Consider the following 144,179-nt stretch of genomic DNA (forward strand, 5'->3'; position numbering starts at 1 on the left):
ATTAGTAGCTAGTTTCCCCAGCACTTTTCCCTGCCCTTTCCCTAGGCAGGAAGGCAAAACAAATTCCAGAGCTGCAAGGCCCCTATTCCTATTTTGGTTCTTACTGGGAACCAAGGCTGAAAACAGCTCTTTGGGACACATTTTCATAACCAAAGTAGAGTTAGTACCAAGTGGGGGGGAGTGGAGGGGTGGAGCTCTAGGGAAGGGGCTTGACTTGGGGAAATTGCATCACCACTTTTCCTCCTAATTGGTACTTTCTATCAGTTATGCTAATTTCCTGAAACCTATAAGAATGCATGCACCCTTGTGAAGGTGGATTTTGTGGACATTCTTCCATAACTGCTCTTGGAGTGCCAATAAAGATGCACTTTTATATTACCTCCTATACTAAAACTACCTCAAGTTTCATTTCTAGGTTGAAAAAGGCATCACCTTTGACTTGATTGTTTTTCAATTTAAATGGGGTGACTCCCCTTCCATCCAAGCAATACCAAAACCAGACTTAAGTTAGGTGTGATTGATGGGTAACTGCTTTGCCCTCATGGACTCTCAAACACCATGTAAGAATCATAGAATCCCAGAATGTCTTGGGTTGGAAGGGACCTCAAAGCTCCTCCAGTCCCACCATCTTCCACTAGACCAGGTTGCTCAGAGCCCCATCCAACCTGGCCTTGGACACTTCCATGGGTGGGACAGCCACAGCTTCTCTGGGCAACCTGTGCCAGCACCCTCACAGGGAAGATTTTTTTTGCTTGTATCTAATATAAATCTGTTTTCTGTTCATGTGAAGCTGTTCTCCCTTGTCCTGTCACTCTAGGCCTTGTAAATAGTCTCTCTCCATCTTTCTTGAGGGCTCCCTTCAGGTACTAGCAGGGGCAATTGAGTCACCCCATAGCTTCTCTTTTTCAGGCTGAACAATCCCAATTTCCTCAGCCTTTCCTAACAGAAGATGCTCCCCAAAAAATGAAGTTTAAAAGAGAGTGGCCAGAAACTGTCCCATGAAAGTGTCCCTCCTGGCATGATCTGGATGTGATTCAGAGTAACATGACAAAACATTTGGGTATAAAAGCAAACATGCCTTTGTCTGTCTGTAGTCACCCCAGGATGGGTTGTCTCTCTGCAGCGGTTCAAGATCTCTCTCCTGGGTTTGGTGGTCATGTTTAACTTCAAGTGCTCAGTTACAAGTAAACACTCATTGATAGAAAAAAATAAGAAGATGGATGCAGAGGGTGAAAATATGGAGGGGGAGAGGAGACTTCAATAAAGGAAAGGAAGAGGGGAAATACCCAATGAAATAGGATAAGGTGAAAGCAAAAAAAAAGGGGTCTCATTACAGAAGAGATATCACATTCTTAGCCACAGCAGGAATAAAAGATCTTTCATCAGACCAATGTTTTGGAGACTTGGTGGGTGTACTTTATGTCTCTCTCTTGGAGCAGCAATTTCCAGGCAGCCTCACACCTCCCACTCTCACCACAGGCAGCAGGAACAAAGGCACCCAGAGAGCAGAAGTGATGTGGGAAGGACTCTGGCATTCCTTGCTGCATCAGAGCAGAGAGCCATGCTCTGGAGAGACCAGAGGGGAGCTGGAGAAAAAGGCATCCTCCCCATCCTCTGCTGGGAGCCTGGAAGCCCTGGCTGGCAGTACAGGAGCTGAGCATGCAGAGGCAGATGGGGAGTGGGCTTCCTATAGGCAGGATGGAAACTTCAGCCAAACTCAGCACCCTGGAATGTAAATCACATTCTGGTCCCTCTCCCTTTCCCCAGGGAAAACAGCATTCCTTATCCCATGGCTAGGCACGTGCTGGCCAGCCTAGAGAGGCTCTGGCTGTTCCATCAAAACTGTGCTCACTCCAGCCTTGGCCGAGAGAGAACAATAAGCTGCTGCATATGAAGGTGACTGACTGCAAGCCCTTGGAGTGAGCATCCCTGGGAGATCTAGGCTGATAACTTTTGAAGAGCCAGCAAAAATGCCAGCATAGGGAAAAGAAGGATTTCATTTTGTTGTTTCTTTCAGAGATAATGCCTTTTCTACAAATCAAAACAAATATGTTTAATTAGTTAACAGAATCATAGAATATCTTGAGCTGGAAGGGACCCACAGAGATCATTGAAGTCTGGCCCCTGGCCCTGCACAGGACATCTCATGGGCCTGAGAGTGTTTCCAACACTCCTTGAGCTTTGGATGTTGCAAGTACTAAAAAATTAAAAGGGAAGAGGCAGCCAATGGACACAAACTCAAACCTTGTTAGAGAAAACAGATGAGAAGACACAATATCAAGACAATAGACCTGCCCACAGTAGAAAGAAATTGAAGAATGCTGTTATTTGCAGGTTTGGGTTTTGGGGTTTTTTTGTTTTTTTTTTTAATTATATTAAGGAGCACACTTATTGTTTTTGGTTCTACTGAATTCCAACAGCCTTGTCTCACATGGCTGCTCAGAATCACCTCAGAATAATTTTGAAACCAAGGGAACCAAGGGAAGTTACTCTGCTGCCCTTAGCATCATTTGCTTATTTTGAGATCACTGTGCAAGAAGTAGATAAGAGTGCAGATTTTTCACTGTGTTAATATTTTCCCTGCTGTTCTTATGAGTGGTATCATCACAATTCATAAGCAAAAAAAAAGGTTAAATGAACCACATCAACCACAGCCAGCCACCACCAGCTCTGTATGTGATGTAGCCCATGGCAAAAGGAACTGATGCTTTGTTTAACCTCTGTGAAGCCCACCTAGCTCGGAAAACTCATCCAAGGTGATGAGAGCATCCCAGGTGTGGGTTCCTTGTCCAGCTGCATTAGTGATCTCACTTGTGTCAAGAGCAAGACTTGAGAGAGGAGATGTCAAGCTCAGATGGGTAAGAAAAAGGCAATGGGGGCATGGCATGAACATTTCCATCCTTGCCCAGCACGTGAGTACAAACATATACTATTTTTCTATACAGTGTGGCTTAACACCACCATGGAATATAGAAAAGTCATGTGCCAGCATCCCTGTGAAACACTAAATGCAAACTGCTGAAATTCTGCAAGAGGGTTGCTAGGGGCTGGTGCTCACAGAAAAATCCCTCAGAGCTCACACTTGTTTTCTGCCACAGCTGGCACCTGCTATTTTTGGCATCAATAACATCCTCTCAAACAGACCCAGAGCACAAACACTTGCTTAAAAAGTAAATGTAGCAGGATCACACTGACCTTAAAGCTCATCCAGTTCCAACCCCTGCCAGGGCAGGGACACCTTTCACCATCCCAGGTTGCTCCAAGCCCCATCCAGCCTGGCCTTGGACACTTCCAGGGTTGGGGCAGCCACAGATTCTCATGGCAGGCTGTTCCATGCTTAGTGCTAATAATAACCAAGGAGATCTGATGTGGCTGGGGAATATGTATATGATGAATTTGTTTATAAAAGCTGCATCATATAACTTTCCCAGGAATCAGCAACCATGGCATATTTTGTAGTATTTCCCATTTGACCTTCTTTATTGCCTCATATCTTTACAAACATAAATGAAACATGGAGTTATTTCTTTTCTGTTCTGTAATAAGAAAAACATACAGTATTTTGATATCCAGAAAATACATTAACATTCATTTATTTGTGAGATTTTCATTGTATTATTACATATGCCTTGGTTTGGTGCATAGGAAATGTACAGTTTAATATGCTAATTTATTACCAATTTTAAAAAGGCATGGAGCTTTAGAACAGACAGGAGATGAAGTCTGAGTTTCCCATGTATTGCTGAGTACTGGTGAGATTGGAATTTAAACAATATGCTGCATTCCTGTAACAGATTATTTTCAATGACAGGTACTTGTTTAATTAGAATCAAACAATTTTATGAATCAAATAATAAGTACCAAAAAAAGGGAGTATTTTTTAAATATGTGCAATAGCTTGTTAGTCTCTAAATATTTCTGATTCCTTTTGCACTTCCTCTGGTTGCTGCAGCTGAATGTCACTTCTTAAATATCCAGGCTGAACTTTTCAGGAATGATTAGCAATTCTGAGGGCCTATTCAGAAGGCCCAAACCTAAACTATTTATCACTTTCTGACAATCCTCTTCAAGGCAGTTAATTTGAGGTGAAATTATTAATCCTTATCCTACTTCCATCCTATACTCATCCCTGTATATCCCCAGCTCTGACATCTGTTTTGTTCTACGGCCTGTCACCCAGGTTATCTGGCCAAGGAGTAATAGCTGAAATCTGTCCAAACACTTAGAAAAGCTTTAAATTTCACCAGGCAGCTGAGCAGTTTTAAACACTACGTATTTATACAAACAACTACATAGGCTCACTTAATTTGTTCTGCCCTATGTCTAATCAACATAATAGCTTGTTATTTATCTTAAACTATCATCCAAATATTTAAAAAAATAAAACAACAACAACAAAAAAGAACACTATTGGGTTTTAAGAACAAATATATGACAAAAGCTTGTGGTAATGTTTCAGGCTGGAGCACTTGTTTTGGGTGTCCCTCAGAACCAGTACTCAGACACGAAGACATGGACGTTGACGATGTTGCGGTGGGACACCACTCCACCCATGACATAGTTCATCTCCAGTTTCAGGATGGCATGGAAGGGTCCAATTATGGGCCTCACCTGGCGAACTACACCTGTTGGGACAAAATAGGTTGCTGAGATTAGCAAGGGAAGTCTGGGGGAGGTAAACAGCCCTTGGTATTCAATATAGCCCAGAGAAAGGTGTTTTATTGGGTCTGTAAACAGCTTGCAAAAGAAGGATAAAATACAACTTATAAGTCAAAATATCTTGAAGATCTATAATGAGCCCTCAAACGTTGCAAATGGCAAAACCCTCCTATATATTCTGAAATCACTAATATTTTTTACATTTGATTTGGAGACAAATTCAATAAGCATGCCGTGGCATTGCTTTTACATAGGTCAGAAGGAGATTTCCCTGGGTAACCCAGAACACACATTGCTCAGAGGAGTACATGAGCACACTTAGGAACACCATGTAATTCTTCATATTGTGTTGAAAACCCCATTTCATCTGGAACAGTAAAAACTATCTGTATTGCAGAAACCCTTCCCCTGTGAATATCAGATGACATCAATTTGTAAATCATTAGTGTGCTGAGTCATGGATGGACAATTCCACTGGACACAACAGGAATAAAGTTTAATGAGGAAAGGGGCTATCTCTGCATCTGCTCCTATGTTATCCTCATGTGAATTGCATTCCTTCTCCAGCACTAGGGCTTGGGTAAGAAAGGAAGCAGGAAGGGAGAAGTTGTGTCTTCCAGTCCTGTGTCTGGTTTGCCATGGAGGAGCCGCGGTGCCAGGCAAAGCAGGATGAAGATTGATTGAGTCCTCAGAGGTGGCAGGGCAAGGCTTGTCCAACTCCCCAGCCAGGCAGCAGGGTAGGCCAAGGGCAGCCAGGTTCAGCCAGAGCCCCACATGGCCTGGTTCATGGATGATGCTGGGTCAAAGTCAAACTGAGGAGGTAGCGTATAGGGCAGGGTCTAGAACAAGCAAACCCTGAGTGTGCTACAGCCAGAGACCGACTCTCTTCCAGCACTGCTTGGCAAGGACTGAAGCTGACATCAGTCTCCTGGGCTCAGGCAGGTGTGGGAGAGGACCCTGGGGAGACACATCTGGGTCACAAGGAGTTGCCTTTGCCTTGACACAATGTACCTACACAGAATAGTGGTACAGTTTCAGACCTACTAAACAAAATCAACTCAAGTTTTGCCATTGACTTCAAAGGCTCCAGATCAGGTCCTAAACATATTCTCACTTCTTGTTTATTTTCTAGGCCTGGTGTTAAAGAGCAGGCAGTTAATACTCTCAGTAGGGATAGAAATTAGCCAAGATCATCCAACAACATGAAAAGGGTCCCAGCTTATTCTTTTTTACAGCTTTGCTATCCTGACTCTGATTACAGCAAGCTCCTACTGCACAGTCCAAATGCAGTCTCTGACTGCTGGCTATTGCCAGCTGGACTGTGACTGCAAGTACTGGTTTGCAGACTCTGAACACAGCTTTCACCCACGACTATGACTGCAGGCTCCAACAGCAGCTCTGACTCCATCAGACCCACTCTGACCTCACAGCAGATCTTTTACTGCAGCAACTCTCCTCCTTGTTTTGTTCTTCTTTGTGTCTCTCAGATTGTTCCTTCCTCCTCAAATCTTCTTCTAGATCCTCTTCCTCCAAGACTTCCACCAACCTACCCCTTTTATCATACTTATCTTTATTAGTCACAACTGCAACCCATTAAGGGCAAGGCTATTCCTCTTCTTTGGTAATTAGTACAACTGTGATTTATCAGGGGCCAGGCCTAATCTCTTCTTCTACACCTACAGGCAGCTACCAAACCACTCTCCTCTGAAAAAGATGTCCCCAAATGTCATAATCATGTGAAGCCAAGGTCAGCTGTAGGCACAGGGAGTCTGGTGGGGAACCCCCCTCCCCTGACACCTCCTTCTGACAACAGACTGTTCTGACTGTGTGTTTGATTCAGAAGGAAGTGCACAGTTTAAGGAAGGATGGTTTGAGATGTACTACTCCTGCATGCTGGGGATTATGTTTCACAGGCAGGCAGCACACCAGAACCATCATGGTGTCCCAGATGAGCTTCTGCAGCCATTCCCTACAAACACACTGGCCTGAGATCTGATGGGAGGCATAAACATTTGCTTATTCCAGCTGTCAGCACCTTTACCTAAGACAGCGATGACATTGCAGTTCCATCCTGTTCAAACACTAACTAATATCTTCAGCATGCAGTGAAATTGCAAACTTCTCACCACAGTCACTTTGCCTCCCATATTTGATGAATACGCTTTTAAAGCATCCTGCCCCCTGCAATTTATATGCATATATATATATATATATATATATATATATATATACACTTACATTTTATTTTCTTTAGCTTTCTTGGCTACTCTTCTGTATCTTATAAAAATGACTGGGCTTGGCAGATGATGTGTTGAAACAGAAAAGCCCTGCTAAAATTGCCAACCCTTTAGGGTAGCATTTAAAGCATTTTGCTAACAATACATCACATTATTGCAGGCACCACTCTAAATGAGAACCATGGAAATTCACAGCACTGAAATCACTCAGTGCTGGCAATCTTTAACCAACCCTGTGAGCAGCTCCTGCAGTAATCACCAAGCCCTAGAGAGCAAAGGCTGCTGGTTTCATTTAGCAATCCTATTATAGCATTCTACACTTCCTGGGCTACTCCACTAGTTTGCTCTACTCTAGAGGTGGGATTGCAAGTGGTGTTTTCTCTGCTGTGCTATGCCAAATTATGGCAAACATTCACACATCACTGATGCAGCATTCAAAGCCATTAGTAATGTTCTCATTCCTTCTGAGATGCACCCTACTAACAGGCAGGAAAAAAAGTGCAAAGGGCAAACACTGCAGTCCATGTGGCAGTGCCTTTTCACACAGTTCTCTTGCTGCAGTTTTAAAATCCAGCCTATAAAATTGAGAAGATGCATGCATGCTGACATCTATACTGAAGAAAGAAATTGAGGGAATCTAGAAAGAAATTATACTCTGACAATAGTTATTTATACAGTTTGTTATGCCAATGTTCTAGATGGTCCTGAAATGACCACCCATTCTCTCCCATTAAATGAATAAGGATGATACAGGAAGGTGGCTTTGTGCTACAGCATATGTGTAAGGATGCATTCATTCTGAATGGGCAAAATGAAAAAAAAAATGTTAGGAGAAACCCTTCAAATGTTCTTCTGGACAAAAGCATGTGAGAGGTTTTACTGCCCTTGGCAGGTTCACTCCTTGAGAATTTTGCATTTTTGTTTTGTGACAAGTGCTAAAATGGGAAACCTGAGTATTTTGCTCCACTAAACTCAAGGACAAATGCAGGTGGAAACCACAAAAGATGCTTCCTGTGTCTGATTCTCTCCTGTCTCTGACCTTTCACATCGCATTCAAGGGGGGCATAATTCTGCTAGACCCAAAAAAGGCCAGCAGTGCCTTGAGCTGACTCACACAAAAGACTAAAGAAAAATCTTGAGATCTAGGCCTGGCCCATGTAGTTCACATATGTGGCTCAATAAATCAGTCAATATCTCAAAAGCATTTAGCCGGAATACATTTGAAGAAACCACATGTAGTATTTCTTGGTGCTTTTAAGTTATGTGGATTTGTGAGACACTTCAACATTTGCATAAACATGCTATTTCACTATCCCTTTTGGCAAACTAATGGGTCCAGATTTGTGGTCTGGCAGCTGTCAGAATTTATAGCCGAACAACAAGTACAAAAACATACCGTATAGTAACAGCAAGGTTATGATTTTTAAATATAATTTCCTGAGAAGTCAGGAAATATATAAATTAGGGCTGCTTTTTGATCTCTAAATCCAAAGTAGGTGGATGGAGCCACTCAGATTTGCTGTGGGGATAACTGCAGACTGGGACTGGGTCCTGGAGCACTGTAGCAGTGCCCACTGTTCTGAGTCACTGACTGCAGGATGCCACAACCAGCAGTGGTGCTGCTCAGGAAATTACTTGAAAACAGAGGTCTCTCAAATACCACCATTTGCTCCTCTCAGGCACCAAAGCTACAGGCTCTACAGTTGGCAAGAGGAGGAGGAGGAGGAGGAGGAGGAGGAGGAGGAGGAGGAGGAGGCGGCGGTGGTGGCAGCCACGTAGTCAGGCAGAGTGTCTCCCATGAGCTCACCTGTGCTTGGATTTGCTGTTTGGTTAACTGAGCACAGATGTCATTACATGTAATAAATATGTTTGGGTATCTTCAGGATTTGTTGTCCTCCTTTTAAAAAAGTGATAAGATTTCTTTCTCTAGCACACTTTACCCTTACTGAAAACAGCATCTATGGCAATTCTTCCCACCTGCTGATCTGTGAAAGCAAACAACCTCAGAGTGAGAGGCAGCAAGTTTTTGCATGTCACAGTAACAGTCTGAACATGGTCCAGCTCCTAAAGCTCTATAATTAAGACACTGAGCTACTGTCCTCTCCTGTTTCTTATTTCATGTTTTGTATTTTAATCCTTTCTAAGGTAGAGCATGCCACCATATATAGTGAGGACAATAACCTAAATAATACATAAAACATACTTTTAAGTGAGAGCAATGACAATAGCCAATAATCTCAGTAACTGTCACTGACCTACCAAAGCTTTGCTTACCAGGGAAGATGGGATAAATAAAACAGCAAGGATAATATTGTCAGTATTCCTAAGCCTTTCAGTAGCATTTCTAGTATTTTAATAGGAAAGAATCATAGAATTGTTTTGAATAAAAAGGCCTCTAAGATCAAGTCCAACCATTAATTCAGTGCTGCAAAGGCCATCACTAACCAATGTCCCCAAGTGCCACATCCACACATTGGTTAAATCCCTCCAGGGTTGGTGCCTCAACCACTTCCCTGAACAGCAACCTGTTCAAATGCTTGACAATCCTTTTAGTGAAGGAATTTTCACCAATATCCTCCTCTGGCACAACTTAAGGCTGTTTGCCTTTGTCCTGTCTCTTGTTCCCTGGGAACACAGCCTGACTCTCACCTGGCTACACCCTCCTGTCAGGGAGTCGTAGAGAGTGAGAAGTTTCGCCCTTGTTCTGGTTCAATTCAGCATCATAAAGTCACCCAGGACACACCCGAACCTCCTTTTCTCCAGGCTCAGCTCCCCCAGCTCCTTCAACTGCTCCTCATAAGACATGTTCTTTAGATGCCACAGGTATTCCTTGGCTTGTCTATACCTCTTTAAGATATCATTACATTTCTATGCTTTGAAATATGTGAGACCCTCAGGCAATTCACCTCTGTGTCTGCTTTCTGCTTGTACTTCTGCATTAGGCAGCTGATTTGCTAAGAAGCTCCATTTTCAGCTGAGGAGAAGAGCTGCTGTTTTGTTACCACATTAACCCATTCTGGCTGACAAGTCCTTGCCTTGTCATGCACTCACATCTTGCCTCCAGACTCCTAATTCTGATTTCTATGCTAAGCTCCTTAAAATACTCCCATTTAAAATAACCTTTCTTTCTATTTTTTTTCACTGTTAGCCACAAAATCTGCTGCAATTACACTTCCAGGGGATCTGGTTCATGGTGTTCCTCACACCACATTTGCACCTCCTCTAAAGGAAGTTCCTCTAAGAGGGATCCCCATAATGTGCAAAAAGCAAAGTAGAACCAAGCAGCTTATTTTCATACTGCCATAAGAAATGACTGGTTTGGGTTGGTAGAGAGGTTGCAGTATGTTGCATTTTATGGTTCAGAGGTGAAGCTCATAGGATTTTCCACAGGGATTGATTCTCAAGTATAGTCAAATATTTATATCATCATTAGGAGCACAGAATAGACATAAATTGCACCCATTCCTCAAAAAGAGAGCTTCAGAGATCCTAAATTTTAAGGATCCCCCAAAAACTCAAGCAGCGAAATGCTAGTGGAGCAGGCAAGGCATCAAAGGCTGTCAGTGGGGCTGTATCTGGTGACTGCTGGAAGAGGGGATGTGTTGCAGTAAACTCCTCTTGCCTTGCCTGCAAATGTAGGCATATATATGTGTATATATAAACAATCTCAGCTACTGACAAATCAGAAGTTATTCTTCCAAATAACCTGTGGGCTATGCTCAGGGAAATACAACAAACACAGTTATCAAAATTGGGATCACTTCCCTCAACCACATTTCAAGTTTTGTGTTAAGTAACAAGCACGAGAGCTCTTGTTCCTCTTGCCTCCTTCCCATTGCTTCCCCCATGGGGTTACAGCTATATAGTTTTTTTTCCTGCCACTGCAAAGCAAAGGACAGTAAAAAATCACCTTCTTCTTTCCCTTTGTGCTCACAGCAAGCACATAGTATTCTTTCTGTGACACTTCTCAGGAGGCAAGTTAACAGAGAGATGTGTGGTTGGTTACTATTGGTTGAATCCAGCAGTATCACCCTGTTTTCACTAGTGCAACACCTCAACCTTGACATTACAGGCAAGTAATAATTTAGCAACTTTTTCTGGGAAATAAACAAACTATTTAGGATAATTTGCTATTTTTTAAATCATTGTTTAGTTGTATGATCTGTGGTCAGCTGAAAACTGACCATGAATAAATGTGGGATGTGTGGTAAGGAATTACTGAGAAAGCATGAAGTGGTGAAAAGAAGAAAATCCATTTTTCTGAATCATTAATCTCTAGTTAACTTATTCATGAGATCCTAAATAGAACAAGACACATACTTTTATTAATTCTAAGGTCTATTTAAAATTAAACACTCTGTAAAAACTATGTAAAATACTAAAAATGGGATATATTTGAAATACCAGAGCTGTCAAACAAATGCCATGGTTTCATGGTGAACGCGGCGGTGGTGCTGGGTTGATTGTTGGACTTTATGAGTTTAAAGGTCTTTTCCAAATTTAATGATTCTGTGATTCTACAAAGTCTAACCATAGCTAATCATCTGCTTTTCCTGCAAAATAAGCACACACTGCTATTCAGGCTATCTTGGGGCTTGCAGAGGCCATGCACTATTAAAATTAACTTCCATGAATTGGAAATGAATATTGGTGGCAACATATGAATGTCTAGTCCTCATTAGATAAATAAAATCCTATGTGACATCAAGCATGTCTGGTTTCCCCCCTAAATTTCCTAACCCTTGGGCTATGACAGGCCTGACTGTAAGTGAAAGCTTAAGTCCATCATGAAATAGAATCACAGAACCATAGAGTGGGTTGGGTTGGAAGGGATCCTAAATCCCACTGAGTTTCTTCCCCTGCCATGACAGGGACTCCTTCCACTATCCCAGGTTGCTCAGAGCCCCATCCAACTTGGCCTTGGACAGGGATAGGGCAGCCACAGCTTCTCTGGGTAACCTGTGCCAGGGACTCACCACCCTCACAGAGAAGAATTTTTTTCTGTATACCCAGCCTAAATATCCCCTCTTTCACTTTTAAACCATTGTGAACCCATTGAAAATTTCCCCCTTTGAAAAGAAGCACAGGAAGGATTGTCAAGAGAATGCGCTGTTACATGGTGAGAGAGTGCTGTCTAATTTCAGATGGAACTTTTGGGATGAGCTGCTTGTGACACCTACATGAGAGATTTCAATGACACAAAAAAAAAATCCACCCTTATAATTTTTCCTCCAGTTATTTTCCTTGTGCTTTAAATGGATACTTGGAACATGAAATGATCAATTGGGAAAAATTCAAGTATAAGAAAATCTGACAAGAGCTCTGGAGATGTAACCTAAACTCAGTTGAAACTCAAATAACTTATTTGCCTTTATATTAAATTCCAAATGATCTCAGCCTATGTTCTAAAGTCCTACATTTGACTGTTCCTGGGTCTCTGTTTCTCCACAAAAAACACTCTGGTCCTTTTTACAGCCTTGTCAGAAATGAATAGTCCTAACTATCTCAACACAACAGTAACTACCCCTTTCTAAGTAATGGATCTTCAGGGATCCAGGAGGTTGTTCCTCCTGAACAGCCATTCTGCTGCTGTTAAAGACAAGGAGCCCAAAACTCTAGCACACTGGTGGTATAGAGTGGTGAGCAACTTTTTGAAGGGATAAAGCTTGTTTATGAGTTTCATTTGAGCAATACAAGACCAATCTCCTCATGTTAATGTGAGATCCTGAACTATAACTTCAAGTTTTCTTTTCTCCTGAAGGCTTTTTGCTTTATACTGCAGGCCAAGATTTACAAAATTAAGAGTAAACATCTCTACTGCATCAGTGCTACTCAGGAGTATTGTCATAGTTTCAGAAGAGATGTTCAGGCAATTAGGAAATTTAGGACTAGGGAAATTATCATGGCAGAGATTATTATAAAAGGTAAATTGATAGTATCATTCCAGAAATGGGCAAGAAGAAAATAAACCCTATAATGAATTAATGCTTCTTTGGATAAAATCATAGGAGCTGCAGGTTAGGCTTGAACACCAAGCTCTCTCAGTCTACAACATGTAAATACATGTCTATAGTGTAAAGCTAAAACTACATAGCAAATTTTTGGCTTTTCAGATCTTAATTCAAAAGAAGTCGTGGTAAGATTTGTAATTTCTTATCCAGTATTCATTACAAATACAAAGAGTTCATCAGTAGCATTGAAAAATAATTATTCACATATATTCATGAGCCTAGAGTTAAGGCTTTTTCCAATCTATCTTACTGTCCACTTATCCAGCCTATATTTCCTTGAGAGGCCTGTGAGAGTAGTAAGGGAGATGGTGTTGAAAGCCTTACAAAAGTCAAGATCAGCAACATCCACTCTTCTCATTAATCCAGCCATCTTTTTGTAGAAGGATGTCAGGTAGGTCAGGCATGATTTCCCTTTCATAAAACCTTGCTGTCTGCTTCTAGTGACCTCTCATAAGAGTCCTTATGATGTTTGGAAATGGTTTCCAGATGGATTTGCTCCATCACCTTCCCAAGGATTCAGGTGAGGCTGACCAGCCTTTCCTTCCCTAGATCCTTTCTGGCCTTCCTGAAGATTGCAGTGACATTGCCTTTTTTCATGGGAACTTTTGATCACAATCTTTTAAAGATAGTTGAGAGTGTCTTACAATGACATTGGCAAGTTCCCCCAGCACTTGTGGCTCAGTACCCCACCAGCACCCATGGACTGAGTTATGCACAGTTTGTTAAATGTTCCCAAACCTGAACCTCCTCCACTGTGGGTGAGTATTTCCTGCTCCAGATCTTCCTCTTGCTCTGATAGCCCCAGGACTCCTGAAGGTCAGTTTTATCAGTAAAGAATGAGGAAAGAAAGCATTGAATACTTTGGCTTTCTCCATGTCTTTTGTCACCAGTTCTCCTGCCCTATTCCTGGCACCACAGGTATTATTTTCCTCCACTCCTCTCCAGTTCATGACTGTGCCTAACAATCTAGCTGTCAAACTGCAGGCATTTCTCAGACCACCAGATATTTGTCTGCTGACTTCAGAAAGTTCATGTATACTTGAGATTCCTCCATCTTTCAAAAGCTGAATAGTCATTTTAATTTTCTTTTTTTTTTTCCCTGTGTGTGCAAAAGCTATCTATATTTCTCTCAATGTTTTGTCACAGTAACAATGTGGCTTCTCCTATGATACTCTATAGTTTCTGTTATAATCTGATTTATTGATAAGTAGCTGCTCTTTGTAAAATGAAATATTTCTTTGTAATCATCACTCCAGGCACCAAATCATATACTGAAAAATAGCTCTGAAGATATCATTAATCCTTAAGATGCCACACCTGACAAACACAACTACAGTGAAATGATTCACAAAACTCATTAATCAAAATACAAGTACCAAAATAGATTTCCTCTTGCCTTGAAGTATATTGCCCTCATAACATTGTGAATTAGACCTTCATTCAAGTTTGATGGTGAACACTTCACAAAACAAAAGTTTTGGTGAATAAAGATGGAGTTGGATGTTAACAAGGTTTCCATGCTGATGGAGAACTGCTTCACAGTAACGTGGCTGGCTATACATTTCTTTGATGAAGTATCTGGGGACAAGATTTTCAAAAACATACTTTCAAACTTGAACATCTCAGGTCTTTATTTAGGATAAAGGCCTGTTTTTCAACTGTTGAGCAACCAAATGCTTTTAAAATACTTCAGAAGTCAGTTTGGCCTTATAAAATTCATTTTTATAAGCTATATGACACTCAGGGTAATTTCATTGCTGGTTTAAGCTGATCAAAAGTAGTGGTCCTGTTATATCCTCCATCCCTTTCCATGGATAAACACCTGAAAGAACCAAAACCTCAGCTTGGCACACAAGCACTCATCTGCCCACAGGATGTTGGAGGTGGACAGGAGAAGGGGATTTCCCCTTGGAGCACCAACAGAGTAATGCCATAACATTGAGCAAAACCTCCTGTTCCTCCTGTTGGGAATAGAAAGGTAGCAGAGATTTGGGCACTGGCACAGTGAGTATTGCACTAGTGGTATGAACAGGGCTCCCAATGACCCAGGCCTGCTGGTGCAGTGCTGACTGCAGTGGCACATTACCCTGGGATATGAAAATAATGTGTGTGTGTCTGTGTGTCCCTGGAGCTGTTCAACAGTGATTGTCCAACACTGCAGCTCAAGACAGTATTGGATACTTTTCTGAGAAATGTCCAAGAGGACAGGGGCGTGTCAGGACACCCCTCAGAAGAAGAGCATAACCAGGCAGGCCATGCCTGGGACCACAACCACCACCTCTGGCTCACATCTCTGCAGAAGACCTGTGACCACCAGAATAATTGATAAGCCATGTGAAGGGAAAGCTCTCTTTTAAAGGCTGATTGAACAATTGTCTAAAACTCTTCAGATACTCACAGCCTTTGAAGTTTTCACCCAGGGTACGAGTGTTAGTTTAAGTTTAGCTAAAGCTAAATATTTTTCTCCCTTTCCTTTTGTTTCAACTCCAAAGAAAAAATGAAATTACAATACAGGAATTACATTTCAGCATGGAAAAAGGATATTTCTGCATTATTCAACACAGCAGAAATTTAGGATTTAATTAGGAGTCATGAACACTTGGGCTTCTCTAGAAAGCTTTGATTGCTGAAATGCATCAGATAAAGAGGCCATAAAGAGGTGTCATCACATTAATACATTTTTTGGCCATTAAGAAATGCTGAATATTTTCAAAGCTATTATCTGTCATGTTGGATCATATGGGGCCTTGGTATTATGAAAGAATTAAAACAATCTTCGATTTTACTGAGGTTTGGCTAGTTTACAAATACTGTGGTCTTTATTAAGGATACTAAATAACTTCAGAGAGATGTGCTCTTATCTTGGTTTGGCAAACTTGAAGTGCTTTTAGATGTCTGGTTTGCCTTCCAGTCAAACCTTGCAATGGGTTTCAACGTTGGCAATGCTGTGAAATCATTCATGCCTAAAATGCAACAACTGTACTTGAAGTAGCCTCATTAAAAAATAGTTTCCTAATATATTTTTAATCTATCCTGTTCCACCTTTAAGAATGCGAGATGCCCTATGCATTAGAAGAGCCTTACATATTACAAATCAGGTGGACAATCTTCAGCAATGAATGTCCAAAATGTGCCAAATCATATATATCAGCCTTCTGCTACTTTATTCCCAATATCTTATTTACAGGGCTTCATGTGAGAGTGGTTATGTTTACCCTGCCTGTCTCACAATCGCATTATTCTGATTAAGCCACACTTAAGTCCACAAGAGCACCTGGGCAATTAATTATTGCAACCCCTGAGTTAAAAGCATTTCTTGGCAAAGAGCCACAATTATGGCACACAGCATAATATGGCTTTGTGGTTAGATTTACCATGGAAAAAAGAGTACCTGATGCTGAGGCTTTGACACAGAAGCCCTTATAGAGTGCTCAGTCATCAGCTTGAGGCAAACCTTGAGGCAACAGCTCTGCTGTTCCTGTTTGCAGAATTCTGACAAGGAGGCCTCCTGAGCTTTAATGTGTGTCAATTCCTGACCAGTTCCAAAAGGCTGAAATAAGGGTTCACTTCATCACATTTGGCCCCTTTAAAAATGAAAGTTAAGGCAGGGTTGTTTTTAAGTGAGCCAGGCAGCTGCGTATCATACTGGGAAAGATTTACAATATGCCTTGGGTCTTATCTTCCTTTTCCATTTTTATAGGATGTGTAGGTGATGCTGTGAGAAGAATATGATTGCTATCAACACAAAAACTCAGATACACCAGCAGAAGCACCTGAATCATAGAATTATTAAGACTGTAAATATTTTCAAGATCATTGAGTCCAACCTTTGTCCAAACACCATCTCAACTAAACGAGAGCACTGAGTATCATGTCCAGTCATTAATCAACTGCATATATATTTCACACTGGGAGATCATAATAAAAGCAGGTCTTTGACTACTTTGCACTGGGGCAGAGCACCTCAGAAAGCTGGATTCACACAGACATCTCTTAGACAAATTGCTATAGTATGTTTCTTGGTTTACTGGATTTCAAATCTGGCTTTATTTGCTCCTTTATGCAGTATCTCAGCCTGCTGTTTAACATGAATACCAGAAAATGCATGCTATGCAATTTGAATCAAGGACTTTGGTGCCCTTTGCTGTCCCTAACTCAGTCAATTTCTTACCCAAATTGTCAGGTTTTATACTTCATACCACAGTTCACAGAATGTCATCAGACCTGCTGTATAATTTATCTGCCCGCTGAGCCTTATGGAAGCTGTAACCAAAGATGATCTGTATGAATGGTTTTGTAATACCTTGTACTACCAGAGAGGTGATATGAACACAGATCAAGGAGGAGAGTTTGATTAACTAGACACTTGCAATGTGCTAGAGTGAAATTTGGCATTAGGAAGGTTATTTCACTTGAGATCATTCTCACCAGAGAAGCACCTTCAGCATTTCTCAGATATTAAATGAAAATTTACCTCCTGCTCAAGGTGCTCCTTTGCCCCCAGAAGAGCTCTCCATCTTCATTTTTTTTCTGGAGGGGAGGGAGGGTGTTGAGCAATTTGACTGCTGAGCAGTGCAGTCAGCAGCATCCTGAAAGGGCAGGTTCAGGCAGTAAATCTAGGATGCCTTTTACCAAATGGCTTCTGGGCATCCCCATCTCAAATACACAGCTACTGATTTCAACAAGGCAACCTGGGACAGAGAAAAACTCACAAAATATTCTTTTCTGGTGAGAGTGGAAAGTCTAGGGATGAAACCAGAACAAAGATACTGAAAGGGACTGTGCTTTTTTTAATGTACAGTTGCAAAAGCCTGTTGAAAAACCTACTGAATTATGTCCTGCTCCATGAGCTTGCTGGTAATGACCAGGCATAACCAATTTTGTATGCCCAGACACCGTTGTTATTTACACTAATGAAATTAGATCACAGCAAAATGTTTCCTATGCTGCTTATTTTCTAGAAAGAGTATCTGCATGGAAAAGTGTTCTCTCTTCTTGCCCTGTAAACAGAAGACTTGTCTGCATACCCTGGCTTTGCCTACCCCTCCCCTGCTCACAGAATCCAGCTGTAGGTGAACTATTGCTTTCAGCACCAGCTGTGCCAGGAAGCCTACATCAGTTGGGAAACTCATTTTTGAACACCGAAACAAATGCATAGTAAGAACCAGCCAGCCTCTGGCCCAAGGACTGAGTCTGGAACAACACAGAAGGAGAGAGAAGCAGAGGGAAATGCAAAGGTACTTGCCTGGAAATGGAGAGTGGGTCCAGGAACAAAGCTCAGACCAAAATCTTTTGCAGACCAATGACTGAATTTCATGTCCGACCATACAAACATTTGCATGGAGGACTGTAAAAAGACTTTGCCACACTGCGAATGGCCAAACTACTTATGAGATACAGAACTACTACCCCTGTGCCACAGACAGGGGTCATAAAAATCAAATGCACCTCCAGACTCCTTCTCCCGCCCCACCTAATATGGGATCTCACAAACACACTTACTCAGGGTACCTGGTTTTGTTTATCTTCTTGATAATTTTTGACAAGTCTCTCCTCAGACTCTGGAACACACTAAGCAATCATGATACCACAGTAGAAATTAGACTAGTGATAAATCCAGCATGGTGCTATCAGTAGTTGAGACACTTTGAGGTAACATAATGAACTGTCATTGATGTAAAAGAGACTGGAAATTTGGGACAGACAGTAATGTAAGCCTTGCAAATAACAGTGGAGAGCAGTAGTACATATCAGTGTAGATACAAGTGCATTCATGCACCAGCACAACCCCCATTTAAACTCTATAGTGACTTTATAGCTGTATTGGCTCTGGATGTTCTCCAGAAGAATAGCACCATTCTGCTTTATAAACAAGGATATAGGCTTTGGTTATTACCAAACGCAATATGGAAGATTTCAGCCTATCAAAACTACTTTTAGCTGTATTATGAAATTTTAAAACGTTTCTGAAGTTTACCAGACTACTAGGTGGGATTACTGTTTTAAGAAATTAATGCATAGCTGAAGGGGAAAGTGTTTTATAGCAACTGATAATACCTTAGGCACTGATAGGACATTTTTGCACAGGTTGAAAATGCATTCTTCATTTTTCACTGACAGCTGGTTAAAGGAGGAATGCAGTGAAAGGTCTATAAAACTTTAAAAAAACCTCAAACCTGAATAGGTCTGTACTTTTGTTTTTCTCCCACCCATGCTAGTAAGTGATGTTAGGTTGTTAACAGTATCATTTAGACTCATTGCCACCTTGGCCTGTAACCACACTGGGAAACAAGGAGTCTTCATCACTTCCTGAACCAGGGAAGATGGGGGATTTGCATCTCCTTTTAATATAACAGGGTAAAAATATTGGAAGCAACTTTTTATACAATTCTTTTTCATCATATTTCATGAAGTCTATACTATGCCTCTCCAGGAGTCTGGCTTTCATTCCTTCTCTCTCCCACTGGAAGATATTTTCTGTAGGTCAGCAGAGCTACTTTTGGCGTTTGTGCTTAGTTCTTTTGGCTCCTCTATGTCTGATAGAGCTCATCAATGATTCCTGTTTGATATGTTTTCTTTCCTTGATTTTGCAATGCTGTCCTTGCCTCTTTCTTCTCCTACCTTTGGGCCTGTTTCTTCCACATATCTTTTGGGAGACTGTGTTCTTTCTTTTTGTAACATTACCTGGGGCAGCACCTTTCTCTTCTTCTATTTTCTTCCTTTATCTTGCTCACAGCCTGCTCCTTCACACTCATCTCCTCCAATGACTTCAGCTGCAATATCTCCACCAACAAAGCACAAACCATGCTGATCAGCCATTCTCCATCCCATCTCATGCATAATTCAGCTACCCTAACATCTCCCTGAAGTCTCAGTGTCAGCTTAGATGAATAATGGCTGAAAGTGGTAACCTGAATCTTTTCAACCCAAAATTCTGTGTTGAAGCCCCCACCTTTCTTCTGTAACTTCATCTTTAAGAGCTCCTCTCACTCTTTAAACCTTTCCCAAAAGAACTGTGCCTTTTCACTTTTCTTTCCCCTCAGTTGCCCTTTTGAGAGCATCTTTTGCATTCACACAAGCACAGGTTACATCCAGGTCATCTCTGTCCTTGTTAGTGACAGCCTTGCTAAAACTGTGTTACTAATGAGGGTCTTCCTGTAAGTGGATCTTCATTGGCCTGTCCTTTCTCCCCCTCTTTTCCAGTGAATCCCTTCACTGAATTCCTTCACTGACTTCCTACAGTCTGATATTGAGTCAAGGTTTATTACACTGAGAATTTCTAGTAATTATTACACTTTCAAAATTTCTAGGAATTATTTTCCTGCTTTTTTCCATCTACTTTTATTCATTTCATCATGCACTGAGTCAGTATCTGTCTTTTCTTTAACAGAAAAAACCCCAACAACCCAAACAACAAAAAGTTTACTATAGAATTTTTCAATCTTTTGTGTTGTAGAGAAAATTAGATTTGTAAAAAGATATATATATATATATTTAGTGATCTAATTTCCATTAGCAGACAAAACAGCTTTGATATTCTGGTCATTTACCCTGAAATAGTACAACAGAATGAAGCATGCTTCTTGTTTCTTTTACCAGTGCATTTATGATCGATTATCAAAATAAATTTATTCTTTCCTATATAGGCAGGAATATGTTAAAAAAAATTAAAATGTGCTACATGGATTCCAGTGGCATGTGCGGTCATCCAGCAGGATGGTCCAGGTGTGCTCTCCCAGAAATACATAAATTGCTTTTTGCAACAAGTTGGAACATTGTAATTGCAGAAAGATTCCTAAAAACCTTTCTGTTACAGCCCTAGTTGGGCATTTGCTCTACTATAGTTGCTATAATCCCCACAGTTCTGATGTTCCTGAAACTTAGTGGGATAACCTCTACAACTTTCTGATACTGTCTATGCCCTTTGGGGTTTTCCTCCCTTGTACAAACCCTTCCCTTTCTTTACAAGAGGGACTTCGTAAATTTTCATGGACTAGGATCCCATCTGATTGTGCTGAAAACGTCCCAGCACTTTTAAGCAAACACCTAACATTCTGATTATTATTATATAATAATAAAATTATATTATGATGAGCAGCAGAACTGCTGCAGGCAGTATTATTTGCAATCCTAATATCACACAGACAATGTGCTCTCCTGAACCTCTGTCCCTCCAGGTAATATCCACTAGGGGGTTGTTTTGATTTTCCTTTTCCAATTCTGCTGCAGGCAGTTTTCTTTTCAGCTTCCATCCATTAATCTCAAAATACTTTTACTTAGAGGAATTAATTAAGAGTCTTACACACAAGAATTAATTAAGACAGTAGTAGGCATGTTTTATCATCTCCATGTTGCACAGGGGGAACTGAGGTGAAGAAAGAGTTGCCCAATTCTTTCACAGAGCTGGGAATATACTTGGGCATGTAACATTCCTCCTCAACTCAGTGTATAAGAATATCCTTTCTCTCTTTACGATGTGAGTCAAATAATCTAGTTTACCAAGTAAAATACCACAGACACAGTCCTGTTCTTCAAAATGGAAACCTTTCCCTCAGGCAAATACCTTGGCCAGTCGAATTTCCAAACACATCCCTCTTTCTTATTTTAGACAGAAAGAAGCACACGGCACGAAAAGCAAACTACTGTAACTCCTGTGGGATCTGATAACATTTATACTCTGCTAAAGAAATGACCCAATAACCGAAATCTGTAATCTTATCATCATTTTTTAACAGACTCTCCCTTTTTCTCAGCATTCACATATATACTTCTGTTTGATCAAGAAAGAAATAGAAACCTAATGACTTGGATTTTAATCTACAGTTCATAAAACCTTTGCAGAGCTGACATTGTGCTATCCTGCTTCTGAAATGCACCAGTGCCACCTTCAGACCATGTGAAATAAGGCTTTTTCACAATCCTCCATATGAAAGCTACAGTGATTTTTCTTCTTCTCCAGACAAGTCCTCCTGAAGCACATGTATGAACCTGAAGAGAATCTGCATGTTCACATATGAAACCACAAGTGTTCACTGGGAACAGTAGTCCTTTATTTTCATAAATAAACATTAATAAAAAGCAATCAAATACTTCTTTTGAATACTTTTTAATACTACTACTTTAATACTATTTAATACTACTACTACCTGGCATGAAGATTCAGTATATTCTCCTGCCACTGCCCAAGCAGCTCCCATTGGGCTGTAACACACCTGCTGAGACCCGCTCCTGCCCTCCACCTTAACATCATTTGTCAACTGCTCTTGCTTATATTAGCTCCCTCAACATTTTAAAACTAAGCCATTTGCATTTTTAGTTAGAGTCCGTTTTGAAAAAGAAGTTAACATTGCACATATTGGACTGAAGAATATGAAATCAACTCTGGCTTGAAAATCAATAGGAATTAATTATTTGAATTAATTTCTTTGACCTTGTCCTACAGTATAGCTGAAAGAAGAAAGTTGGCAGAAAATACTACTCACCCACTGTCATACCATCCATGTACCGCTTGATGATATCAAATGAATCTCTTAAATTTCCTTCTGTAATGTCAAATATGATATCTGCCTGGTTGGCCGGATATGTAGGCGTAATGGCACGAAGAAAAATAATCTCTGCAAGTAAAGAGTATCACAGAATGCATTGAAAAGTATTTGAAAACATCCTGAAGGATCTAACAGAATTTGATCCAAAATGACTTGTCCTCAAAGCTGGTGGAAGACATTCCCCTCCCTTACCACTTCCAGTTTGTCCTTTAAAATGGAAAGGCAGAAGATTTAAAGGAAGCAAGGATTTGGATAGATTTGTTTTCTCCTTCTATTTCTACCATCCAAGGGCCTTGAAGCCAAAATACTCTTACTTTTAAAATCCAAAAGATTGTTCTTAAGAAGCCAATCAGATTTCCAACATGTACCCAAGAGGACAACACCAAGGATCCACAGGCTGGGCGAAGAACAGATAAACCTCTCCACTCTGATTCCCCTAGGCAGTTACACAAAGTATTGCCATTACCAATTAAAGAGTCCTTTGGAGTACAGGAGGAGGTGCTTAGGTTTAAAAATAAAAGTAAGACTATTTTCAAGTCCCTTGTGAGGGTTGGAGATATTATTATTCTCATTATTATCCTCACTCTACAGATGATGAAACTAGACTTGGAGCTGTAAGAATTCACCTGAGGCCATGTACTGAATTACATTTACGTCTCCTGGCCTTCAGTAGTAATCTCAGATCACTAGGTCTCATCTCTTCTTATTAAAACACAAGCATGGACTAATGAGGTTGGGGAAGCATCCTAGGCCAAATTCTTAGCTCTGCTGCCAGTACACCTGGTGAAGCTGGTGGGGTGTGTATGGGAGCAGAAGTGGCCATGGGGCATTCCTCCATTCCTCGTGAAGCAGGGCCAGCCAAGGCCTGAAGCAGACCTGACAGACCTACAGAAGCTCTACATAAGTGGTTAAGTTATTCCTGTCCGGGCAAAGACTGGGATGTCTTTTTTCCCTCTCCTGCCTGGTGCAGAGGGGAAGAATCAGCTTTGGCTTTTTTTAGGACAACTTTCTGAAAACAGCAAGTCTGAGACTTCGTGTACATCAGAAATAAGGATTTAGAGCCTTTGGAAACCCCTCTGAAAAACCTATCTTACCTCCATACCCTTTTCTCTGTGTCTGTGATACTCAGTAAGGTGCTGAGAGCAGCATGGATACAGGCAGTCATCCCACTGATGGATGGATTCTCAGAAAATCCATAAAAATGGCAAGGAGCAAAAACTGGCTCTTGATCTGTAAGTTTTTAGGTTTTATGTGAACTAAGAAAGTGAGTGCAAAGTAAGTATGAAACTGCAGGACTTAAAACTTGCAGGTACTGCAGAGAACAGTCACTTGAAATCCTTGTCTTGAAAACTTTCTGCCCAGTCCTTGGAATTTCCCTTCCTTTAATCTATAGCAAACAACACTGTTCATAGGTCAAAACCCAGCCAACCATCATATACTCTTTATAATTTATTTTGTGAATAATGTCTGTTTGCATTTAAGGTTTTTATTCTTGGAACAAATCACCTGCCAGCAGCAACTGGTCAGTAACTGGTCATAGACAGATGAGAGAAATATATTTAGTACCTTGTTCCTAAAACAAAACCTGCAAATAAGGGAAGAAAAAATGTCATGGGGCTTATGGCTATTGTGTGAGTAAACATGGTACATGGGAATTCAGAGTCAATATTTCCTTAGACTGGGAAATAGTATGAGTTAGAGCTCAGAATGGCTTTCTTTCCTCCATAAAATTAAAACTCCTGGATATTGAAGGCTTTAATTAAACAAATAGCAAACTATAATTTGGAGCTGTGCAAACATTTACTGCACTGTAGCAAGTCTGGCTTTAGGCAATGATTTCCAGTGGAGGTTTATATGCTGTAGTCTATTAAACAGAATAAGGAACAAACCACTTACCTTCAGGTCTTGTAAATTCTCTGAATGTGGGCAGTGAAATGACAGTGTGGGAAATTGTGTGGACTGGATCCAGCACACAGCTGACATCATTCGGTCGACAAGACTTAATGCAACGGATGGTATCTGTCTTTTCTAGTCTGACACTAAGAGAAACCATAAAGAGATTCATATAGACTGAATATTAAATACTCTGTGTTTTGCCATCTAGAGAGCTAGAAACTGCGGTTGATATAAGCGTTGATTCTTAACCTCAAAATCTCAGACAAATGCAGATCATCAGGAATTTGGGACCCCTGAAGAATTTGGTTTGGCTCAAAGTTGCAGTCAAAACCCCCTCAAACACCGTTCTTCAAGCCAGGCATGTGAAAACAAGAACTGTAGTGCCCAAGATGCCATGTAATTTCCCTTTCCAAGGACAAACAGGACCAAACAATGAGACCCACATCCTCAGCTGGCCTGGTCTCAGCAATTCCAGTGGAGCTGCTTTTACTTGCACCAGCCTTTTTTACTCAGTCTATAAAGCAGACAGAATTGTTTCTATTTGAGAAACGTGGCCTTAATTGTAAAGAGCCAACTTGCACGATTTTCAGTGTAGCAAGGGCCAGAGGAGACTCTTTAAAGTCTTTTTTTCATACTCTTCCATCTGATAGAACTGAGAAAACAGAGGAATGGAAGACAGAGCAAGAAAAAGTTAACCACATTATCTAAAACTTCAAAAGTTGCATTGTGAATTTAGGGAAATGGTAAGGGTCATTTCATTCCATCTTAACCATCTGCTCATCAGCCTTGAAAGTCTATTAAAAGTTAAATGACTTCTCACCCTTGTCCACTAGAGTGAATTTAAAGTCACTTACAGGTCAAGAACTTCACATAATACCCACTCTGTGTTCATAAGAGATGAAAGGACTGTGCTGGGACTTAAAATGGGGACTAAGCCCCACAAATGATCTCAACTTTGACCTGCCCATTTCTACATATTTCTAACTAGAAAAGAAAATACTGCAGTGTCAGAGGGGGGAATTAGAAGATTAAAAGTGAGAAAAATTTACTGAGTTAAAGTGAAATAGAAAAAAAAAGATTTAGTTGTTAGATATCTCTAAAAACAAATTAATCATCCTCTTTTCAAAATGTGTTATCTCAGTCCACACCTACAAACTATCTTTTTTCATATGTTCAAAGTGACTTTATAGCTCTATTTATAATCACATATTAGTAACTTCTTATTATAGAAGTGGGAATCTCTGCTCATCAAACAATTAAGCCAAACACACTGATACTGTATGAAGTTAAATAAGTGAAAAAACATGAATCAACTCCTGCTTCAACAGATGTGATGACCTAGCACAATCCACAGGGAGGCAACAGAGCTGAGTTAATAAATACCAGCTGAGCCTGGTATTCACATCCTGTACTTGATGATTGAGACTGGCCAGGAGATACAGGCCAGAAGAGACCTTTTACTTCCACCATTACCTGTGTACAAAATCTTGCCATGTCCTAGACACCTCACTATAAACAGTAGCTTGCATAACTGTTTTGGGACAATAATACTGATGATATTGTTATAAGCATAGTACATCCTAAATTACCACAGCTGTATTTATATAACAGAATTTGTATGCAAAAACATTGTGGTGGGATGTCTCAGGCATACAGTAGTAGTCTCCTTTTCCCTGGGAATAAAAGGAAGCTTTATTCTTGACTTCATCTGGAACAAAAGGCAAATACAAATATTTCTGAAATGCTTTGCCAATAAAGCCATAATTCAGTGTAAGATGAAGTCCTAAGTAAGACTTGCATTCATGATTCTCACCTGTGGAATAAAGCCTTCTGACATGACTGGTACAGACCAGATCTCAATAGTCACAAGTGATTTGTGTTAGTTCTCATCTAAATTGAGTTTCTAGATCTAACCAGATCATAACCACATGTGTGATAGATAAATGTCTGCATGAACTCTATTTCTTTGTACCTTTTGTCTCTCCTCTTACAAATCCTACTAACATGTTTTGAGATTTTTTTTTTTTTTGCATGCTCTGTCCACACTACTAAACTGAAATTTGCTCTTTCATTGTACTCACTCTCTGATTTCCTTTTTTTTTTTGCTGTCCCTGCTAATTGCCTCATGCCAGCATATCCAAAGTGCAGTTGATAACACTTTGATCTCTCATTGCTTCATGTTTTGGATACCTCCAAACTGGAGTAACTTGACAACTAACATCTATTTCAAATCCTGATATTTGTTATAAATTATATGCTCTGTTCTCATAATACTTTATAATTTTATTTTCACACATCATCTTTGCATTTCATTTTCTGATTAGCTGATATTTTCCTTTTTGCTCATGCTTTCCTACAGGATTGTGACTGGCAGAAGTTTCTTCCTCAGTACTGAGAACTTTTTTATTTCTACCTTTCCTTCAACTTTTCTGCGTCTAGCACAAATTATAGCTTTGTAGATCATCTTCCCACTAGGCATTTTCATTTAAAGAGAAGAAAGTTAAGAAACAGCTCAGCTACTCTGATTATTTCCTGAGTATAATTTTTTTAGTTCTTCTAGGGTCCTGGTACAGCTATTTTTTGTATTGTCTGTTAGATTCGGTCAGTAAATTCTTTGGACCTGGAGCTGTGATTTCATTTTCATTTGGAAAATATAAATAACACTATTGTGTTATTTACACAGTTACACTATTTATGCCATTACATACATGCTCCTGAAAGTCCCAGTGACACTGTAGCATTCAAGCATCTAACACAGGGGAACATGAGCTTTTTGCTCTTGAATCCCTTGCTAAATGCAATTAATGTGGCAGCATTTTACAACACTGAGGGCCAAATTCTCAAACACCTTCTTTTCCTGCCAAAAAAATACATATTAATGTTTGCAAAAATTAAGTTTATTTTGAATATCTATCCTACTTCATTATGGTCTCATACAGAACTGGTGGCCAAGGGCATTTACATATAACCATCCTCTGTGGCAGTAATAAACACCATGAGCTCAAGTAGCATGGGCTTGTGCTCTCAGTATTTAAACCTGAGACTATCCCCATTGACAACTTCTGGCAGCTTTTTAAGGATGTCAACAGGCTTATTAAACACTGGCATTCCTTATGAGACTTGAACTCCTGTCAGCCAGCTGGGATACACTTTGCCTTGGGGAACATGTAATACTCTGGCAGAGTGCTGTGATCATGCCCCGATCCCGGTGTTGGCCGATGATGAGCCTGAGAGCCTGCAGCTTCCAGCTCATGGAGTAATTCCTTGGGCTCAGGTGATTAAGGGTTATGATCTTGGTATAGAAGGTTCCCAGTTTCTACCCTTGTACCCTGGCTGTGCTGTCAGCACTTACACAGTGAGGTTTTTTCTGTAGGTGCATTTGTTTGGATTACTCCCTGTTCTATGGAATGACTGTTCTGCCTGTGCAATGAGCAGATGAGATAACTGAGCCCAGGGTAATGTAGAACACTAATTTTTGGATCATAGCTCTGGGACTGAGCTACTAATATTTATCTACAAAAGGACTATGTGTTACAAATAAATCCACTTCCAGCTCAGAAAACAAAAGAATTCCCAAGAAATTCCAGTTGTATTGTCTATATTGTTCTTGAAAGTCAAAGTAAAGGAAGAAAGATTTGGATTTTGGAACTCTGACTGATTTTTCAGGACACTTATGATTTTGTGTGATGGTGGTTGTGGATAAAGTCTTAACTGGTCAAAATTTATCAGCTTTAATATGGATGCCGGAGAGACAAAAGTGTTATGAGACAAATCAAGTGTCTTTTTCAAATGTTCCTGTAGATTGGAATGTTTCAGGTTAGCTTGTGAACCAGAAAGAAGCTCTGTGCTATTAGCTGAATGCTATTATGAAGCTGATTGCTATTCTGCTGTTATTAGCTGTTCCATTCAGCAAAAATTCCACAGAAAGAAAGATAAATATCTCTCAAATAAATATTCTTTAGAAGAGATTAGCTTTTACCATTCTTACAAGCTAGAAACTGGGACCTGTATCTAATGGAAATCAGCATTAGCTCACAGGATACAGCAGAGCAAAAATAAATAGGACAGCTTGAGAAACTGGCTGCATGCTTTTACTGACCCCTGTGCTGGGGCACCTCAGGGGACCTACAGGTCCAAATTCTGCCCTTTTAACAGAGTTTCAGAAAATGCACACTATTTGCTGCATAAGTGATGAAATTTTCTAGAGATATCTCAGTTCAAAATATGTACCTATATGTTTTGGAAAATTTAGACTTAAACATATGAAACTGTATGATCAGATGGCTCCCCTATGATGGGAAGTAAGTTAATAGCTTTCAGTCCTCAGTATGTTCAAGTAATGAACTCTTAGACACCAACTGCTGCTTTGTATTATGATGCAGAGTACACAGAAGAATCTCCATGAATTAAGATGTTCAGTTATAGGGGAAAGTAGAAAACTGTAATGATGATGCAAATAAAATCCAAGTGCAGCATGCAACAGATGAACTAAAACTTTATTAAAACTGGGGGGGAAAGCTACTCTTTGAAGAGAAAGAGCAGCCAATGATGACTGTAAGTTAGGGATCAAAGCTGTGCAGAGACAAAGATAAAAAGTTTGGCAATAAATGTGTTGACAGTTCCACGGCGGGAAAGTCGCATTTGAATTGTCAGAAGAAGGTCTCTGGGCTCTGTGATTTGACGCTGCATGACCACAAGGCCACTGTGGTTGTTCACTTTTTTTGTGGTGAAAAAACCCTCCTGGTTCCCGCTGATGATGGAAAGCTGAATTTTATCCCCAGGGACAGCATTGGAAGGACCCATACGGAAAATGTCGGTGGGTACTTGAATGTTGGTAGGAAAAGAGAGGTGATAGTAGGTTATTCTCAGAGGCAGGCTCTGGCACTCCTTATTTTCATTACAAGGCAAGCGCTCACAGCGACTGCAAGAAAAGTGAGAACACAAGATAAGAGGAATTAGCGCACATTTAGCAAGTGGGAGATCAAGGGCGGTGGGGATGGGAAAAGACAGGCTGACTTGCATCCTGTATTCATTCTTCAGCCTGGCACCTCACTCATATGCAAAGGGGTATGAATTCAATAAGGATGAACTTGCCTGCAGTTGGAGCTTTAGAAGCGTTGCCATTGTCAGAAGTGTTGCCCTTGCTCAGCAGCACAGATGGATCAAGTCTGGTACCTCAGCGGGTGAGAGTGCATTTTCATTTATGTCAGCCAAGCTCTCCTAGGGAGAAGCACTGGCACTTTTTTTCCCCTCCAAGTTTTATTCTTTTGCTGGTTGGACATATGCTCAGCAAAGGAAGAGATTCTAAGTAGTTAAGGAGTTGTCTGTGTCCTGCTTGGGATACCTGGCTGTATTTTAAGATCGAGTGAAGTATTCTGAAAACCATGAATGTCCAAGGAGTTGGTCTCTGAAGACAAACCTTTTTCTGCTGATATGGCACAGTACTCCTCTGTACTATTAGAACCAACCAAAGTCAGCCTAACACCCACCTAGGCAAGCCCTGAAAACAAGATCAAATGGCCTGATGTTTTCAGCATCTGTTCTACACATTCAGTCCCCCCTTACATAGCTCTAAATCATGGAAATTATTCTGGTGAGGGAGGAATTTGCCTTCTGTTCTTTAATTCCCTTATCACTGTGTTACAGTGAAAAATCCAGAGCACTAGTAAGAGATCACATATGCAGGCTGGCAGGGAACAACGAATCTCTCTCTACATAAGCAATTGCAATCTTCATGCATTCTGTCCCAGAGAGAAGTGAACTTTGTCCAGAAAATATAATAGATAGCTTGGATGGCCATCTAAGTCACTGCTGTTTGTTATAGTTTACTAGCACATTAATGAAGAGTTGGCATGTCATGGTACCTGGTGGGTTTGAGAAGCATATAAAGGATTGCATACTACTGCGTAAGTGTGTATGCATTTCAGGTTAAAGAGATGCCCAAATCACTACATAGGTATTCAAACATCCTTTCGGGCAGATGTATGGAGTAAACAACGATCTCAGCTGTATGATGACTTTGTAAAATTTCATCATGATCAGGTTGAGCATTTAGCTCCAAACTTGCCTTGTGCAAAACTATGAATCAATTAAATTATGTGCAAGAGTCTCTCCATTCCAAGCAGCATTTGGTCCACAGGTTGAAGTTTTAGAACCTAAACAATTTCTTTCTTTACCAAGAATTGTTCCAGTATAAAAATATTGTTTGCTTCTTATCACTTCAAGTGAATCTGAGTGTTCATTTCATTACTTTACTGTGACATGAGTTTGTGATCCTATTAGCAGTATCTGCTACAAACAGAACTGTGGCTCATAAGCAAGCCTCACTTCGTTGCCAATGCACAGTGACCTGAATTCCAGGAACTTCTCTTTTATGCAAAATCAGTACTTCCAAGAAGACAAGTACCCACAGTTCTTCAATTAATGTGTTGCTTGTTTTCTTTTAATACTACTTGCAAACAAAAGTGGTTCTTTGAAGCAATTCTTTGAAGATTTGAATGAATTCTTAATTTTATTCATGTGTTTACAGATCACGCACAAGTCCTTACAGGATGGCCAGTTAATTAGGTGTGGATACTCTTGAAGTATTTTCAGGTATGGAGAGCTCTGCATTCTTTTCTGAAATATCATTAATAACTTCACTAAGGAGAATGACTTGGTGCTGTTGAAATCATGAGGCTACTTGGTTTTGCTGAAATCATGGAGCAAGTTGAGACAGTTAATTCCTTAGCTGGAAATGTTTTCTTCAAGTACAACATCTTGGAAGCACATACATGCTTATGAGTGCTTACACTCTCATAAAGATGCTCTAAAGTAAAAGACATTTTTACATTATGGCAGAATTTTTAAGAGAACAAAAGCACAAATCTTCCAGCTTTCAAAGACTTGAAAAAGGATGTTCTGTTGATTCAGAGAACTATTTGTGAAGATAGATGGGACTGCAGCTAGGACTAAAATTATTCAAAATTCATCATCTTTTATCTCATGCTTTGGTGGTACACACTGCACACTGAATTGTAGGTTCAGTTAACATGCAATAATTTTTCCATCAAATAACCACAAAGGAGAGAGAGCAAATATTATTGCTTGCAAGAACCAGAGTTCATTCTGGGGTCACACACCATGAAGGCAAGAAGCAAAGAGCATTTCAACCCCAGTGCACTCTCTAGACCTTCAGTGGGCAGCAGGAAGTCCCATGGAGGGGGAATGCAACAAGCTGCTGCTAATGAAGGAGCAGCCCAAGGCCTGGGGTGCTCTGTGACTCCTTGGGACAGGTGAGCTGCCTGTAGAGCTCCTGTGTCCTGCCACATTCTGTGAGCCATGGTGCAGAGCCCAGGGGCCAGCAGGAGAGGAGAGTGCTAAGCAGGCAGAAAGTGCTACCAGAGAAAACCGGCCCAGAGCCCAGAGGCAGTTGAATGTGTCTTTGCAAAATTCTGAAATCAAGTGTATGGGCTATGAAAGCAAGTGTATACTGCTGCTAAATGCTTATTCCTGAATTTGAACCCAGTTATTTTAGCACACTTTCTACTCTGTTCTCTATGTTTATTTATGTGACTAAAATAATGGTTTCAAAGAATTACTCCCAGTTTGAATTTAAGTAACAAACACCAATAAAAAAACTACCGAAACTAGAGGGATTCCATTTGTAGATAATAAATACAACATTTTGTAACAGAAAAAGAAGAAGAAAAATATTTTGTGCCTTCCTTTAATTTCTGGTCAGGTTTTGTGCTCAAAGGAGCTTCATTGTGCTCAAAGGCTGAGTGGTATGCAACAATTCCTCACGGAATGAGGACTGAGGAAAATGAACATTTTATTAGCAAGATTTATGGCTTTATGATTTAATTCCTACAGCGAAACCAAGTCAACATGCTGAACAACTAACCAAGTTTTATTAGTGAACTATACCTGCATTATCCATTCTACTGTAGATTTTCCAGAGCTGAGTCTTCTAGGCCTCCTACAATATATTCCACTGCAAAGGTTCTTGCTCATTCTATCATCTGTGTGCACTTACTTTCAGCAGGTTGCACCACACCATGAGGTCCAAGTGAGCCATAGCCACATCATGGACATTGATGCTAATGATCAGATGTGCAGGGAAGTTGGTTTTTGTCTTAAGCAGACCAGAATTTTCAGGGAATTAAACCAACTGATGGTTGGTCATCACAGACAACTCTTAACCAGAGGAGAATCCGGAGCCCCACTTCAGGAAGGAAAACAAGATACAGCAGAGTAGCAGTGAGGATGGACAAGCACTCTGTCTGGAGATGGAAAGTCTCTAGGACATTTCAAAGTGTAGAGGAGACAGAACTATATTCTCTTTGCCCTCAGCACTAAGCCTTTACCTCCTATCCTTGTCTCCTTCATCTGTCTTTCCTAATCTAGTTTCTTCTTTCTATCCCCTTCCGTAGCCTATGCCCCTTGCTCCTCACTCAGGTATTTGGCATCAGGACTGTCTACTCAGCCAGTGCCACACCTCCTCATCTTCTCCATTCTCTCCTGGCTGACAGTCCTCTCAGTTTCCACCTCACAGCCATAGACCCACACAGATTCTTTCCCTCAGGATCTTTGTGTGGCCATCCCAAACTATTACTTCCTCTGATGGTCCTTATCCAAATCTGAAATGGAATCATAGGATCATTAAGGATGGAAAATACCTCCAAAACCATTGAGTCCAGCCTGTGACCAAGCTCCACCTTGTCACCCAGACCAGAGCATTGAGTGCCACATCCAGGCATGCCTTGGACACCTCCTGGAATGGGGATTCCACCACCTCCCTGGGAAGCCCCTTCCAATGCCTGAGCACCACTTCAATGAAGAAATCATTCCTGATGTCCTCTCATCCTGTTACTAGTTCCCTGCAATCAATCACCCTTGACCATAAGGTTCTGACACCCTTTCTAGTTTTACCCCATTTTACTTGCTACTCCAGACTCATTCTCCTCACCTTGACATACCTTCAGATCCTTCCCTCCCTACATTCAAGCTCCTTATCTCAAAGTATGCATTTTCTTCTTAGTGAGTTGGCTTCTCTCTCACCCATGCTAGAAACAGCTTGCTTATCCGTGGAGATGGGTCTGTCCCAGCAGGCAGTACCTGGCCCAGGACAGACAGACAGACAGACTGGGCTCCTCTCCTTGGTTTCATGTGGGAGCAGGCTCAGACAGTCTGTGGAGTTGGACCTGTATGTCTCAGACTGCTTTGAAGAACAGTAAGAAGCTCAGGACCCCTAAATCAGAAGTGAACTCTTGTTTGCTGGAAGGAAAAAACCTCTCTGCTGATAGGAAGAACTAAATTGCAGCAAGGCAGATAGCCAAACACAAAGACAGATCGCTGAGGCTATGAAATCCTTATCATTCAAGGACTTGAAGCAAAAGTTAAATAAAGAATTCTCAGATTCCAGGTACATCTGCCTATTTTGGCATAAAGGAGTGGAATAAGTTTTTGGGACCCACCAAGGTCCTAATTTCCTAAGGTTTTTGGGGGAAAAAAAAAAAAAAAGGCTGGATGCAATTTTACAAAGTTTGTAATTTCAAAAGTTTCAGAGGATTTTGATAAGGATGACAAAAAGCGCAAAGGTAATTTCCTAACAAATTTCAGATTTCTGCTCCATAACACGGCAGCAAACTATTAAAATATTTAAAAAAAAAAAAATCAACAAAATGTCTTTAAAACACAAGCCACCATGTTCCTTTCTACACTTGTTCTTGGAAATGGGTGCACTGCTTTGGCTGAAATTTGCCCAAACTTGAGCCTGAGTCAGGCACTGCCATGTAAAATTTCAGCTACCAGTTACATTTTGGCAAAATTTTAAGGAGTTAAAAACACGTCCTAATGATAAGCACCAGGCAACCTTAATAACATGCAGACATGTCTAGAAAACACAAATAGCTCCCCATTTGGCTCAATGCAGCACACATCTGACATGTTGCCATAAATGCTTCTTTATCTTTTCTACTATTTTTCTTGGCTTAAATACTACAAATGTTAAACTTCATGCCAAATAAAGAGAAGTTAATTGTTATGCAATTTGAAAACAAAACCGTTGGCAAGGCAGTGCAAACAAGTTATATTCTCTCATGAGAAGCAGCAGATCTTATCTTTCCTGGGAAAAATGGCAAGCCTATAGACTGATCAATGGAAACAAAAAGCAGAATTTAAGTAGAAGAGATAAGGCCTTCAATAAAAATTTACCATTAAATCAGGCCAGACATTTTGCTGTGTTTGGGGAAGATAACACAGACTTTCCCTCGTGGAGCTCAGAGTACCTAAACAGTACCCTGAGGTTCGGCCCATAGCCTGGGATGATATTGCAATTACTTTGCCTGATCGCAATTGCCACTGCAACAGCCACTATGCCAAAACCTCTGCTTTGCAGGTATTGGGTATAGGAGCTTCTGGATCACTGAGTGCTGATGCCTGTACATAAGGATTTTAAGGAAAAATAAGAATAAAGAAAACTTAGATTTACAGGACTGAGCCTATTAAATTATAACTATTCCAAAGAAAATAATGGGGAACAGGGGTAAAAATTTCCTGTGGTGCCAGCTTGATGGGAAATGAAAAATATGCTGTCTTTCTTACGATATGCCAAGTGGTGAAACTGGAATGTGTTTTGATAAAAGGAGAGAAAAAGTGGTATCTGTACTTGCTGTGATAAGAAGCCAACTACTTTGATTCTAGAGCCAGAGTTAATGTAATTTAATTATCATTATCATTATCATTATCATTATCATTATCATTATCATTATCATTATCATTATCATTATCATGCAGAACGTAACAAAGATATGCTGGCTATCAGCCCTGCTGGGGATATATATGCAAAATTGATTCAGTCAAGGAGATATAAAGTAGTTTGGATGTAAAAAAGGTGCTAAAGAGCTGTCTTATAAAACTGCCCTCCAGTGGGTACCAGGTAATCCCACCATAAACCCTGATTCCAGCACATTGAACATTTGTAACCAGGTTGAGAGCACCTGCAGAACCCACTTCATTTTGTCAGTGATCACCATGAACTCACATTCTCTTTGCTTTATGCAAATATGTCCTCAACAACACATTTAGTAACTATCTGTAGCTGTTGAAAGGGGAAAACCTAAGAAATCCAACAACATAATAACTCAAGGAATTAAAATGATTAGAATTTCACTGAGCAGCTGCAGGATTTGTCTGACTCAGCCTAATATAGCCTGAGCCCATCAGAAGGATCTCGCTCTGTGAGTAGGTCTGAGAAAGCCATTACAGAGCCAAACAACCTAGACACAGAAAAGCAATTCAGATATTCTGCTGCTTTCCCCCAAAGATCCCATGAAGCTCAAATAGCCAATGAAGTCAAATACAGATAAGAGAGAAAATAAATGGAATGTGTGTATGATGTGTATTTTATAAATGAACTCTGCAATGCGGAATGTCCAAAGGAGTAGAAATCTGCTAATTCTGCCTAGTGGCCCATTTCACACATGCACTTTTTTCAAAAAATTAAAGTATCGGTGAATTCAGTCTTACAAGTAAAGAGAACACCTGCATCATGAGGCATTGCTTGGTCACTGAATATGACAAATATAATTTAAAATTAAATCCTATTATCCTTCCCAGAACACAAGCATATTTTATAAACTGCTGGGCTTGCACCATGATTTTTTCTCCACAGCATTCTGATCAAATACATCTGTTGTATCACTTATATGACGTTTCAAAGATACGGCTTAAATGTGAACTAACTAATTCCCACAAAATCCCTGAGATGAAGACCAGTGTTGGTTTCATTCTACAGAGAAGACACAGATTACTCAGTTCTGTCTAACATATGGTGGCCATACCAAGCATTGATAGGGAAAAACAAAGGCGGACTAATAACATATGTGGTCTGTCAGCTTTCCTCCCTGGCTGGTGGAGCACACACTTACCTGAGTAAAGGGCACATGAGGGGCCCATGAAGCAGCCTTTGGCAAAATTGCTGGAGTAATTGTGGCCAGAAGCCACAGGGCAGGAGAAAAAGCATCATCTCCACCAGCCATAAACTCCAGCTACACAACTGAGAGTTTGCAACAACTTCTCCTCTCTGCTGGCACTATTTGACCGATATAAAAGAGCTGCCAGCTGCCTCTCCTCCCAGAGCTGTCTCCTATTTTCTACACCAGAATGCCAGACCTATCACAAGAGCTAGTTTAGAGACATAATTATAAGCTGTAGCTAACATACCACCCTTGCTAGGATTCATAGATTTCTAATACGGGTGAAAGTTGGATGCAAATGGAAAGAAGTGAGATTTATGTAAGATATTAGGGAGAATTTTTTATTGTGGAGATGGTGAGACACTGGAACAGGCTGCCCAGTGAGGTGGATGCCCCACCCTGGCAGTGCTCAAGGCCAGGTGGGATATGGACTTGAGAAAACCAGTCTAGTGGGACATGACCCTGCACATGGCAGAGTGAGTTGGGACAGATGATTTTTAAGGTCCATTCTGACCACTTAATATTCTAACTCATTCAATTAAATGGTACCAAAAAATAAGACATTCTTGCAATGCTTTGCAACAGTGCAGGTGATAATTCAGAGAGGGAGGTAGAAAGAACCCTTTAGCTGAAGTGTGAAAGTAAGGAAAGACTGTGTGTGATTCTGAAATTAAATTGAATGATTTACAAAGCCGAATGTAGCCCTCTTGTCATGCTGCCTGCAAGGGAGCCAGACAGAGAGTATCTGCTTATGGCTCTGGGGATCATTATGGTGCAAACCACTGACACATGGCATTTTTTAAGGGAGTATCTTTTTCTTAGAAGAGGAGCATGAGAAAGAAACCAGACCTGAGTGTGCAAAACATAGGCTAGGCCTGCAACACAATACATATTTGCTGAGAAACTGCTCTGTGTTCAGTCAGCAGTGGCATGACATTAAGATCATGCCGCCAAAAACCTGTCTGACCTGAAGAAGAAGGTACTTACGTATCTCCTGACTTGCGGTATTCTCAGGACATTCCAAAGACAGGCAGCGAAAGCCGCCTGGATGTTAAGCAGGTCTCATTGAAAGAGCAGTTGTGGCTTTCTGCAACACACTCATCGATATCTGCCAAATGGAAACAGGGGAGTGGATTTAATACATGTTTTTTTCCAATCCCTGCAGCTGCCAGAAAATGACAGTATTGTATTATATACTACAGAACAAGGAGTGCAATTAAACATTACTACAGGATTGCAAAGGGAGGCAGAAGAAAGAAAAAAAACACTAACCCAACCAAGCAGCAAGAAGAAAAAAAGGAAAAGCAGCAGTGCCACTAAGTGGACAGATAGTAAATACTGATGATGTTTCACAGCAGTATATTTCCTCTTAATGTCTAAACTAACTCATAGCAATTACACCATTGGAATCTTTATTGTAAGAATTTTTAATAATGTATTTAATGATGTTTAAAAAGTAGTCTCTACTGATTTACTTTGTAAAACAGAAACTTCTATATATTTATTATAAAAGACTGATTTCTTCAGATGTCTAGCCAATGTGTACTGGCTTTACCTATAATGTTAAAGGAAAGGCATTTTTCAAATACAAAACCTGCTACAAATCTCAGAATTCCACAATCCAGTGAGGTCTCCCCGCAGTTATTGAACCCACCTTGGCAGTTGCGTGCATTGGGTGCCAGCCTGTACCCAGTAGAGGGACAAGTACATTGAAAGGTCCCAGGATATTAATGCATCGAAAGGAACAGATATGTCCTCCAGTGGGCAAAGCACATTCATCACTATCTGCAAGAAAAAGACACCTCTATTTACTATGTGTTCATGACATTCAGTGCACATACAGTACAGTGGTCCTGCTATGAGCTTCAAACACAATTGTGATGATTCTAATTTCGGACAATGAAGAAGAACATCAGATAGGTGTAGCTCTAGCCAACAGCATTTAAATAGCAACAATTTCAGGAATAAATAGGAACTCTGAAGAAATTAAAGGCTATATGAGAGCCCAAAAGGCAAAGGTAATGGACAAGAGCAAGCACTTACAGTGACATGGTATTGTAGTGCTTTTAAAAGGGAGGGAGAGAAATAGTTTTATCCTTGCTTTTACAAAAATGAAATCAAAATTAGGTGCTCTGGCCAAGGCTTCACAGTTTAATTAAGTCTTGGCACCTAAGTCTAAGTTCAAGATCTTGTCCACAAGGTCAAACCCAATCCTCCTTGTATTGAGAACACATTAGTTCAGAAACCAGAACCTGAAAAGAGGATATATAAATACTACCTAGCAATATAATATATTGCATATGTAACATATAAATATGCTTACATCTCCACTTGCTGAAGACTAGAAATTCTGGTAGTGCCTCAGGAAAAAGACCAAATTGTGCCAAGCTACAATTCAGTGTAAAACAGCAAAAATGACACCACAACATGCAAAGAGATACTTCTAGAGAACGACATGAGTGGGTGACCTTCATTAAATACAGTTTCACAAGAAATAGCAGAGAGACTCAAAATGAAAGAAATTACATGAATTGCTCATGTTTGTTATGGCAACAATAAGAAAATGGCCACCCACCCTGTCCCTGCACCCACCACAGAGCTCACCTTCACACGAAATGCCATCAATGTCACTGAGCTGGAATCCACGGCGACAATAGCACTGGTAGGAGCCATACACATTGGCACACTCTTTGGCTACAGGGGTTGCTCTCACACTCATTCAAATCTGAAATGCAAAGTATACACCTGAACCCTAAATTTCTTTCAATATGCATCACTCTTAATACTGAAATAAGACAAAATTTTGGAAGGTAATTTATTTTCATTAAAAAAAGGATGGCATACATCACTGGGCAACCTGGAAACAGGAGGCTCTGAGTATGTTATTCTTAACAGGGTCTGGAAGTACAGATTAATTTGCATTGTGCTGTAATTTCCTATGGTACTTCAAGGTGTGAGACTGGGAGGGAATCTTTAGGTCAACATTTACATTTTTGTGTCTGTATATCAGCAAGGCTTGTTTTAAAGGTTTTGAACCTGATTGAGTTGAATCACCCTTCAAAGTGCATCAAATGCAGACCTGTACACCTCTGCATCACAGAATCACAGAAACATTCAGGTTGGAAAATAGCTCCAAGACCATTGAGTCAAACCTGTGACCAAGCCCAACCTTGTCCCCCAGACCAGAGCACTGAGTGCCATGTACAGACGTTGCTTGACACCTTCAGGAAAGAAACTTCACCACCTCCCTGGGAAGCCCTTTCCAATGCCTGACCACCCTTTCAGTGAAGAAATTCCTTCCTGATGTCCAACCTGCCCTTCCCTGGTGCAGCTTGAGGCTGTATCATCTTGTCCTGTAAAATGGTCCAGTCTAAGGGGGATATATTCAAGCTGTGGGCTACAGTGGCTTCGACTAAGCACAGTGGCATTCATGTAATCAAAGGGACTGCACTGTGATGATTTCTCATGTCATTCCAGAGCAGGAATAAAATAAAATACAAAAAATAAGAAAAAACAAAACAAAACAAACAAAACACCCCCCCCCCAAAAAAAAAAAACCATCTGAAAGAGCAATGATCTGTTTCTCACACTCCACAACCAAAGCACTGACAGCTGTACCTTCACAGGATCTACCATCAGCTGAAAGTTTGAAGCCCATGGTACAAGTGCAGTAGTAGGAGCCAGGAGTATTCTCACACTTGTGAGCACAGAGGCGGCCCTGGGTAGCGTCTGCATTCATTGATATCTGCAATGATGAACACACAGAGAGGTCTGTGGATTGGCTGCCTCACTGCCATACCAGTCTGGACAAGAATGTGGTTGTAAAGTTCGATTGTTATTTTCCAGATTTAAATTTCATATTAAAGAGAGAAGAAGTCCTCAAAATGCTCATTTAGAAGCACCCCAGAGTATAATTGGATTGAATCTATACAGAAGAAAGTTGCTTTGATCTTCCAAAGGAATCCTTGCTGTAGATGTTTTATAAAAATATCACAGAAAACAATTACAAACACTTTCACAACCTACTTTTAACAGGATGGTAGATAGTATGTTGACAATACTAATACAGCTTCCTTTGAAGTATCAGCAATTCTTTAATATGGTTTTTAGCCAAATAATATAGCAGTCAGTTTTGCATTCTGGGTATGCAGAGAGCAGTAACACCTTTTACACAGGATCATTTTATAAGTGCCATGGCTGCATGTATTCAAGTTGATGGTGCCACTTACCAATACACGTCCTACTGATGACATCAAAAGTATAGCCAGCTTTGCACTCACAGCGGTAATTGCCTGGGGCATTGATACAAAGGTGTCCTTCTCCACAGGGCTGGTTAGAGGATGAGCACTCATCCACATCTAAAACAAAAACTGATTTTAGTCAGAGTATGCTTCTGACTATGCAAGTTGAGAGAAGAGCACCATGTCAACATATTTTTTGTCCCCTGGTGGTTATGAAGTGTTTTGAAACAGGAAAACAAGTTGTTGTCATGTTCTCAGCTTTTACAACATCAGAGTCACAAATCCAAACTATTTGTACCAAAACAGGTTAGCTCTAAGGTGTCCTTAATGTTGATGGACTTGGGAGGAAAGTGATGAGTATTCAGGCAGTCTTTGGAGGAATTCGGTTCAAAATGTTTTATTACGAATACTCATTATTTTTGGATCACATCTCATCAAATCTAAGATGCCTGAGATCCAGTCATCACTAGTGCTTTGATAAGCCACTCACAAAACTGAAAACACACAAAAATGCCTCTTTTTGCAAAAACCACCTCAGTTCAAATCCAGCCAAAGGTCTATTTCTTTCAATGTTACTTCAATGGCGTCCATGGCACGTTAAGTTGACCTTGTGCTATCTCTCTGTACTAAGGAGATTTGGGACCACACAGCATTGTTCCATTGACACAGTCACAGCCACTGCCATTTATGGGAGCTGATAATCATTACTCCTCTTCTCAAAACATAGGGTTTCATGAGTTACATGAAGGACAGAGGGTAGATGCCAGTCATTCTTCACTTGCTGGGACTGCCACAAGGGAAAGAACAGGGTCAAGAACTGACTGCGGGAACAATAAAACCTGGGCAAAGTGCAAGAAACTGGTAAAATAAATTACATATGTGAGTTCTTTTCTTAGAGCTGCTTTTTCTTCCCAACCATCACTCACCTACGCATCTTGTTCCATCTTCATTGAGATGGTAACCTCGGCCACAGCTGGGTGAGATTCGCTGGCAGGTAAAGGAGCCATCAGTGTTAATACAGATCTGTCCAGCTGGGCACGGCATGTTGATACTCAGACACTCATTGATATCTGCAAGAGCACAAGTCAGTGTAACTCTTTCTGGTCTCAAGAGGGTTAAGGTAACATGCGCTCATTATGTAACCCTTCAGAGAAAAGTTCTGTCTGTGGGAGGAGACACTTGTTCATGACATTTAGCTTCACTCATACAGTGCTTCCCGAGTGAAGAGTGGGGAGGTATAAAAGCTATAGATACCCCTAAAAAGCAGTGGAAATTTGGTATAGAACTTGTACCTGTTTCAAAGCCTTTAAAAGTCTCTCCTAAACATACAAAGGACCAGTCAACAATTCAGTTCACCAGCTTCACCAGCTCTGCTTCAGTCTGTGTGTTCTGGTTGACCTCTTAGCTTCTACAGGATGATCAGAGTCACAAATCCCGCAACAAAATCCCCTCAACTCCACATAGAGAAGCATTTGACTCTCACCACGTAAAGTTAGGCTGTGAAACTGCCTAAATATTTTGAGCTAATGCATTTTACGGGCCATAACTATTGCTGCTGCAAATAGATGTTGCTTTACTGATGTCCATGACAGCAAGTTAATCAGAAGCTGTCATGGACCTGGCACTACATGTGGCAGGCGTGTGCCTTCAGAGGCCTTGCTGTGCACAGGCACTCATTTTAAAGGCTGCAGTTCTGTTTTCAGTCTGTTTCCAGTGTCAGATTTCAATACTACAGGAGAGCAAGGGGCTGATAATGAGAGCAACTTGGCAGCTGCTGCTGCTCGGCCAGTTCCACAAGAACTTGCTATGCCAATAGGGGAATTAAAAGTTGAGACTTGAAATTATGCTCAGGGAATAACTGATAGATTTGTAGGTAACTTTAGACAAATCCCAATAGAGTCTGCAGGAAACCAGTAATTTTAATGCATTTATATGAAGGTTATAATTCTGGTTTTGGGAGTCTTGGAAACAAGGCATTGGCCTGAGAAGATTGTAATCAGTCTTTAAAGAAAAACTGCTCTCCACAGTATGTTACAACTTTACTCCTGCACAGTAAATTCTTGATGGGCTGTAATATGGGACAGGTCTGGAAAGATCTACATGCTTGTGAAACCAAGCAGACTAATATCAAAGGGTGTTGCAGAGGATGTCACAGTTACAGTTACATCTTTCTACACAAAGCTTTGGCTAAAACCTTTTGGATAGAATTAGATAAAATATATCACATTTTTTTTTACAGATTTTATTTCAGATAAAACACCCAAAAACTTGAGAAGCTAACCAACTTAAGTAATAATCTCATTAAAAATAGTGATCTAATATTTAAATATTTTATTTAAATGGCTTTCGTCTGTCGTTCTTACCTGTGGGATCAAGGAAAGAGCAATGCATACAAAGATGAGGAACAGGCTGAGTAGCTCAGAACCCACTCAGTGAAACTACAACTGTTGTACCAGACAACACTGGAGTATTCCCCAAGATAAGAACATGCCTTACCAATACAGTTGCCTAGTGCATCTTGTATAAACCCACTCATGCACTGTAGTTTGGGTCGGCAACGGAAAGATCCTGGAGTATTCTGACAGATAAAATCGGGGGGGCAGTTATGAGTACCAGTCTCACATTCGTCAATATCTGGTACATCACAAAAAAAAATTGTTAGCAGGAATTCAACAGGTTTTTTCATTACATTTACAACATAAGACATAGTTAAAAATCATCACATAGATTAATCCTCAGCATGCCTTCCTGGAATTCTGGCATCCGAGATCAATCTGACTTACTATCTCAAAAAAGATCTCAGTAAAACCAGGTAGGTTAAGATTTTTTACCATTTCATTATTAATAATAAATATAGGGGTGTGTCTGTGCACATTATACTTTACAAGTTTAGTTCTCACAACTAAATGATTTAAAACTATTATAGAATACTTATAGCATCACATTCAGCACTGCTCAGCCTTGATTCAGCAGTGTGCTTGGCTTTGAAGTCAGGAAGATTTAATTACCAAAGTGCAATTTTAATTTAATTTAACTTTAGATCTAATGCAGATATTTTTCATTTCTTTCATAAGTGAATTAATTTGCCTCGATTCCCATCCATATTAAAACTTGCAATATCCCTGCATAATCATGCTTTAAAATGCACATAAATATGACTTATTCTTACTTTAATATTCTACTCCAGTTCAGAATAGACAATAAATATTTATTAATAAATTATTGTTCATGTAAAGCAGTTAAAGGAGACAATGGCAAATGGGGTTTCACTCACGAATGTAGTCCTGCCCACATAAAGCAATTGAAATTTAATGTTTGCCATTTGGCAATGGGATAAAATCTCCTACAGTTATCAAAATATAGAAGCTCTCCAGCAATAAGATACCTCAGCTTTTCTCATTCATGCAGTTGATACAACAGTAGCCCTGGAGCTTTGTGAAACTTAAAAAATTAGTGTGGAGACCATCTGAAGTTTAGGTCGGATTAATACTGAATTTGATTTAGCACGGTTCTACATGTAGCACAACTCAGTCATGTTACTTGGCATTTAAAAACCATACATGAAGATTATTAATTTTTATTTTTATCACTATTAACATAACATTAATAATTAACATTAGTAACATGTATTACCCAAACAAGAACTTTCTAACATTACTAATGTTAGATGGCAGGTGTAATTTACTAGCTGTACTCCTTTTATTCCAACAGAGAAATATGTTAATACTTGCCAGTAAGCTATTTGTTGGCTTAAATCTGATGTCATTCAAACCAATGGAAGTATTACTTCAAAGGGATTCCCTGATGTTCTGCAGGTTTTTCATTAGAGTTTGTTCATCAGCTTTTTTATTCAATCTGTTATTCATCACTGATCAGTTCCTACAGTAAAACCTTACCTAAAATTTTGGTTGAGTTAATTTACTCAGTGGAATAAACTTAGTTTATTTATAAACTGTTCTAAGCTTAGGGGGAACAGACTTTTTCATAGTGAAAACCAATTCCACATCAGCTGGAGTTGGCTGCTAATTTATATCTCTATAAGGCAGCACGCCAGATGAAGTTACAGATGCACATAACAGCATTCTTTAGGATAAATGGAACTTGAAATAAGTAACTTTTTGAGTAAGAAAAACTGTTACCTTTCTGTTCAAACACAGCCAGTCAAGAACAGTGTTTTTAGCCCCTTTATGTTTTTAAATACCTAGGAATGCTGTGATTAAGAAATTAATCCCTTTGTAACCTCCTAAGGGTAAAAGCTTACTTTCTTTCTCTACCTTCACATTTTCAAATTGAATCACCTGGTTGCTCCACTTGCCACACTTTGTTTCACACTCCAGAATGTGCAAACTCAATTCATTCAGGTGCATCCAAACCATTAGATATGCTCCAAGAGCAGGACTCAGGCACTTCACTCACAAATGAGCAACCAATTCCACAGAGCAGACTAGACCTAGCCAGAAATAATCTCCAGGGTATTGTGTATAGTGTGAGGTCTGAGTTTTCATAATCACCCGTTTTAGCCCCCAGAGCAGCTCTTAACATACAACACAAACTGCCAGTGTGAAGTACAGTTACCTCCCTTGGAAGTCTTTGCAGCAGCCCCCAGCTGCATGATCTAGTTTTTTGCAAGGTGACAGGTGGGAAAGCTGCTGTCCTTGAAGTGTGGGTGTCTCAGTTACACATGTGTTTACCAAAAGCCAAAGAGGATGACATGATGATGCACTTAGTTTTAAACCCAAGCCCAGAAGATTCTAGTTTCTCTGCACAGGACATACCTTTGCAACGATTGTCATCTGTTAGTTCATAACCAGTTCCACAGCTCGTGTCTCGCTGACAGCGGAAGGATCCTAATGTATTGATACAGGTTTGTCCAATCCCACAGTTGTGTGTCCCAGTGATACATTCGTTAATATCTACAATATGCAAAATTATTTAAAAATAAGTAAGAGAGAGTAAATAAGGAGCATGATGCTGCTGGGAAGAGATAAGATCAAAGGCAAGCTGTGGACCTTCCCAGCCATGCATTTCCCTAAGCATTAAAATACAGAGATGTGGATTTGGCCTCACACTCACATCTCACTACACAGCTGTTGCAGGACATGAGACAGCAAAGAAATTTGGAACTTGCTGGTACTGGGACTTGCTGATTCACTGTACTTAAGAAGAGGAAGGTTAAGTGAGTGAGAGCAAAGAGCCAACATCATCTGATTCAGTCTAATAGTAGACAATGTTGCCGGTCATGTCTAAGGTTGTTAGAGCCAGACATGGTCTGCTGGTGGAGTTTTCAGTATTTGGTTTATGTTGGACTTGATGATCTTAAGTGTCTTTTCCAACCTCAGTGATGTAATGGTTTGATTCTAGTGACTATACGAATGAGGCAAACTTTCAGAAATCCCCACCTTACTCTGCATCCCACTAACAGAAGGCTGAAAGGCTCTTTCAGCCAGGTTGTGACTTCCTACATTACAGCTACTGATAGACATTTCTTTTGTGAATGTTTTTCATTTTAACTTTGAATGCATAAGAAAATCTGACATCCAGGTGTATTAAATGTCGAAGCTCCTCCTTTTTATATGTCCAGCTAGGTTAGTGTTATTCTGACCAATCATCAGTATTTATTTTATATTCTGAAGTTTGTATCTGAGCTACTTAAGACTTCCATTTCCAGTAAAAGGCACTCTTCATCTGGAGCACTTGTCATGCTTTAATAGCTATGCAGAATGGCAAAGTGAACTGTGCCCTGGAAGGGCTCATATCCCTCAGCAACAAGAAACCTGGGCTCACCAGCTCAGAACCAAATGTCACATTGCACATTCCTGAAGTCAAATGCAACCTCTATCCCAGCCCATTTCATTGGATGTCACAGATTAGAATATGCTGAGTTGGATGGCATTCACAGGGATCATCGAATCCAGCTCCTGGCCTTGCACAGACACCCCAACAATCCCACCTTGTGCATCTCTGAGAGCATTGTCCAAACACTCCTGGAACTACGGCAGTCTTGGGGCTGTGACCATTCCCTGGGGAGCCTAACCCCACTCAGGGTGAAGAACCAATTCTTCATCTGGGAGATACTAACAATCCCTCCTTGACAATTCCCATGCCACTCATGGAATCCAGAACATTAATCCTTTCTGTCAGTTGTGTCCTTAACAAGCTAAAGAATCCTACTCTATTTATTTCAGCTACCTTATTAAAAATAATCTATTTTTACAAGAGAGAATAGGTATTCTATTTTGGCTTCATTCACAACAAATTCAAACTCCATCTCTTCTCAATTCTAAATTCTCCCCCTTTTCCACTGACCCTATCTTAACCTAATCTTCCCACAATTCTCAATTCAACACTCCATTCAAACAACTTTTTATGACTTCACCCCTTTCCTCAGCTGACATAAGCATTCTTTGGTCTCTTCTCTCTGAGTATTTTTGTATCTATTCTTGATATTTTAAAACAAGAATGTTTATAATTGAAACAATGGCTTTATTTCTTTTACCTTCACAGGTGATACCATCTGGTTGAAGCTGATAGCCAACAAAGCAGGAGCAGACATAACTGGATCCTGTATCTCTGCACTGCTGAGAGCAGGGACCACCACCTAATGGATACGTTAAAAGGTCTCATGTAATTAAGATGTTCTTAATAGGAACTGAAACAAGCCATTAATTTACAGGATACTTGATTTATTTAGAAAAGAAGTTAATACACATAAAGGGTTAAGCACTGAAAGCTCTAAAAATTAATACAAAAAGGGTTATTCTGACAAACAGAAAGAGAATACTGCAGATAATTTATATAAAATTTGGCTCATCATTAAGAAAACTTTTTTCTGACCCTGTTAAAATAGAAATGAATATTAGAAAATGTTCATATTCTAAAAATAGAGAAAAGGTTATATACTTTCAACAACAAGTATTTGTTGTAAGGCTGCAGATATTCTTAGTACAAAGAGAACCCGTCCTATTTTCTAGGATGGCTGGATAGGCATTAAAAAAAAAGGTGTGAGATAGGCACAATCCACGTGAGCAATTGCAGCTGTAATACATTATAAATAATTTTTTAAGTATGATAATTTCTAATGAGGCCAGGGCCATTAATGTATCACTAAAAATTAGATGGAAGTTTTGTGATTGAGATCAACAGCCTCTGTTCTCTGAATCTCTGCTAATACTGTGAGCTCCACCCTGACACAGTAAAACCTGTAGTGGAAGTGTTAGAACAACAGAATTAATTTCCCATTTAACATGAAGGTGCTCCAAAACAAATTGCCAGAAGTTCCATTGCCAAGGAAATTTAAGTTTCCCCTGTTCAAGTTCAGAAAATTACAAATACTTTCGGCATGCCAGGTTTATCAGAAAATATGTTGTAGACAGAACCACCAATTGGCAACACCAACCCATGTCCTGCAGACAGCTGATTAACTGAGAAATACCAGCACTGATTACATGAAGAAATAATGCTAGGAAAGTATGTAACACATATTTCTATGTAATCTCCTGTAATTAGCAACTGGAAAAAAGGAGGAGAGGCACTGTTGACTCTGGTTCACTAATGATCTGGTAGATATTCCCATTCTCTCCAGAGTGTAACAGCTGTAGAACTTGGAGCACAGTAAATAATTTTTCAATTGGAAATAATAATGAGCCCATAAAATTGATTTAATCCTAAATACATTTCTGAGTTTTGAAATGCTGGCAGAAAACAATGAATCACTGCTGGTTTAGGTGTACAGACATGTAAATCACATGTGACAAGCAATAAATCAGAATACTTAGCAGAACAATATTCCAAATGTACATTTCGAAGGAAGCACAGGAGCATGAATAATCAGGACAATATCCACATTTGTCTTCCTTCTTTTCACACGGTGCATCCCAAACAGAAACAAATTTAATTGCATATTCAAACACCCTGATATTCAAATATCAAGAGAAGAATAAAAGATGCACATATTTAATATAGGATTACCATATTGTGAAGAATCCAAAGTACTCCACAGGTACAAGGGTGACACTTCTGAGGTAATACCCATTAGAATTTAAGTAGAAATTAAATATATTGTCTCAGCTTCAATTGGATCAAATGGACTCCATTGTGAGAGACAATGCCTCCCTTGTTTTTAGGAACAATTTAGGCATCACATAATGGCCCATTACTCCTTGGAAAGGCTCTTCTTCTTGTTTTTTTACCCATAACTATCCCAGGCAAAGGGCTTTGGCTAGTCTCTAGATCTAATTTGGCTTCACTTTATTGAAAGCAATCACAAAAGAGCTGGCTAGGAGGACTAGTCACCTGACTCACCTCTGCAGCCATCATGCAGATAAGGATCTTCTTGGTCTAGTTCCTCCTTTGAAATTTCAACTAAAAAGAGGAGAGATAGGCATTAGAGGAGAAAGCACTTTTCTTCTCAAGGTAAAACACTGTGCTTGTAATGGTACACACACCAGGGTCTTGCACAAATCAGAACAAATAAAAGTATTATTTTAATATTTTAGAGCTATTTCTTACTTAAATTTGACATTCAAAGGCTCATGGCCATGGGGCATTTTCCATCTGGCTGATTCAATATGCAAGTCAAACTGTGATCATAGATTGCATATGGACTGAGATTTACAAATGCAGGTTCTTAATGTCAGATTTTTAACCAGAGCTTAACCTCATTTTCTTCAGGCATGTTGTTGAGGCATGCTTTCACTGGCTTTATAGTAGCTTGGGATACTCAGAGATTTAATGAAAATCAGATTAACCTCAGTTATTTATTTAGACTTCATTTCAAAAGGAACTCCACACCTAAGATTTTGGGCACATACTTATGGCATTCTTTCAAGTATACTTATATACATTGGAGAGTTTTGATCTGTGATACTCCTGCCACATATATGTATCCCAAGAGTAAGTTCTTCTCACATAAGGACATACAAGGGCCAAACACGTCCTGAGTCCACTGCTTCCCCAAGGAACCAGCTAATGGGCTTTCTCCAATCCTGCCACTTTGAACATGGGGCAAAGGTAGGTTGGTAGTGTGCAAAAAAACAATCCCAAAATACTCTGCTGTTGACTAGAAAACTTAGGCTTGTTTCAGTGACTGTCCATGAGCTCATTCCACCTGCAGTCACTTACAAGCAAGTGATGCATAGAAGATGTGAAAGCAATGTTTGTGCAATACCATGAGGCTGGGCTGGTTCATAGAATCCTCAAGCCACAGGGGCACATTTCAGTTATGCAGAGCTGATGAAACCAGTTTGCCCAAGTCTGGTTGGATTTTGTACGGGCCTCTGGGAACACAACACCAGAGATCACAAAATTAATTAGGTTAGAAAAGACTTCCAAGACCATCAAGTCCAACCTGTGGACAGCACTTTATGTGACTTGGAGAACCAGCTTGTCTTATCCCTGCAACAGAATGCCCTTCATGCACTGCTATGGCACAACAAACACAAGGTTCTAGTCCAAAAATCTGGTATGCCAAATGGAACCTCATCTCCCCTTCCCAACGAACCAAAGAGTCCATTTGTGTTGTTTCCTCTGCCTTTCTACAGATATTTTTTATTGTCAATACAGTTATTTGATGCATATTCAAACACCTGCTTGTTTCTTAGCTGAATTATGAGAACGATGAGTTGATGTGCCTGCTCATGGACACAGCCCCAACTTTGCAATGCATAGTGGCTCTGTGTGTCATAACAACCATGCTAATGATTGTTGTGTGTGTCACTTGCCCACAAAGGCAAGCAGGGAAATACTCTATGCCATGCTTGCAGCTCTCATAGGTGACATGTTTCTCATGCCATACAGGTACATTGAATATGCAAATCTCTGTTATTAGCAGAGATGTCTCAGTATGAGGGATCTACTAGTCCAATCACCTCAGCCAGTGCTAATGGACAGGGGCAATTCCCCTCCTGAGACAACAGCACACACAGAGAAACTGCCCAAAAGAGCTCTTCCAGATAAGGGAGACACTGAGACAAGCCAGGCTTGAAAGACCTGGAACAAGTCTGATAACATTCTGGCTCAAGCAGACCAGTGGAAGCTTTAGTAATGGCATTTGCATTTAAATGATTGATTAGGATGATGTTCCCCAAAATCTGTTTCTTGTCATCTGCCAGATGATATGTTTTTAGTACTTGGTTGCCCGTGACAGGGGCAACACCATGTGGTTGTTGTGACTTGTCTGCAGTTTCAGGTCTATCTGCTTAGTGAAAAAAGGAGAAAAAAATTCCAAACAAATGAAGGACTATAAGGGTCAGTCTCTATATATTCATCCTCTTCAGCTCTGTGGACTAGGTATGGATAAGGGCATCAGGAGCTGCTGCCACCTAGGTAACCCTCTTGTTTGGCAGTATCAAAAGAAACAGGTTCCACACTTCCTGGAGATCTTCAGTTGTCCCAAGCAGTCCAGACATTTCAAATACCTCTGGTTTGTGGGCATTTGCCTCTCACAATAGGAACATTTGAATTCTGCTGAACTGGCAAAGGCCCTCTAGCTTTTCAACAAAATTTTAAGAACTGTTTGTTGATTTTCATTTTAATTAAGCATTTATTAGTGGGCACCATGCCATTAAAATTAATAGCTTATATTCAGCTTCCAAGATAAGATCATGAGTTGCCAAAATAAGCTCTTGTACATTTAAGTTCTGACACCAGAAACTAAGTGACCTCTTTCCACCTCTTATTTTCAACAACAGCCTTTCAGCTATCACTAGCCATAAAAATGAGCTCCAAAACATGCATCAATAAATTACTCAGATGAGATGTCAAATTAGAGGAATTCCAACAGAAATATTTTAAAGTGAAAACACTCCTTGTACCCTGTATCATTTTGTGTCACTCTTTTAAGTATGTAATAAAATACCTGGCTCTTTTTTAGGAGCATAATCCTGGATGGACAGATCAACACCTTCTTGACTTTTCCCACAGCAAGCTCTGAAGACAATTCCACACTGATATCCTATCTTCGGATTGGGTTCACAACTCTGTCCTTGAACTTGGGCAGCCTTTCCCAGCAAACAACATTGACAACATGTCTGTTAAAAAGAAAATGAAAATATTAACAAAGTCAAAGCAACATAAGCTTTGACAATGAAGTCACTGGCATCTCACCTTGGCACTGATGGAAAATTCTCTGCAAATTCTTTAAGAACTCCTGGTATACTTGGGCTTAAATTTCTTAACTGGTGGAGTTCAATGCACTCTGCATCTGGCCAAGCACAGAACCTGGGTCCAGTTCCCAGAAAGACTGTGTATGTGTGAAGGTGTGTGCAAGCTGATGTGGAGGACGACATCTCTCCCCACATGTACATGGGATTTCATTACCCCCTGCCTGCACCAGCCAAAAGTCGTAATTCTTCACACCCCTCCTTCCCATTGTGTCAAGTTTAATTTGAATGGGATACATTCAATGAAGTGCAGGGCTCAGTTTGGCTGGAGCTGCTTACTCAATTTCCTCCTTGAATGAACAAATGCCTCGTCCAAGATTTGGGTTAGTAGGTCATACAGAGGAGCTATTTTGCTTTGACAAGCATAGTCAGATATTATTTAAAAGCATCACTATCCTGACATGGCTTCCAGGAGTAACACATGATCTGCCTCTTCAAGACCTGCTGAGCTGCAGCCCTGAAATACACCACAGAAGCAAGGACAGGACAAGTTAATCCTGTGGAGGCTTCCTTTATTTTAAATTGAGTAGATGCTGCTGATTTACTCAGTTTTCCACCTTGCTGCCAGAAAGTAGAAGAAGTGTTTGGTTCTCTGGAACTGGTATCTGCCAATTGCTACTGTCACATGAAAGCAGATTTAAGCTTTTGTTTTTATTAGTTTTGTTAGTTTTCCAGACTCTATTTTGCTTGAAGAAAATTGCCTGCCCCATTAAACAGAAGAGATGGAATATGAAGTAACTAAACTTTCAATGAAATTTCTATAGTTTGGCTCTTTAATCACCACACCTGCTGAAATGAAGGCAACTATGAAACGGTTTTCATTACTTTGAGATGTCTATCCCTGCCTATATTCTAACTTTTCCCTTGTAAGGAATGACATGTTTCTCTCCCTGTACTGAACTGAAAAGCACTTTTAAAGCTTAGAGTGGCATGAAGGCAAGATAGTAACAGCATCCTGAAGCATGTCAAAAATATTCCATTTTGTATGATGTCATTAAATACAGAACAGAAACTTTACCATGCTGCAGACTGCTGTAGGGCTGGAACTCCTCTCTCTTGGCCTCATCTCTAGGGGTGTTGTTTTCATGCCCTCCCAATCTCTAGGATACGTATTTTCCTTTATTTACTCTTGCTTGGTGAGATGGCTCCTACTACCCACTTTTTTATACCAGCTTCTCCAACTATTTCCCTCCAGTGGCAGATGCTGATCATCCTATTATGTCCGGGATAATTCCATTTTTTCTGGCTTTTTGGATGACTTTAGAAATAAACCCTTGATGATTGCAACATTTCTCAGTAGTTATTCTGACCTATCTAGCAATTGCTGAGACATTCGTCTCAAAGTTCTTAAATGTGATAATTGTGTTAATTTTCAATTTTCCCAATCATAAATTAGAAGACAAAAAATGAAAGTGAACTAGCGATTCATTTCTTGACTTAAACCTACATATTTTTGATAACCAAATTTTATTTAAGTTATTGAATAGGCTGATGCCTTGACTGATTTTGACATTATATAATTCTGGTATCCTCACTGGCTTCTGCTGGGAGACTCAGTCTGCTTTTTTATCTTGTCACAGGATGTTCATATTGGGAGTTACAGAGTTTCTCTTGGGTTTTTTTTTGTTTTGTGTTTTTTTTGGTTTTTTTAAGCAATGATCATTAATTTTTCCCTTTTCGAATTGTTGTATAGACTTATGTTCCTTACATCTTTCAGGTTGAGCCACCACTTGAAAAACTATCTCCAGCTCATGTGCAACTTCAAGTACAAAACTTGATACATCTTGCAATAACTGTGAAACACTGTATCTTCAATTAACATAATTATGTGCCCTGAACCATTTGTTCCAGCCTGTACTTATTCTAAATGGGCATGATGCATCTTGATTTAACATATTGATAATGAGAATAATTTCTGTTTTTATACTTCAGGCAAAATGATGCTGAGAAGGAAAAGTGTCAAGTGCTTTCTTAACTGGTGTGTTGTTTCTGCATGGCCTGGTTTTTGGTAGCAGAGGGGCCACAGGGGTGGCTTCTGTGAGAAGCTGCTGGAAGCTTCTCCATGTCTGGCAGAACCAATCCCTAATGGCTCTGAGGATGGACATGCTGCTGGCCAAGGCTGGGCAAATTAGAGATAACAGTAATGCCTCTGTAATAACAGATTTAAAAAGAAAATCAAAACAAAGATAGTGGGGCAGTTTTCATTTCAGATAGAGAAGAGGAGGAGGTGAGAACATGTGACAGAAACAACATGGGGACACCAAGGTCAGGGCAGAAGGAGAGGCAGGAGGTGCTCCAGGGGCCAGAGCTGAGATTCCTCTGCAGGCTGTGGTGAGACTATGGTGAAGCAGCTGTGCCCTGCAGCCATGGGGATCCATGGGGGATGCAGAGATCCACTCACAGCCCATGGGATCCATGGGGGATGCAGAGATCCACCCACAGCCCATGGGATCCATGGGGAACGCAGATATTCACCCACAGCCCATGGGATCCATGGGGAATGCAGAGATCCACCCACACACTGTGGGGGTCCATGTGGGATGCAGAGATTCACCCGCAGCCTGTCAAGGAGGTGCTCACACCAGAGCAGGTAGATGCCTGGAGGAGGCTGTGATCCAGTGGGAGACCCAATGGAGAGAGGGGCCCTGCTTCCAGGCTGGAGCAGTCTGTCCTTGGAGGACTGTAGCCCATGGGAAGAGCAACCCACACTACAGCAGTTTTGCCCATGGGAGGGACTCATGTTGCAGCAGTTTTGGGAGGACTGCTGCTCATGAGAGTGGAACCATGCTGGAGAAGTTCACAGAGAACTGTTTCCTGTGGGAAGGGACCTCACGGTCTCACAGGGGAAGGAATCCTCTCCCTGAGCAGTGCAAGAAAATCTCAGTGATTAATTGACCAAAACCCCCATGCCCTGTCTCCCTACACTGTCCATAGGAAGGAGGGAGGGGCTGGAGGGGAAAAGAGGGTTTTAAGGGCTTATTTACTTCTCATTAGCCTCCTCTGATTTTGTTACTAATAAACTCACTTTGTACCTCTAAGCCAAGCCCATTTTTCCCTCGGAATGTTTTTAACTCATGAACCGTTCATTAATTTTTTTTCTCCTCTGCCCAGCTGTGGCAGGGGAGGGTGAGTGAGCGACTTACACGCAAGCCCGGCGTTTGGCCAGAGTCTAACTACAACAACTGGTGTTTATCATAACTGAGTTTTCCTACTGACCTTCATAGCTTCTACACTGACAATCTCAAAAGCCAACATTTCATAAGTGACTCATGAAAGAAGATGGAGAAGCTGATGAAGAGCACACTCGGGACTCTGTAGACCTGGACACGGCTCCGCGTGTTTCACGTGTGAACTTGGAAAGTCGCCTTTACTTTGAGTTCTCCCACAGTAGAAAGGGAGCATCACAGCAGTGGTGAGGAGACTCTAACTTGTGCTCATGGTGCACTCTGGAATTCCAAGACATAAAATAGCATGGAACTACCACTAGCATGATCCTGGTACAATTAATTGCAATGTTTCCTTTTTCACACCAACTCTCCTGACTGTTGGCCTGTTCTGAAAGCTTTTGATCCTTTAATCAGGAGTGCAGTATAATCTTCATATTAATTCCATTCTTGAGGTGTCAAAATGAGGCAGTCATTTTCCAAGGACTGCCAGTTGCCTAGAAGCAATTTTATTTATTTGCTAGAACCATCACTGATTTCATGGATGGTACAACCTATCATTTGTTATTATACCCCTTCACTGCCTGTAAGCCTCTGCTCCTTAAGTCACCCCAATAATAATATCAAACATTTTCCCCCTGGAATTAGCAAAATCCCATGCAGCTTCAAATCTATGCCTTGGTCCTCATGTTTGGATAGATGGTAGACAGCTGTGTTCTACCTGTAGTCCCAGGTTCCCTTGACTGCTTTCTCACAGAAAGGAATAAAGTTGCACATGAGAAATGTGAAGATTTATTTTTGGTGTGATTAGGAAGCACCTGAAGTTCCTTAGATGAATAAGGTCCCTTGATTATGTAAAATTCACAATAGTTTTACAATAGTTTTTCTTATTATTTATCTTCGGCTTTAAGTCGCCAGTTTTGGTGTGAATCCTGTAGTAACAGTGCTTTTGGTATCTGTCCACAAGAGGTCTCTCCCTTGCTGAAATCCACTAGATGCAAACCAAAAACCCACAAATAACTCAGAAGAATTTTCCAGAACTTTTAAAAAGCTAAACAAAAATTTAAAATACTTTCAACATTCCAAAGCAATAAAACTTGTGCTCATCTATTGCACACAACCAAACAAAACTTTTGAGATAAGGATGTATTTCAACCCTTGAAAAGTACCTATGACAAATTTTGAGGCAAATGTCCAAGCACCTTAAAGATGGTTAAATTTCTAGAAGCTGCACTCACTTCTGCAGGGCTGTTGTGGAACAAACTTCCAAAAAATAATTTCTACATCTCATGTACCAGCATCACATCTGGAAATTGAGTGCTTTCTTTTGATGAAGATTTTAAAGATTAATCATTCATTTTGCACTTTTTTCCCAAGGCTAGAAAAACAATGCTTCCAAACAACCAGAGGAGAAAATTGTGCCCATCATTTCCTATACCTATTGCCTTTATGTATAAAAACTAAAGCAAATGTTTTCAAAATATGGTCTTTTTATCTTCCTTCCAATCCCAAGTTTTGGATTCAAAGAAGGAGAAGCTGCCTCATTTGCTGCAAAGGACTGCAATTGCTCCTTCTAATCATTCTTTCTACTTCCTTGAAGGAGACAAAGAAGATCCAAAAGGCATGACCCAAGCTAAAAAAAAAAAAAAATGGACCAACTTAGGCAAAATGAGTTTCAAGTTTGTTTACCATAGCAAGGCACAACTTCCAGACATTGTATGTCTCAAGGTGATCCAATCTAAAATGTAGTAAACAGAAAAAATGATGGATTGTTAAATCATCTATGTCCACCATGGATAAGAGTTTTCATTCAAAGATACTCCTACCTCAGTGAAGTTGCTACTTGTAGGATGTTCCTGTTAGGGAGCAGAAGGACAGAATGTGACTCACAAACATTAATGAACTCAGACTATGTTTACACCAGTAGATTAAACAGGGACAGAATGTGGGCTCAGGGCATTACTCCACAATCACCTGTAATGTTTAAATATTAGGAAGCTCTAATGCCAACTAACACTCCATCAGACAAGGCTCAGCTGTCCTGAGCCATTTCTTCTCAGGGCCAGAGATCAAGGCCCAGTCCAATTTGTTTAATAATAAAACTGTCACTATCAAAATCTGCCATCTCTAAAGAAGTTTGGTCATTTACAAAAACAGCGTTAAATCTTCTTCCACATGTTGACAAGCCTACATAGGCAAACATCAGACACTTGGTGGGTAAGTGGGTTTCTTTCAACAGCTCCATTCTGGTTCAGAGTTGCCCCATAACGTCGTTAAAATAGTACTGCTGCTAAAATCCTGTCTTTGGTAAAAAGCACCAGGATCTGCAGATTCCTCACCATCAGTCCTTGTTCATATGCTCCAAGCCCTTCAAAATATTGACACAGAAGGTGAAATATTATTTTGTGCCACATTCAGATTAAGGAGGATGTGCTTCCAGCAGTAAAAGCTGCCCACAGGAATTCCTGTTCCAAGAGCAGGGCAATCCCTGGACATCATCAACAAGTGATGCATGGCCCCTCTGGGAGACACAGTCCACCATGGGACAAGGAAATACCACATGTGTGGACAGACACAGGAGAACACAACAATATCAGCCTCATTAGCATGTGCCACCTTTCTCCTCCCAGTGAGAACCTGGATTACTTCCCAGCCCTGGATTCAAGTGACATCCCACTGACAGGAGCAGATCAAGCCAGCTTTTTCTAGAATATGAAAAATGTCAGTCAGACACTGTCTGCCATGCTCTGCACAGTGGATTTTTAAATTTTAACCAAATGAAACACCAGTATCTTGAAGCAGTGGGAAGAACTAAAATCACTCTCATCTGTTCTCATCACCATGGAAAGAGATCCATAACAGGATGAAAGTTCTGCAGAACTGGTTCACGGTCAAGGTCATGATCTTACTGGTGGAACTTTCTTCCAAAAATACCTGAAGAAAGGTATTACTATGCACCCTTCCAGGCAGTGAGAGACCAAGACAGTAATAAAGGTGGAGGGCAGGGCACAGATTAATTGCAGATGCCAACAACAGGCCTTTTCATTCTGATATCAAATGCTGGTATCACAGGCTCATAGATCTCTCCGTCCAATTGTAAATCAAAGTCATGTTAACTTAGAACACTTACACAAGCTGGAATTATAAGTACCCTGAGAGGCTTAACTTCAGTCCTACCCTTTTGGACCACCAATATTGAAAACCAATGAGTCTGACCTTAGGCCGTGATGCTTTAGTGAAAGCTGAAGTCTGAAATGTGTCTGAGTTTCTCACCTATCTGTCACTACAACACTGATGGCCTCTTTTCATGCAAAAATAGTCTTCTGGCCAATTACCCATTAAAAATTTTCTACTCTTTTACATTCTGCCCTCAGCTAAAATGCAATGTGACAGTTGGCTTTGCTGAACAGGGCTCCATTTCTCAAAGAGAAGGGCAAAGCAAAAAATCTTAGCAGAGACATGACGTGAAGTAAAAAAATGTTCATATGCAGCAAACCAAGCCTAATGACCTTCAGGGTCAACCCTAAACAACCTCAATTCCACTTCTTAGAGGCAAAAGGAGTACTTGTGATGTCTCACCTTGAAGTATTCAGTTTCACAGGTGGAATTTTTGGCACTGTGTGAGTCACACTCCTCACGCACGCTGGCGAATTCCACCCCATCGGAACAGGACTGCTTCTCCAGCTGGCTGCGGCAGCACTGCTCCTGGGTCATGCTGCCAACAGCATGGAAGCAAGAGGAGAATAATGTCACATGTGGGCCAAGAACACATGATGCAATATTTGACAATTAGTAGTCATACTAGTTATGTGGAAAGCGGTCCTTGTGAGAACACCGTTATAAGATAAAGATATTCTCTGGCAGGAGGCAAATTGTCTGTGTGACATGTTTAACACAGTTTCATTGCTGATTTACCTTGCAGCCTGTCCTAAAAACTTTTTTTAACAAATGGGTAACTTCAACCATACCTGCCTCAGGGCTCAGGGTTTTCAGGGCTGCATTCTGGCATGTTTTGTGACAGCTGGTGTCTGAGGAGACTGATGAAAGGGAAAAGTCAGGCCCTGGATCTTGTGAGAGCCTGCAATCCCAGTTTACCCTCACACCTGCCACCCCAAATCAACAGGTATAACATGTGGGAGGAAGATCAGAGCATTGTTCTGTGGGACACCTGGAGATAATGGAGAGAAATGAAGATACCAGGGCAGGTCACAGTGAGAAACAGCAGAGTGTATTGCAAGCAAGGGGAGAAGAAAGACAAGGGAAAGAAAAGTATTACAGGGAAATGTGGAGAGGATACAGAATAAAATTGTGCAGGAAACTTAGTTTTGTTATTACACTGCTCATTAAATCATTCTATTTTATCTCAACATCAATGAAAAAACTGGGAAAAAAATCGGCATGATGAGGTTTTAAACTCCTGCAGTCCAGTTGCTACTGTCACACAAATACAAATCCCAGTGAAGACTTTTCTTCACTCTACTTTTATGTAACTCTGCTTTGCTGGGTAGTTTTGTGGGTAAGACTTTTCCACCACTACCTTCTGTTACAGACACTGGGAAACTGAGAAAAAAATATCCTGTACTCCTAAAAATCCTCTATTCCATTGTGGGAAATTTTGATAAGATCTGGAAGAGAATTGGGTTAGTAGAACTACTTAACTACAGGCTTCTCCCACCATTACCTGAGATAAGTGGTTTAGTATGCATCCCCTCTGGAGGAGTTTTCCTGCTCTCTTGGACCACAGGATGGCCTTTCAGCTGCCAGGCAGTATGAAGGATTGCCTCAGCTCTAAGGCCAGGCAACTAAAAGTAGGGGACATGTGGGCACTGGGCTCAGATTATGCATCTCTGTGCATGTGGGCGAGGCCACGTTGTCAAGATACACTCCTGAAGATTCCAATTACTATTTGTAAGATTTTACATGGGTCACTTCCATCCCAAATCACTCTAGAATTCTACAGATCTGGGATTAGTAATGGTCTGACTGCGCAGTTCTCACTCGGACAAAAACAGCCATGATATTTCAATGCATAAGAACAAAATTCAAGATAAATTCATGTACAAATTATTCAAAAGTAGACCCTAAAATAATAGCAAGAAGTTAGGCCTGGGACAGTAACTTTATTTGGCAGGATATTTGAAGTTTTTGATATCTGATTTAGTTCCAGTTTGGAAGAATATGTAGCTTTTTTGTTGCTGAAATTCCCTCTGAAGAAGAATTTCCATTCCCTGCCCAGCTCTGGGGTGGTCTGACTTTCAGGCTTTGGAAGCCTCTAAAAACTGAGCTTCAAGCCCAAGAGTGTGGGAGCTGAGACTTTCCAGCCTCTTTACCCCTTCAGATTCTCTTGAGGAGCTAGATATATTAGCCACAGACAAGCAAACAAATAAACAAACAACAGCAGTCTTTCAGTAGATCTGTTTGATTCCTGGTGTTTCCTTGTTTTTTTCAAACACAAGCCAACTCTTTGAAATCTCTGAAAAACAGGCAACTTCAACCAAAACAAGAAAGTTTCTTAAAATGTTTCCCACAGCTGTATTCATAAGTCATGTGGTCCACCCTAACTGTAATAAGGAATTAAACATGAATTGGATACTAGATTAAAATACCATTTGTTCATTCTGAGAACAACAACAACAATAAAATCACACTTCATTGCCCAAATCCTACAGGCAAGTTGCAATGGTAACAAATATTGCTTGAGACTCTAAACACTAGTGTGGCAGTAACAGAGGCAGAAGTCCTTGGATGACAGCAGAGAAAAGTGCTAGAAATACCCGCACAGTGTTGGTCTTCCTTTTCCCTCTGCACTCACCACAGCCAGCTTGGCAGGCTCCAGGTAATCTGAGGTGAACAGTGTCTCTCTTTGTCTTTCCTAAGTCACAAAGCCTACAGCCTCAGCTAAAGCATGCTCACTTTCCACTCCCCAGCAAGGTGAACAAGCTGTGTTTCCTGGATAACAGGACATTTAGATTTATCTCCTGGTGTAAAACCTTCCAGGTGTACCATTAACAGTTTGTGAACCATCACAATTTCTGTAAAAATCTAAAAATTGGGAAGTAAAGAAGTACCTCTCTATAAGTCTGTTGTTTTTGTTGTTTTTTTTTTTTTATTAGGAGTAATACTTTAAAAAGTCAAAAGCTGCTTTTTCTGCCTTATTCTGACTTTTAGTTAAAAGAGAACATTAGCATTTTTCTGAAAATAAGCAGGTATTCACAATATGGCAGATACTGTATAACACTAAATATTGAATCTTTAGGAGCATGAGGCCTCAACTGATATTAATTCAGGATATTTCAGGTAAAATAATGCATTTCTGAAGGACGAGTTTTATTCATGGCTCACCAAGACATTTAAAAAATCCTTATTTGCTTTTTCAGATGTTGATCTAAAAGTTATTTCACTACTAGATAATTTGATTATAAATCAAGTTAAGAAATCCTGTTCCATATTCTCACTTGTCCTTTCTGTTAAAATTTAACCAATGTGGCTGATTTTCATTAATTGAAAATTTATTTCCATTAGTCTCTCTCATTCTACTTCTTTCAAGCTATGCTAGTGCTATTCATGTGTACAGCACATTTGTCTTGGACAAAACATCAAAATTAAAAAGAATGATTTTGCAAAAATAAGCTAAGTCTTCCAGCCTTAGATTCTTCAGTTTGCATTCTTGCAACACTAATGAATAGTGTTATTCCTGATGCAATTCCAGAAAGGCTACACATTGTTAAAGGCATGCAAATACTATATGGAGATAGACTGTTTCTGGCACGGGAACTAAGTTCACTTACTAAGAGCTCTGTGCAAGGGAAACTCTCCACTTAGAAAGAAAGGAGACCTATTGGACAGGTAGAGTTCCAAAATTAAATGGCAGTGCTTTCCAGCTGTTTTGAGTTTACCACACCACAAGAAAACAAATGAATGGGAAAAGACCCACTGTGATGACAGCCAGAGATATTACTCATTAAAATTCTACACTTGTATTTACTGAGCCACAAAGACACAGAGATAAACACTGACACTGTCCAGAGAGATAATGCAATGAGATAAAATCATGTGTGGAGCACAGTAAGAGATTGCAGACATCAGGCCTAGAGCCTTGTTTCAGCTTAAACACAATGGAGTTAAGAGCAGCCAGAGGGATGTTTGGAACTTGTGAACTTCACACAGGGTCTGTGCTCACCTTAGGTAGGACAAAAAAAGCAAGTATGTCTGCAGTTTGAAGCACACCACACTTAGTAAGTGACACTAAGACTGCTGGCAAGTCCCTCAGGAACCACAAGGGACTTTGGGAGAAGAATACTACAAATATGCTGGAACGCAGACCTGTTACCTTGTTTCTGGGATGCATGGCAGATATGAGAATGATAGGGCTGGAAACCTATTCTTTCTTTACTATGGAAGAAATTCTTCCCTGTGAGGGTGTTGAGATAGTGGCACAGGTTGCCCAGAGAAGCTGTGGCTGCCCCATCCCTGGAAGCATCCAAGGCCAGGTTGGATGGGTCTTGGAGCAACCTGGGATGGTTTGAAGTGTCTCTGCCCATGGCAGGAAGGTGGAAAACTGGATGATCTCTAAGGTCCCTTCCAACCCAAACCATTCCACGAGTCTATTATTACTATGGATGTAATTTAAATGGTTGGAAAATGGCTAAGAGGATGCAATTCTATCTCAATAAGGCAGTTGGTTCCTCACAAAAACAACAGACTAGTGATGGGCTTCCTTTGAGGGAGGGACTGAATCCGAGACACCACTAAGTTCTTACTAACCTAAACAAATGATTCAAAACCAGCATGGAAATTCTTGTAAAACCTACTGGGGAAAGCAGTCACGTCCGTTCTCTTCTGTGTTGCAGTCTTTGCACAGTAACTGCAAAAAATCCCTTTTATTTCAGGAACTTTATCAAACTGCTCACTTCAGAATGTGTTTTCCCCTTATATTCGCCTACAAATCTTGCAAACTGAAGTTGAAATATGCAGGGCAATCAACTCCCCTGGGCTTCAGGGGATATGACTTTCTACCCCACCACTTTTCTAGAGCACTCAAGCCATATGGTCAACACTGCACTGCACTAGATGGTCAGGGGATCCCAGCTGGGGTTTAAACAACCACAGGAATGCTGACATGTGGCCCCCAGCAGCTCCCACTTCCATGCAGGAGTCTAAGTAGGAGCCAAGTTATTTTGAAAATCTGTGACCAATAAGGCATCCTATTTTTCAGTCCTCTAATCTCACCTGCCTAGACCTCAGTAAGGGCAATGAACTCAGGTCTGTTCCCATCTTTGTGCAGCAGGAATAAATGTAGAATGTGTAATTACCCTCATGTGTCTGCAAAAAGGATCGTGCTCCCTCAGTGCTCATTCTGGCTCCAGTTACAACAGCAATTAGGAGCTGAATTTGACCCTGAGCTTTGTGTCTGAAATGGTATCCTAAAGTGATTTTTCTGTATCTCTCACAGATATGCTATTTTACAATCATAATGGGAATCAAATAATATTGATGATAAAAGAAGTGCTCCAAGGTGCCAATTTTACTTGGTCATTTTTAGAGTGAAACCAAGCGTCAGGGAGAGCCTGCAGTCACAAATAAATGCAACTGAACTGAGTATTTCAACTAAGGGTTAAGAAGTGCTCATACCTCTCACAGAATACATGCCTTTTATTTTACTAGTATAATTATCTTAACTACATTTCAGTTATGCACAAAAGCTGGATGAATCATTAATAATCTTTTTTTCCAGTTCCTATGAAGTCCTAGTGAGTCTCTAAAATTAAAATCTTTTGAAGAATAAATTATTTACAGCAGAATTTCAACTCACATTAAATCAAATTATGATTAAATCATGAAATACTCAATAAACCTTGTTTCCTGATTTTCTTGCCTCTATTTTGTCTGTAATTCTTATGACTCTTAAAGTATTTCCTAAATTGACATTTATTTCCTATTTATCAATTCTTCTGTGTAAGAGACTGGTTTTGATGCCAGTATAAACTCAAAAGACAGAAAACATGGATAGACTTCCCTGGAAGACACATTTTTTCTGTAATGAAGATCAACCCACCACTTCTACAATTACCAAGGTTAAATCACTTTGCAATCCATTTGATTAGAGGGGAGCAAAGTAAAGTGTTTTAAATACAAATATTGCTATGAAGATGCCTCTTGAACTACCAGATGTTAGCTCCACTAATTAAATATAACAAGTGCATATAACAGCAAAAATAATGCAAACTATCATTTACATAAAAAGTACAAATACCACAATAACATAAGAGACACGGTAGAATCAAAATCTTAATTAAACATCTGTCTTCATTATTTAATTTAGAAGATTACCAAACAGAAATATCCTATCAATTTTTCATAGTATTAAGAAATCTGTATACTAACTGAAGGTTTCTATTTTCTACAGTCAAATACATTTCATAGAATCATAGAAACACAGAATGGTTTGGGTTGGAGGAGACCTTAAAGCTTATCTCATTCTCCCATCCTGCCATGGGCAGCAACACCTTCCACTATCCCAGGTTGCTCAGAGTCCCACCCAACCTGGCTTTGGACACTTCCAGGGATGGGGCAGCCACAGCTTCTCTGGGCAACCTGAACCATAGCCTTACCAGCCTCACAGTGAAAAATTTCTTCCTAACATCTGATCTAAACCTACTTTCTGTCAGTGCGAAGCCCTTGTGAATAATGGGTCTCCATCTTTCTTGTAGGCTCCTTTCCTAAGCTGGACTAACTAGGAATCTCCTTGAATCGCTCTGTGGGGGAACTGAAAGCTAAAGTCAACTAAGGACTGCAGGACAATTACTTGTGTAGCACCACAGAGGGCTGCCTCACCTACATACACACATATGTATTTACTCAAACCACAGATAAGTAATTTGCAGGATCTGCTGTGTTTCTTGATAAAAGTTTGCCCAGAAATATGGCCAGATTCACAACCAGCTTGGTGACAGTGCAGCCACACTGAGATGTCCTGACTGCAGGCAGAGCCCAAGCCCCATGAGCAGAGCACAGTGGGAAAACCTCCGAGTAAGAGACAGTACGTGCGACACAGCAAAAATTAAAATAACTTGATGGATGAAAAGAAGGTACTCAGGAAGTACTCCCCAAGGCTATACATGGAATTGAAAAGCTGGGATATAAGAGTTGGGTACTTTATCTTGTAAGTTGGCTTTAGTACTTGCAATTCCTATGGTTTCACATCAGAGTATAAACAGTGTTTTAATATATATGTAACTATGTACCTGCATTCTCTAGACTCAGATATTAAAGGCAGAGAAGCACATATTCTGTTTTTATTTGCCCATTCAACACCCTTGTCACAGCATTCTTCCACTGACAGATCTGCAGAAATGAAGAAAGAGAGAAAAACACAATATATTTAGTAAAACCTTAATAAATGGTATTGCATCTGCCAGTTAAAATAACCCAACCAAACATAAGCAAATTAGTTTTTTCCCTCTCTGACTTACACATAGAACAGGGAACCCATACAAAAAGCAGCCATGGCCAAACAAAGCACTTGTCTGGACCTTGCAGTAAAGCCCAGTGCTGGAGGTTTTCCTTCCTTGGTGAAGCAAACTGTATTTTCTCCTAACCTTCCAAAAGACAAAGACACAGTCTAGGGACTGATACACTGGCAGAAACCAGTTCAGATATTCCTGCCAAATAAAAGGATCTTTGAGATTGCACTCCTTTATTATCAAAAGCAGCACTAGCAATAAACAACCTTTTGAAATCCTGAAGAATACAGGAGAAAATACCTGATATGAAAAACAGATGAATCACATTACAGGAAATTTTTCAGAACTATTTTTTTTCCTGAGATTATTATCCAGTTAATCTGTTTTCAATTTTTTATTCAGAAATGTAAATGCAAAAGTACTGTAGAGAGGAACAAAAAGGTACATGGTATTTTGATCACTTAACATATGAAAAAAAATTAATCCTGTTAACAATTTATACCAACACTGAAACTAAGGGGAAAACCATGCTGAAGACAATTATTTGTGTAGAGTATATTTTTGCAAGCTTCTAATTTAATAAAACTGAATACAGTTAATGAACTGAAAAGCACTACAGATTTGCTTCATATTCCAAGTGCAAAAGTTCAGTGCACAGCAGGTGTATCAGAACTTGGAATAAAACATGAGTCACACTTTTCTATTAATTATCTTGTAGTCTGAACGCTGAACAGCTACTTGTGTAACAAATAAGCAAAGTATCTGGTTATCCAGAAGGACAAGTTTCTGATAATTTCTCTCAGTTTCCTAAGCTTTTTGACCAATAGCCCTGACAAGTCTCACCCATGAGTGCTGAGAGAGCTGGATGATGACATTGCCAGGCTACATACATGATCTTGGAGCTCATGGTGAATGAGAGGAGTTCCTGAAGGATGAAAGAGAATAAGTGTCTTCCTGACTTCAAGAAGGACAAGAGAGAAGATCTGGGAAATTACAAGCTGGTCAACCTCTTACAGAATTTTGGAATCACTCAGGTTGAAAAAGACCACTGAGATAAAGTCCAGCCTGTGACTGATCCCCATCATGTCACCCATTCCAGAGCACTGAGTGCCACATCCAGCCATTCCTTGGACAGCGACCTCCAGGGATGGGGGACTCCACCATCTCCCTGGGCCATTCTTGCCAATGCCTGGGCAACTTTCTAGTGAAGAAATTCCTCCTGATGCCCAACCTGAATAACCCCTGGAACAACTTGAAGCCATTTAGCCTTGTCCTGTCCTTTCTTCCCTGGGAGCAGAGCCCAAATATCACCTGGCTGCTTCCTCATGTCAGGGAGCTATAGAATGTGAGAAGGTTCCCCTTGAACCTCCTTTTCTCCAAGCTGAGCCTTCACAGCTCCCTCAGCTGCTCCTAGTGCTCCAGAACCTTCCCCCTCTCCATTCCCTTCTCTGGACATGCTCTAACCCCTCAATGTCTTTCTTGTAGTGAGGGGACCAGAACTGGACACAGGACTCAAGGTGTGGCTTCCCCCATTACCAAGTACAGGGGGAAAATCACTGCCTTGGCCCTGGTGGTCAAACTATTTTTGATACAGATCAGGAGGCCATTGGGTTTTTGCCCATTTGGCACACTATTCTCATTCTCTGGGAAGGTGGTGGAGTAAATCCTTGTGGAAATAATGTCCAAACCCGAGGGACAAAAATGTGACTGGCAGAAGTCAGACGGGATTTGTGAAGGGTATATCATGCATTAAGCATGATGATTAAGCATATGATTAGTTAATTATCTCACAGTCTTTGACAAGGAGGTGGCTAGTTTAGCAGATGAGGGGGCTGATGTTGTTTCCCATGACATCTGTGAGGCTTTTGGCGCCATCTCCTACAACGTCATTACAGACAAGCTGACAATGGACACTTTAGGTAAGCAGACAGTGAGGTGGCCAAGGGGAAACAATGCACCCTCCACCAGCATCCTCCATCCTCCATCATACAGATCTGGCAGGAGTGGCTGATGCACCAGAGGGTCATGCTGCCATCCAGAGGAAGCTCAACACGCTGGAGAAATGGACCAAGAGGAACATCAGGAAGCTCTCCAAAGGGAAATACAAACTCCTGCTCCTGGAGAATAAGGCCTATGCAGCAGTGCACACTGAGAAGCTGCCAGCTGTAAAACAGTTCTGCAAAGAAGGACCTTGGTGTCCTGGTGGACTCCAAGCTATCTGTAAGCCAGCAATGCACTTTCCCAGCAACAGGCCCACACCATCTTACACTTCATTAGGCAGAGCATTGGCAGCACAGGGAGGGATGTGATCCTTCCCTCTGCAGAGCACTGGTAAAACCACATCTAAACAGCTGTGTCTAGTCCTGGGCTCCCCAGTTCAAGAAAAACATGGACTTGCTGTACTGTGTGCAGGGCTTCCAAGACAATCTATGCCCTGGAGTGTGTTTCATATGAAGAGAGTCAAGAAGAGCTGGGACTGTTAGGTCCAGAGAACAGAAGGCTTATGGGGGGGATCTGATGTTTTTTTATAAATACGTGAGAGGAAGGGATGAAGAGGGAGCCAGACTCCTCTCCATAGTGACTCCTCTCCACTGACAAGAGACACTTGACACAAGTTATACCATATGAAGCTCCATCTGAACACAACACCCCCTTACTGTGAGAGTGCCTAAATTTTGGAGGATTTCAAGAAGTCCCTTTCAACCTAAATGATCCTGTGACCAATTACTTAATGAAAAATAAGTAAGATCCTTCCATCTGTTTGTTGCACAGAGGAAGGCAAATCTCATGTACTTGTTTTTTTATGGAGAAGATGAAGTACACAAGGATGAAATAACTTGCCCAAATTACATAACAAGCTGGTGGCAGAATAGGGAGCGCACATGATTGTCTCATCTTTAGTTTTGGTCCAAGCACAGCTGAAATGAATACATTACAACAGGCAGCCACATTATATACAAGACTACATCTTCACAAATTACTTTTGCAGAGTTTTGTAAAGAGAAGCATCTGTCTCCTCTGGCTACAGAAGTTACAAAGCCACCATTCTCCGGTGCTCCTGAGGTAGGAGCCTTCCATCTGTCTGCATACCCACCACCTAACTTGTTGCAGTTATTAAAATAAGCTAAAGTATTTAAACTGTTCATGATCACTCTTACTTTGGCACACATCAGACAGTGTTTGTATCTGCTCAGCTGACAGATATTCACACGTGAGGAAGGCAAGAGCAGCTAAAAACACATAGAAAAGGTAATTTCCTCCAGTATTTAGTTTTTGTTTTTTTTTTTTTGCACGGAACAACCTATATTCCCAACTAATTGTTATAATAGAAAGCAAAAATGAACAAGTTAAGCAAGATTTTAGGATGCATTGGTCATTTTGAGGTAAGTACTCTCAAGGCAGTTATCAATTCTACAGTGCAAAGCTCTGTAGTATTGCACAGAAATCTGACTTTCCCTGCTTAGGAAAGATTACATCAAAAGAAAAAATGTGTAAAGAAAGATTAGATGATGACCAGGAGAATTAAAGTCCTGCTAAATGAAGAGAAACTGGGAGAAACAGACCATTTTAGGCATGGATAAGTAAAACCTGTGAATGAGCATGGTTCCTGTCAACAAATATTGCAGTATTACAGTATTATTACAGTAAACAACAGGAGGATAAACCAGAGCTCTGTTAATAAGGGAGCATGAAAACTTCCTTTTCATCAAATACAGTAATTTTGCATGCTAACTGATTCGTTCAGGAAATCCCAGGTTTATTTTGAATAAAATCCAATGCAGCTTTATCACTGCTTTGCTCATGTACAAAAGTATGTGCAGAAGGGCATCCAAAAGAACTTGAGCTCTGTTAGTATGGTAACAGCAAGAAAGCTTGTGCTCATGGATACCTGGTGTTTGTTGGATTTTAAGAGAGATTTCAGGAATCTTGGGAAGGAGACAGTAGAAACACAGCTGGAGCTAAGTTCTCCAATTTTACAAAAGATATAATGAAGGAAATCTATCAGATAGGGCATGATTAAGGACAAAAATATTCAAACATTATGTGTGCATGATGCATTCATGTGCTAGTTCTGAACTATGTTTACACAGACATGATGTGTACATGCAAAGGTTGTTCTCTTAAAAAAGGGTAGTTTGCTAATTTTAACAGGATTGTCGTAACATGTGGGAGTTCAAAGCAATAAATGAGGTTAATATCTGCATAACCTTAGACTTCTATGATGTAACAATTGCTTATCAGCTGCTGCAGTGAATATTTTCTGCAAAAGAAAGATAAACTGAAGAACATTACCCAAAAGCATGATTCCCAGAATGACACCCCTTAATTGTTTCTTGTGCAAATGATAAGCAGAAATAGAGAACTGGATACATTTTATGGCAGTAACATTCCAGCTAGATCAAAAAGGGAGAATTTTTTAGGCAACAGTCTACAGCATTAGCTATTCTGCACAGTTGCCTCTAATGGAAAGGCCTATCTACAGTCCAGAATTGGATAGCTGTTCATTACTCACCACTGATACATGGAATAGTTATCAACCTGATGGTGAAACCAAACCAAAGGGACACCTGAACCTAGGTGGGCTCACCAAACCAGTGTCAGTTAGGATTGCCTGTCCTTCAAGGCAGTCAGTAATGTGACCCTCAAATTCCTCAATTTGCCAGCCCACATAACCAGTTGTAGTTGGGTATGGATTTGGAAGTGAGTCCCCTTGAGTGAAGTCAAGGGGCCAAAATCACACCTTACTAAGATGTTTATAATCCTTTAAGCACATGAATTGATTACGTTTGCAAAACGCAGTGCCGATCTTTCTCTTAACTCAATTTACTTTGTAAGAGGATCAGCACTATGGAATGTGAGAAAACAAAACATGATAATCACTTTTCAGCATATGAGGATACAGGCAACAGTTAGACTCTGTAAGAGCTCAGCACTCCAACGTTTCAGTAACAGTATGTCAGCAGAATTTCTGGAACTTGTGATTACAACAGGCACACACTGGTTTAGGTTTCCAGTAAGAAAAACCACTTTTAACAGTCATTGTGTACCTTTCTGATAAAACCTCTCTTGGCCTGTCCAGAAAACTCTCTTACTATCAATGCTCACCCATCTAAATGCCAGCTGGAAAAAAAAAAAAAAATCCAAATCTTCTTACAGAATTTGATCCTCAGAATGACAGACTAGCCAGCCATAATACGCAGAGTCACATTCTTTGCCTTCCAATCTCCCTTTACATCTGCATTCTCACAAAACTAGAGCAACTGCATACCCCTTTAACCAAGGCTCCCTTTGCTCAGCATTCAGGGTAAACAAAGTGTGCTTGGCTTGATCTGTTACACCAAATTCCTCCTGAACAATGACACCTGGCTGCAACCAGGTGGACAAAGTCAGCTGCTTTTGTAGTGAGGACAGCAGTTAAGTGTCGTCACCTAGGATTTGTACTCTTCATTTTTTAGCTCTTCTTACAATGAACTGTGGAAATGCTGTCTCTGGCAATGCAAACACACTCTGACTGGCCACTTAAGGTATTGAAAAGACCTAGAGAAATGTTTAGACAAGAGGGAAGCCAGCCGACTTCAAAGGACCAACTGGTAATAGACTAACATGACAAATACAGCATTGCTGCATCTTCATATAGTGTATAAAACTAAGGATTGGGTACACAGAGTAGGGGCAAGGGTGAAGAAGACCTGAAACTATGAAAGGGAAAATCTGGCCCCATGATTTCCTGAAACAAATAGTTTGAACTGAAAGTAAGGGAGCAATGCAGGACAGCATTACCATTCTTCATCTGAGACAAATGTATATGATGGATCTCTCCAGGATGGAGTTGTAATGAAGATGGCTCTCTTCCATTTCGTATGAAAAGAAAGAAGCAAAGTGAAAAGAAGCTTTTGTTTTTCTGCAGAGAAGTGCTGTTTTATCTCCCAACTGTTTATCACATCAATACACTGGTGGGGTACAGTGAACAGACACTGTGGCACTAGTCATCTTTGGACAGTAAGATATTCTCAGTCATTTCACTCAGTTGTTATTACAGGCTCCCTTAAAGACTTGGACAGCCTGAACTTCATAATAAAAGCATTAAACATGGAGCCAGGACACCTTTTCTCCTAACACCCACAGCAGGAGAGGCCAGGAGGAATTCCCCAATGCCTATGTTGTAGGATACAAGGCTGTGTTTCTCACCAGCTGTCCCTTTCCTGTTCTGCTCTGTTCCCTCAAAGAGGATCTATGACTTTGGGCTTCTCACCTCCAAGTGTTAGGAGTCATACTGGAGCTTTACAGGCTGATAGACAATTGCAATTCACATGCAGCTAAAAAATATAACATTCTCTCTAAACATGTTTAAAGGGTTTGAACCTTTACTTTCAGATAGATTCTCAGCTAAGGGTGATTATTTCAGGACAGCTGAAATCACTGAAGAAACCCACTTAGCACAGTAACTAAAGCAGCAGCACCCTAAAGGAAATGCCTGGTATGTTAGTGAATTTTGTGGTTGGTTTGAAAAGGGCCAACATTTTACTGGAAATTTTTTTATGTCTGGTGAACACTCATTTACGGGGAATGTGACCCTGGTAGCACCAGTAATGGTCATCACAAAACTAGGGGATTTTTCAGATGCAGCCAAACCTCATTTTATAAGATATCTGTGTGCAATTTATAAAACAAGTTCTTAAAACCTTCCAAGACAATAGCTGGTGATGAGGACAGGCCTGATGGAGGCAATGCTATGCTGCAACCTCCATTATGTCCCTAGTAGGGAAAGCACGTGCTTTACTGCAGAGTTTTTATTATGTCTCAAGTCTAAAAAAACCAAATTGTTCTCGAAGTAGGCAATTGGCTACTAAAAATTAGAAAAGACAATTCCATCTATTGAATGAGGTATCTTAAATATATATATATGTGTTTATATAAATATATATATATGTCTCAGAAAAGATGAAGGTATAGAAGGCCTTGGGAGGTTATCTTTTCTTACTCACTACTTTCAGGGAGACCTGATAAAATTCAGTCAGCTGTGGGTAGAGTTCTACACAGTTGCCCAAAATCAATATCAAGTGAGACTGATTCCCAAACTTGTATAGCAATGTGCTCTTGTGCTCCAAAATCTCATACATTCACCAACAACAGAAAATTTTAATAATATATTACCTCACTGTTCACTCCAAAAGCTCATTTCAATTAATTCTTTTGTTGCTACCTCTTATACACCCAGCCTTCTGTGTACCTGAAGGCTGCTGCTCCCTGAGCATGCCTTTTCTGGGAAGAAATTAACAAATTTTTTTAATCTTTCTGGACAGGTTATTTTTTGGGCTTCCATGAGGAGGCTGAAGATCAAAAGACATTAAGACTAGAAGAATAAAGACTGTTCTGAAAATTTCTAGAAGATATGAAAGTATTGAGAGAAACTTGGAGTTAACTGAATCAGCATTGTTTAAAGAGCTTAGTACACATAGTTTCTGTCCCAGGCTTTACGTACTCACAAGAGCATGAAAAAAGATGGTCCATTCACAGCTCTGATGGACATAGGTAGACTAAAGAACCCAGGCTCACCAAGATGACATGGAAGAACATACAAAAAAGGACTCATAATTGGAAGAACTGCAACTGCTCTGCCTGACAAACACATGCTAAACTTCGCCCTTCACTCTTCCCCCCAAGAGAAAATAATGCAAATAAGGAAGTAACTTCACAGGATATTGACATGAAAACTGCCATATAAGGCTTTCTCATTTAAGAGCAAATTTTAATCACCTCTTGATTTCTCATTTCAAATAATGAAAAACTGTGTGATCAGAAAGTTTTAAGGTATTAAAATTAACCTATTGCTATCCTGTTCATTTGTATAAAGGCCATGATCCAAAATGTAATGCAGTAAATGACAGTCTTTAGGTAGACCTTAAAGAGCTTTGGATTGAGTCCATGTATATGTATATATCCAAAACAAAGCTACTTAAATAAGAAGGATATGAGAACGTCTCAGAATATCAAACATGTATGCTCAAGCATTTCTATTGCAGTAAAATGATTTCTATTTCTATTGCTATTCCTGTAAAATGATTACAGGAAAAATATTTTCACACTGGGATTTCTGTATTTCATCTGATTAGAAAATTAACAACAATAACTATGTTCTTATATACTACTAAAATAAAACTTATCTACTCTGTATGTATTATGTATTATTATTTATGTATCATGCTTATTGCTGAATATAAAAAAACTATGAACAATAAGGAAAGATTCTGATATTCTAGTATTGCCATATTTAAGAATAGTCAGGAAACACTAAGCAGATGGGGTAAAATTTATAGTACAATGAATGGAAGTTCAAGTATGGAAGGAGCCACAGACTTTACAGAGCAGGAAGAAAATACAGATCCTTTTTTTGCATATATATATATATATATATATATATATATATATATAAATATATATAAATGTTTTAGGGAATATATTGTTTTAGGGAAAACATTACTAGAACTCTTACATGAGACTTTCCTCATTTTAAAATTATCTATACCAAGCCACAAATCAGTATCTTGCTCTCTCAGATTCTCTGACTAAGCATTTATATTAAAAGTACTCAGTACCTGAAATTTAGTCACTGACAAGAGCAAAGCTGGAAGGTGGCAGTATCAATGGATCTACTGTTAGCAGCATTTGCACATTATATACTTCCAAAAAAATTTTTTTTTGGTATTGCTTTCTTTATTACTAAGATTAAAGTTTCAATCCAGATTTTGACCAGAATGATAACCAAATCATTTATTGGGGAACTGTGCCCTTATACTGTGCCTGTGTGCAGCATTGCTCATTTGTGGTGCTACCATAACCCAGAAAACAATGTACTTCCTGTATCTGAGTACTCAGTACCCAAAATTACATCAGCTTTCTTTGAATGAAAATGTAACAGTAATCAGATTAACTGAAAAGAGTATGACTGAAAATCCCTGAGAATCTTGAAATTAATTTTCTTCCAAAGATGCAGCAGCACATACTTCAAATCCGAAAGGAAATTTCTCAAAACTTCTGAGATAGGTTATAATAGCTAAAAATCAGAGACAAAATACTCCTTAGTTCTGGGGGGAAATAGAAATGCTGCTTGCTTTAAAACATGAACAGACGACACTTCATGAACTGGTTTAGCCAAAGATTTGTTTGTATATCGAGAGGAGCACAAGCATGGGAGATGCTTAAGACATGCTGCATTCCTGTTGATCAGAGAAGACTTTCAACACGACTTATTCTGGACTGTCCTGTTTCTTACCAGAGGACAAGCAACCTTGTCAAGTCTGATAAACATGCAGGTGACTGTCACAATTTTCCCCTCACTGTACACTCTGTCACCATAAATCACCCAGTATATAATAGCAGGTCTTTGTCTACTCCATCTCTACTTACTTGACATTATACGGAGCCTTTTTATTAAAAAAATATTATGGCCAGTAATTCTAGCCATTTTTCTAGAAGTCCTAACCCATCTGTACTGACTTTTTCTCTACTTTTTAGATGTTTTGGTTGTTGTGGCTTCTTCTCTTGCTCCTGACAAGTCCATTGTATTTCTTTGCAGACAAATTTTCTATTATTTCTTACCCTGCAATCTTCTCAATCTTTTGCTTCCACTTCTACATCTTATCTTGGAGCAATGCTATCCAACCTACTGATTTAATTTTGTGATGACTTAACTAATAAAATCACACCCCTGGCCTATCTCCTTCTATCAAATCTACACAAAAACAGGAGTGTGTAACATTTCCAGAGTGTTTACAAAAGTTTCTGCCTATTTTGGCTAAAATTACCTGCTTGGTTTGTTATTTCTTAACTTTACTGATTTTCTTTGCTTCCTGTAACAGTCAACCATAACTTTCTGCTACATTTTCACAAAAGCTTTTGTTCATTTATCTCTTTCCTACTAACCCACTCTATGTTACTATTTAAATTCTTGCCTGTGCCCTAAAGTTGTTTTATTTGGATTTCAGCTCTCTCTTCTCTGTTTCATCCCCTTTTATTCTCTACAGGTATTTTACTATATCAAGTAAACCCAGATTCTCTGCTTACTGAATTAATTTTGCCACCTACTTCTTTAGAAGCATCCATAACTCAAAAAACCAAATGCGGAATTTTTTATGGTCCCAGTTAACTATTTCAGTCAAGTCCCTGAGGGCTAAAGCCCATCTTTCATTTCATAAAATAGTAAGAGAAGTATTGTAAAACAAGTTGGTCTTAACACAACTATTTATTGAAAACACGTGTAAAGTTGATACGAAACTTGCAGAATGGGCTAAAGCAGGACGACAAATAAATAACTTTTGAAAATGCATTGACCTATTCTCAGATAATGCCTGAAACCTAACAGTACAACATAAATATAGTGCAGTAACTTGATAAGCTGGGTTATGGGGGTTTCTCTTGGATTCCAGTAACACGTCTGCTTTCAATTACACAGATGAAAAACAAAGAGCTTTAACATCTTGCTCTTCTCCTGATTGCAACAAAATGTCATTTCTGTAAATGTTCTCTTAAAATGAAACTCAACTAAATGCTAATTTAGAGGTAGCATTCATGTTTTAGAACATGTAGTTCTAGTTAGTATGTGATTTTTTGGGGCAGATTTTATTTATGATAGCATGCAAGAAAGTACAGATTTAGCTTTTTATGTGTCCTACCTCCACCCATATACTTATAAATGTACTCTTATAAAGGCGCATGTAAAAATCATAATCTTAAAATAAAACTCATTCCACAAACTCAGTGGAACTTCTTTTATTACAACATTAAGCTTCCCCTGAATAGACATGTTTCCAGATGTTTGGTGAGTTAAAATTGTGCCTGTAGTATCAAGATGTGCCAAAGAGAGAGCTAAAGGATGAACTATTAATACACTGACTAGCCATGGTGATGTAATTAATTTTCCTCAGTTTGTGGCAATTGATACATATTAAATGTTTACAAGAAAAAAAGTTGCATCATGAAATATTTTAAGGTTTTAAGATCCTTACTCTTGCAAAGAATGATGTACATACCTATATGCACATGCACTGGGCAGTTCCCCTGAAGGCAGTCCCTTCAGTTTCTTCAGAATGAAGACTTTAAGAGCTACTGATGATTTGATGATTCATTAGTAAGGAAAAGCAATTAAGAAAACTGATGGTAACAATTTTAGAAAAAAGCTGTATTTCATAAATATGCTGTCCTAGTAACTTGGCAATTGTATCACTAAAGCACCTATGAACCCCTCTTTGCTCCAATATTCCAGATCTGCAGGGGAGCACAGGCTCAAAGACTTCAACAACATGACCTCACCACATAATTACTTCATTTACCTCCAAAACACAGATTATTATTCTATACATTCAATATTATTCAATATTATTATTCAATAATTATTTCACCCAAGCAAAACCTACTCTTTAAATGCTGATCTCCTAAGCAAGGATCCTCACCTGCTTTCAGCCATTTAAATCTAATTTTATCCAGTGTACTGTTAAGTTGTAAGAAATAGAAATTCTCAGTCAAATTAGAGTATGGATTCTAATTTGGGAATAAAAACCTGATACACATTTTACTGCCAATTTTTGTGTTAAAAAACTTTTAAAAACTGAAATAATAGATCTAATGACTTCCCAGTTTTCTAAGAAGCTATTCACTAAGATTAAATATACAGAAGTTATTACAAAGCAACATTTTTCATGCTCTACAATAATGTTGAATGCTTAAAATTACTATGTCTGCTCACTGTGACACATCAAAGCCACAGTTTTGCTGATGTACTCTGTTGTATAAGACAAAGTAGGAACTATTTTGATTCTGGAGGTGAATGCTGCTCTTCTGACCATCTTATTCGGTCCCTCTTTAAAAAGAGCACTACAGTCTCTCTATCAAAAGCAAGTATTTTGATGGATATCTGCGACAAGTGCTTTGCTATATGAAAATCCAAGACTCAAGACACTGCAATAGTAACAATTTACTTCACTGGCTTTTGTCGGCCTGGGCCAGAGACCATGTGTTTCCAAGTACTTGTCTGGAGTGTAATGAAACCTCAATGGACCCCTTGGGGTTACACTAATGGAAAAGTCACTTACCTGTTAGCTGTGATAAATTCATTATCACCATAAGACAAATATTTTCATTGTCATCTCCTAAAAATTAAGATTTGCATGAGATTGCTACAATGAATTAAATCAAGTTCACATCCTCTCTTCAGACAGTACTAAGAGATCAGGAAAAAAGCGTGCAATATGGAAAAGGAGTCATGGCCTGAATCCAGATCCCTGCTTTCAAAGCAACCACACCACACAGTATCATTCGTAAATGCTCCACATTTTGCCTCCAAAAAGCCCGCATCCTTTGCTTCGCTATGCCTCCCGCTCCTCTGGGATTCCAAGTATCTGCTGGTGCGGTTTCCCATGTTTTTCGGGTGTAGTTGTGTCTCCGGCAGGTCAGAGCTGACACCTCTGCTGCCCGCCGGTTTCGACCCATCACTTCGCTGGGGACGAGGGGCACCGTGCGGTGGCGGCCCCGACATGTCGGGATTGCTGTGACAGCCGGCGAGCTGGGCTGGATGCCGGGTGGGGTGTCCGTCGGGCGAACGGACTCACCCTTTCCCGCAGCACAGCCCGCCCGGCACAGGCTCGTACCGAACCTGCCCGGGGGTACCAGGACCGGCGCGGGCAGCGGTGCACACCACGACTTTCTGCTCACTTGGACGTGGCAGCGGCGCTTTAAAGCCTGCCCGGAACGTCCCAGGGACACGGGGAAGAAGAGGGCCCCACGGGAGGCCCCGCGGCCCCATCCCAGGCATGGCAGCGCGGGGAGCACGGTGCGGAGCCCCGCAATCCCGCGCCGGGAGCCCGCATCCCGCAGCGGGCAGAGCCCGGCGGCTCGGGGCGCTGGGAGCCGATCCCGCACTTACCTTGTCCCCGGAGCGGAGGCAGCAGCGCCAGGAGCAGCAGCAGCCGCAGCGGCCGGGCCCCGCCGAGGTTGTCCATCAGCGGGTCTCGGCTCTCCTGCGGCGACCCGTGGGCTTCCCTTTTTCCCTGCTGCTGCTGCTGTTATCCCAGCCGCCTGAGACCGGTTGGAAGAGAGCTTGCAGGAACCCCCCACTCGGTGGGCTTTACAAAGATTTAATTCAGTGCCTGCCCGCTTAATTACAAGTGTTCGGCAGAACAGAGCCGTCAGCGCAGCTCAGAGGCACGAACCCTGTTGCTTCTGATACCCCGCCGCCCCCACACGCTCTAAAAGTGACTCCCTTGAGCTCGGAAAACTGCAGATCCTCTGCGTGAACCTCGGGCCGGCGTGACTGATTCTGTGAAGGAGAAGTGCAGCGACTTCTCTCGGTTCCAAGCAAGAGAAAGCCACAAACAAAGGCAAGGCAAAGCAAAGCAAAGCAAAACAAAATAAACCACCTAGCAGAGGTTTAACCTCTAAAGGGGAGATACTCAACCACCCTTCTAGGTCTTTCCGTGGATTTTACCCCGATACAGATTTTTGTTAATAAAATAAGATTTTTTAATGGAGAGACATTCTAGAACCTTTCAATGAAATTCAGTGGGGAAAACAAAATTCCCTTCTTCCCTCCCCCTCCTCTTAAGAAGTCAGGATGAGAATTTCAATCCAAATGAGGCAGCTCTGCTCTCTCTCTCCTCCTTTCTTTTTTCTTCTTTTTTTTTATTTTTTTTCGGTTTTTTTTTTTTTTTTGGGTTTTTTTTTTTTTTTTTTTGGTTTGTTTTTTGGGGTTTTTTGACCTCCTTATCTTATTTAAACAGGAACACAAACACTGATAGTGGTCAAAGGACCCAGTTGGCAATGCTGTTGCTGAGATCTTTAAGATAATGAGGGGGATAATATTTGCAGACAAATGGGGATGGAAACATACAGAGAGTTCAACGTCCCTGTAAACTTTGCCCTAAATTTTACACAAACAAAGAGTTAGAAGTCATTGTGTGTTTACTCGGAGGTTGTGCCATGCGGACTCTGATTGGGCTATTCCTCCTGTAACTACTCAATAATGCAACTTTTGAGTATCTCTCCTAGAAATGTCCAAATGGAAAATGTATTTGAGGCAGTAGGAATTGAATGTGTATTTTCTTCCGCACCAAGTTGTTTGCACTTTTCTAACACAAGAACATAAATACAGCCATAAAGCCAAGAGTCCAACTATCTCAACAGCCTGTCCTCAGCCACAGTCGTAAAGCGGTGGAAGAGCATGAATAAGAAAAACAAACGTGATAATTTTCCCAACTATTCTCCCAGCCTTCAGCTCCTTTGAGTTTGGGCATTTCCTCAGTGAAATGTAGTCTATGTGTACTTACTAGCCCTCAGCGAATTTCTGTTCCAGGTATTTCTCATGTCTCCCCATGAATTCTTATAAAACTTTATCATCCAAAATATCCTTTAGCAACCAGTTTCATGGATTTACCAGTGAATGTGTGAAGGGCCATTTCCTTTTCTTCCTTTTGAACCTGGTTCCAATGCCCTTCTGGTGCTGTCTCCCACATTTCCCACTGCAGAAAGAGTTATCCAAGAACTGACCTCCACCCATGCTCAAAATGCCCACATCATCTTCCTTTAACTGTTTGGTTTGCGGTTTTTTAAATAATTTATTTATTTGGGGGGGGGGAGGGGTTGGTTTTCTCCTCTATTTTATTGGGAAGGGGCAACTTGAAAAGGGGGGAAAGGATGGATGGCTGATTTTATTTGGAGAGGATTTTAATTGTGGGATTTTCTATGTGAGCATGTATATTTCTCTCTCTTCTTTACATGCCCTAACTGAGTTTGAAAGGATTTTACATCAGCTACAGTGGGACCTTGCCAGTTTTTCATTCCAACCCCCAAGTTACCATTTTTCCTGTATCAGACAGCTGGGAGAAACACCTAACAAAGATTACACCTTGTCTAAAATTTATACCAGTTTACTGAACCAGAGGAATCCCCTCTATAGAAACTCTAACTGAACTCACAGGTTCAGTTCAATATTGCCTTATTTCACTCTACATTAAAACCTCCTCTAATTGATTAAAAGTGGATAGAAAGAACTTCATCCAGCATGTCTAAAACAATGTAAAGTAATACAAAATAGCCTGTCCACACACGGAGTTACCCTGATTAACACCATGTGTGAACATTTTTACTACAGAGTAAGAATTCCTTGTTCCCGTGTTGTTTGCCACCACAAACTATACCAGAAATTAGGCAAATTTAAATAAAAGATTAAGAAGTATTTCTAGAAAACATCATGGCTATTGTCATCGGCAGATCTGACAATCGGTTTTTCCTTAGTTTGGGGAGGGAGTTTTTTTGCTTAATACACATTTCTGCTATAAATTTGCACTCTCACCTACAGACAGATTGAGAGGCCTCGAGTACATGCAATTCCAATTACTGACCCCAAGCATTGTAATGAGCTGAGCCATGCACTTCAGGCTCAATCCAGAGGTCCTGGGAGTCAATGGAAAGCAAGGGCTTATAAGAGGGAACATTTTGCATAACCGCATTTTTTTCTTATATCTGTTTGTAAAGGTTCTGTAATCTTTTGTGTAGCTGTAAAACAAACAAATTCTTTAATGAGGATTTTGTTTCTACTTCAGAAGAATAAAAGTCATTTGCAGAAGCTCAGAATAATGAGAAATGACAGCATAACAAATCACAGCACAAGTCATTTCCAAGGGTCCTGTTGAGAGTAGATGCACGCAAGTAGATCAATAAAAAATTTAGAATTACTTTATCAAATCCAGCCATCTATGGCAGCAGGTTCACAGCTCCCATTTGGCTACTTAGGAATTCTTGAGATGGCCTGATTAAGTCTCTCTAAGGGCATCAACCTCTGTCTAGTGAACAAAGCTGACCTGAATCCCAGCTGTTGTGCCTCAGCTCATTTCTTTTACTGCAACTCCCAAAGCCTGATTTTTGGACCACTCCACCTATCTGTCCAGAAGTTGAGCAAAAGAGAGCAAAATGAAATTGCACCTTCCTGTTTTCAGGAAGAATGTTGCAAGGAAGTTAATAGACTCACCTAGAAATTAAATCTAACTGTGCATTTCTAACTGTAAAGGGAAACTCCTTGGGCCCTGTAGCAAAAAATGAAGCTATGTTGGCTATGTGCTGCATTAAAGATGCATAAAAAGGCCTCTTTCCAACTTGGTAGGAAGAATACATCCCTGATTGGTACAGACACACAAGGATTAGGAGTATTCATGTGGATTTTACCATCTCCCACTGTAAATATAAGACCTCAAACTCTACAGTAGGTAAATCCATGGCTGTTGGAGTACAAATGACCGCTTAGTTTATGAGTGGTCTATGCTATGAGCATAGGTACAACTGACATTCAGCTTCTTTCCTGCCTGGAACAGAAAAAAAAAAAAAGAAATTTAGCTGAGTTTTCAGGAATGGATGCACAGTAATCCTTTTTGAAACAGCTACTGCCATTACAGACACCAATTGCTTTCTTATTTTGAGTCCAAATCAATGTAGTTTAGTTTTTAATAGCTCTCCAGGCTTGTATTCATGTTGAAGTTATCACTTTGTGCATCACCATTGTTCACCAAAGCCCCTTAGGGTAATATCACTTGGGGACACTTTATATGCACTTTCCATATCCTTGTCAGGAATTGATTTGGAATAAATCAGGATGCAGACACATCCCCATCCTCAAATCAAAAACTACATAATATCCATACTAAATGGCTCCCAGCCTAGGTAAACAAAAGGAAATGAGAGGACTGTGAGCCTCCTCTGTTGCCCTGCAAGTCCAAAACTGCACCTATAAGAACCATTCAGACACCACCACCAGGCTTGTCATAGCATCTTATAGCTACAGGTAGTGCTGGAATTCCTTCTAGAATAATTACTCTGTTATTCATAATAATCCAGTCCAAGTCACTATGCCATTTACTTATACAAGAAATACAGATGCTTGTATCCAAACAAGGGAATCTACCTAGGCTCTATGTTTCAAATGCCCCAAGGACTGTCAGAAGAGGCTTGGCTTATCTTAAAGAGCTTTCCTTGTCAAAGACAAAACCACTTTTCCCTCTATCCAGTTTAATATTCCAGGCTGGGACTAATAACCCTGAGTCCTCTTCAACAAAATTGCTTCTAAGCATGTTGAAGTTTTCCCTATTTTGGAGCTTGTATGTATTTTTTTTACATGTTGCCTACATTTTCTTTTTTCCCCTGTCTGATTTAGGGAAATAGATATAGCTATCTTGGACTTTCAGAACACACTGGCTGTGTATGAGGACTGCTTCTAATACAAGAGGGGAGTTTACCTGCACATAAAGGAATGTTTTGATGATCCATGTAATTTCCCTTGTGGCATTATTTGTAGAATTCAGGAATAACTCAATGTGATATTCATGGGGCATTTCCTGCCTCTCCTTCTAGAGATGCATCCTGCCAGTTGCTCAGATCTCCCACTTCCCATAAATTTTCTTTCCCCTTCTAAACTTTCTCATGTTCCCACACACTGAGCTAGCCTGATGTGTGGATATGCAAGGTGTTTTCCATGACCTGAGCCCTAGGAAGGCTGGGATCCTTTGGATAAACTGGTAGGAGGAGACAGTGGCATCTGCTTTAGGCTCTGCTTGGAGCCTCCACAAATCTAACAGCAGGGGTCAGTTGCTATTTTAGTTGCAGTCTAAATAAAATCTCATTATAAAGAGTGGGGGATATCCATCAAAAAAGTAAATGGTAATTCTAGTAAAGTAAATTCTAATTCCCCTCTTGATAACACTGATAAATCTGAACTCCATCCCTTGTCAAACATTAGTAATATCCAAGTATGTGACCTAGTGATCTTTGGGCACCAGAAAATATACCAGTGAATATAAAACATTTCAGTCTTGAATAAATAAAATCCTAGAGTCAGTTGTACCTACGAGCTTCAAACCAGGAGTAGTTTTCTATGCTTCCTCACGGTCACTGAAGACCTGCATCATTCAGTGCTGTTTCTTCATTGTTTTATGAATTTTCTGTATTATTTACAAGTCTTTTCGCATAGTTTTAATAAACAAGAACCTATCCTACTCATCTACAAACAGTCCCAGCCTTCCAGAAAACCTTTATCTTACCAGCAAAAACTGTGATTTAAAACAGTATAATGTATACAGGCAGTCAGTGGAAAGAGTATGAACACTGATAAAATTCTGCAACAAATTCATGTATACTCATTTTCTCCTTCTCCACCAGTTTCACAGATAGCCTGTTTCTTTTCTTCAGTCTCAGTTTCCTTATCAGAGGTTCTCAAACTTTATTTACTCATGTGTAACATCTCTTAGACTTCACCGTCCTGAGCTTAATATCTTTGTCCCAGGAACCTGAGATCATTCTTGGTGGTCTGATTCTACAAACACATGTTAATAATACTATTTACAGGGAGTCTGGCTTGCGTTTACAAAATGCTGACACAATGCTGAGCAGTGGCTATGAGAAGATACCTTAATAAACATGAATTTAAAAGTTACTGTAGTGTAGCAAACAGTTTAGAATGAAAATATTATAAACTTACCATATTTTCTGGCACAATTCCACAGAAACTGGCTGATACCTGCTATGCGTGAAATTTGTACACACTAGGTTTTAATTGGAAGGGTGAAGAGATCAGAAGATCTATATACAGCTGCAAAATGCAAATACTGAATGAACTTCATGTTCCATGCTGCATGTGCATGCAGCCAGTTTCATTTGTAGGTACTCCATCATCAGCCACAGCCTACATGGATGAGGAGGCTGGGTCAGAGTCTTTGGAGAGTTATAGTATACTCTAAGTTTTGGATAACATTGAGCTTTTCCATCTGTCAGGGACTACTCTGTCATTCCTTTCTTAACTCCTGAGTGAGCTCTGGAAGCAGAGGAAGAAACAAAGTTTAGGTTCCAACTAAAACAACTTGAAAGAACTAACCCTTTCTTTTCCAGACTACCCTTTCCTCACACTCTTTATTTCTTTTGACTTTGATCTCACAACTGTTCTTTCATATGGTCATAGAGTTTGGGATTGGGTCAATGAGATATTACTGCAAGAGGGAAAAACAGCCCCCAGGTAAATGTGTGAAAATAGGATGTGGCATACAGACAAACAGCACAAATTTACACCAAAAGGAGCTGGAAAAACCATCCAGGCTGCTCACAGAAATGATCCCCACGTACTCTGAAAATCTTAAATATTTAGGAATTAATTATCCAGGAGAAATGTAGCCTTCTAAACAGCAAGTTTGAACAGATTTTAACAGACATTCTGTTTCTAGCTCATTCTCTCTGCTTTCTGAGATATCTTTTGGCCAAATACTGGACCTCTTGGTTGTCTATAGGGATAACCTGATTTGTAACATGTTTTGAGCTCCATAAAATTAAACAAGGTATATAAGAATTAGTTGTTAGAAACTAGCAACTTTAAGCCATTAGCTTCCCAAGAGTGTGGTATGAAGTAATTCCAGCCAATTTTAACTTAACTTTAATTTCCCCTGTTTCAAAGTAGCATCCTATATAGTCTATATTACAGTAACATTAGTGTTCAGAATAGCTCTCATATTTTCTCCAAAATTAGAAATGTACAGACAGACACATTTCTGGCCAAATAGCAGATACAGATATTTGCTGGACAGTTATTCCATAACTTATACTCTACTTCTGAAATATCTCACAAACATACAGGCTGTCATTACGAAAATCTAACTTGTGCATGTCAGTAAGAGTTGCACTGCAAGTCAGAAAACAGGGTGCTTTCAAATACATGTATTTGGGGGCTATATAAATGGTGTCTTAACTCTCCTGCAGCAGATAGGTTGTATGAAAAGCATTTGCAGAATCATTTACATGAATCCAGAAAAAGAAGTGCCTTTATTCATCTCAGTTTATTCAATATACTGTATTTAATAGTTCTGCTAAAGACAAGTGAAACCTTGCTCTAATGAAATCATTGGCAAAACTCCCACTGACTTCAGTGAGGCCAACACTGCTATTAACTCTTCCCTACAAGGAAAATCCAGATTGCCTAGGAAGCTGGCCTGCCTCTGCTAAGACCTCAATCCAGACTGCTTACAAGTTGAACTGACTTTGTACAATTACGAAAGCTGTTATTCTTGAGAATTTGCCAAATCCTCAAGACAAAACTAGCATAATAAATTATCCCCAAACTTTTACCCTGGAGTAAAACATATCTTCTTATTTTATAAATGAAAACACCTATGTTGACTTCCATATTTCACTGGTTTCACTGACAGTTTTACAGAAATTAAAAAAATTATTATTATTATTTCCAAAACAAAATTCATGCTTATTAAATGAACTCTGATGGAACATTCTGCCTCCAAGTTTGACATTTCATTATAAATGCACTAAAATATTTACAATTTGTTTTGTATCTTCTGAAACTATCACAGTTAAGGATGATTTATAGCCTGTGAGGAAAGGCTAAGTGAATTGGGATTGTTCAGCCTGGAAAAGAGAAGGCTCTGGGGTAACATAATTGCCCTTTCAGTACCTGAAGTGAGCCTAAAAGAAAGAGAGAGACTATTTACAAGGACCTGGAGTGACAGGACAAAGGGAAATGGTTTCAAAATGACAGAGAGCAGGTTTAGATTGGATATTGGGAAGAAATTCTCTGCTGTGAGGGTGGGGAGGCCCTGGCATACAGTCCCCAGAGAAGCTGTGGCTGCCCCATTCCTGAAAGTGCTCAAGACCAAGTTGGACAGGGCTTGGAGCAACCTGGGATAGTGGAAGGTGTCTCTGCCCGTGGCAGGGGGTGAAATGGGATGGGCTATAAGATCCCTTCCAACACAGACCATTCTAGGATTCAAATACAGGTCTATTCCAGATCATTTACTACACCAACCCATTCAGTTTCCTGGTTCCCATCAAAATACAATGATGACTTTGTGAATAGGAAAAAACCACAAGAAACTGAATTTAATGTGGAACAGCAAGTTCAGAAACATTGTGATAGGGCAACAAACCCCTAAAAATCCAGCTGTGGAGAGTTCTCTCTATAAATTATACTAAGAATGGTCCATATTTAGAGTCCTCTGCTAAACACACAGAATGCAGACCTATGTTAGTGGTCATTGACTAACTCTCTGTGTCACCTTGCAAAGTCTTTCTAGCTGCTTTTCTTTTGAACTCTGTAAAGTTTCACAGTAGATGTTCAAGTACTGTTGTTCTGATCATAGCTGGAAGAAATTGGACTGTTTTCTCTGAAGTAACAAAGCTAAGAATAGCTTTAACTTTGCAAGGAACTGCCACTGAAGAAATTGGTAGTATTTCTCTTGGAGTGCTGTAGGACTTGTTCCCATGGGATGGTATGTAGCCTGATTTCAATACAGCCAAACACTTCATCATTATTTAACAGGCTTATTAACTTTACCAGGATTAGTCACATACCTTAATTTATATATCCCCTTAAATTCTTTATTGAACTGGGTTATATAAAATGTCCTAAAAAAAAGTCCACTCATGCTTTTCATTTTCCAAAATGTGTGTTGAGAACTGTAGTTTTTCACTATGATTTCTGAAGCCAGCATTTGTCAGACTCCATTATGGGTCAAAAGAATCTTTTTCACATACATGCTGTTCATGCCTCCTTCTGTATTTTCTGACAGCTTACAGAATCTGAGGTCCCTTTCACTTCTCTGCCTGTCACAGTGAGCTGTTTCCTTTCTTAGTAAAGCCAGCCTTACTAGAAATGTCTGCAAATTCTCTTCTGGTTTGCTGTTCTGTTTCTAGTAAAAAAGTTCATGCTGGAGTTTTAACTGCCTGATTTCAACTCAACATTGAGGAAGATAATCAGGTAATGTCAGCATTGCTTTCATATGTCAATCATATGCAGATTCTCAAAAGAAAAAGAAAATTTCCCCCTTTATTCTGAGTTTATTTGAAGGAGGCAATGATTATTCTTTTTAAAGAACTAGCAGTCTTGGCATTCAATTTTTCTTCAGAACTTACTTTCATGGAGAAAACGCAAAAGAGTGTGTTTGTATCTCAGGCAAGTGTATCCCATATTCATTTTCTTCATGAGTGAAGACAAAGGAGTAGGGACTTCAAGGAGAATACATACTAACACATTAACACATTGTCACAACCCCCAGACTGTTGTTCATTGAGTTTTAGCTGAAAGTCATCTCTTATAGGCATGGCTCTACATAGGGAAATCACTCCTTTATTTGCTTACATGGACATTAGCTGGTCACTCCTAGATGATCTTGTACTGTGGAGTGACATTTGTAAAACTAGACCCCTAGATTGCCTTCAAATAAACAGCAACTAGCAGTAGCAATGGTCTACAAAATAATAATAGAAGCCTAAAGAATTCATCTGTTCTCTCTTCCTACGTTCCCTGGCTCCTCCTCATACGATATATTTAATATTTACCTTAGACAACAGAAAAAGTACTGGAGCTTTAAGCTGTCAGAGTTGCTAATAGCTTCTCATCAGATTGATGGCTTTTGAGATGAAAGATTAACTAGAGATCTCTCCGAGATTTTCCCTGCTAGAAGGACAAGTTTGTTCTTAAGAGTACCATGAGGATAGAAATGAGACTTAATGTTTTCTGGGACAAACACAATCACCTTCTCTTTTGACCTTAATGCCTATGAAAAGCACCCATAATTAAATACTAGTGAAACACCACATAAGTGCCAAGTTTGAGCATGTGTTTCTTTCCTTTCTTACTTTATTTGTATCCATGCATACATTGCTATGCTGGCCTGCTTCTTGCTTCAACATATTACAAATTTCAGCTGAAAAGCTCAGGAGGTTAATGTTCAGTGTCTCTCAGAATGAAAAATTAGTGTTTAAAAGACCTTTTGTACACTTCAGCAAGTTACATGGTTTTGCCTTCAGACTTCTCCATTCCAACCATAATTTCAGGGAAAGACTGAACAGATACAGAGTCTAAAAACTCATCCATGACACAAAAGGGAAATCATAACCAAAAATGCAATGGAAGTATAAATGTCTGCTTGTTAGGTTCTCAACCTCATGCCTCACGTAAATTCTCATAACTCCACTCTTCATCAAAATTGTGACAATTTGAAACAGAAGAGAATTGCCAACTCCTGGAGGAAAAAAAAGGAGGTGCAGTATCCTACAAATTTCTGTGTGTAGGGGAGGAAGCTTTTTAGGACGTCTTCAAAAATATTGTAGTTAATATCTTTATTTTTAAAAAAAAAAAGGCCTGTAAATTTTGAAATGTATACTTGGAATAACAGCAATGACTGTGAAGCCAGACCTTTAACACTTCATGGTATAATGCACTACACTAACATGTAATACTTAAAAATACCTGATACGGCTTGTAAAATCATATGTAGGACTTGGATTTAAAATTCTTTCTGTTATTACATTTCCCATCTCCTTTTTTTTCATGATGGGTTTTGGTTTTTTTTCAGAGTAAAAACTTCTTACAGTCTCTGCTTCAAATACAACAAAATTTGGCCCCAGATGTCACTAATTGGGAACAGGTTGGCAGAGAGATTTACACAGAGATGCCTGAAGTTACAATTCATCACGTGGGATCTGACAATTGCCTGTTTCAACTGGGCTGTTTCATTTCATTGTATGATAATAAGCTTTAACGGGTACCATGCGAAGCACAGAGGACACATTTAAGCAGGCAAATTACATTAATATAGGTCTTTCTAAAAGCTCTTAGTGTTGGTAACCTACCAAGTACCACGCAAATATCTCCCTTCTAGCCAGGGATTCAGCAAAAGCACAAATTGGAAAGAAGTACATTAATCAGTGTCTTGTTTAATCAGTGTTTTGTTTCTTAACATCTGACATTTTAAAACTAAATTTAAGCAGTTAAAGGTCTTTCAGCAGATCAAAAATTAAAGAACATTTCAAAATTAATTTTCTCTAATAAGCATAATATGGTATATGAGAGGGAAGGAGGAGTAAAGGGAATTGTAGTTAGTTATTATGTAGATTTGCTTTTGCTGCTGGAATTAGCAGGAACATTGCCATTTATTTCAAGGGTAAAAAGACTGAGCTAACTACATTACAGTTGCACTAAATGAATAAACAAATACTTTCTGCCCACAGGGTTAAAACACTGTGTTAAAGCACAAATACTTAATTTGAAATCTAGTCTTTAAAAAATGAAATGATAAAATTACAAATACTCAAGACAGTTCTGCACATTTACATGCAAACTTAGTCCAGAGATCACTAAAGCTAAAAATCCTCAACCCATTTCAACTGGAGGAAACTGCCAGATAGCACTTGCTGTTGACCAATTTAACTAAGATAGACACTTGTGCAGCATTAGAAATGTTTATTTCAAATTTATAAGGTTTTTTCCTACAATACAATGAAGCAATGCAATTGCACATACAAATTCTGTCATGCTCCAAATGACAGTATTTTGTGAGCCTTATTATCCATTTCTCTGCATTTCATGTAAGTCATTAGCCCTGGTGTTAATTGTGAGTAAAACAGAAAAGAGTGGGGGTTTTCTTTAATTTTCTTTGCATTGTCTCAAATGACTATATAAGAATTTGAGTCAATTGAAATCTACTGTAAAATTATCCTTACCTCATAGGAAATAGGATCCAATCCAAGTTATGTGAAACATTTTCTGTTACGGAGATTACGTTAGACATACTCTGCCCTTCAAATAAAATGAAAACTAGCAGGCAGCTAATATGTACACATATACTAACTAACCATAGGATTATTATTTTAACATGTCATTTATTCACATGTAAGTTCTTTTTACTCCTAATTTCATGGTCTTAAGATCCACGTCTGAATAATGCAGCTGAAATACATTGGTTTTGAAAAGAAAGGTTTTAAATAGTGAGATCCCTTTTTATTTCTCAAGATAAATTTTTGTCAGTAGATCCATAGCTTGTGAAAATTATTCTGACAGGTAACATCAAAGACTCTTGACTCTCTTTCCAGTTAGAGAGGTCTTTGGCATGTTGTGGTGTATTGTGGGAGCCAGGCAGCCACTGGTCTTTATAGAATGTATATCCCTTTGGAAGCGGAGATGGCACTTAAAATTAACTTTCACCAAAAAAAATCATGTTTTTCACTTTTAAAGAAAATCAATGTAAATTTTTGACTTAGTGCAATCAGAAGCTGCACCTGAATTTTATCATAGAGTCATCTTCATTTTGTTTTAAAACTATTCTGTAATTCTTCTGTTAATTTAATCCCTGGTTTCTGTATTGGATTCATATAAAGTCTCAAAACAGAAGTGCTCAGAAGGCTTAACAATGTATGCAAAAAGGAGAAAAGCAAACTGCAATCTTCTTGGAACAATTGCACAGAACATACAAGTAAGGACACTAAGTTTTTGTTTTTACCAAGAGGATATTTCAGGGTCTCAAAGGAAGTGACCAAAGTAGTCTCTCAAGCTCAGAAAGTGTCCTCTTCAATATTTAGGGAGAAGTGCCAAGTCTGGCTTTGCAGCATCCAGAGTTATCAAAGCATTACTAGTAGTTACAATTAGTCATGAGTTGTACATTAAATTAATTATGGGAATTAACACTGAAATTATAGTAAGAATGAAAATCACCATTGCATTCTTACTATTCTCCCAAACTTCCTGAACTACAAAGTGAAGAAGAAACAGCCAAAACATCTCAAAAGAAATGTTTTTGTTTGCACTAATTGTGTCTCCTTCTAAACAGCCAGTTTGGCTTCCCAGTGAGGGAAAATAAACCTGCTATGCTGATCAGAAATATAATTTCCAGACTACATTCAAAGACATTAAAAAAGATATTAAAGATATTAAAAGACATCCACACAGGCACAGGTCTCCAATCTCTCTTGTGGGGCAAAGAAAACAAGGGAATGCAATTTCTTCTGTAGACTAAAATAGTCATTGCTCCTAAACCAGCCCTTAACAGTCCCCTTAGAATCTAAATTTCAAACAGATTTGCTTAGCCCCTCTGATGTATTCAGGGCAACTTTTAAACAGAAAAAGAAAGGTAATATAGTGGAGCCCCTTTGGCAATTTGCCTGAATCCAAACTCGTATCATCTGTTGGCAAGACAGAAATGGTTTGGTTATGTCAAAAGCAGCATATGTTACTTCAGGAAACAGGTCTCTGCAGCAGGAATTTAAACACAAGTGCAGCTCCAAAGCATTCGAATAGCGCTCTTAACTGAACCAGAAAACTTGTCTGAATAAATGAATGAATGAATGAATGCCCAATACACAGGAAGCAATGCAATCTGTGTGAGGATTCAACTAATACGCTAGAATACCAAAAAAATCTGAATGCCATCCTGCAAAATGGCTACTGACACTGTTTATTATAGCCAAAGCATGAGAAAAAAATTAAAATAATAAAATCATGATCTATACTACTTGTAATTTAGACTTGAGTCGAAGATGCATTGATGCTGGAAGCAAAATTCTTAGTGAATGTTCCCTCCTTCACTCCAAGCTTCAAAAGTACTCCTATTGCAACTTAAAAATTTTGAATTCTTGCACTTTATTATTTACTAGATAGGCAGACCAAGAAATAGGCTGTTGCATACAACATGACATTATTTCGTTACACGTTTGTCTGACATTAAGAACTAAAGTGCTTTGCTAACTTTACAGAGCATTCTTCTTTTTATTATGGTCAATATATATGGTCATATATATATACATATATATATGTTGCAAACAACAAATAACATAAGCAAAAGTCTAAGTGTAGTAAAAAATGTCCTAATTGTGTCAGAAATATATTGCTAGATATATCATATACTTGAACATATATAAAAATACATTAATTTCATAACCAGTCAGCAGAAGTCTAGGTGAATTCAACATCCTAGGGTGCCAGCTATAAGCCTCATTTAATTGTGAATCAAGCATGTATGTTAATGATGGACAGAATGCTAGCATCTGGGTAGACAGGGGATATCCACTGAATAGACAGTGAAGAGTGATTTTCTTTATTTATCCCTTCATTAGTACCTTTATGCTAATATAACAATATTATTTTCAAACGTCTAAACTTGCATAAATCTCATGAAGTTGAACAAAAAAGAGGATTAATTGCTGTTAACAGAACTAAGCTGAAGTTAATATTGTAAAATATACTTTTCTTAAATCCCTGGAATCCATTAAAGGAAACTGCATTGTGGCTGTGGAGGACTGAATGTTAATCTAAGACATATGCTTTGGGAATGCCCAGTCATACATAAATTCTCAGATTAAATATTTGAAAGCATTATTATAATCTTGTACAGCAATATTCTTCTAGATCTTAAACTGGGTAGTTTTAAGAAATATATGCCTTAAGGAACGACATAACTTTTTGTTGAGTTTTATCTGAAACAAAAAAAGCCCAAGCCCCATTTGGTTCTTCAGTAATAACCCTTCTAAAGGGTTTCCCATTATGGAGTGTTACAGCAGCCTCAATGACTCAGCAAATGAAGAAAGCACTATTCTGCTTGAATGAAAACATAATACATTTATGGAACAGACATCTTTCCTGGAAAATCATAATTTACATCAACTAGTTTCAACTCCTTTTTCTCATACCAGGCTTTTAAAACCGAAACATGAGTTTCTACTCATGCTATACTGAAAATATGTATGGCAGATCAATAACCTTAAACAACAGAAGATATAAATCTCTAATTAAAGTGCCAAAGTCAATGTAATTTTTGATATTTTCTGTATAATTTTTTATGCCCAAGTTTTCAAGGGCAACAAATACAATGAAGTGTCTAAATCCGACTGCAATTTGGTCAGATTTGCCATTAAGCTCCTTTAAGTAATTTTGGAAGTCATTTAATCCCTTGGTATTTTATGAAAATATCAGCTCTAAATCCTTGCTTGGATATCTAAATAGGCTAATAATACAGCACACCACATGGCTCCAACAGGTGATTTTGGTCTTAAATTGTGTAATTTCAGTCTTCATTGTTTTTAAGAAAGAAACACTACCTGCGCTTCTTAAGAACAGGAATTCAAACCAGGGCGCCATTTAGATGGATATTTTTTTTTAGCAGTAGTGATAAGTGGATGCTCAGTGAAGAGAACAGAGAAAAAACAGACTTTTCCTTCAGAAGTCACTCAGTTTCCTATTACATGCAAGCAACATGATTTCCTACACTCACTGGATTTTTTTCTGTTTAGCAATCTTAAGTGGATTCCTCTTTTAAGTGTTTGTCCACTTCCCCCTAAAATCCACATGAATATGAGCATCTGCAATGCCTCCTGGTGAGCAGTTCCATGGGGCTGCTACTCTGCTTTAAGAACTGCCATATTGTATTTGTTCTGAAGTCAGCCTTTGATAGTCCTTAGTTTTTCTATGGAAAGGGACATTCAACAGCTGACCTGCATCAACTATCCCAGAAAAGCCAGGATCCTATGGACTTCTTATAAGCCCTCTAAATCACCCTGGCAAGCCTAGTAATCCATCCCTTCTAGAGAACCTCCATATTTTTGTTACCTTTTTTGCCCTCTCTGAATATTTTCAAGTTTTAATACATTCCTTTTTGAGATCAAAAGATCAGAATTTGCACAATATCCAAAAAACCATGACTGAACTACAAAGGTACATGGTGGCATAATGGTGTTCTATGTTTTGTTTTCAGTCTTGAAAATGCCTAACAGTTGATTCCATTTTATGACTGTCACTGCGCAATGAATCAATGTTTCATGAAAATAAAGATCATAACCTCAGAATCTTGCTCTTGAGTGGGAACAGCTGGTTCAGTTTTATGTGACTCCAGAGTTGTTTCTGCCATGTGTTTGATTTCACATTTATTTACTCTGAATTTCAGCTGCAATTTTATTGCCTGGTCATTAAGCTATACATATATATAGTTCTATTAAGTTCTATAAGTTCTATTAGTTATTATGTAGAAGAGTTCATCTTCTTCTATCCTGGATAACTTAGTATCTTTCAAATTTTTAATCTCAATGTTCACATCTGCCTCTAGGTTATTTATGGGCACATTGAAGAAAGTAGATACTAGCACAGACCACTCCTGAAATGTGTGACTGTTCATTGTAAAAATGACATTTTAGACTTATCCTCCTTAGTATTTTAGGTGACTGTTTAGCTAAGCAAGTACCTTCCTTTTTGACCTGTGCTAATTAATTTTCTTAAAAGCTCTCAGTGACAGATCTCTTTAAATGCACTGCATATCTGCACAGACTATGGCTTGAAATAACAAAATAGTCCACAACTCTGATCCTCTGAAAGATCACCCAGAAGTCCATAAGGCAAAAGTCTCTTGATTCTCTTATGTAGATCATATTGAGTTAGGTTTAGCCATTTTAATTTTCATTATGAATTTATAACTGAATTCTGCATGGAACAGATCACATAAACAGGAAAAAGTTAGTATTTCCAATCCCAAACAGGTACTGTTTTACAAATATGGGGCAATATGGCAAAGAAAGAAAGGCAGTTGCTCAGGGAGGTTGTGGCTGCCCCACCCCTGGAAGTGTTCAAAGCCAGACTGGATAAAGCCTTTAGCAACCTGCTCTAGTGGGAGGTGTCCTTGCACATGGTAAGGGAGGTTGAGACTATATGATCTTAAAGGTGCATTCCAACCCCTTAAAATTTTATAATTCCATGATTCTATGAAGCTGCCTTGATTTGGACTTGATGATCTTAGAGACCTTTTCCAATCTTAATGATTCTATTTACATCAGTGGTAAACTGGATTGCTTGGCTTTTACTGTCACTGGAATGTACTATTCTGTAAGCCAAAATCACAGGTTTTACCAAAAATGTAAAGTCAAATGATTCATTCTTTTTCTTTAATTCATAGAATAAAAAGGACTAATTAATTCATTAGGAAAACCTAAAAATGTGGAAAACAAAGCTGTCTAGGAAGAAAACATATCATTATTTGAACCCTTTCTAGCCAGATAAAAAAGTACTTGCAAAAACCTTCAAGAAAAAGCAGAACATTTAACGTGAATATCTTCCTTCCCTATGAAAGAATTTGATTTTAAAATAACTGCATTCATTACAGTTACCTTTTTAAAGTGATACCCACAGCCAGTGTTCCACAGCCAGATAGACTACCTCCTATCCTCTCCATACAACACTGGCTCATAGTTACCAGAAAGCAGGACCCAAACAGATACACTTTTTCTACTATCTAAAGGATATCAAGTCTCCTAGGCCCACACATGAAAGCTCCCTATGGTGCAAAATCAATGAGTAAAAAAATACTGTCTAGATCATGATATTCCAAATACATTGGATAAATTTCTAATTACTATTTATATTGCATCACTATATTTATAAAGCGGTTTAATTATTTCTGCATTCAACATGAATTAGCACCTAAATATATTTAAAACTCCACCATGTAGACAAAAAATGGGAAACAGAATTCCTTTCAGAGGCCAGAAATACACATGGGCCAAAACACTCCTGATTAAAATTTAGGACAGAAAACTATAGTGAGAGTTAAACACACAAATGGAACACAGGCTAACAGAAAGATGGCAGTATTCACAAAATTAAATTTTCTTGTTTGTAATAATAGCTGTGCTGCTTACCCCCTCTTAGTATCTTCAGCTTTTAATTAATTTATTAATATCAACCCTAAGTCATTCATCAATGGAACTGTAAATTCAAGGGGTGTAAAAGGACAAACAGTGCTGGTACAGAAGGTGCAGGTCATTGTGGGCAGCAGGTTACATGTATAGAACAATTGAATTCAAATTCTCCTCTTTTAATGAAAAGTAGTTCAGTGCATATTTTTTGCAAAAGGGAACTGATGCAAGACACGAGGAATAAAGAACGTGAGTTTCTGAAGCTGTGCTGTTCATGTCTGTTGTTGACAGCCAGGCTTTGGCCAGCACTTAAGTTGGAAATCATATGGTAAGTGTCACAAACACCTGGAAAATACTGCTTTGAAACTACTCAAGACAGCGAGGAGCATGTTCCAATTACAGCATTCATACTGTAAGTCCAGTCAGCACAGATGCAAGACAGGATAAAAAGCACAGGCTGAAAATCAGAATATTTTAGGGGCGATTGCTGGGCTTTGTCAATAAAAGCTCTGCACATGAGTAAAGAACTTTTTGGCCTTTAGTAGCTAAAATAATAATACAATTGAGCACCATAGCATAGAAAAAATAAGGTGTGTTTATTTTTTACTTTACTGTTTCATACTCAGATGTAAGAACTGAGTATGGAAAAAGAATCCTTTGTTTTAACATCCCTGTGAGCAAAAGCCTAAGCCTCAATTCTGCACCAGTTATGCTTCTGCTAAACTGCTGGATTAGGAACATTTAGTGGTCTCTGATAACAGAGGCTCACTTCTCTCCAGTGCACATTTGAAGTTCTGTTTACTCGCCTCTTCAGTGCATCATACAATCCAGGATGAAAGAATTTTCTGCAAGACAAGAATCTTCCTAACAAGAAACTTCTATAATTGAAGAACCTCATTAGAAATCCCTCCTTTCTCTACCCAAATAGTGTAACTCCAAGTACAAACGCCTCCCCACACCATCAGATAACAACTGTTTTCTGCACAACAGAAAACCCACCTTAGCAAAGAATGGCAATTGCTTCCTACAGTGATGCTCCTGCATTTTGTTCCATCCCAGTGAGCCAGTGTCAAGGAAATGTGTCAGACATTGCTCTGCTCAGTCACATTTGCAAACCAGTTTTCACTTTGGTATGTCAAAATCACCCATTCCTGCTGTGTTACTCCAGCTGCATTACTGCAACTTCCTTTTACGCTTAACTCTGCTGAGCAATTTCAAAAGTCTTCTTCTAGAGCAAATATTAAAGGCTAAAAAGAAAAAAGAAACAGAGACAAAAAGGAAGCTAGATTGTCTAAAATACTTTTTAAAATGAAATAAAATTGCTCCTAGTGCTTTCACATCTCTTTCTCGTACATTATTTTCACAGACTGGGCCAAATTCAATAGACACATTGAATGGCCATATCTGATCTCAGGTCACTACTTAATTAGATGACAGAGAATTATTACATGAAAGGGAGTTGGTGAAAGAAAGAATAACCTTGGGCAAAACCAAGACGCCAAATTTGAGATATAAACACACATGAAACAAGTAACACTGCCTGTTAGTTTGCACTTTTTCCAAAAAATATTAGTGCTAAATTAGGAACTGGCACACCAAACTCCAAAATGATCATACACAATTGCCTCAGATTCTCAAAAACAGAAGATTCAGATTTATATGAGGAAGATTGCATTAAAGATGATTTTAAAATTATGTATCATGCTCTAGGAAAGTTTATTATTTCCTAATCACTGGGAAGAGTCTGTGGACTGGAATGCAACATGGACAAATTGACATTTTTGTGTAAGAGGCCTATTATAACAACTGAAAATAAGCAACTAGATTTTGGAGTCTGTCACTAAATACAAAAGCACAAGTTGAAAAGATGGAAGAAAATGGATTGTTTTTTTCTTCTCACAGTTTTAAACAGCAAGTTGTGAAGAATCTACACATCTTCATGGCAGCCTGAAATTGTAAGTTTCCATATTCTCAAGAAGGTGGGGATCCACAGGGTTATACATTTGCTCTTCATATTCTAAATTAATTTTGAATATTCTACCTCAGCTGGAGAAGAACAATCTCTTACAGCAGGAGAGGACAAAAAAAAACCCAGCTTCCCTGTCTCCCAAGCAGTGGTACCTTTCCTTCTCTGTCTCATAGGACTGTTTCAATTGCAGCCTGTTGGTACTATTTATGTATCTTGGAGTGCTTGTCTTGGGTTACAATGTAAGGTGTGTATTTTGTTACCACCTTCTGATGAGCTGCTACTGGTCAGTCTTGCAACAGCTGCCCAATGCACACTCAGCCTAAAGGCGAGCCATCTCCGGTAATAGGCCATCAAGGATCCCCAGAATGACTCAGAATTACATTATCCTATTGTGAAATACCCCACTGTGGGGGTGGTACCAAAGCTTCCTGTATATACCTGTATATAATCTGGGGCTTGGGACACCACAATACAATTACTGGGTACCCAGAGGACAAGAGCTCTCAATAACCACCACTGGGCCTCCAGAGAAGGACCAGAACTTTTTACAGGATCACTGCCTCAACAGGACCACATCCATTACCCTAGTCAGACTGGTCCCACTGCCCTGACCAACCGGGTGCCAGGTTGTATTCTGACATTGGCAGTTAAGGCCAGTGTTCCTGTACTGTTGTCTTTATTGTAATTTTTCCTATTAAATTCTAGTTCTCACTTGGAATCTTTCACAACATATTTGTGTGGAGTTAATTCCTCCTGCTGCTTTGCATTCAAAACAGCACAGTGCTTTTTCCTATTCAAAATATAGAAATATATTGGTTCTGCTCCCCTGAAACTAAGAATGTGCAATTTCAGAATTTCTTCTGAAAACCTACACTTAGTGTAAATGTGTAGAAAAAAAAAAAATTTAGAAAAAACCCCACAAAAGCTAAAACTGAAAATTCATGTTGTTGGCAGTCAAGTAAATCATGACAAGAATACATCACTCATCTTACTTCATATCTATTTGTGTATTCTTACCTATTATTTAGGGATAATACTCTCAACCTAAAGTTTCAGTCTGTTTATTTTCTGTCACAGGAAGATAACTACATGTTCACACTCAATACTATCATATCCTTTGATCAAATCGCAAGCACTTAATAAGAAAACAGAGGATACCAAAAGTACTGTGATCCCACTTCTGACTTGAATACTTTTGGACGTGGACATAAACCACTTTGAATCAAAACTCATGATGTCTCTTCAATGTAATTCTCCTTCAAGATTCCAGAAAAAAAAAAGACATCAGTAAATTTGTATATTGATGCAGCATGAGCATGATGACAATTATATGTATTATACATATATTTTCTCTAGACATTAAAAAAAATACAGCTAATACTGATAAAGACAACTATACTTTCCATTAAAAGTAAGTATGAAAAAACCTTCTATGACATTTTGTCTGTGCACAGATTAGTCAGGGCCTGGGGCCTCATTACAGTTCTAATTCAAGTCACAGGATGACAGTGCTTTTAGGCAGATGAACAGAATTTTGATTATTCTATGCAGCCAGGACATCACATTTTAGCATATTAAAACTATTAACATGGCTCCATTCTAAAGATAAACAATAGTTTGTAGACACAACAACATCTTTTGTTTGCGTAAATGCTTTTTACTGAATCTGAGTAGCATTTGAAAACCATACATTCTTTGTTTAATGTTCCTTGCCAAGAATGAGAACACCATTTGGACTACAAGCTCAGTGACATCACTGCTAAAGAATGAAATTATTTTCCTGGCTACTTAAGAAGTCTGGATACTATATACCATTTTTTAAAGCGTCCATTCCTAGGATACACATGTCTAATAATTGACATTTCCCAGTGGGAACAAGTCTTCTGTTTTCAAAGAGGTCAAACAGACCAGCAGAAGATAGGGCTTGTAATTCCTTTTTCCTCAATGCACTACAGTGAAATGAAAACAAAACGTTGAAAAATTGCTCTTTACAGGAAAATACAAGAACATGAACAATCTATTGCATCAGACCAGCTGCCCATCTATCATAATATCCTACCTTTGAGAGGAACTTATACATTAGGGGGAAGTAAGAGAAAGGCATAATAGACACCTTCCAAAGAACCTGCCCATAGCTGAACTTCTACCACTGAACCATGAGCTTCTGAGCCAGTGAAGCACTGAGGTACACTCTATCGTTGAGTATGAACAGTTTCATTGCCTTGAATAAAATCAAGCCTTCTCCTAACCTGCTTTAGTGATTTATCACACAGTGGTCCTTAATAATTTGTTTAAGCCCTAAACATTACTGCTTGCATCCTAATTTTCACAACATGCCCAAAGAGGTTCAACAGATTCTCAACAAGCATATAAGGAAATTGTTCGATTTTATTAAAGTCTCTCAAACACTTTATTTCCTTAATTATGTGATGCTTTCAAACTCTTCTTTCTACAATGGTAAGCATATTGACTTCCATTTTCATTGTCTTCTCTTCCCTTATCAGACACTGAATAATACAGCACATTCACTATGTAGTATTTGCACAAAGCTCAGGTGGTTGGGGACACCTGAGCTAACCAAAATCAGACTTAATTTGGATTGCAACTCTACACAAATGCAACTGCTCTACTCGAGATTGGCTGCACTTCAGGAGCAGATGCTGTTATGTGGGACAGAAGGCAGTTAAAAAAACAGTCACTTAAAACCTGAGGATGCCCATGAGAACTACAAAACTAGTAAGTAAAAATAATATGAGATGTGTAATGGCTGTAATGGTGTATGTGGGTATTTGTTGAGATATTCAGGCCTACCAGCTGCCCAGTAGAACCTGATGTCTATTTTATCTATCAGTTTGTCTTATGTATTTTTATGTCTGTCTAGTGACATAAAATCTTTGATATATTTATTGTTTTTTGTTCCAGTTGGTTCTTCTGCTTTATCTGTTGTTATAATTTAATGCCATTACTTAATTTGACTGTAGTGCTGTGAAATAGTTGCTTCAAATTTGAAGTGAACATAGAAAATAGATCTAATCTATATATTTGTTTATACTATTTTCTATTGAATTATTCTCATTTTGCAGACTAGAAATCAAGCTGGAGAAAGCTTAGAATTCTCCTGGTCAGACATGACATGTGGCAGACCAAGGATAAGCAATCATGGTCTCTAGTGTTCTGAACTATTGCACAAACTGATTCTTTGTGAGATAGAAACTCCTTTTTCTTTCTCATCTCCAAAATGTCCCCTTTCTTACTTTGGAAATTTTTGGAAGAGAATTATTACAGCCAATCATAAGGTATTGGATCATGTTACCATGTTATGTCATTCCTTAATCAGTCTGGGGTTTAGGGCTGTGACAAAATAGCTATAAAATTTCTCCAACGGTTTGTACTTGTCTTAGCTCTTTTTCTTCAGTGGCCACAATTTCTATTTAGTAGGTGTCATTTTTATTTTTAGCAGCCATTGTCTTCCACTAAGTTTAAGGTATTATCATGCTGCTTACTGGCTTTATCAGTGAACTGTTCTATGTGCTGCTGTTATAAAAAAGCACTTCCTAATACACTTGTTGTATTTTCAGGGACCTGGGCTAGGGATGGTTTGATATTTGCACTTTGTCCACAGATCCCTGTGACTTGCTTTTTTTTTCCTACGGTTATAGGACTTGCACAGTGACAGAACCCATACTTCCTGTCTTGCATTCCTGCTTACCCTTCACACATTCAATCCCTTACCAACTTCAACCCAAATAAAAGAAGGTAAAGTTTTCAAATAGAAATTTCTATTAATTTCACAAGTTGAGTTTGGAGAAGGTAGAAAGAACAAAGGTGATCGACCACTTTAGGGAAAGGACGCAGCAGTTCAATACTTCCATTCCATGTGGCTTCAAGTTTGTCAAGCAGCAGAGTTGCAGGTCTGAACAAAGCACAGTTTGTGATCAGGTGACACAGGAAGGAGACTGAGAATTTTACTGTAAAATGGCATCATCGAGGATAAGTTAAAATATCACTACGTCATTTATGAATTAAGGCTTTTCTATAAATCATAACATCAGAATACAGTAAGTCTCATATGCTAGAGACCTACTGTACAAAGCGATTTTCTTGAGTAGAGATGCTGGCATTACTCAAGTACTTTCTCTTGACATTTACCTTCATGAGAACATCAACAATCCAATCCTACAGCAGCTAGTTATAAACTACAAAATTTTCCAGTAAACTGAAACATAAATTAATACACAAAGAACTGAATAAACATTTAAATTCATAGTAAGACAGGTCTGTAGGCCCTAGGACAAGGTTACACAGGTATCTTTAAGAGTTCATCTTATTAACAAATAATACTAGAATATATAGAAGTAATTTGCTGTGCTGGCTGAACTTGTTATACTCATTTATTGTTTGTTAATGTTTTCTAGTAAGTTGAACTTTTGACTGAAATATGACAATAAAACAGTTTACTACCACTTAGGAAGGGCCTGAAGGAGGAGGTTGAGGCCTTTTGCCTTCCCCAAGCCTTTGGTATGTTGAACTATAATTGGTAACTTCAGGACACATGGGATTTATCTGACAGAAAATAAGAATGTACTTTCTTTAGCACAAGTCACATTTTCAGAAGAGAAAAATATGTACTATTTCTTTAAAATCTTTTCAGCCTTACTTATGTCTAACAGAAGGCTTTTTTCTGCTCCACCCTGATGCATTTCCTCAGAAACTGTATTATGTCACAGTTCTGTGGTTGATTTATATACAGGTCAAATTGAAAACTGATGCTATATTCCAGATTTAATACAGCAAGGGCTTTCATCTTCAGTGAGGATGCAAAATAATTTTCTTCTTCCATGCATACAATTAACAATTTGAGTTTGATGAGGAAGGGAGGAAAGAAAATCCCAAGCCAGGAAAATACTACAGTGAGAGCCTCCCTTTTTCTAAAATATTCCCTTTTTGTTCTTCACATTTTTCAGCATGGAATGTAACTGGAAATACATACCCATCTGGTAGCCTGGGAATTTTCCACCTCTATGCAACCTACACCTCGATTATAATAATGCAAGAACAAACTCAAACTTTTCTGTTCCATGTTTCAAAAAGGTATCCAGACTGTAAGAGGACTAAATCTCCCAAGTGTCCTTTCTGCCTTAATGAAGCCTGTGCAGAATGTGAAATTTCTTGTCAAACTATAAAAAAACTAAATCAGAAATGTGCATGGAAAAGATTGTAACAGGTATGTGGCAAACCATGGCATAAGAAAGGCAGACTTACTTCAGACTGGAAGAGGCTTTACAAAAGCTGTAAACTTCCATTTTGCTGAGCTCAGTACATGCCACTTACCATGTTCTGGCAGAGTGGTCACACAGCTGTACACACCTGAACTTTCAAATCATGGCTGCAGCCAACAGTGCCCATAATCCTGACCAGAACCTCAGTGGCCTCTGCTCTATTTTGTTCATAAATTACCTGTTAAGAGGCTCAAAAGTGCAAAAATTGGAAGCATGAAATATTACATTCATAATTTACACATATTTTTATACAGCTATGCTTTGGTTTTTCTGACTTTTCATTCATATTTTATTTAATTATTTTTCTATTTTTTTTTTATTTGTTTGTTTTTCCATTCTGTTTCTTGCTTAGATATCTGAAACCACAGATGATTCACTTAACCAGCACGAAACCTACTTTCCCTTGGCTAAAACAAAACTTGCCACTAACCTTTGTATCAGTGAAATTCTGTCCCATCACCTTACAGAAAAAGTGTAGCTCTATTCCCTATCAGATGCTAACAATATCTTACCAAACCAAAAACTTATAGGGAGAGATAAGGGATGAAATTCTGTTTCCACTCAGGGGTTGTATTTACACAGGTTGTGTGCCTTTTAAGAATACAAAGGTACACACCCATCAGAGCTCACTTGTTTGTGCCATGCATGACTCATGCTCTCACTTCTGGAAGAACTGTTAACACATCCTACTAAGGTCTCAAAAGTAGAAAAGCGAAGAGCCTGTGGACCATGTTTTAATGCAGTTCATCAAAGCAATAAGCTATTTCCCAGCTCTACACCAGCTGGATAACACTTGGCTGGCCTTGGCAGAACCTCTCATTCTTTAAGCTTCCAGGGAAAAACATTTTCTTTGCAGAAATAAGTTTATGATCTCTGTTGGAATGAAATCTGGCCCTGGCCATCCTTCCAAAAAACTACTATTTTATCGTTCTTTTTTTTTAAGCCAGCAGGAGCTGAACAGACAGTTTTGAAAATTCCACTTTTGTTTCTGTGGCTGTGCATGCATCTGTACTTACACATAACACGTTCACATCTATTGTGGGAGGCTAAAAACATCAATCCACTGCAATTTCAGTTTCTCTGAGTCTAGGCTTATTACTTGGATCTCTGACCTGGACTTAGGTAACTACAGGTACAAACAGACCTGCATCTCCCAAGAATTCACAACTCAAAACTGTTATTGTTTCACACTGGCTGTTATTCCAGCAGAAGCATGAACCCAGGGAATGACAGTGGATTCTTCTGCATGTGAAAAGACAAACAGTATTTTGCAGTTTGGTTTGCTTGAGACTGCCTATTTTACCCATTTTGCTACTCAGCAAACCCCAATTATTATATGTCCCTTTAACTGAGTTTTCTCACATACCATACTGTTAAACTGTTGAGCAGTTGTACTGTTTTTTCATCTATCTTCTCACTAATTTCTCCACTCGTTCTGATTTCAGGATTCACTCATTGGCTTTCATGTCTAAATATCTCATCACTTAATTGCCAGTGACAGCATAAAACTAGCAACTATTATCTTAATATTACCAATGAAATATTCTGTTTTTTAAAATAGGAACACCTTTATGTAGGCTGGCTGTTTCTTGTTGTTAAATTTTCCTGTATATGCTCTATTTTTCAATCCTCACTTCCTTCATAGCATTTTCAAGCAAGAAACCTGAATTAAGTCCTAAGTTTTATTGGTGGATAGTTCATTGAAAACATAATAAAGCTCAAAGGTAAATAATTTTCGTTTTTATATGCTGCACCAAACACTCGCAGTATTTACTCTGTTTTCTGGTGTATTTCAACCACCACTGCAATAGCAAATATTATATTAGAAAAGCCATAGCACACACTGGAGCACTGTTTTATTCAAGTTGGTATGACAGTGATGCATCTGGAATCCTCAGTATGTCCACCCTCTTGTATTATTTCAAAATGGCATAGTTTAGTTAGACCCTGTATTATTATTTTTTTTAATTACCCTTATCCCTATTTTCTAAGGAACTCAGCACGAGTATTTTTTTTGGTGTATGAACAGCAATTGTGCAATTTCTACTACGACATCTAGAGGCTGCTGCTTATTTTCTGTAGTTTCTTCTATGGACAAGATTTTTGTGGTTTCTTCTGTGAAGAATCAGGATTGCTAATGAGAAGCCACAAGAATTAGATTTCTCAGGGTGAGAGTTCACTACAACTCTCCTAAGCAACACCATATTTCTGGGTTAACGCATCAATAGCAAGAAACATTCTAATAGCAATGTCCTCATTTCATAACTCTTGTAATACATCTAGAAAAGGACAGTATATTTGGAAAAGTATTTAAACCAACAGAAAGTATGCTGAAGTCCTAAAAAAGTATTTAAAGATTTACGCAAAAATGGACATGCATATATATATATACATATACACACACACACACGTAGACATATCTGTGGCATCAGAAGAGTAATGATAATTGATTTAGTAAAATTAACTAAAAGCAATAAGCTAAGTCAAACTTATTTAAACATCATATTTAGATAAAACTCTGTCTTCAAAAAACAGTATCTGTTCTTACTAAATGATCACCTGAAGTATTCCTCATACTCCCAATGTATCATCAGTCTTTAATTGAGTAGAATGTCTACTAGATATCCAATTTTCCCTAGTTCCACGTGCTGTCATCTGAAAAGCATTTAACTTCATTAATAATTGCAACAAAGTATGACAGAAATGACACATAAAATTGACTAGAATAGAATTAACATTAATTTCCTTCCTAATTCATTCAGAATATTTATGTGCTTTGAGAATTTCAAGCACAGTTGTTTGATATTACAAGGTTGGGAACACACGTAGTATCCCCAGGAAATAAATGTGCAAGAGTACAGGAAGCAAATAACAGAAAATAATTACAGTAGGAAACCCAGGACTGACCTAGCTTCCTTCATTATGTGCTTTTGTTTGTTTTTTAGCATTATCATACTAGTTAAGTTGAAAATACCAGTCACATTTCAGTAATAGCTGAAAATAAAACTTAACTTTGCCCTTGCGGAAAACCCAGGAAATTAGTGAAATGTAGTTTATTCATTCAGAAACTGATTTTTTCCCCATTCAGAAACTTTTTTTCTTATTTTGAAATCTGTATGCCCATTTGTCCATGAATAGCTTGCCTTGTTCATTTGTAAGTGACATTTTATATATTATATTATGCAACATATCTGCCTGCATTGACTAGTTTTGAGGTTAATACCATCTGAATTTCATTCAATACAAAACAGTATCTTTGGTTTAATATGAGGAACTAAAAACTGGTTTGGAGAAAACATTCTGAAAAGAATTGACTTGAAAAGAGAAATCCCAGGATCCTCCCAGAGATATGAAACAGAATAGAAAAAGGAAATTAGAACTTTTTCTGATTCTGTAATCAGATTTCAGCATTTGTAATGACTATTTTCAACCCGAGTCTCCACTACTTGCTTGTGCAACTTGCCAGCTTAACAGCAGCAATTTATTCCGTGAAATCCTTAAAAACAGTTAGTTATATCAATTTTGCACATACACATTTTTACTCTTTCAGCAGATATTTTATTTGCATAGAAGTTTATGACTACAAATGGAATGTCATCTGCCCAACCAAATATAAAATTCAGTAATAAAATAGGTTAATTCTGATTATTCCAATTCAGATACTTATTTCAGTGAACAGATGAAAAGAAGTAGTGAAGGCTCAAACCTGAGACAGAATAACATCAAGAAACTATTTTATAAGGTCTGATCACTCCTTTTTGATTAATGATGTTCCAGTAGTTTCTTTATTTTTTTAACTGAAAATTTTCTTTCTTTCTCAGTGTGTTTGGTTAAGTTGAAAAAACACTTAAAACGTCTTTCTTGTACCATACAAACAACATAGCTGTAGTAGAAATACTAAATTTTACTACAAAGATGGCTTTCATTAGTTATTGTGAAGTTAATTGCAGTGATTTCTGGTGTTTTAGCAGAAAAGAGTTGAACTTGTGCCTGCTCACTTCTGCTTCAAAGCTCACTAACATCTGCAAGACTCTTAACAGGCCTTTCTAAGCTTTAGAAGTAAGACAGCATTAGATTATCACAACTTAGAAACAGTCATCTCTTCTTGTAAAACAGCAAAATAAACAGCAGACTTACTATTCTTTAAACTTTCAGTTAAGTGATAAAACTGAAGAATTTGTATTTTTTCAGAAGAAAATAAACTGTTTACTGGCATGAGGGTAGGAGGGAACTGATTTTTCCTTTATTTTATTTGCCTCTCTTACACATAAAGCAAAGAAAAACCTGGAAAAATATTTTTAACATAGTGATTTTTTAAATCCATTGGCCAGAAAATGTGAAAATTCCTAGCTAAGTAAAAAACTACCAAAAAATTAAAAGTAAGCAAAATTAAACATTATCCAAACTTTAGAAAGAAAATCTTCCCCAAGTACCATTACGTAGCAGAGTAAGCCTTTCCAAGGAAGCCGTCAACTCCTCCAAAGGTCCATGCCAGAAGCAGAGGGGAAATCAAACTGTGGCAAGTTGGATGTAAAAGCACATAGACCAAAAATAAAGTTAAAGGATCTCTAATGTAAAGGTGTAAAATTCATATTCCTTTATGAATACCTCATAAGCAGGTGATTTTAAAAAGAAGCCCATAGAGACAAAATTTCTTAAAGCAGCAGAAGAAATAAGGTCATTGCAAACAGCTGAAGACATTTTTTGTGTATTCACAGTGGAGAGTAGGGATGTTTCCAAACCAGAGCATTGTATTATGTGGAAGTTACTGGCAGTGTTTCAAGCCATTGTGTTGATTACAGACATTTCAGGACGGCATAACAAACTGGTCAGTAACAGGTTGCACGGAATGAAAATTCCCTTTGAAACTTCCCTTTGGAGGGAATTTCTAAGTCCCATGAGGCCTGGGTAAAATGCTATTCAACATCTGAAAAAAGGAAGTAAATGTTGTCATCATATACTTTCCTGATCCTACTAACCTACCTGTGTAGCAGAAGGATGATAAGGAGATAAAATTAGGTAAAGCTTGATATAGGAAAACCCAAAACAGACGCATACCAAGAACCACCCCCCCACACTCCTAATTTTAAGTATGTATTTTGGGGAACCTGAACTAGTTGATCCAACTGAAAAAAAATGTATTTGAGATACTACAGAGTTCTATGACAATGCCTCTCAGTGGTAAACAACGGCCAAAATACCCAATGTTAAGATTCTATAAAAATAAATATATTTGCACTACAGAAAATATGGAATAAACCAAAAAATACCCTTATTTTACAATCTTCTGACCCCTTCATCTCAAAAAGGTTATATAGACAAATTTTTAAAAGTAGAAAAGTCAGTAAAAAGGATTGAGAAATCTGTGTGATAATTTCTACTGAAGAAAAACTTAACAAGCTTAGGATTCTTCAGCCTCCAAAATTGGAAGATTAAATGGTGATGTCACAGCAGTCTAAACAACATTAAAAAATATGAGAAACAGTTATTCACCTTTTAAAAATATTTTAATAAAATTATTAGCAACAAGCAAGTGAAGCTCAAAGATGTCAGGTTCAAAAAACAAACAAACAGAAAGTGAGTCTGCAGAAATACATCTTGGCTGGTACATTTACCTGGGTTCAAAAAGCAAAGCATTTTTATCATGGCTACTAATTGCAATAGCAACCACCTATTACAGCTCTGGAAGTCCCTGAGACAGTTTGTTGGTAAGGGGTCTTCCCCCAACCTGGAGAAGATGATGGCTTAGTTGGCTATTTATTCTGACAAATTTCTTACTCCCTCTTTAGGGGAACGAATGGAAGAAGGGGAATCATACCTAGAATTTCAAACTCCTTTGCTCATACCAATTACTACCATTTCCAAGACTTAACTATGCACTTTGCATTACATCACTACCAATGAGAGACACAAAAAAACCCACATTTCATTTTCATATTTAATTAGCTAGTTCATGGGTCAATGAAAAGTAAAGATCCCAATCCAATTTCTACAAGCATATAAAAAGATGCTAATTGTCCTGAAAATCTTATACACTAACAATGGATTTCCTTGGGTCAGACTTCTGCTCCAGAGTAAAAACAGAGAAATACTAGAAATATTAGTTTAAATAGTCCCAAGAGAAAGTAGAATACTGGACTTACTTACTGCAACTTCTTTTTTAAACTTTAAATACCTACTCTTTTCCCAAATTGTTGATCCAAAGAAGTGTGGAAAACTCTGTGAATATAAACCACAAATTTAAAGATGATAGGTACTGATCATCATTTTCCTCTCTGAAATCATGTCTTAGCACACGTATTTTACTCAAAGTACTTCAGTGAAACTCCATGAAGACCATTTAATTTAATTTCTTATTTTGCAGGATCATTGTAAGAACCGAAAAACGTTAGAAAGTTCATACGCCATACTCACAGTTTTTAAAAAGTCTTTCTTAAGAATCAGAAAATACACGCAAGTATTTTTTAGGAAGAGATGGCTGCTATCCCTCTACACAGCAGCTGTGATTTGTACTCATTCCAGATAGCTAATCATATCACACAGAAGACACTGTCTTTTTCACTGCTGTGGAATATCTACAAATATCACGAAAAAAATAGGTTACCTCAGCAAAGGAAATCAACATTTTCAAACAGCACCTACAACCAGCTAAGGCTCTTTTATATTTATCAGTTCGACTTACTTCAAAACTCATTAGTAAAAGTTAAGAGAGTGATGTTTCAAAAGGTGAAGATACCATTTATAGCTTATTTATTACAAAGCCATACAGGCTCGAGGAGTTCCTGCACTTAAATTCTTTATCATCACATGCTCAAGTGATAACACCTACTGAAAACATGGCTTGTTCCAGTGCAAGATAAAAGTTAGCATAAAATATAAATGGAATGTGGCTGCTTTTGCAACTAAGATTGATGATACTGAAAGTTTTCTAGGAAACACAGTGATGCCTAATCCTACCCAATTATTGACCAGTCAGTCTTACTTGTATTTTCATCTAAAGGTTTATTCAGAGTACCACTGAGAAACCTATCTTTCTCTGACTTCATATAAAATGTTTCCAAGCCAAGAAACAGGCAATGCAAAAAGGCTACAAACACATAGTCCTTCCTGCAGGAAACTCAAACATCATCCGATGAGGTCCAGTATCATTTAGTTGTAGATCTGTTGTAAAGTCTGCAAGCATCTAGTCACATGAGATGGACAAATGAAGACAACTTCATGAACTTTTCAGCACATACTTTATTCATTTTTTTCTGTCAGGTAACTAAAATTATAGGTAAAAAAGAAAAAGAGTCAGAGATATTCAACACAGATCAAACCCAAATTTAGTGATGTGAGAACTACTAGAGATGGCATATTAATCCACCCATTTGATGGCCTGTCTATTCTAAGACACATATCTGCACTCCTGAGGTTGTCAATTTAATACAGTATTAGGTAATACTCCAAAGAGATTCAGCCATATGTCTGACAAATGGATCTCCAGATGGTATCCTGTTGGAATATCTAGAGTATCATTCCTTCTTACTTCTTTATAGATTAGCTCATTATTAACAGTGCAAGTGTGATCTCCACTCAACATCATTTTTCGACTTTTCTCAGTTCCTGTATTTCAGCCACACTGCTTTTCTACTTAACTTCTATCTACACTAAATTAATTCTAATTGTATCAGTGTACTAAAATTGGGACATATCTTTTTGCTCAAGATAATCATGTTGAAAGGCAGTTCTTTAACAATTTGAATGTTCTTTATTTTCTTTCATCTTTCTATCTAAAGGCATTAACATAATGGCACTTTTCCAAACTCCTTTTTAATCAGCATTTAGAATCAGGCATCAAGATTTTATTAGGATGATCCCAGAGGGCACTACTTCAGCTGAGCAAACAGATCTGTTTGAACAGTCCCCTTTCAAGAAATGTTTCCTTCAACCATCTTAAAATCCTCCTAAATTTCTCAAGAGCCATGCATTCTTCATTATTTTCACGGAGATAAGAATAACACATTTGAGTTCACTTCAGCCCTTGGGTTTTTTAAAGCATCTTTCCACCTTTGTTCGGTGGAGGCATCTTCCTTCAACCTGTTTCACCACAAAGTTCATTCAACATTTCCATTATTGCTGAGACAATGAACAATCAGTGGACTCAAGTCAACATCATCAAGATGTTTTTTAGCTCAGATTTATGTCCCATATGCTGGCAAGTTACAGTTTGAGATCTATTCTCATAAATCGGCTCTCGTTTTATTAAAGGTTCACAACATTAGAGGTCTTTGATTCTTAGCTGAATCTCTCATCTGACTCATTTTTTCTCCTCTTTCAAATCTTCTGAGTCCTAGGGTTAGTCCAACCCTTTTTGCAGCCCTTCCCATGTCAGCTCCTTCTCTTCTGGATTTCATTTCCTTGTTAGCTCCACCATTCATTTCCCTACACACTTAGTTTCCTACACTGCTTCTCTGTATTTTCTTCCTCTGTGTTGTGCCTCCTCAGGTTTCAAATGGCAGTGACTGGCTCTTTAACTGCTAAGCCAATACTGTCACCATGAAGACAGGAAGAACACAGGTTCCCTGAATCACCCTGCACAAGTTGAGATCTTTTCCTTGACTTTGGTGCACACCTGTCTTTTCACCCCTCTTCTGTCACACCTGTGAATTGCCCCCACTCTCCTTCAGCAGCACATTACCTGCTTACATTACGTGTGGGGGTGTATGGAGGAATACCTTCCCTCCTTGCTTTTCCACACTAACTCTAACACACATTCTGTTTCAGTGCCATGCCTCAGTGCACTAATCACCTCGATGTCTATGGAACTCTTATCTCCCTACTCCAACTGTTCACAAAATAAAAGCAATGTTTCTGACCAATCTGACCGCTTCTTCCTTTTTTCTTGCCTTTGTGTCTGGCTGGTCATTTTTGCTTTAAGAAAATCCAAAACAAAAAACCCAAAAACAAACCACAAACAAACCAACCCAAAACTTTCTGCCTAGGTCACCTTTCCTCCCTCTCAGAGAAGTGCATCACTTGTGGTCTATGGGAGGCAGCATTCCCCTCTGGCCAAGTTGGATAAAGCAGCACTGTAGTTAAAATTCAGATTTCTTTGCAGAAATTAATTTCTATAGAAATGAATAATGTAAATATTACAGCTAAGCCTGAGACAAAAGAGTCAAATCTACTACTGAATCTACTAGTTCTTTCAGAACAACAATCATATTTAAAAAATATTATACATGCTTTTCTCTTCTTAGAACAGATCTGGCCTAGCAGACTGTCCTTTAGTTTGAGTGCAGTGTTTGAACATGGCAGGGAACAGATAAAAACAATAAAACATGCGATTGCTCAACTGAAAATTTTAATGTGTCTACATACTTCTGTATAATTCAGGTTGATTTATCCAAATTGTCACCGTGTGGTTGTATTAAACTGTGCATAAAACTCATCTGTTGGAATATTTGAATATTCTTCCTCTTTAAGAGAAATGTTCCTAGAAATAAATAAATTTTTTTAAAAGCCATTAGTAAATTTTTCTTGCTATTATTCAGAAGTAGTTTGAGAAACCTAAAAAAGATGTAATGCATTAACATCCATAAATGTTCATAAATTATTAGAAATGGAACTTAACATAACTAGAACTTTTTCTGCAAAATATATGCCACACCTCAATATAATAAACTTAGATTTTGTCCAAAAACGTCAACAGTAAAAAAGCCTGAATTAACACAATTCCCAACTTTTTTCATTAGAAGAAGACCTCATGTACTGCAAATTCATTTGCAGAAGGTATATATGAACCTGAGAGTGACTCAGCTGGTCAGAGAATTGTGCAAATAATGCCAAGGTCATGGGCTCAATCTCCATGAGCCATTCATTTAAGATCTGGATTTGATGACCCCTGTAACTTGATGTCCCTTCCAACTCTGACCATTTTGTGATTCTGTACTCATGCCCTCCCACCACACCAAAAAATAAAAAGGAAAAAAAACGAATTAGAAAAATAGAACACCAAACCATTACATTTGTTTTTCTTTTCCTGCATGTATTATCTTCCTCCTTTCCCATAACAGCAGACACAAGAACTGGCCATCAAGACACATCCAGTGGTTAGTTAAAGAATCATCTATGTCTCTCATACATTATGGAAATGCTGTGTTCCTGAGCTATCAGAAACTGGCAGCTCTACAGGCAGTTAATCTTTTTTTGCTTCAGAAAACTAAGATAAAGAAACATGTACTGGTTTTAACCTGACAGTATAATTTTCTGCATAGCTGATTATATTTATACACCATTTTGCCATCTTTATAAACAGTCTGTTGTCAGTGGAATACTTTTAAGAATTCCAGATCCTAATTCATTCATGTCAGTCAGTAATACTCAAAACCTACTCTTGTAGATTGATTAAACAGTACTGGAAAACTCACTTCAGGCGAACTGTTGATTTTTTTTTAAAAGTAGGAACTTGTAACAAGTGTTAAAGAAGTTACAAACAAAACAAGAAAAAAAGTTCTTTAAAAGCCAAGCTATTGGGTTGATAATGATAAAGCTTTTTGTTTTTAATTTGAACAATGCTGATTTGATACTTACTTTGCTTTTTGCTCCTGCGAGAGCACTGCGTTCATGACATCCAAACCTCGGCGCTGTTCCTGATTCTGCCGCTGCTGGTGCCGCTCCCAAAGCAGCTGGGTTCTTGCAGCCTGGAGACGTTGTCTGTCCCATTCAGCATCTCTTTGGCATTCCTGCTCTCTTACTCTCTACAGGAGTGACAAAAAGGCTTCATTTTCTCTCTTTCAAAGATGGAACTGTATATAAAGTGTCATGGGTAACTTCATCCAAGCAAACTTGCTTGCCTTTATTGAACACTAGGGATAGCATTTGAAATGGAGAGAAGGGAGCAAGGATTTCTAAACTAGGCAGAAGCAAGATACAGCCAATGAAAGAACTATTCTTTTCTCTCTGTAAAAACCCAGAGCAGTAAGACAGATTTTTTTTTTTAATTTTTCTTGTTAGCAAGAGTTGAAACTTCTTGAGGCAAGAACTGCATAGACATCAGTATGGATTATATGGCTAACTCAGTATAATAAGGGAGCCAGAAATACCATGTGAGTTGAAACTAGTTTTTTCCTGTGCCTCACTTCTTGTCTGACACCCTTTTGAATAGAATAAAAAAAAAATCAGGCCTGCAAAAAAACCTTACTTTTCTTGGTTGTGTTCATTTTCAGCCAGCCTAATGACTTGAATTAGTTCATTTCAGAATAGTAGGAGAGGCATGAAAAAGACAAGTCTACCTTCAGCTTTAATAACAGTACTAGGTAAGATATAGTATAGCCTATGGTATTGTAAGGACTAAAAAGATAAAATCAAATACTATTCTTTAGCTGTCATAAATGCAGCCCCTGCACTGAGGGAGGCAAGTCACTTCTTACTTCTTTACTTAAGCCTGGACACTCTTGACTTCACAGGAGACTAGATGTCTTCATTTTGACTGCCTGCTTCTATATACCTCTAGAGCAGCAACTATTACCACTGAAATTCTAATTTACAGCATGGGTGGGGATGGTAGAAATGGAACTCCATTACATTCTTACATTTATGAACTTTTAGGCCTCTGAAATATGCATGAGCAAGGTCACTGGACCTGCTCTATTTGTCTTGCTTGGGTACCCTTGAGCATGAGAATACTGCTTTGGTCTGCCCTGCTTTCACCTTCAGCTCCTGGATCTTCTTCCCCTATGGAGCAGCCCACGCCTTGCAGGCAGCTTGTGCACTCTCAGGTCCTGAACAGCACCATGAAGCCTGGGTCTTGGGCTGGGCAGGACTTTGCTGCTCAGCTGGACCATCATGGACCATGCCCTAAGATCCCCTTGGCCCTGGGCTCCTTGGCAACCTTCCTCCCAGTCCAAGTCCAGGGGTCCAGCCCATTGCATGACATCTCCCAGGAGCTTCAGTTATGTATGTTCAGTTATACTGATTAAAGTTTGGGTGAAATGCAGATCAATGGAAAACACTATCTCATACTGGCATGTCCAGGGTAAAAAATGGTATTCTTCTACAAACATTGTCTATAGTATTATTACAACTAAGAAAACAGAAAATGCATGAAAACGCGTGTGAGCTTAAATACCAGTTTCTCCAGAGCTTGCTCCTTTTGAAATTCACGAATTGCCAGCAGCTGCTCCTGATTCATTCCCTTCCAGCGATTCACCAGCACATTATGTTTACCCCAGGGACCAATTGCTTGGTTAGGGTTTTCAGAAAGGAAGTCTCCTCGAAGGAGGCAGGTAATTTCATCCATGTCATCTTTTATTTTTTGAGCCTTTTCCAATTCATTTTTATAATCCAGTTCAGCAGCCTAAATTCAATGGAAAGAAAGAGGTGATGTTTTTTCCAACAGAAACATGAACAAAGGGATGAAAAAAATGTTAACACATCATAACAGATGTCTTTCCAACCTGCATACAGTTGTGAAAAGCATCACATACAAATACTGTGATCATTGTCTTATTGGCCAAGATCAAAAGCCTAATATCAAACAATTCTTTAATGTTGTCATTCACACATAGCAAGTAAACTGGTGGAAAAAAACCTTGGTTTTATAAGAAAGCACAGAATTAAATAAAAAATAATTTGACATTTATCCCCAAGTAAATAACCAGTATATATTTGGCAGACAGACACAATATGGAAGAAATTTACAATAAAAATTTACAATCTGAAATCACTAGGCTTGATTTATATATTACATACTGAATCTGGGTGAAGAGCATGGGTAAGCCCTCAAAACAGACAGACAAGAGATGTCCAATTAAAGTCTAAAGATGCAGCCTTGATTCTCTTTGCTGATACAAAATACAAACTTGAATCATATTACATGAACTGAAGTATCTGAAATACGGGAGATCACAGTATGCATCTTCTGTGGAAATCACTGTTCCTAATGTTCACTACAAGGCACAGTCTCCTATTCAAAGGAAATTTTTCCCTTACAATACTCCAGAAATAAAATATAATGATCTTACTGAACATAATTACCTTTCAAGGAAGAATTAGACTAACTAAACTAATCTGAAGTAGAATGATAATGCTATGCATCTTCTATTTCTGATACTGTCTCATTCTTCTGTAATGCATAAACTAATCTATCTCGAACAATGCCTGGTTCCAACTTACAGTGGACAGAGGACAGAAAACCTCCTGCTTACTAGGGCACACAGAGCAAAGGCTGCCAGACCTGTCTCTCTTTACACATCTCTTCTGATGCAATAGATCAGTAGGTAATTCTGTCTCCACTTTGACCAAGATGTGCTGTTAAAAATAACCACTGCCTTGAGCATATTCACTCATGTAGAACAGCTTGCTGATCAGTAGTTCACTGGTTGGCACATACACATTGGCAAAGTAGATCAGGACAAATGAAAACGGAAAGGTTTTCCATTAAGAAAGAGCAGGTGAAGTCTTCTGTGCCATATAAGGTAAAGCTGAACATAAGCAGGCAGAGTAATTAGAAGATAAAAACAACTGAGAATGACATGATGACAGACACGTGTGAGAACTTGTTCCTCTGCACTTGTTAAGGAAAAGAATCATAACTGAGCAAGCAGGGTGATCTATGCTACCAAAGGAGACTGCTAAACTGGAATTATCTCTACATTTGTATTTACAGACTTTGAGTCTGGATAACAGTGGTTGTCCCCAAACATCAGGCCAGAAGACTGCAGTGAGTGACTTGTGTTTGCTCAAAGCAAACATGGAAAATCACCTGTCAGTGATGGGGCAGAAGAAACAACAACTAAGTACCACATCCTAGATTAATAAATTCCTTGATTGAAAACAGCCTTGTGGTTTCGATGAAAATAACAGAAGTATTTGATGTGCAAAGAAAGCAATAAAAGATTGATTTTTTTAAATTATACATTAACTAAGCCACAATTCAACTTAGACAATGCTGGAAACCTCGTATTTAGAAATGTCTATACCCAACAGGAACATCAACTATAGAGCAAAAAAAAATAAATGCCTACTTTTACACAAAGCGAAAACCTCAGGCAAGTCAAGATTCATGTGACAAACATCAACTTCAGATCTAGGAATTATCATCATCACAACATGGACTAATACAGCAGGAATTAAAGGCCACTTTTCTATCTTGGATGTTAGCAAGTAAGAGTTTTACCAGAAAGTTAAAGAAATTTTTTAAATTCAAAGTGTATTTTCATTAAATGGTGGTTTTTTTCCTCAAGAAGGGTCAATACATACCTGAAAGGAACTATGACATGACAATTTTTAAGACCTAAATGCCCAAAGATATTCAATGTTCCAGTATTTCTGGAACACTGAACCAGAACATCTGGCTATGTACTTTTATTAATACTATGAATTGAGCAATTATTTGTAGTTTGGAAAAAGCTCCAGAGTACATCACATTTCAGAGAAAATAATTTTGGATAGATCTCACGTAATTGCTGACCTTGAAGCTTAAAATGTGCAATTCTTATTTAGATCACTTTCTCAATGTCACTCCACCGTGCTCTAGCAACAGATCAAGGCACTTCGATACTGTAACTCAGATATCTCTTTGAGAGGCAGACCATAACATTTCCAAGCTGTCTGAGAATCTTACTGGGAGAAACTCCCAGTTCAATGCATAGCCATGCATGTCACACTACTATGTCATGATGATGAATGTCAAGATTTTAAACCCTGAAAACACATCAGATTTATCTTCCCAATCCAAGTCCTGAGGGCTTCACTACTTCTGAAGCAGGCCAGGTGCGACTCTCCTCTTGCCTACCTGGGCACAGCAGGCTCATGTTCAGCCACTGTCACCAACACCCCAGGGCCTTTTTCTATCAGGCATCTCCCAGCCACTGTCTCCATTTTGGAGCTGTAGGGGCTGTTGTGACCCAAGTGCAAAATCCAGAAATTGGCCTTGTTGAAGCTCAGACCAGTGGCCTAGGCCCATCATTCCAGTCATCCAGATCCCTCTGCAGAGCCTTCCTACCTTCTAGAACACTTGGTGCCATGTACAAAGTGCTTCGATCCCCTTGTCCAGGTCATTGTTGAATATGTTAAAAAGTTGACCCTGGTTCTGAGCCTTGGGAACCCCATTGGTGCCTGGCCCCAGCTCCATTCCCCACCATTCTCTGGGCCCAGATGTCCAGCCAGTCTTTTACCCAGTGAACAGTGTGTGTCCCTGTCCAAGCCACAAGTTAAATGCTGTGGAAAAGTGTCAAAGGCTTTCCTAAAGTCCAGGCAAACACATCCACTGAGGAGGTCACTCTGTCCAGGAGACCAGGTGGGTCAAGAAGGACCTGCCTGTCACAAACCCTGGCTGGCTGGGCTGATGCCCTGGCTGTCCAACATGTGCTCATGATGGCACTCAAGAGGATTTGCTTCATGACCTTTTTCCTAGCACCAAGGTCAGGCTGACAGGCCTGGAGTTTCCTGGATCCTCTTTCCAGCCCTTCTTACAGCAGTGTCACACTTGCCTTCACCTGGGACCTCCACAGGGAGCCAGCACACAGCTGGGAAATGATAGAAAGTGGCTGCATGAGCACTGCCACCAGCTCCCTCAATACCCTTGGGTGGATCCCACCTGGCCCCATGGACTTTTGTGGGTCTAAGTTGCAAAGAAGTTCTCTGAGCATTCTCTCCTGGAATATGGGAGCCTCATTCAGGTCCCTGTCCCTGCCTTCCAGCTCAGGGGGTTAAAGACTGATGCAGAGAAAATATTAAGTACCTCAGACTTCTCCTTATGCTCTGCTACTGTATTTGCCCCCAAACATGGGATAGAGATTCTCCTTGCCTTTCTTTTGCTGCTGATGTAGTTTTAGAAACATTTTTCATTGTCTTTGTCAACAGTAGCAAGATTAAGTTCTAGCTGGGCTTTGGCCTCTTCTAATTTTCTCCCTGCATAACCTCATATTATTGCAGTCCTCCTGAGCCGCCTGTTCCTTATTCCAAATGTAATAAACCCTCTTTTTCTCCCTGAGTTCCACTCAAAGCTGTCTGTTCAGCCAGGCTGGTCTTCACCAATGGCTTGGCTTTCAGCACATGGGGACAGCTTGCTCCTGCACTTTTACATTTTATTTTCAATTAACTTGGTCTGTCTATAAACAAAATTATAGGACAAACGCCTCCCCAAAGGCTCAAGCAACGTAAGAGACTTGCATGCTCATACAACTAAATCAAAAAGTACCATACCTAATGTAGGTAATTCTTGGTTTATTTTGATGTGACTAAATACATTTAAAGCTAAGTCACAACAAATATAGTTTACATATTATAAACAAATAAGTTTAACCAAGCTAATAGCACCTATGTAGCATTTTGAGTTGCATAGAAGCTCAAAAGAAAAAAAACCCTCTGCAGTAAGATGAAGAACTAGAGCATGACAGATAACGGCACTAAGACAAGTTACAAAGCAAGGTCAGTAAACAACCAAGAGACATTGCACACAAATATCCATGAAACAGCCAAAGTGCCAAAAACAGTGGTTGTGAGGAATTAATGTAAACAATAAGGATAAAAAGCAGCTGTTAGCAGTGTTTTCACACAAGTGCAAAGAAAAGCAGACAGAGACAGTAAGATTATGGGAGGACCGATATAAACCCAGAAAGAAGCATGGAATGCTTTTGCTGTACCCCAGTTTACCAGTTCAAACCCCCTGCATGACTGAGGAGCTGTTTCTGCCCACCAGCCAGCAAGCTGAGAACCAGGAGGGACAATTTTGGCAGAGGATAACTAGACAGAGGACATCTAGATCCTTGCACCCAGTGTTTACTTGGCAAAGTGCATAAAATTTATTTTGTTACAGGCTGAAACAACACTGGAAGTCAGCTGCTAAGAAACTCCTGTGACGTCACTACTCATTGTGATTTTGTGCATCTTCTTTTCCTTCTCTGTCTCCACATTTTCTAAAAAAACAACAGAACAACTTAATTTACCTGGATTCGATTGAAATTTTTAGTAGCTGTACAAACTGCACGCCTGCTTTCCTCTTCTTTTCTTTGCTCCTCCATAATCTTTCTGTCAAGCTCGACCCTGAACTTGTCATAAAGATCATCTAAATTAGATTGAAATGAAATTTAGTCAATATTCATAAACATGACATGCCATATAAGTTATCCAGGGGAAGAGGCGGGGAGAGCTACAGATACAGTAGGCTGAATACTACTTCCAAATCCTACCATCAAAGCTGTCCATCTTGGGATTTCAAGTGACTCATGAATCTACTACCTATCTTACCTACCTGTTTAATATGCTACCTACCTTGTCTAAACAGTTAGTGTTAAAATGAAATAAGTATGTTAAATGCTGCAGAAAATAATGTTTCATGACAAGCTGCGAAAGAAACATCAGCATTATTTTTTCTGCACTAGAACAGTACAGATTTGACAGTTTGGCCTGATGAAGTAAGCATACCAACAGGAGGCATAAACCAGAAATGAAACCTGGGTGATATCACAATCACATGTTATCAAATAGAGACTTCCTAAGAGAAATAGTGAATACATTAGAACTTATAAAGTAAAAATTGCTCTAGTATTTCTAGAAGTTAAATATGCAATAGGGTATACCATCAGATACACCACAACTTCAGAAAAAGATTAAAACTATATTATCTTTTTTTGTTACCTGCCAATTTTTGGTCAGCTAATGCATTTTTCAAGTCTTTCTGTTGCTGAAGAGACCACTCCCTTATCTGCTCCTTTTGAAACTTCATCCTCTGGTTATGGTTTAAGTCTTCACCCATAAACTTCTGCATGCCAGATATAGTACACCGAGGATCATCGTCCGAAACTCGAGCAGGTCTGTCTTTCTTTAGGGCTTGCGGATCATTCAGATCAAATTCACGTCTTGTTTCTGGCTTCTGAAAATTCTTCTGAAATTCAACGAGAGCCCTATTCAAGTTTTTGATTTCATTTTTCTGTCGTTCTTCCAACAGACACATGAGCTTGTCATTTTTCTTCATATCATGAGCTAGACAAAAATGAATACAATGAAACCACAACTCTTACAGGTGCATGAGTCATTGGAGTGCACACATAAGGTGAAAATAAAATTTTCAAGATGAATAAACAGAATGTAAGTCTTCAAACTGTTATGTCTTAGGAGAGTGTTTGATACCTAAGTACCAGCCCAGCAAACACTCTAATTAGGAATATACACTTATAAAATATTTTTGCTTTTTAGGTACAAATTATTTTATTAATATTACTATGAAATACATGCATATGAAACAAATGCAATAATAAGTACTAGAACTATGAGGTTTAGTTTGGTGAAAACCTGCAGGAACACAAGAAATATACAGTAAAGCAGTTGTCCCTACTTACTTACTATTAGTTTAGAACTACAACTGAAATAAACTGTTGCCTGTCAGGAAGAAAACCAAAATTGGGCTGCAACTGAAAGGAATATAGATAGCTCTTCCATAGTTCCAATTATTTTTTCACCCATAGCACTAAAATCATTGGCTGGCATTAAGTTTTGAGCAGCTTAAGAGCTCCTGCCCATTTCATTGAAACTAAATAAATTAGAGCATTTTTAAGAAAAAACAAATAATAAAACTCCCACCCAACCAGACATTTTAGTTATTTTAAATCATTTGCTAGAAAAGATAATTTCCTCTTTTGCCAGACTTCACATTCTTTCTGGTAGCTTCCCAAGAGTCAGACCCTGACAGGTGTATTTTCCAGCCAGGAAAATCACAAGCAGCTGTAGTAGAAGCACAGCATGGAAACTGGCAGCTCCATTTTAGCTCCTCCTGAGGCACGCAGAGAGCTCAGGCTGCGGGACCTTTTCACCTGATAGCAAGGGAAATATGCCAAGCACAGAACACAACAAAGGATTTGAGGTGAGGGCATGGCATGAAATATTTTTGTGGCTGTGAGTTCTAATCAGCAATGGCTCCTCTGTACATGTACAATGGACTTGCTGTACATGACTCATGCTTCCAGCAATAACAATCTAGAGAGGATTCTACAGAATCTATACATTCTAGGGAAGAATGGCTAGACAGAAGATGAGCTCGCTCTACAAGAAAGCAACTAAAATAGATTAGCCATATACATATACTATACTGAAAAGGTCAGTGGTAAGTAATTTTTTTTAATCCTGCTGCATTTCAGGTTTTTAAATTATGCTATTCATCAATATCTTTTAAAAGAAAACACTGAAAATTCTGGCCTATCAGGCAATGTATCCCAGTTTAATCATGTCAATATAAATCTTAGGACAACAAGCAGAATACATACTGTGCAATGTAGATAGATATACGAATATAAACAGGACATAAACTGGATGACTAAATTTAGACAATATATGAAGGGACAAAAGAAAGCAGGAAATGGTTTAAAACATTTAACTATTCTCAGGAAATATCATAGTATCTAGGAATATACCAAATCTTTCATGTTCTGCTTTTTCAACTGCTTCTTTTATTTTCCTCTCCTTGACCTGTTCATCCAATGCATCTTTATCAACCTATTAAAATGAAAAAAAAGCAGTGCCTTAGGAGATACTGTGTTTGAAAAATTAAAACAGGTATTGTCAAGCTACGTTCACTCACAGTTGCACACAACAGATATAACCCCACTGGCAACAGAATATATACACATTACTAATGTAGGTAAAACAAAATCCAGAAACATTCTTGTTTGTTTGCTTTAATAATGATAGATATGCTCTTGCACCTAACACTACATTTACATGATACATAGATCTATAAATATTTTCAGCTGCATTACACATAATATGTTTTCCCCATTACAGCTAGCAATTTTATTTTATTGTTCTGCTTTCATTTATAAAGCAGATAAGTATTAACAGTAATGATGGCAGGAAGTTGTAATAATTCATATTTGAAAAAAATACAAAGGGTTCATTATAAGAACATCTTATCAGGAAGATTCACATGGTTGCCAAAATGCACTACAGGGTACATGATCTGTGATGAACTGACAGATATGGTACAGAATATACACATCCATGGCGAGTGGGATTTGAGCAAAGGACAATATATGCCACATCATCAAATGGGAGCACATACCTCCTTTTTAGGCAAAAGAGTATGGCCCACATTTGTTGGCATATGGTGGCAAATTAATAGGCAGAAACATGGAATTTACATATTTTCTTTTTTTTACTATCAAGTTGCTTCATGTCTTAAAAAATTTTGCCAAAAAATACAATGACAAATCTTCAAGAATCCAGTAAACAATTTTAATAGTCTTTGTCTAAAACCTATTCAGATGAAAACAGAAACAGATCATGGCTAAAAATACATATGGTTAGAGTTGTAACTGACAACTGACAACAGCAATCAGGCAAAGAGGTAAGTTCGTAAGCAAGGGTGAAACCATCAAGAATTCTATCCTCCAAAAACAATGGTGCTGCGGGCACTTTATATCAACTCTTTCAGAGGTCTCACTGGGAAAGGCAAGCTGACAATATAACTACAGGAAATACTGTTAGGAGAAACTCAATACAAGCTCTTAGTATTCAGGCACTAATAAAAGTGAATCCACTTGTGTTACACTGTTGGCTGTTCTATTCAAAACACTTTCACTCAACACAAAAACATCCCAAAACCAGACATTCCCAATCACATAAAACTAGAGGTTTCACTTTGTAGTGTTTAAATAAGAAATTTACAAATCGTTTGAGGCAGCTGATTTCTAAACTGGTTCTATTTATGTATAAAATTAACAAGAAAATTGAAAGTAGTATTTCATTTGAATTACTCATCTGACCTTTTTAGAAAAATCACTGATTTACTGAAGATAAATTCTTCAATCTGTAACTGAAGAGGGCATTACCTTACATTTTCATTATTCATATGACAAAATAGATGCAAAAGTCAAAGTAGTAATAAAGCCAGAAATAATCAAGGAAAAAAAAAATCTTGATTCCCATTCTGCTTTATTACCTCCACGTCCTTAAAATATTCAAACCCTGATTTAGGATTTCTGGTTTCTTAATCAAATACTGTCTTGATTTTTAAATTTTCTCAGCGACTGCCACTCAGGTAAACTGGTCAGAGAAGAGAAGCACAGAATCTTTAAACCACACAGAAATACTGATAGAGAGTATCTCTATACAGATTTCCTGGCTCTTTACAGTTCAGACCTGGCCTAACTTCAAAGCGTAAGAACAGTCCCTTCTGTCAGCATGATTTTTCAGGTACATTGAATGATGTTAAATCAAAATAAATTGTTAATCAAAATTCTCCAGATGAGCTCTCCTTCATTTTAGATGTGTGTCTAATGTAAACAGATCTATCAAAACCTGCCTGAGTCAGTTCTACAAAACAAGTCAATTCTACAAAAGTATTTGGGTAAAACCTTCAGATGGTGTACTCCAGTATGGCTCAATAAAACAAACCATGACATATTAGTTGTCTGCTATTTCATTAACTGAGAATTTATAGTTTGCAGTTCATTTTTAAGGCTCTAGAAAAGCCAGTTTATAGAGAAAATATGTGTTTTCCGATGTAGAAATTTCAAGTATCCTAACCCATCCCACAACTGCTAAAAATGTTATTAACTCCTTCCACTTAACTATGTTGTTGGGCATCTAAGTATATTGTTGGTATGTGTTGGGATGCTATACTAGGTGGACACAGTTGTCATATTCAGTGACTGGGAATGGCTAATTCCTCTGCACCTACAATGGCTATTGCACAAGAGTGACAAGAAAAAATTCAAGGCTCTCTCAGAGAAAATGTGAAGATATTTTTCCACTACTTGAGCCATGTTTCGGTACCTAAGAGGATCCAATTTACATCTTTTGCAATTCTACCAGCTCAATGAAATCACCTCACAGCACTCTTCCCTCCATGCACACTCACAAAATCCTAATGTGAGCCTTTGGAAATATCACAGGGAGATTCAATATATTATTGCATCCAAAGTCAAACAGATAGAGAGCACATTATTCTCTGACATTCAGGATGCAATGCAAACTGCATAGTAAACTCTGGAGAAAATCCACTAGCCTGAAAGGTTTTCACATTTACACATCCACACCAAGAAAAATCAGACACAACAATTAATTATACATACATAAACAAAGATGCATCTGTCCTATTTTGTCTGATTCAAAATGTGGAATAATTGCAGGACACTTACAGCAGTAAATCTCTCAGAGCATCAATTCTAGCAAGGTCCAAGCGGATAAGGGCAGTATCACAGAGCAGAAAAGTAAAAAAACAAGTAATTGTTTCAGACACATAACATAAGCTGATTCTGGAAGCTCTTGGCTTCCCTCAAAGGACTCCTGCACAGAGATACAACACAGGGCTTGATCTCTCCTGGCTGTTAGTGGGCAATGACACCTTGCCCTTGAATCCAGAGCAGTGGGGCACAGGTATACACGAGAAGCAATGGCTATAAAGTAAAACATAGTAAGTTTTACTTCAGCAGGAGGAAGAGCCTCCTTCCATCGAGGGTGGCAGAGCACCGAATAGCTGCCCAGGAAGGTCACGGAGTCTTTCCCCCTGAAGATATTCCAAATCCACCATGGAATGTCCATGTGTAACCAGCTCTGGGTGACCCTGCCCTGGCAGCGGCGTTGGAGTGTACGATCTTCAGAGGCCCCTTCTTCTAAATGGAATTTAGTAACCCTAAATATTTTGTGATTTCTTTCATCAGTAACTTCAAACACGACTCTAAAAGTTGCATCTGGACCCTCTCCTCATACACACACCTGTGGAAGGGTCACTCCTGGCCCGTCCGGACCGCCTCAGCCGCCTCTTTCCTGCCTGCCCCGCACTGGGGGTCGCCCCCGCGTCAAGGCCTTCTCCTCAGAACTCCTGGGAGCGGCGGGGGACACGGCACTTCCCCCCCCCCCCCGCCCCACCCTTCCTGCCCGCCCTCACCCCTATGGTGCGGATCCGTGCGTTGAAGATGCGGCCCCGCCGCAGCAGTTCCCGCCGCCGCCGGCGCTCCAGGGCGGCGGCCTCCTCCAGTTCCCGCTGCGGCCCCAGCCCGCTCATGGCGCCGACAGCGAACGGCGGGACGGAGGGGCCGGAGTGAGAGCGCTGGGAGCAGCGGCGGCGTTCAGCCGGGACACACCGCGGCCCGTCGCGATGGGAACGGGAGCGGCGGCGTTCAGCCGGGACACACCGCGGCCCGTCGCGATGGGAACGGGAGCGGCGGCGTTCAGCCGGGACACACCGCGGCCCGTCGCGATGGGAACGGGAGCGGCGGCGTTCAGCCGGGACACACCGCGGCCCGTCACGATGGGAACGGGAGCGGCGGCGGCCAGCCGGGACACACCGCGGCCCGTCGCGATCGCGATGCGGGGCGGGGCGGGGCCGCTGCACGAGGCGCGCAGGCTGTGAGGGCGGGGCGGGACTTGCTCGTCCCTTTGAGGCTATAAAGTTGTGGAAGAAAGCTGTCGGCTCGCACTGTCATTCTGCGGGTAGATAAGCTGGTGGAATATCCTCCTCGGCTTTTTGAGGGGGTTTGAGGCGCGGAGCTCAGGAGCACCTGCCCCCGGCTCCCTGCGGGGATGGGTTACCTGAAGCTTCTGGTAATGAAGGACTTTAAGTCCTGGAGGGGGCAGGTGGTTATCGGCCCCTTCATGAGGTTCAACTGCATCATTGGGCCCAACGGATCAGGTAGTGTGGGAAGGGGCAGCTGCTCCGTCAGCTGTCGACATTGAGGTCTTAGTTTGGCGGGATTTAGCCTCACGGGCCTGCTGAAAATCTCCTCATGTGCACCTGAAGGGCTGGTAGCACAAATGGAGCCTTTAGGGCACCCGCTCTGTAATTCTTGGCTGCAAGTGTAGGTTTTTTCGGAATGGAAGGGCAGGAACAGGCTGGGAGGAGAGAGGGGGTTGAATGCGTTTTAATTTCGAGTTGACTTGATGCTTTCTAGCTTAAGCAGAAAGCCTAGTTTGCAAACAGCACATCTTGTCTTAGCCACCCCAGCTTGCAGAGATCGCATAAAGACGGTTTTGTTTTAATATTCCGGGCTGTACCAGTGGAAACCTGCTTCATGATGAGAGTCTGTGGGTTTCGCTTTCCTCCGGGAATGGCAGAGTGGCTCCGCGAAATGGCGGCTGCCGGGACGTCCCCCAACGGGACTGTGTAGGTGATGCCGAGATGCTGGAACTTGTTAAAATTTGATTTCTACTTCAGAAAACATCAACAAAGGGGGTTTTATATCTGTTTGTCCAAGTGATAGGAGGTGAGGGCTATTCTTAACAGAGCAACATGGATGGTTTTAAGATTTTGCTTTAGTTTCCATAGTCTTTTAATGATTTAATTCATAATTCAGATTTCTAGACCCTGTAGTATCCTCACTTACCTGATTGAAGTAAGATCTATGAATGTAAGTTGAATATATTTAGCATTGTTATCACTCTTTTTATTGTCCTATCGCCATATTCTGTATTGTAATTATGATACATTTTCCAGGTGCCACTATCTCACCACCCTCACAGGGAAGAATTTCTTCCTAAAAGAATAAAAATCACAAAATTAAAAAAAGAATTTTAAAATACTTTGGCAGTTCTCCAGATTCTCTAATTCTTAGTAAAATGATTCCATTTATGTCATGTCAAAAATGTCTTGGTTTTTTTTTTTTTTTTTTTTTTACTTTTTAAGGAAAATCTAACATAATGGATGCTGTTAGCTTTGCAATGTGTGAAAAGACATCAAATTTGCGAGTTAAAAGTGTTCGAGAACTTATTCATGGAGCACATGTTGGAAAACCTGTTTCTTCTACAGCTAGTGTGAAAATAGTATATTGTGAGGAAGACGGGCAAGAAAAAACATTTTCAAGAGTTATCCGTGGTAGGTAGTAGTAGATTCTGTTGCACGTATTGTGTATTGTCTGATGTCTAAAGAAATGGAGACCAAAACTACCCAATTTGGAATTTCAGATGCCAAATATTCATAGTTGGGCAGATTATCATAGTCTTTGAGATACGTTTTTAGTAGTGATATAATTGGAAAAAAATATTTGTGTTAATTAGTAAAAATTGAACGAGTTATTATGTGTTCCTTGCTCAGTATTTCTCTAGATATTTCCTTGGGGTCTGTTGATGATGATTTTCTCTAGGAGATGGGGTCGATACCTTGTTTTAAGTGTGAGCACTGTAAGTGTGTCAGTTCCTTTAAAAAGTGCTAAAATTAGAAACCAGAGTTTTCAAACAGCAAAAAAAAATTACTGAAAGGATAAAATTAATGATTGAAATCTATGTTGTTCTTTGCGAAAATTGCTGTTAAATTATTCTGCTAGTTTAATTATTTTCCAATAATTTTTTTATTATAGCCATTTTCAGCAGTATTTTTTTTTCCTTTCTTCTTTTAGGTAGTTGTTCTGAGTTTCTTTTCAATGACAAATCTGTCAGCCGATCTGCATACATATCTGAGCTTGAAAAAGTAGGCATTCTTGTCAAGGCCAGGAATTGCCTTGTTTTTCAGGTGAGCATTTGAGGTACTTTCAAAAGAAAACAAAAGGTTCTTAGGTCATTTCATAGAATATGCAGTTGAGTGTTGTCTACAAATGAGAGCACCCTTAGCCAGCTAAAAACCAGCTTAATTTTTCCTGACCTTGCCAAGAACTACAAGACTACAAAATATACTAAATGGGATTTGTATGTGTATTCATATGCTAGTAAGAAAGAAGGTAATCTGGAAGAAGTTGTGTGCTTCTGTTATTCACAATAGATAAAAAACTATGGATCTGTGTAAATGCTTTGTGTATTTAATTGTAGGAGTGCTAGGAAAAAGTAATTTTATCTTAAAACACTCCTGTTAGTAAAGGCACAAGAAAATGTAAGGACTTTTTGTAAAGGTTGAGGGGTTGAAAATTCTGTTCAGCTATTAGTTTCCAAGAATTTAATAAAATAGGCCTTAAGCTTTTGATGAATAATTCATTTCACTAAATCATCTTCCTTAGAGTTGCTGACAAAAATTCCTAAGGAAGAATGGATTTTCCCTCTTACAGAAACATTTGTAGAAACCTGAGTGGCTAGGTGATCCTTATTTTGGCACTAAATTTTTCCTTGTGTTTGAATTTAGATGTATTTCCAGCAACTGTGCTCACTGTAAGTATATACAGAGATCCATCTGTACTATATGCCCTTAAATTCATAGGGCATCAGAATGATCTACAGTGCTGCAAAATTTAATTATTTTCAATTTTGCTCTAGGGAACGGTAGAATCCATTGCAATGAAGAAGCCAAAGGAGAGAACTCAACTTTTTGAACAAATTAGTAATTCGTGGGAATATGCTGAAGACTATGAACAAAAGAAGAAGAAAATGCAGCAAGCACAAGAGGATACACAGTTTAATTATAACAGGAAAAAAGGTGTGGCAGCAGAACGTAAACAAGCAAAAATAGAAAAAGAGGAGGTAACTTCAAGTTCGTTCATTTTTTCATGATAAATTGGCAGATTTTGCATCTCATGTGAGCTTCGATCGTGTTTAAAAAAGCACGACAAACCAACAAAACAAACCCAAATTTTTCTTGATTTTAGTCTAGTAATTTTTTCAGTATACTATGTAGTAATTTATTATTGTTGAGAAAGGTGGAGAAATACATGTAATCTAAATAAAAGAAAGTATAGGCTTTCCCATATAATTAATTAACCTAACTTTTGACTTCAATATGTGAATTTTATGATTAGTGGTCATTACTGGAATTACAGCTACTTGTATGTCATTTTCCATCACTTTGGCCTTGAAATTAGTCAGCTAATGATGGAAAATAGTTTTTATAAATTTAATTTTAATGTTGGTAGGCAGAGCATTACCAGATGCTAATCAAGGAACTGGAGGAAGAACGGATACAGCTACAGCTTTTTCACCTTTATCACAATGAAAAACAAATTGACTTTCTGAAAAACAATTTGGATGAAAAGAATATGGAGGCTTATATCAAGAAGGAATCTCTTTCTACAGCAGAAGATTCTTTTAAAGCCAAGAAAAAAATGTTTGGGATACTAAACAGGGACCAACAGCATATGGAAAAAGAAATGAAGTAGGTTTTTCAATCAGAGTCTGTGATAGTTGAATAAAGTGTTGTCTGCTCTGGGAGTTGCTTGGCAGGTGGCATGGCATTAGGCTTGGCATTCCTAGCAGTTCACTAAACTAAAATCTAGAGATGGTTTTTACTTTCTCTACTATGCCTATGTACTTATTTCCTTATATAAATACTTGTTTGCTCTTACATTTTAATTTCACTTCTTAAATTACTATTTTCAGTGGATATTTTAACAAAATCCTCTGCGGGCATACCCACAGTGTATGTCTCAGCCTTAGAGTTTGAAAGAGATTGTTTGTATATATTGCCAGCCTGGGGATAGGGGGTGTCTTTTCCATCTTCCTTCTCTCCCCTTTTCCTTTGGCTTTATTGTTTTGTCTGTTTTTTCTTGTGGGAGTTGGTTGTTTCGGGTTTGTTTCCGGTTTTGTTTTTTAGGACTCTGGAAGCGTCACTGGTTCAGCAGAGACCTCTCTATATAAAAGCAAAGGAAAACACATCCTACCAAATAAAGAAAGTAGAAATGTCTAAAAAGTCTGTAAGGGACAAGGAGAAAATGTGTGATAAGGAAAAGCAGAACATAAAAGAACTAGAGAAAGAATTGAGTGACATTGAGAAGGCATGGAGAGCCTTTGAGGAGAAAACAGAGGAAGAGAGAAAGCAGAGAGCAGAAGATATTGAGCTGGGAGAAAGTCAGGTGAACCAGGAGGCCCCAAAGTACTGTTTACCAGAGGAGTCCAAAAATACTCCTGATTACATGGAATCTGTTATTTCATCAAATAATAATTGTGATAACCTGTCATTTTTAGTGATCTTTTTGCCCTTGAACTCAAACAAAGCCAAAATTCTATGTTTTATTTAGACACATGGTGCATTGTGGGAAGGTAGGACAGAAAACATTTGTCAGGGTCTCAGGGTGAGTGATTTTTGAGAACTGGCTTTTCATCTGATATATCAATTAGGGAAAACCAATGCAGACAAAAAACTGAACCAGATCTGGTAGTATAAATACCATCTGCTGTGGATCTGAGTCTGAAACTGAGGTAGCTCATTTGAGAAGGAAAGGGCTACATTCCTTAATAGTAAATTCAGTCCAGAAGAAGCAGTATTTGCAACCCTATGGCCATGTATGTTTGTAAAACTACATGATAGCTTTCTTTCCACTGTCTGCTCCTTAAAATAGTTTCTGATAAATTAATGCAGAACCTGCAGGATTATTACCTTAGTTTGTGAGTCTTCCTGCACTGACTTTAGAGGCATTTGGTCAGTTAGTTATCACTTAGCAGATTTGTTTAAAATACTTATATTCTACTTACTAGATGAAATCTTTCAATAACATGAGAATGCTGTAAATATTGCACTAATTTTGGGCTATGCAAAAACTTAGTGTTAACCTTCAGGTTGAATGGGAAGTACTATAAGCTGAACAATAAGAGTAATAAAAAAGGCTAAGAATATTACTGTAGGTGAGAACTATTGGGTGTAAGCTTTGGATTGAATCTTTCCTAAAAAAATATAGCTTGTTATAATGCGATAAGTAGCTACAAGAGTCTTCTGGAGAATTGGGTAGGTTTCATAAAATTTAGGTAGGTAAAGTAACTTAAGGCTGTAACAACATGAGTCTTCACTTACCAAGCAGAGAGTGATTTTATTTTTTTTTTTAATTTCTTTTGGTCCAGTTAGAGCAGTACAAAGAGCTAAAGGAAATGGCAAGAAAGAAAGTAGCTATACTAGCCCAACAGCTGGAAAAACTTCGTTGGGAGGATAAAGGAGATCAAGAAAGGCTGAAACTTAACTTCAGGAAGAAAAAGGAAATTGAGGTATCTGTATCAAACTAAAATGAAGTTTTTAGTTGAAAAATGTCTCTGCTGTTCTCTGGTGTAACTGGCCATATAAATGCATTCAGTACTTTGATGTAATGAAGTCCTCAACAGAAGAGGTACTTGGCACATATTAACTCAGTTTACATGTTGCTGCAGGTTTAGCAAAATGGCCTCTAAATTTGTTGAGAAACCATTTGTGTGGGCCCACACTGGGGATTTGGTTTTGAAAGCTTTGGCTCTGATATTTTACAGTTACTCAGAACATTGGCTTAACTGTCATCAGTTTCTGGATTTGTAAGTGGAGTCTTTCTGAGGTGTCCTACTGCTGTTGTGTATATGTATGACAGTCACACCCTGCAGAGGTATATTTTGATCACAACTACCTTTTAAGGTCAGTTGTGTATAAGAATGTGTTGTAGTTGGAAAAACCTCAGTGTCCACTCTTCTCTTGCACTTCAGAGGCAGCTTTGTGTGAATAGAGTTGCAGTAATTTTGATTCTGATATATTTCATCATTGCAGATTCAAACATGTAACAATAAAACACATATGTTTTTTCACTTTGGCTTGGTTACTATGCCTGATGTTTGCTTCTGATAGAAGTAAAAAGGGCAGAAGCTCAGCTGATGACTACTGTTTTGCTGGAAACCTCATCCTGTTAGGTGTTGGGTTTCCTGGTTGTTTGTTTTTTGTTTCTTTTTTGTTTTGTTTTGAGGTTTTTTCCCGACTGCTAACTTGCATTTCTGTCACCTGCTAAGATGTTAGAGAGGCAGCATGCGTTTCTTCAGCATTTACTTAGAGTCAAGGTTGAGGGAGGCTGCTATTCAGAAAGCTTAAAAATGTATCATCTGAGATTTTATGGGTGATATAGTTTCAAACACATAATTCTTGAACATATAAACTTGCTTCTTTGGAAAAGTCTATATTTTACTCCATGTTCATGAGGCTATGAAGTTATCTTTACCATAATAGCTAAGCTAATATTCCTACATCAATTTTTTCATCATAAAATATTATTTCTTTATTAATTACTTATTACCAGGAAAATCTAGTTAGTATCTAGAAGTGAGATAAATTCTGTTGCCTGTGCTTCTTAAACAGCAAATTCCATTGTGTTGTTGAGAAAGGAATAAGAAATACTTGAGTGCATGAAACATGAATATGCAAACCTTGTAGTGGGTGCAAGAGGAGGTAACTCTCTATCCCTAGGGCTATTTAAAAGGTCACAGAGTTCAAGAGTTAAATCAAGGCTTAATAAACTGTGTAGATAGCAGTATTTTTTTTTTCCTCCACTTGCCTCAGTTAATGTGTTTTTAATAAATTTGAATGATGGAAAATTCTTTTTACCATTGGTGGGTTTTTTTAATTACAATTTTTTTCCGTCATTTTGGAAACTGTCAACTTTTTTGGAAAAAACTATTGATGTAGAGTCGAGAATATAATCTCTTCTATTTCAAGACCTATAGTTTCCTGGCTCTTTGTTTAAAGTTCTTTTTTACTTGTTGGTGTCATGATTCTCTGTGCTGAAGAGTCTTTCCCTGAACTGGAGCTGACCACAGAAAATCCAATAGTGGCCTTAGTAAGATAATTTCCCTATATTATTTGTTCAGTTGCACCTTGGCACCTACTCTTGCAAAAGAGATGCTGTTACTTCACCATGAAGTTGCAATAAAGAAGAAAAGATTTATCTCAAGACTTGTTCTGAACATAGAGCTGTATATCTTAAAACTGTCATTTCACTCTGGTTTATTTTTAACGTATTCTGTTTGTGATTGCATAGGAAACCATAAAGCAGACTGTGGAACAAATAGAAGAGCATGAAAAACGCATAGAGAAGTTGGAAGAATATGTTAAAATATGCATGTATGTGTAAAAATTAAAAGCTAATTGGATTTCTTGGGTATTAATCACTTTCAAATCATAGCAGATTTCTATTTCATTCTAATTATTCTTTCCTTCCAATTACTTTCTTTGAAATTTTAATAACCAGAATTCTTAATGATTTTACCTAATATTTCAGTCGCTTTAGCTGTCAAACTAAAGTAGTAAGTATGATGACTAATCCATATTTTGTTTGAATCCATTCTATAATCCTAATTTTTCACAAGTTATGTTACTGTGGATGTGGAGCTGTGTTACTGGATGTGGGGCTATTATTGGACAAATTCTCAGAAAAAAAGCAGGACAGTTTTGTAGTTGTGCTTCTCTAGAAAGCATTAATATTTACACTGTGTATTAGCACGGCTTGGTTCTTCTCTCCTGGGTCTTGTCTTCTGACTGATACTTACTCCTTGTGAAGTTAGGTGACTGCAGAATGACCTTAATTTGTACTGAAAGTGTGTATAAATAAAATTGTGAGTTGCTTTTTATTTTTGCACCTATTCAAAGGGAATCGTTAACAGAAAAAAAACAGCAGGAGGAAGTGCTGGCTAAGGAAATTGAGAATGCAACAATACAAATAGTTGAAGTGAACAAAGACTTGAACCAAGTAGTTGATGAACTGCAGAATGCCAAAATTGATTACCATGAAGGAAGGCGTGAGCAGATGAGAGCAGAGATCCTGGAAAGTCTAAAAAGGCTGTATCCGGATTCTGTGGTAATGGAATGGCATCATTTACATGCTTTATTTTAGAGTTAAGACTTACAAGGTCTCCATTAGGCTAAGTAAGTAGCTGGAGTAAATTGGACAGTCTGGAATACCCTTTTAAATTTTGTTCTGGTTTGAGTATACATGATGAAATAGTATTACTGGAAGAATTGGAACATATGCTGGCATTATTTTTTCACAGGTTCCAAAAATGAAGGGATTACTGCTCACATAAAATAGTAATTTTGATCTCGTATGATTTAGTGGTATTTAATTAATTCATTTTTCCTTATTTGCTTTTGTTTTCTTATGTCCTCCTTTTTGACTTCATTATTTTGAACAAATTAATGGGAAGGTTAGCCATGAGACCATTTATTCTGGAACAAGTACTGCTTCTTAAAGACAGTTTTTTATATTATCAAATGGTCTGTCTTTGGTTGTAAGTTAGGTTATTTTACATATTTCCCTTAAATTACACTTCAGTAATGCCATTAAGGGTTTTATCTATTGATTCTGAATTGCCAGCAGACATTAACTGGTTTATGAAGCATCTTCACATCTTTTTAGTGGCATCAAAAAGATAGATGGACTCCAACACTGAAAGCCATTTCAGTTAAGAAATTTTTAATAAATGTAGTCAATTAAATAGTTGACCTATGAGTATGACTCACTGATCCCTTTTGATATACATAGTTATTTGAGATGTACAAGCTGGAAATCTTTTTAATGTTTACTCAGCTTTCAAGTGTTGCCTTTAGAAGATGAGAAGTAAAATGTTTTTTGTTTCTTGGTCTTTTGCAAAAACCTCCTCAGAACATGGCAAGCATCTGATCCTGTTGTTTTCTCCAGAGCATAAGAAATTTGCTTTTCATCTGCTCTTCAGAATTTTTTCCCTCCAACTTAGCAAGATGGTGCAAAAAAGTGAAAGGCTTGATTTGCTTATCTCTTTTTGCTCGCTTCTTGCTTTTATACCTGTTGGAAAAGACCCGGATCAGATGGTGATGCCTCATTGGCTTAGGGAAGGTGGTGTTGAGGAATATTTTGTGATTTTTCCTGTAGGAACTGCAAATTTGAGAGTACTTGGAGATGGGATGGCTTCTAACAAAAATGAGAAGTCCAATCCATTACATAAACTTACTCTGTTACAGGAAGGCTTAGTGCTGCCTGCTTCAGTTACCCTTGTTACTTCAGTTACTGCAGTTCCTGCAGTAGTTTTCCTGACACCAGCATACTGAGGCAACATAGTTGTTTCTGAACTGCTTCTTAATGCTTGGGTGTACTACTTCCAGATGAGTGAACACAACCTAAATCACAGTTTTAGGATAGAAGGGTCAGGATACATTTTGTCTCCTGGTCTGCTGGCAGAACTGAAGGAAATCTTTGTGTTGGTCTTCTGGATTTCATGGGTAGAAATGGCAGACAATGTTCAATTCCTACATCTATCTTACAGCTTCTATTCTGTTAAAACATGCTTATAATGGTGAGTGAACACTGCAAGTAGTAAATTTGATAAGAATAAAACTGTAGATGTGCAAGAAGAGGTGAGTAGCTACATGTCAAGATGCAGGAAAATTGTTTTTGCATGAATTCACAGTAATAATGTTCAGAATGTGCATTCAGGAAAAGTATGGCTCTGCCTGTAATTACAGAAAAGAGAAAAACCTTTAGGGAGCATGTACAACAAAACTATAATTTTCTCTTTGGAGATGTTATTTCAACACATGGAAAAAGAGGTTTGATTTCTTGTACTGTATAGTCCAAATAAAGTAGGTTTTTTCATTTCATGTTTCTTCATTTTTGGGTTGAAACTGAAATGGTACCTCTTGCTGCCATTTTGCAGGTAAAAGGTCAGTTTATCTAAGATGTTATTGTCACTTTAAGATGTTAGTCTTACTTTCTTACTCTCCAGAAAGCATGCTTAGCTCACTTTGTCACTCTGTCATGCTTCTAGAAGTGCATGAGAGATTCTCAGTAAAACATTGATACATATCTTAACCTTAGAGAAAAAATGAGATCCTTTCAGATTTTTAAGGCACACTTTATAAGTTGGGTTGATGACTGCTATGATTTCTGTTTGTTCTCATGTACAGCTGTGAGAGTGTAGCTGATAAGTAATACTGAAGTAGTAAGAGGAAAAATGTCTCTTTTATGCAAAAACATTTTTGATACCTAAAATATTAATATATCTCTATTTTAATCTTCAGTTTGGAAGATTGCTTGACCTGTGCCATCCTATTCACAAAAAATACCAGCTTGCTGTTACCAAGGTATTCAGCAAGTACATGACTGCTATTGTTGTTGCCACTGAGAAAATAGCAAGAGATTGCATTCAGTTTCTAAAACAAGAACGAGCTGAACCTGAAACTTTCCTTGCTTTGGATTACCTTGATGTAAGTACGTTTTTCTTTCTCCTGTCATCAGGAAGCTAATACACTTGTAAATCTTGATGCTGACTCATTTAAGTTTAGCTAAAATTGGCTTAAGTGTTGAGGCACAGGACTTGGGCATTGCCATGGAGAAATATTACGGAGCAGCGAAAAAACAGCAACGAGACGCATCTTGCTCTTTTCTGCACCAAGCAGAAAGAGCAATTTATTGAAAGAAACCATTGCCTTAAATAAGGCAGTTCGTGCAAAACAAAATACAGACAGATCATTGGTCAGAGAAAGAGACACCTCTTCTCCCTGGCTTTCTCAGGGACCTTGCAGGTGTTTACCTCTGTTACGATTCTTTCTCTTGTGTTTACAATAAAGGAGAAACCTCTAGCTTGGGAAAAATCCTAGCTGAGGCTGAGAAAATGTCATGGCCTGAGAAAAAAGGCCTAGCTAAAATGTGCCTAGGCCTTCAGCAGTGTCCACACTTGGGAAGTGAACTTTGTGGGCTTCCTGTTGGCCCACTCTGCCAGCCAGCTGAGGTCCGTCTGGATGGCAGCATGACCATCTGGCATATCAGCCATTCCTCCCAATTGTTTGTGGTCAGCAAATGCTGAGGCTGCATTCTTCTGCATCATCCAGATGATTAATGAAGATATTAAACAGGATCTATCCCAGTATTGGCATGGCTACCTACTGGCCTCCAACTGTGCTACCAGTCACCACCATGTGGGATTGTCTGTTCTGACAGTGTTCAATGCACCTCTCTATTCATCCAGACCCTATTTCATCAGCTTCTCCATGATGATCTTAGGGGAGACTGTTAAAAGCCTCTTTAGAGTCTAGGTAGATAGTACTCACTGTTCTCCCTTGGTCTGCCAGGCCAGTCATTTCTATTGTCAGGCTGTTGATCATGCATCACCAACATGGTGAGTCCATGCTGACTACTTCTTCAATATTTTTGTATTCATATGCCTAGAACTGATTTGTAGGATAAGTTGCTCTGTCAGCTGTTCCATGATCAACATGAGGTTGACCATCCTGTAGTTCTTGGGTCCACGTCCTTGCCCCTTCTTTGAGCACAGGAGTGACAATTGCTTTCCCCTAATCCTTAGGCACCTCTTTCAGTTGCCATAGTCATTCAAAGGTGCATTGGAAGTGACCTTGTAATGACATTCTTCAGCTCCGCTGGTTGCATCACACCAGGCCATGTGCATTTACATGGATCTGGTTTGCTTAAGTCTGCCTGACAGATCCTTTCCTTGCAGGAATATGTATTCTTTGTTCTAGACTCCCCCTTGGGATCCTGCCTGGATTCCCAGAGGCTAGTCTTGCAAGTAAAAGCGGAGGTGTAAAGAATTCAGTACCTTAATCTGTTCTGTATGCTGTGTCACCAAGACCCCTGCCTCATTCAGTAGCATGCTCACTCTTCCTTAGTTTTGTTTTTATCCCTCTGTACTTACAGTGCCAAAAGTGTATTTACAGATGCCATTTATTCAACATCCCTTGTCGCATTTGGTTTCAGATGAGTTTTGGCTTTTTTAACCTCATACTTGCATGCTTGTACAGTGTTTCTGGATTCCTTTGAGACTACCTGTTCCTGCTTCCACCTTTTGTTTGTTTCCTTTTCGCATCTGAGTTTTGCCAGGAGCTCACTGTTTATCCTCATGGCATTTTTGCCTGACTTCTTTCTTGTTGGTATGTTAACACTCTTAAGATTAGAGGAGCTGATCCTTTAACACTGAACAGGATTCTTGGGCCTGTCTTCATTTGGGGGTCTTGTTCCATTAAGATGCCAAAGTCCAGAGCTGTGAGCTTGCCTTTTGCCCTGGTGCCTACTCTCAGGATGCTGTACTCCTCTGTGTCATGCTTACTGCAGCCAGGGCTGCTTTTGGCTTTCCCATCCCCTACAAGCCTTTCCCTTTTGAGTATGAGGTCTTGCACACCTCACGTTCCCACCTTCCAGTATTTCTCACTTGAGCAAGGAATTGGTCATCAGTGCTTCTCAGGAACATCATGAGTTGCTTCTGCCCTTTCTTGTTGTTCTTTTAGCTGTCTGTTGAAAGCCTCATCCTTTTGTCTTTCCTGATCAGGCAGCCTGTAGCAGACACCCAATGTCGCTTTTACCAGGCCCCTCAGTCCTTACCTATGAGCTCCCAAATGGCTCATCTTCTTTCCCCAGGAAAATCTCCATGCATTCCAGCTGTTCTCTCACATGAAGGGTAACTTGACCTGCTTGTCACCACCCCACCTGTCTTGCCAAAAGCCTGTGTCCCTCCATGGCACTGCTCCAGCTGTGGGAACTATCTCACCATGTCTCCTTGACCCCAAAAATCATAGAATTACAGACTGGTTTGGTTTAGGATGGATCTTAAAGCTCATCCGGTTCCACCACTGCCATGGACAGGGACACCTTCCAGTAGACCAGGTTGCTCCTACCCCCTGACCTTGAACACTTGCAGGGATGGCGAAGCCACAGCGTCTTTGGGCAAGGTGGTAACACAGCAACTACACACACATCTTGAACTCTCTTGTTTATTCTCCATGCATTGGTGTCCTTTGATGGGATGCATAGATTATACAATAGTATCTTAATTCATCATAAATAGTAATGCAATAGGTTACACAGATTGAAGGACAGTGGTGCACAGAGAGCATAAACTCCAGATCTGTTTCTAGTCTTGCAGTGATTGAGCTCCCCGTTGCGTAGATCTGTACATCCTGTCCCCAGACTACTCAGATTTGGGTATGCTTTGCTATAACAAAGTGCATTCTAAACACTGCTTATTTGCTTTACAGGTTAAACCAATTAACGAGAAGCTAAGGGAGATAAGAGGAGCTAAGATGATGGTGGATGTTGTACAAACACAATTTGCTGCACTGAAAAAAGTGATTCAGTTTGTGAGTGGGAATGCCCTGATCTGTGAAACTGTTAAGGAAGCAAAACAGATTGCATTTGATGGACCAGTGAGGTTGAAAGTAAGAAGCCAAAGTTTGTTGCATACATTTTTCATTGCAACAGTTACATGTTTGATGCTATTAAATAATTCTTCTGTAAGCATGCTGGAGTATTGCAGATAAACAGAGTTGGTACTATGCTGCCTAATCCCAGAGAAACAAAGCACTAGGTACTTCACATGGCTGTGTTTTCCCTCTAATAGTAAGTTGAAGCAGTGTCCTGGGAAAAGGCAAATGAAAGGATAGTTAGAATCCAAATATGGTTCTTGGTATGGTTCTTGTGATGAGGAGTAGGAGGGATGGATAATCCTACTTCTACAACTATCTGATTTAAAAATACAGACTTCATCTTGCAAGATTTCCTTTGAATAAAGGCTTTCAAAATTCCTTAAAATATCTGCCAGAATTTCTCTGTTGTAGATACAGGTCATGTAAAGAACTGGAAGCTTCTCTGTCATTTCCTGCAGTTCTTTCTTCTTATTCCTGTCTATTGCTGCACACAGTATTTTGTTCTTTGTAAAATAAGCTAATAATAAACTTTCTAAAATTTTGATTAAGACAGCTTTAAGTTGAAGGTGAGTGTCATTTTTATTTGAAATTCAGAACTTCTCTTTACTTCAGAAGAAAGTATAACAGAATTTCTCTTTAATTCAAGTGTCTCGTGTTAGCAGGTTTAGAAGAGAAAAGAAGAATTTGAGTCTAACTCAAATGTGCTTGTTACTTGTTTAACTACCATATCTTGGTTGCTAGTGCACGGGGCATTTTAGCTGGGGTTTTTTTCAGATTTATTTGGATATAACTTATTTTCTTCCAGACGGTGGCTCTTGATGGAACTTTATTTCTGAAATCTGGAGTTATTTCTGGAGGATCAAGTGATTTAAGAGTTAAAGCTAGATGTTGGGATGAGAAGGAAATTACTAAAATGAAAGAAAGAAGAGATAGCTTGATTAATCAGTTAAAGGTAGGTCTTTTAAAAGAACAGCAGACATCATGCTGTGTCTAACTTAGATCTGGGAAGGTGATTTTCTAAAAATGTAATTTACAAAGCTTCTAGAAGATGCAGACAGGACATAAAAGCTGTTCCTCCTCTTCTAGTTAATAATGAACTCTGCATCTCAGTTCTGAGCTGTGATTCTCAGTTCACAGGCAGAAATACAGGACAACACTTTCGGTCCAAGCTCCCTCCAGGAATAAGTTGAGTACCTGAAGACTTGTAGTGAAAATGACAATATGATTGTATCGATATGAGAATGTTAGCATGAACCAAAATCTGCCAGTGTGAAATGATTTGTCATACCTTTAGCACTGGCTTTTTTTAAGAGGGATGGAGGTGTAATGTAATCTGTGAGCAGCTACTTTCTTGGTAGAGAGAAATCCATTGCAATATTAATATTGAATATGACCTGTGCTATCAGCCTTTACCTTGAATGAGGCCTGCGTCAGTGAGGCCTTTAAAATCTGAGCTTTAAAATCTGAAAAGCAAATAATTTTCAAGTAGTTCACCTTCTGTTTAAAAAGTTGTTTATTTCACCTTAACACTTTTGCAGGACTTAATGAAGATCAGACGGAAGGAGGCTGACTTGAAGCAATTGCATGCTCAGTGCCAAGGAACTCAGACACGACTTAAGTATTCACAGAGTGAATTAGACCTTATTAAAAAGAAACATCTTGCTAATCTCTTCATGGTATAGTATTAATTCTTTACAATTTTTATGTTTAATAATTGTGTTGTTTTAGTAATTACTGATAAAGTAATGCTACTTCCTTACATAGTTTTTAAAATTCAGTTAAAGTTGTACATAAGCAGTTCCAACTGAGGAATTGTCAAAATATAAAGAACAAGATTGCAGAGTACTTTACATGAGGCTTTTTCTATTGTAGTTTTATAACTTGGTTTTCTGGTAAGCTTGGTTTATCATTTAGTGATCTTCAGAAGTCTGTAAGTCAAAGTGCACTTCATGTGCTTTTTTAAGCTTGCTTTTCCACTCGTTAAAACTGTAATTGTTACGTGCAGATTGGCAATAAAAGTGGCTAAGTGCCATTTGAGAAGAAAATATTTAATGTTTTTAATCATAAAAAAACAGTTGACCTGAAACCAAGCTGTCTCAGTTTCTAGAAAGCTGATCATCCTATTAAGAAAAAATACCATATTTTTCCTTTCTATCTAGGAAAAATCAAAACTGGAAAGCGAACTGGTAAATATTGAGGCTCAGCATGATATGCTGAATGAAGGAGTAGTACAAAGAAAAGAAAAAATAGAAGAATTTCAGAAAAAAATTAATGAGGTAATGCCTTTTGTCAGAGCTTTGAGAGCTCATGCTGTTAGGCTACAGAAACTTAAGTTTTACTGTTGTTTAGACCTGGACAACTTTTAGCTTTGAAAACTGCTTTGTCTGCAAGGCTTGTACATTATTCCAGCAATCTCTCCATATCCTCTACTTTTCTTACCTAGATATCTTTTAACAGAGAATGTTAGTGTATGTGAGTCATAGCTTTGCAAATCAGTTTCCTTAGAGTCAAAGTTCTGTGACTGTCAAGTGCTAAATACAAATCCAACCAACTAAATCCATCTATGTCTCAAACAGATGAATCTTTGCTTAATTTATACAGCTTTCTAGAGCTGAAAACAGTCCTCAGTGCTGTGAGAGGCCTTTATTCTGAACTCTACAGGTGACATGTCTGGGGGATGGCCTGTATGCTTGGAAAGTAGATGAAAAATAGCATAGTCTGAAGGTTCCTTTCTCTTGGGAAGTAGCTGGTATTTGTTGTTGATTTTCTCTGTTCTCTCATTGCCCTGGGAGAATGGCTGAGGTGTGCATGATGATTGTCAGCAAATTCCTCTTTCACTTTTTTGGGGGATTTGTCTGTTTCTGTAGAGGTTTTCTTTTTGTGATTTTGCTGTTTTTGTTTTTTCTTTGCTGGGTGGGAAGAAGGTTATTTTTGCATGTTGTGGTTTTGGGGCTTTTTTTGGGGTTTTTTTAGGACTGTTGTATACCTGTATTCAAGTCCAGTTTGTGGAAAATTAAGCTAGCCTGTGATATAACTGAGTGTTCTTTGCTCATCCTTTCTTTAAAGGTGTAGGTGATGTGATGATGGAGATCTTGTTCTATCACCACCTGTCCAAATTCATTATCTGTTATGGTACTGAACAGCATTTGTCTTTAGAATCTGCTCCTGTCTGCTTCTTACCAGCAGCAGGAAAAGTTCTCTGTGGTATGTGATCCACCACTTAGGTTTCTGAGCTAGTTTTTGTGTAGATGCTTCTGCCATCTCATCCTTCAATTTCTAGATTTACTAATCTTCCAGTGATCCCCAGAACAGTTCATACAGACAGTGTATTTTAGATTTTAGAGCAGGGTTGTCATGAAGAGACGAAAGGTGTTCAGTGAAAGGAATGTTAGTAAAGCCTAATGTGATGCCAAGATGGGTTTCCTGCTGTGTTCTGCTAGAGTTGGCAGTAACTGACTTCTTGGGGAAATAGGCACCTCATCTCTCCCTGTATCTTGAGGCTGACTTTGTTCCTACTCTTTTCAAACAAAGAAATCTGGTATAAGTTGTAAAATGGTACTGCAATTTTATCTAGAAAATTCAAGGCCCAGGACTTAGATGCTGAAGTAAATTGCTGAAGAAGGAGAGATTCCTCACCACTGTTTGCAGTAACGCAGGCTGTATCATACATTTGTAATTTAGTTCCTGGCTTCTGACCCAGTTCTTATCAGTCAGTCTGGGATTAATCCATGACTGGAATTCTACATGTAAGAACAAGCCAAAATTGCTGCCTGTTCTCTATCTTGCTTGGGGTGCAGTCATGAGGGAGTGCAGATGTCTGTCATCTGCAAACACTGAGAAAGTTGATGGTTAACCATGGAGGAATTCCAGATACAGGAACTTTTCTTTTGCTTGTTCTGAAAAAACAAAAACATGGAGGCTATCATTTGGAACAGAGAGTAGTGTAACTTGGTTTGATATAATATTTGCTATCTGGTTAAAAAAGCCTGACTACTAAAACAGTATTAACAACACCAGGTTTTGACCTGTAGAGTTCTCTTAAAATTTTGTTCAGTCCATTGAGTTTTCTTTTAAATAGGAATTTGGAGGAATGGAGTGTTGCTATTTTTTTCGTTCAGTCCAGCCATATACACTGTACCTAGTATTTGCCTGCTTAAATTTTTCTTTAAAATTTTAGAATTGGTTTTGACTGATGCTTTTGTTCATATCTACTGTATAATTAGGAAATAATTAGGAAATACTGTATAATTAGGAAATAAGAATTTTTGCTATGAATTTTCTATAAACAGAGCACAGTAGATAATATTTATGGGTCTCTTAAAAGGATTTTGAAAGGATTCAAATGAAAGAACTGAACTACACCCCCAAGAAATCTGGTGT

The 144,179-nt window shown here is 39.0% G+C and overlaps 3 protein-coding genes across 5 annotated transcripts in view; 1 reads left to right on the forward strand and 2 right to left on the reverse strand.

Annotated features, from left to right (window-relative positions):
- Positions 1-4,147: 4,147 nt before the first annotated feature.
- On the reverse strand, positions 4,148-78,951 carry FBLN1 (fibulin 1). The gene is given in 22 exon segments (XM_079304160.1): positions 4,148-4,625; positions 22,390-22,521; positions 24,349-24,491; positions 37,296-37,317; positions 37,320-37,357; positions 37,359-37,416; positions 37,963-38,034; positions 38,037-38,093; positions 38,913-38,997; positions 38,999-39,033; positions 39,927-40,026; positions 40,028-40,053; positions 40,538-40,666; positions 41,476-41,619; positions 43,046-43,183; positions 45,325-45,462; positions 47,046-47,147; positions 48,851-48,910; positions 51,405-51,576; positions 58,452-58,587; positions 65,117-65,216; positions 78,255-78,951. Coding segments are annotated over 22 exon segments (2,103 nt in total). The 5' UTR covers positions 78,331-78,951; the 3' UTR covers positions 4,148-4,485.
- Positions 78,952-112,387: 33,436 nt separating this feature from the next.
- On the reverse strand, positions 112,388-126,576 carry RIBC2 (RIB43A domain with coiled-coils 2). Its single transcript, XM_079304824.1, has 7 exons — positions 125,934-126,576; positions 122,458-122,539; positions 120,689-121,033; positions 119,998-120,116; positions 115,176-115,403; positions 113,639-113,805; positions 112,388-112,541 (listed from the first exon to the last, which is right to left on the reverse strand). The coding sequence occupies exons 1-7, from the start codon at positions 126,048-126,050 to the stop codon at positions 112,460-112,462; spliced, it is 1,140 nt and encodes a 379-aa protein (XP_079160950.1). The 5' UTR covers positions 126,051-126,576; the 3' UTR covers positions 112,388-112,459.
- The window catches only part of SMC1B (structural maintenance of chromosomes 1B), a 30,047-nt gene continuing 12,236 nt past the window's right edge, over positions 126,369-144,179 (forward strand). Inside the window, exons 1-14 of one of the 3 annotated variants that reach the window (XM_079304805.1) lie at positions 126,369-126,677; positions 127,668-127,856; positions 128,377-128,489; positions 129,221-129,424; positions 129,814-130,052; positions 130,491-130,749; positions 131,732-131,872; positions 133,654-133,736; positions 134,262-134,469; positions 136,665-136,850; positions 139,632-139,811; positions 140,605-140,751; positions 141,338-141,475; positions 141,959-142,075. In XM_079304805.1, the coding sequence (XP_079160931.1) occupies positions 126,569-126,677; positions 127,668-127,856; positions 128,377-128,489; positions 129,221-129,424; positions 129,814-130,052; positions 130,491-130,749; positions 131,732-131,872; positions 133,654-133,736; positions 134,262-134,469; positions 136,665-136,850; positions 139,632-139,811; positions 140,605-140,751; positions 141,338-141,475; positions 141,959-142,075 (2,313 nt within the window). In that variant the 5' untranslated portion in view covers positions 126,369-126,568. Of the gene's footprint in view, positions 126,678-126,777; positions 127,070-127,205; positions 127,393-127,667; positions 127,857-128,376; positions 128,490-129,220; positions 129,425-129,813; positions 130,053-130,490; positions 130,750-131,731; positions 131,873-133,653; positions 133,737-134,261; positions 134,470-136,664; positions 136,851-139,631; positions 139,812-140,604; positions 140,752-141,337; positions 141,476-141,958; positions 142,076-144,179 lie in introns of those variants that run through there. The other 2 variants (XM_079304806.1, XM_079304807.1) reach the window with 2 other exon arrangements.

The sequence above is a fragment of the Erithacus rubecula genome (assembly GCF_903797595.1).
Source record: "Erithacus rubecula genome assembly, chromosome: 4".
NCBI classification, from domain to species: domain Eukaryota; kingdom Metazoa; phylum Chordata; class Aves; order Passeriformes; family Muscicapidae; genus Erithacus; species Erithacus rubecula.

Coding starts and splice junctions, on each gene's coding strand:
- RIBC2 (XM_079304824.1), bottom strand. CDS start 126,050: ATGAGCGGGCTGGGGCCGCAGCGGGAACTGGAGGAGGCCGCCGCCCTG. Junction 120,117..120,688: donor AGCTGACCAAAAATTGGCAG/GTAACAAAAAAA, acceptor AATCTAATTTAG/ATGATCTTTATGACAAGTTC. Junction 115,404..119,997: donor AAAATTTCAATCGAATCCAG/GTAAATTAAGTT, acceptor CATTGAATTTAG/GCTGCTGAACTGGATTATAA.